Source organism: Dromaius novaehollandiae, chromosome 1 (genome assembly GCF_036370855.1).
Source record: "Dromaius novaehollandiae isolate bDroNov1 chromosome 1, bDroNov1.hap1, whole genome shotgun sequence".
NCBI lineage: Eukaryota > Metazoa > Chordata > Aves > Casuariiformes > Dromaiidae > Dromaius > Dromaius novaehollandiae.
In genome coordinates, this window is record NC_088098.1 from 189,736,783 (window position 1) to 189,880,961 (window position 144,179).

A 144,179-nucleotide genomic window follows, 5' to 3' on the forward strand; every position below is an offset into this window, starting at 1 on the left:
AAATTCAGGAAAATAATTAAGAGAAAAAAGTGGTAAGAACGTGTTCTTTGATACTCCCTGGGCATGTTCTTAATTATATACTTTAAACAAAAGAAAGAGCAGATGTACTTGAAAGTTTTCATATAATTAGTGCATCATGTAAGAGAAGTTTATTTACCTTTCAGACAGGCTATACAGGTTATTTGTAATCCATTTTCTAAACAGAAAATATATTCACTGATGATATTCCACGATTATTCAATATCACAGAGTAAAAGAAGATTTATAAAAGAAAGTTTTGAAGTTCTGAGGCCTAGAAAGATACAAAAATAAAGAGCTTCGGAGAGTTAGTGATCAGAGAGTTAGAGCAGAAAGGCAGAGAATTAAATTACAGTGGTTTTTACAGCAGGCAAGTAGGAACCCCACAATGTGAGGAAAACTATAGCTGGATCAATGAGGACAAAGGAAACAGAAATAAGACTGCATATAATGCAAGAACTGCTTATGGGGCAAAATACGTGAGCCAGGAGTTCTCATTTGCAGCCCACACACTGACACAGCATCACTTTTTTTTGTTCCCACATGTTCACAGTCAGTTACAAAGCCAACAGTACTTGTATGGTAGCTGAGCATTAGTGTATCTTTTCTCAGTAAGGTGCTACACAATGATATTACCAAGCATATTTTTAAATATAATCTTTCTCTCCATAACTTTGACATATAGCAGACTCAATCTGCCTATCAGTTTCTCTATCAAATACAGAAGGTCTTCATTTTCTGAATGTCCACATAAAAAGAAAAGTAATGAAACACAGAATGAAACTGTCATAATGAGCATGTAGGCTTTATTATTAGAAATGTGATAGGCAGTATTATTCACTGTATGTATGGTAAATACTTGAAACAAAATAAGGAACAATGTTTAAAGGTGAGAGTGCATTTTTTAAACAAATTTTGTATTTTTAAAGAAGATGGACAAGTGAAATGTCCACAGAACATTTTGGTTCTCTATGTAGTTTGCCTTTTTATATAAAGAGTTCATCTATACTGGTATTCCACATCTATCTAAGAATTATTTATTTAAATTTTAATGATGTAGCACCTGAAATTAAAAATTTTTTTTAGTAACTGTAAGGATTTAGTAACTTATGAAGGCCATCACTGCTTAAAATGGAATTGCAAAAGAGAGAACTTTAAGTGGATATTTTTGCAGTTGCATAACACTTTTATATCGTATAGAGTTTTGTTGCATAAAGTTTTAGGGAAAACATTTGTTTTGTAAACAAGAAGAAAAGGAAAGCATGGGAGAGAGTGAAAAACTGCTGTGTTCAATGGCTATTGAGTGGTGGCTTTATTTGTTGCCAAGCGTTTTTACCTTTTCTATGTGGTTATCTTTTGTGTGTACAAGTCCTTTAGTTTTGCATGGGTGATTGAGGAAGAGGCCTCAGAAGCTGAAATCTGGCTCCCTGTCAACTGAGAACTTTTGAATGTAAGTACTGAATCAAAGCACAGTTTCTCTCCCACACTAGCTTTTCTTTATTAAAGGCCTGTTTGCGGGATTATAAATATTACTCTTATTATTACAGAGCACTTTATAAAAGGACTATTTTTGTGCTATCTGCAAAGATACCAATCAGTTTATTAAACTTTCCCACTCCTACTCAGTAGCCCCCATGCTTGCTGGGTTTCCACTTGCTATAGCTGAAAGCTGTGTGAGATGTCACTATGTTGCCAGATGATGTAATGATCATATTTTTTCATGAAAGTTTTGATAATAGCACAGTGGCATATACTGCTGTGCTTTTTGAGCTAGCCATAGCCCCTCTGTTCTAACCGCAGTAACAATTTTGCAGATACAAGTATCTAGGGCTGACAAGTATCCAGCAGAGCTGGAGAAGGTCCAGCTCCTTCCTCACTCTTTCACTTGCAGGGAATGAGTCTCTCCTGCTTATCTGAACTCTCAGATAAGCACGATTACCTACTCTTTTAAACAAATTTGGCTTGTAATACTCTGAAGAACCTTACCCTGCTGTACTAAAATTAAAACAAAAACAAAAAACCAAAGCAAAACAGAAGATGGCGCCAGAGAGCAACTTTTTAAGCTAATTGCCCAGGAGATGGTAGGGAATTCAATTTGCTCCAGCCCACAACCTTCAACCAAGACTATAGATGAGGAATTGGAGAAAGTACTCTGGGACTCTGGTAAGGTACCGAGGACGTGCCAAGTGGCTCTATTGTGTTTAAACCACATTGGTTTAAAACACCACTGCTTCCCAGAGGTATGCTGTCATCATCAAACACATGAATTAAAAACCAAGATTACTGCTAGCACAAGGGAGGCAGGCTAATTTCATTGTATCCAAATCAAAGTGAAAGTCAACTTGTATCAAGAAGAAAAGACCAAAAGTAATATAGAGAAAAATATTTCATTTACTAGTACTACATGGAGAAATGCCAGGTAAACAAATGATGCTAAGAAGCAAAGATGAACCAATATTATTAATATGATACAAAGTAAGTGGCATTTTCAGTTTGTTTTTCAATCTACATTACTGACAGATGAATTCTTCCAAGAAAGTTCAAATAATCCAAGTATACCATATCAATAACCAAACTTCCTATCAATTCAGAATTTGTGTTAACAACAATAAAGAGAACCTTTAAATGATGTCATCACATAAGTTTTCTTACATTTTATTTTTGTGATTACCTGCAAAAAATGCATGCCAGAGGAACATCATATCATTTTTAATTCTACACATTTTTTTGGAACATAGAAAAAGAACTGAATAAGCATGCTTTCCACAGCATTCAAATTCAGTTATAGGACTGCTTGCTTTCCATTCTGTAAGTATTTTTAAGCCATGCAATTTGACCTGAAATCTGTTAATTTCTAGTAAATGAAAATAAATCTATCTGCTATGAAATATTTTAAAGATTTTCTTGATTTTTTTTCAATTATATGAGAAAACACTTTTCTAAACTACCCTAACTTGGCATCTGTAGGTAGCCATTGAACTTGATGTCTACAGCTATTCTAACTTGGAAGCCTTTCTGTCCAATTAGTTTATGCGGTTGTTATAATACCAATAAAAATTGTTTTAAAAAAATTAAGTATTTTTGATTGGATTGTGTATGACAATGGGAGGTCTGGGAAAACACACAGATCTCGGTGGTAATTTCAGTGTCTTTTCCACCATTACTGACAATATTCTTGCAGCCCATCGGGCACAGTGCAGAAGCAGGTGCAATTTACTGGAAGAGGGAGTGAGCTTCAGGTGCTTGGCTCACTTCGAAATATTTCTATTTCTTCTCTGCTTTCCTTCCTTCTCTCCCCAGTTTTTCAAGCATCACTTTTTCTTCTCTCAGTCATAGCAAGACTGCAGTTGTGTGCAGTAATTTCCTAGCCATATTTTCCTACCTTATAAGGGAGAGCAGAGCGTTGACCCCAAATCTGGATAAGTGTGGTGCAGTAATGTAACAAATCTCAGGACACCTTTCACTTTCCATTGCTCAGCTGCTTTCCTGGCCTTGCAGAGGAAGTGATCATTCACAGATAAGGTTTAAAACATGCCCCTAAGATTTTTATCTTGACTGAGTACAAGCCCACTGGAGCGTCTACTGCATTGTGCTGTCTTTTTTTTTTAAAGGGTAACTTGTTTCCAAAGATTAAATCTCTACACAAACCATTTATTTGATTTCAGCATATTATTAGCTTCAGTCCCAATGCATGCCCCTGGTAGCAGGGTATGTCCCTGGAAGCAGGGCTATGGCTGCCTATGGAGCCTGTATCCAGCACGTGAACCTGAACAAGCGTGTCGAGGCTACTTTGTGGAGTTTCCTTTATGCATTTTGGAGACAGTGATTAAAATAAAATGTCTGGTCCTGACTGCTTTCAGTTTTTTTCTCCCTAAGCAGTGTTTTAATTCCTGAAGGAGCAGTGTAGTAACCAAAACTGTTTAACAATGTAAGAAAGACATTGTTAATAGGGAAATAAAACATCTCTTAATAGGCAAATGAAGAATAAACAGCTAATTTGGGGGATACATAAGACCTACTTCAAGTCCTATGAACCATGCCTCTGCCTTTTAAAGACATTTATTTTCTTCTTTACTTTCTTCCCTCAAGGCCTCTCTGTCTGGCAAAAAAATATTCTAGGTCTCTCAAGGGTTTGCAGTATGTTGTCTCCAGCATGCTCAGCCATTGTTTATCTACGAACAATGCACACTGCCAAGTCTTGAATACAAACAACTGCAAAGACAGCAGACCCTGCCAGACTTTCTCAGACTTTAGTTTTAAAAGACTTTTTCAGACATATGCCAGCTCTAAAAACTGTCAAGTATACAGACATCTTTAAAGAATGGTATCTTGCATGTCTCAGTAAGTAGCAAGACAAGGACCTTTCAGCAGTATGTCTGGCCTGGAAATGCAGGATCATACATAGCGGTAAGAGGACTGGTCTGCATCTTTGCTTCTTTAGTAGGAGTTCCCTTTTAGGAACTGCGAGAAAGGGATGTTATTTAATGGGATCATAGATGTATGATCTCACTCTGGGAAATAGCTTGTGATTACAGACTCATTTCCCATAAGCCAAAACACAGTCATTGTCTGCTCCTGACCAGATCTTCTCCCCTGCACAGTACACTGTGAACCTCAAATGGTCTAGTCAAGTAGAGCTTCAGTGTCTTGCTGTGGTTCTGCAAATATTGCTTGTTTGTTTAGTGCAACACTATCAGATTACTAAACGTTGTGAAAATTTAGTCCTGTCCCAAATAATTAACTCTTTCCTTTGTTTCCTATCTACTAGATAAGCAAGGTAAGTGCTGAGCCTTCAAAGAGCACTGCTATTTGTCCTGTTGCTGATGTTGGTGTATGTTACTCCCACAGAAAAAATAAGTTCCTGGGTTTGGGGTTTTTGTACCTGTAGTTTAGTTTCACTTCTATAAATGACAATCTTTTGTCACAAACTGCACAATAAATATATCCCTATCTGCTGAACTCAGAACAGTCTCCTCAGTTTTTCTGCTGACAGGCAGGAGCACTGTTTTTGCACGGACAACTGCTTGTTGGCTTACTGTGGGTGAATTTAAAGTTGCAGGTTCAGTAACGTTTTCAAGTCTGCAGATCACTCTGCAATCAAGGACAACAGTTCAGACATGTTAGTGTGATTTTCCAGAAATCTTGAAATGGATTATGAATGTCTGCCTTTGGCATACACCTCTAGAGTAAGTGCTTTCTCCACTGACTTTAGTGCAGAGCTTTGGGTAAATTATCTGACCTTGGGGTACACCCCAATGACTCCAGCAGAAAATGTGGGTGAAAAGCAGCATCTTGATGAAAAACACGTGCTGGAATTCAGCTGCATTTCCCTTAGGAATAAACTTTCTAATGGTGAATTTCTGCCTTCGTCATGTAAAAAACGCTGCACATATTCTATTATGAATTTGTGCATACTGGGAAGCTTTGTACTTACAGTTAATTCTGTCTGGTGGCCCTGTATTTTACTTCACTCATTTTCAACACTGCATAGTACTGAATACCACTCAGAAATTGTTCAATAGCATAAATGTTGTGTGATGCAGAAAATAATACAGAAAGCAATTTAACAGAACAAGGGCCTACTTGTCTAAAGTACCAGCATAAATCTTCTATTTATCTCATACGCTGACCTTTGAATCGTAAAATAAACTCAGATGGGCAAAAGTAATCCAACCACAGACGAGCCTAGAGATTGCTTTGTTGGAGCCATTTTTTTCTTGTTCTGCAAAAGTGGTTGTAACTATATGAATGCAGGACGGACAGAAAAAACAGCCCAGCGCTCCCATCACTCATGCCAAATTAACTGACGGTGTTAAGAGAAGCGCGCTGGGCATTTGTCAGAAACAGGGCACGTGTACCTGGCGGTAGCTATGTCTCTGAGGCTGTACCGCTCCCTCTCACCAAGTCAGCAACCATCAGGGGTGTGAGAGCACCCAACCACCCTTCGCTGCGGACAGCGGGATACGTGCTTAAATTAAAATAATTAAATTATTAATTAATTAAAACAACAATTAAATAAAGACGACTAAAATCGTCTGCTCAAGGTTTTCATTTACCAGTCTTTGACCTGCAAAAGAAGCAATTTTAACAGGGGAGATTAACCACGGTCTGGCAGCGCCCCTCTGCCCCCGGCCACCGCGGGCCCCCGGCGTTAAAAACGCTTCGGCCGAGCCTCGCGTTTGGGGCCGCCGGGGAGTCGCCGCGGTCCCGGCTGCCCCCGGAGCCGCCTGGGGCGGCCCGGCCCCGCGGCGAGCCCCGGCCCGAGCCGCGAGATGGCGGCGGCGGCGGCAGCCGGCGGCCGCCATTTCCCCCTCCGCCCCCCGCGCCGCGCCCCCGGGGCCGGGCCGCGCCGGGCCGGGCGCCACGCTCCGCCCGCCCCGCGGCTGCCAGCCCGGCCCTGCTTCCCAGGGAGCCCGCGGGGCGGCCGGGGGATGCGCCGGGGCGCCCGGCACCAGCAAGTCCCTCCTCCGCCGCCGCCTCCTGCCGCCGCGCCTGTGCGGCCGCCTCCCCCCGCAGCAGCGCCGGTGCCCGGCCGCGGCGCCCATGGCGGCCGAGCCGCAGCCCAAGGCGCTCACCCGCAAGCCCCTCCTGCTGCACAAGGTGGAGGGCTCGCAGGAGGTGGTGAACATGGCAGCGATTGTGCCCAAGGAGGACGGGGTCATCAGCGTCTCCGAGGACAGGTACCGGGGCGGCGGGGGGCGCCGCCGCCTCGCGGGGCTGCGGCCGCCGCCGGCGCCCCGGGGCCCGACGGCGGGATGCTGCGAGTCCCGAGCCGCGGCGGCCCCGTCGGCCCGGTTCCGAGGGGCAGCGCCCGCCCGGGCTCCGCGGGCAGGGCCCCGCCGCCGGGGGCCGCGGCGGTGGTGGTCTCTCAGCGGTGGTGGTGGTCCATCACCGGTCATGGCGGCGGTCCCTCACCGCTGGTGGTGGTGGACCCTCACTGGCGGTGCTGACCCACCACCCAAGTCCTTCCCCTCCGGTCCGCGCAGAGCAGCCCGGCTGGGTCCGCGCCAGCAGCGCGGCAGGTGTCGGGCAGGCGAGCCTCCCGTAAAGCATCGCTGCGGCCCGGGGGTCCCACGTACGGGCGTGGGTTTGGGCTGGCCACCCCATCCGCTCATGGCCAAGACGGGGCCTGGGGCGGTGGGGACGGGCGTCCCCACTCTGCGGCGGGTCAGTGAGTAAAATGATAGGCTGGGGCACTGCCGAAACTTCCAGCGTGCCAACTTGTGCGCCTTCTCTGAATGTGTTAAAAATGGGATTGCAGATGGGTTTCATCACGAGGATTGCTGCATGGCTGCCTGGGGAGCCATGGAGATCTTTCACTGACCTTCTCCAAAGATAGTGGGGCCATGGGCTAAAACAGTAGTTTCAGTTCCTGTTTCCCCTCTCCACATGTTTCTTGGTAGTTGTTTAAAAATACCGTATCTCAGTGGTAAGATCTTGGAGTTAAAACCTGTGTTGTAAAGCTGCCAAAGAGCAGTATGTTGTGAGACCATTTAGTCGTGCTGTGCAGGATGAGTGCATGTCTGAAGCTACTCAGGGGCAATCCTTGCCCTTCTGATACTATTAAAACTTATTTCAGTTTTATGGCTGAAGTCTTCCTTTAAAACAAGAGCTTAATTTTTCTTATGGAGTCCATAAATAGTTATTTCAAATACAATTTCTTTACAGCTCAAGCACGTAGAATGTAACATGTGTTCCCAGCTGCACATTTGAAGGATAAATGTTGATCTCTGTGTGAATATCTTTCAATTTTTCAAGACATTTTTGTGGACTCTTTCTCTTCAGACCTCTTTTCCCACAAAGAGTATCTGCACTACTAGCTTTTCTAAAAACTGCCGGTATTTCTTTCCCCTTGTCTTTATCCTCACTGTGAGTTAGTTTTCAGCTAGCTGTCAGAAATGTGAACCATGCAAACTCGAGATCATTTAAGTTCGTCTAAGCTATGGTTTCCAAGTGAGCTTTCATGCTTTATGGCAAGAGGAAGTGGATGAGCTACTTAAAACAGGTACCCTGTGAAAGAGACTTTAAGCAGAGTTTTACATTGCTACATGACCAAAATTTTACTTTCTTTACTTTTTTTACTTACCGTTGGGAAGCTGAGTAAAGCTTGAGTGTGTTTTGGCGTATTGTAGCTTGTTAGGCTTGCTCAGCCACTTCTTTTTATCTGTAAGGAAATATTCTTGTATGAGGTGTCTGTGTCTCTCCCCTCATCTTCCCGGTCAAAAAAAATAAGTATCTTCTGTTGTTATTATTTTAGCAGGTATGAATTATTGAGAATTGGTTGATGCTCCAAGTTAATATTTTTTTCGTAGAAAAAGGGACTGGAAAGAGGGGGAGTAACCGAGATACTGGATTCAAGAAACCAGTGGTGAGGTGGAGACCAGAAGCTTCTCATTAAGAAACAGGCTAGTTCTCCAGCAAAACGCCTCTCCAGTCCCATCCCAGAACAAAACTAACTCCCCTGCCCTAAGTGAGTTAGGTCCTGCTTACTAATGAAACAGGGTTAAAAAAAATCCTCTACCTGAGGCTCTAAGGAAACTACAAATACTGTTTTAAGTCTGGAGGTTCCCAAGTAATTTTCTCTTTAAAGGTGCTAACCAAGTGATCTGCCTGCTTGTGGGACTAGTTTGCAGTGGTTTTGAGATGCTATCAATTTTAATCATGCCTTTTATTTTTGTAGGCACAAAGCTGTTGATTGATGCCTTTTGAGCAAAAAAATATTTCCTCCTTTGTTTTAAATCTATGTTAATATTTTTATTGTCATAAAAACACTTAGAGTCTAAAACCTACTTGGAAGGAGTAGCAATTTGGGAATCAAACTTGGAGGTTGCTGGATATCTAGGATGCAAGCATAGCTTGCCAGACTCAAAATAACTTGGTCTTATGATTAGGTTGATGCAGATCATAATGATACTTCTTCCTGTTTAGACCTGCCTTTTAATGTTGATGTTGTTTAATGGCCTTGGAATGAATGTGGAGGGCTTTTTGAGATTCCTGGAAACTCAGAAGGATGGTTATGCAGAAGTTATCTGTCTCTCAACTTTTTAAGTAAGTGATTTTTGGCTGAGTTTACCAGCCCACAATATATGAGAAAGATGTTCTGAAACTTTTACAGTGAGCTTTAGCTGGAATGACTTGGCATTTCCAGCATTTGCTTTAGACTGGGTAGGACAGCTGTATTGAAATGAAGAGGAGAGAGTCATCCCTTGCCTCTGTGGTTAATGGCTGAATACGTCAATGTTGGAGTTGCTAGTGATCTGTTAACATACACAATAACTAGGGTCCACTTTAAAGGCTTTCTTTAGTGCATAAATCCTTTAAGGTGTATTTTAAATTGAAAACTAATTAAGCTCTGCAGATACAGTGGTGCACTATATGGCATTGAACTGTATTTATAGCACATAAATGCACATATTTCCAGAAGTAAAATGAAAACTAAGTGATAATACAGAGTGTGGTTGTTCTTCAGAAAGGATGTAAGTGGAGAAAGAAGGTAGCCAGAGGCTGTACGTATTTATGATTGTCTGAACTTCACACAACCTGCAAGGTTAGGGTTTCTCTTCAGTGTGCATACCTGTATATTCTCCATATTTTCCTTTCTGAATCCTAATCAGTCATGTCAGCTCAGCTGCATGTATTGTCTCCTGCTCCTAATTGTTTTGGCTGGTTGCTTATTATGGCAAAATACACTGAATCTCTATCCCGTTACAGTACCAGCTGTTGAGGTACACTGGGAAGGATATGGTGCAATTTTCTTCTGTTTTTTCTTCTAAGAAAAAGGAGAGCAGCTGTCCAGGCAGCTGAAAGTTAAAGGAGTGGCAGAATTTGTTATCCAAGAATGTATTAACCTGATGAGGCAGGGATTATTAGCTTTCATCCATGCTCTTCTGCCTGCCGGCAAACCAATGGGATTATCAGACACGTACATCCAAGCATATAAAGTCTTGCGTGATATATCGCATTGAAGGCCCGAAATTCTACACGTAAGGCTAGAACTGTTTTTTTCTAGTATGCACAGCTGGCCCTACATTTTCATTAGCTTCTTGTATGTAAAAAGCATGTACTACAATTTCAAAATTGCTGAGTGCCCGTGTCTTTTGTTGACTTTGGAGGGAGACGTGGGTGTTGGGCACTTCTGAAAATTAGGTCACTGGCCTGTCAAGTTCAGACGTATCTACTTCATGCTCCAGAGAAGAGAAGATTTAGTATCATTAATCCTACCTGAGCACAGGGATACCATGGGAAAAGTGTACTGACTCACCCGGTTTTCGGTAGCAGCAATTCTGCCTGGTGTTGGCAAACTTTTGGATTTCCCAAGAGTCTGCCAGTGATGTGGATGCTAATTCACTTGGGTCTGATGTTTTGATCATGTGTCACCATGTAAAACTGGTCAGAGGGCGATAGGTGTCATAGCAGTAAACTTATTCTTTGCCACTAACCATCTTTTTTGGGTGCCACTACATATATTGTAGGTGAAGACATATTTAGGCACATGATGGTGTAGACAAACTGCCCGACAATTATGAACTCTGGTGTGTGCCTCCTTTGGTGTGAAAGTTCTGTGCTAACTTGCATGTAACACACCTTGGGAGTGTAGGTATTGCAGGCATAATTGCTTTCCTTGAAGTATTCGTGTGAAATAAAAGCTGTTGTAGTCCACAATTGAAAATTGTCAAAAGACTTCTCTTTTCTTTTTAAAAAGCAGGCATTTTAATCCCCTAGAAGGAAGGAAGGAAAATCTCTCTGTAAATTGCATGCCAGAGAAATTAAGCTATTTTAAAATAAGGGAGCAGAGACCTTTGTCTCTTCTACTACCTTGTATCATCTTTAATTCCTTTAGTACCAAGATTTCTCAGCTTCTCTGTATGGAGCACTGTGTAAATGTAAGTGGCAGTGAGCGCAGACTGTTTGTCATGTACATTCGTATTAGTGTCTTTATCTTGCATTGACAAAACTGTACAGAATTTGTATGACTTGGTTTGTTCTACAGTTTGGGGATTTAAAATGTAGATATGCCTTTAGTTTGTTGTCCAAGGCTTGTCTTCTGGGTATGCTAATCAGCAGTTTCTTTAGGAGTTATACTGAACGAATGCCGTTCTTGTGTAGATGAAATCTAGAGTTTGATAAACAAGTGGTGCACTAGGAATGCATACCTGACAAAAAATGCGGGGGTTTTCTTTGACATCCTTCTGACATGCATTTAAAGTATGATCTTTCAACTCCTAAATATTAGCAGTCTTTTGTTCCTTGAGATTTTCTTGTCCAGATCCAGAACATAAAGCATATAGTATTATAGTTCATGCACAGGTAAGATAGCCTATGCCTGTGAAACATTTTTAAAGGAAAGGTGGGACTCTTCACTCTCAATACTGCATCCAGGCAGGATGTGAGGCACTGCAAACCCTTGGTAAACTTACTTGATTTCCTATCTGCTGTGGTGGGCTGATATAGAGAGATTGCTGTGCAGAGCTATGGTTGCAAAATGGGTTTATAATTCTCATCTAAACGTAGGGTTATGTCACTGACAGCTGTTCTGCTTTTTGTGGGGCTCTTGGTTTGCACTAGAAATGGAGATGACAAAGGAACTAATTTTGATACTGGCTCTGTGTGTATCAGTCCAAGCCTGTAGGTTTCACACTCAGGTTATTGCAGCTGGAATGGTAGTTTAAGCAGTGCAAAAGGTGTGAATGTTCTTCACCGGTGTAAAAAGGCTTCTTCCTGCCTGGGGGCTCTTTAAAATTCAATAAAAACATCAGTGACTGATAAAATTGTTGAGAGGAAGTGAAGGAACTTGCAAATAGTAGTATGAGAGTTCATAAGAGGTGTATTGTTGTAGATGCAACTTGTTTGCTCTGTATTTTTAATTTATTTATTAACTAATGGGATGTGTTGCAACTTGATGACTCTGTCTGGAATAAAGCTCAGGGTGGAGGTTAGCACTAGCTGTTTGAGTGAAAGAAGCGGATGTTGGCAAGAGGTTTAAGAGAAGACAGAAGATCCAAAAGCTCATGGAAACAGAAATTGTTCCAGATGTTGAAAAATAACTGTCCCTGGTTTGACTAAAATGTATCCTGCTGAGATGCCAAAATCCTGGGGCCAGCACACAGAACGTTTTGCTGAGTACTTGTTGGTGATGATGAACTCTACTTAGTAACTTGTCAAGTAGTGAGTGACCTTGTGATGTACTTTTTAACCCTGCTGTGGCACTTTGTGCCACCAAGTTGGTGAAGTTTGATGATATACCTTGCCTTATGCTGCTCTCCCCAGAGTACTTAGTGTTATTTAAATTTTTAAAGGATGAGGATTTAGTCTTGTCTTTCTGTTTTTAGCTATCCCGCTACTGCTAGCTTGTGTAGGTCAAATTGGTGCAACTCCTGCAGTTGTATTAAACGCATGTCTTAACTGCCAGATGGTATTTGGATATGCGATATGATGGCATGGCTTGGATAAAGACTTGCACAAACCTGGTTTCAGCTGTGTAGTAAGGCATCAAAACACTGTGGAACATTAGGTGCTTGAATGTTTAGAATATGGGATGTAATGTGTTTCTCCCCCTCTGATTTAGAGATTTTGCTTTATATAAAAAATGCATGCATATTCATAGACACATGTATCATATCTTAAAAGCATTGTTTGGATAACTGCTTAATATACCTTCCACTGGAATTAATGCCGCCTCATTTCTGCCAGCTCCTGGACAACACTGAGTTGCAACAAGTTTAGAGATGGTGCATGTCTCCCATATTAACCAGTTTCTTATTTCTTCTTGTCATCCACAACCCTGTTTTAATTTCACTGGCACCTGTTTACATGGAGATTGGTTCTCTTGTCAGCACGTCTTATATCTGTCATGCTTCACTGTTTGGCTTGGTGACCTTCCCCTGCAGCTACTCCAGCTCTGCAGCTGCATAATGCTCCCAGAGAGGGAACTCCACAATACCACCCTTGTGTTTGCCCCGCAGTCCTGGAAGAGAAACAAATGCCAGTTATCAAGTGACTACACAATATAGAGCTGGTGTATAACTAAAAATGTACCATTACAGGAAACTTAGTTGTTCTCCTAAAGCTGAAGATATCTAGAGGAGGCAGTGATGCTACAAACAGCTGCAATACGTAGACTTAAATTGCAGTGGTTTTGGAGCGAATAAGCTAGTAAGGCAGATCATTCAGAGAGGATCAGTTAGTGGACTGAAGCTCTCAAATGGCATGTGAGATTGGGCACAATAAAAATATGTCTGTACCTTATTTGCTCTGTCTCGCAGGATTTGGGTTGTTGAGCAGTATTCCTTTTTTTCCTTTCCCTCTCTCCAGCTGCACCAGTTCCTGCACAGTATCTACTGACTGTGATCTCTGCACAGGTTTCCCAGCAACAGCTTTCATGTGCATGGTAATATATGCAAGAGGAACTGCTCAAAAGTGGCACAGGAGTGCTTCCAAAAAACTATCTCCTGTTTTGTAAAATGTTGTTTGCAACAGTCTTAAGAGAAGTCAGGATATGCCTGGGGGCTCAGAAGAAATGGGAAGGAGAAAATGGGGAGGCATAATACAGGCGCACTCTGCTCCTGTGCTAGGGAGCTTTAAAAGCTTCATAAACAGTGGGCAGTGCCCTAAGGAAAGAAACTGGCTTTTGCAGGAATATCTTCTGTACATCACTGCGTTCAGTGCACTGTAACCTCTCAGACTGTGAAAGACCATTCGCATGAAAGCTCCCCAGAAGCCATGTTTAATTGCTTTGCCCATGCTACTTACATCACACCTGTCAAATACAAGTGGTTTTATATAAAACTCTGCAGGTATCTGTGTATATTTGCCCAGGGATTTGAGCAGAATTGCGGTAGTCCCTAGCATAATCCATTGCAAACGCAGGATCAGGAAAAACCGCAGCTGTTCCCTTTCTGCATATGGTTCAAGGAAGGGATGGATGCAGCTGTGGTGCCACAGGATGGACTGGGCTGAGATGGGCCCTGTGGGAGGGGAAGGAGCGGTGGCCACAGGGCACAGCATGTGGGTGCTGAGAATAATCACAAGCAGCAGGAGACATCCTGTTCAGCAGACCCTTGTTCTGCACTGGCACTTCAGACAAGAGAATAAAATGGTCCTCCTAACTTTTGCAGAGTAAAATATGAAATGCAATAAATGAGGAAACCAGAAAGCAAACATCTGCCCGAGCATAGTGAGCATCCGCAGCAACTGGGTTGGGTGCGTGGATGGAGCAAGCCTGGAGAATTGGAAGAACAATGTTGTGAAATGAGAAGCAGGAGACGAGAAGATTTACCACAGAGCCCTCCAGGGAGGGAGCTTTACATAACTACTAAACCATGTGCATCCTTGTGATTCTTCATGTGTCATAGTTTGCGTGCCTAGTGGTTTGAAACTACAAATAAATCATAGTTAAACTTGATACCTTGGAGATCAGAAAATGGATAATAAATTTTGGAAAGTAGACTTTGCTGAAATTTTGGATAATAGCCCCAATACAGCCATCATCTTCATGAATGGGGGAACATCTGTGGAGGCTGGGTTTAAAAAGAAAAAAAAAAGTAGCATTTTTCTCTTAGTTGAGCTGCAAGAAATAGTGTTGTGTAACTAACCTCGTCCTGACTTTGAACATATGGGCTTTGCTTGTTGGGCCATGTGTATTCTCCACTTAAATCAAGTTTTTCAGGAAACTCTTCAGGTTTTGAACAGTGAATCTAAGATGATGCCAAAGCACAGTTCTGGGTAGGAGAGCACTGCTGTTCTGCTGGCAGGTTTACTGAGATGTTTCATCTAAAGTTGTCTTTTATTCTTTAAATTCTGTATCATTCCAACTTAGTGTGAGGTGAAAGATTCTTAATAGGTTCTTAAAATAATAGTAGTCATCGATCAACTCCACAAGGCAATGCTGTTGACCTTTACCAATCTGTAATAGAAGTTTCGTTCAGTGTTGAGTCCTGTGGAGAGAAATGAGGTCAACTCGCATTAGGACAGCGTTGTCTGTTTTGCCACCAAACTGAATTCTCTGATTTGGCCTGCATTCGGATGAAAGAGAAAAGACATTGCACTGTCTTGAAGAGGTTCAGAAAGAAGATACTTATTCTTAAATGTGTTCTTAAGCAGACAGTGCTTAGAGTATTATAGGATCTTAAAGTAAACAGCTTTTTTTTAGCTCTAGTAAGGTCTAATAATCATGAGTTGATGCTAAAGCTTTTACTTTAGCTTAAAAGGTAATAAGGAATAGCAAAAACATGATTATGCTTCTGTAAGCCAATGCTTGGTAAAAGATGGAATATCAGACAAGGTTTTGGCATTGGTTCAGAGCAATGGCACATATCTCTTGGTACAATGGTTTCAAGATTCAGGTCCATAGGTACCAGCAGTCTCTGCAATATTTAGCTCATCTGTGCCTCAGAATAAAAAATGCAGGAGGGTAGAGCGGTGGAGGTTTAGTCAGTGACTAAAAGAGGAAATCCAGTCTGTGTATTGTAATGCAAGATAAGATGAAGCAGGAGAGAACTGAAAAGTGGTCCATTCTGGTGCTTTCCTTCTTGTCATAGCTTAGCATTTCTGAAGCAGTACAGCCAAACTTATTAAATAGACATGTCCTCTAGCTTGAATGCTTCTCTGAGAATGCATGCTCTGAGATTTCTTTCCTTACAGTTGTCTGCTAAACTGCATTCCATAAGGTTTTTGCCTGTGTTTGTGTTTCTGGCCCAGTTTATTACACAAAGATCCAGAAGGGATTGCCTGGATATGTAATCCACTTCTTATCTCAGAAAACCATGGAATGTAATCCCTTTTAATGGATGGGTCTAGTTTCATCCTCATTAGGTATTTTCCCCTCTTCATGTTTGTTGGAAACTTTAAGAATCTCAGCGCTGTGAAACTGGAAATGACAGCCCGCATGTAACTAATTTGCACTAATTTTGCCTTTCTGCTGAATTATCCTTACTTAAAATATTTCTAAAATAAATATCTTTATTTATAAATAAATATCATTATTTTAAATATTTCTTCTGTATCTCCTCACTCCCCTGCTCCCTCCGCATTTTCCTGTTTGGTACAGGGAAATTCTGACTCCTCTCTCAGCCTTTTGTTTTTCTAGAGCAAATGTAGGCTACAGGCTACTACCAAAGAGTGGTTCAAGTTGACTTTGTGAAGGCCTCAAGTCTTGCAGATGTGCATGGCACAGATTGAAAGTAGAATTTCTTAGGAGGTGTTTGTTGGCATGGACATAATTTGTGGTCTAGTACAGCTTTTATTGCATGCAGAACTGACTGAAGACAGCTGCAGCATTTTGGTGGCAGGGGAGATCCTCTACATGGTGTTTTAGCTAGGCTCATGAAGCGTGTCTCTGAGAGTGGCTGGGACTGTAAAAATTGCCTTTAGTTCACTGGACAAGCAATAGGCTACCGTCAAAGGCTGATTGCAGTTCTGCAGTTACTGGGAGGCCGGTATGAGATCTTGTGCCTCTGCTTTGCTGAGCCTGTGCTGTTCACCCATGCAGGCTGTGTGCTGTACAGCCCTTGTGCCCGCTCTTGTCCTGTCAGTCCCATTGCTTTGAACTCCTGTGGTGCAGGAGACCTGGACAAGACAGCAGCCTGAAGGTAGTCTGCTCTCTGCAGGCCAGTAGCTAAAGGGAAGGTGAAAGGGTCTTTGCTGAATGCTCATTTCCAGAGCTGAAGTTCCACAATAACAGATATATATATGTTTTTAATCAGTACCTGCTTCTGCTAAAGCTGTAGATTGAAGCAGATTTCAGTTAGGACAGTTATTGGTCACTGAAAGAATGGTAAGTACTAGCCCGGGGAGGACAGGAATGGAACTGGCCCCATGTTTATTGTATTGAGGGAGAGGGGTGGGAAGAGGATGCATCTGTCAAGTCCAGATTGATACCTTTTGGTTTATGGTGCCCTAAACCTAGACTAGAACTATTTAATGATTGGAATTGCAAACTTGATTTTTTTGTTTTTTTCCTGCGGTGAAGTGGTGCACTGTACGCTGTTCCAGTCAGCCCCATTTTACATCCCACTCTGCCAGAATAACTGTAATTAAACTCCAAAAGTGCATACTGGCTCTACCAATGCCTTGCCTTGGCTGTTTTGTGTGCTGCCTGAGCAGTTAAGGTTTTTAGCCCTCTCTGAAGAGCAAAAGTCTGTCTAATACTACCTCATGTTTGCCTTGCATCTGAAGTGAGACAGGATAGGAGTTTTTGAACCTGCATTAGCTGCCATTATCAGCTAAGAATAGACATATGCTAGATTTCTTCAGGCAGGGGAAGCGGTTTCCTTAAGCACATCAACTCTAACGGGTGGTAGGCCACTATAATTGACACAGTGTGTTATATAGAAGGGTTTGATTACACTACCTATGGACACAAATCCCTTGCCTAAGAAGAGCGCGGTCTCTGCACTTCAGAAAGTGAATCAAGCTTTATAAACAGATCTCCTCTCACTAACTTACTGCAACTGTCAGCAAATGAATGGGAATAGCTGAATCTATCATCTTTAAAAATATCAGTTGGCAAATGATTCTGCCTGACTTCAGCAGGGACATCAGCTTAGTCTCTTACAAACATTTGCTTAACAAAATTTTCACATTCAAATTTGGATTTGTGCTGTTATTTGCTTTATTTCTAGCCAAGCTTTAAAATTTTGGAGAGCTTGCCACAGGGTTTGGAGTCCTGCGGCAGCATGAGCTGCAACATGCTGGCAGACAGGGGAGGAGGCGCATCGAGTTCATGGGGCAAGGCGCTCTCGGCCCCTTTGCTGATGCCATTCCTGCAGTTAGCGTGCCAGGCTGCGCAGATGCTCCTGGTGCTCAGCGCTGCCCCACTGGCTGAGCCAGATGGAAGAAAGCATTATGGAGTGTTATTTCCAGAGGGGCATGTGGGACCACTCTTGTTTGGTACCTTATCTTTGCCTTTGTACGCTCTTTCCCCCTTATAGTTGCTTGTATTCATCATGGTGGGGGAGCATGTGACAGCTGGAAGGCAGGAATTCCCACAGTAGCTTTAATGACTACTTTTATCCAAAAGCTTGGTTCTGGAGTAGGAGATTAAAAGAAAGGGTAGGAGGTTTTTATTTAACAAGAAGTTCTGTGAATATTAGTAGTCATGTCCTTAGGCTTTCAGTGGTTCACTTTTTCTCTAATCCTGTGACTAACCCATATTAGATAGCAGAGAAACCAGTAGGGAAAGAGTTATGATTGAGCTGATTGTTTAAAAAAGTTATACGCTGTAGTGCTTGGAAATGCACAAACTTTAATTGAATTCTGAAAGCTCTTCTGTGATTATGAATGTTTTTATTCCTTCTCTCTCTGCTCCCCGGTAGGTTATTTGGTGGCTAAGAAGCAAGCTTGGTAAAGATTTCTTTAATAAGTTTTCATTAATAGGAAACCAAGACAAGAGGTCTCCATTCCGGATTCATTTTGTCCATAGAGTCCTTTTGGGTCACAGCTTCTTTTCATCCTTCTAAAGAGCTCTGATGACTTAAACTGTTTCCAAAGGATCCCAAATGAGCACATTGTTTCCTTTTTAAGAGGTGTGAACAAGTCTGAATGAATGGCCAAGTACTGCAAATTCCTAGGTGTCCTAACCAGCAGGAAGCTTGGAAAAACCTATCAAAATGATTTGGTCGTCCGTGGTCAGTGTCTCCAATTGTCTTTCATTTGGCTTGCTCCAAAACAGAGCTTGTGCTTTTGTGCACTTTGACATAAAAAGACATTTTTTATATTCTTTAAAGAACCAGATTCTTTCAGAAACAACTATAATTGTTATTCAGCTCTTGGTTACAAAAATGTGACTATTAACTGTAGAGGCAAGTGTTTTGTATATTGAGTGATGTGAGAGAAGCAGTCAAATGACCATTTTGACAAAAATTCTCAATGTGGGAAAACTAATGACATGGGTAATTGCTTAGTGATTTGTAGTCAAGTGTTTTGCATTGCAAGTGTGAACAGTGGTTTCAAAAAGTGATATATGTGTGTATACTGACACCTCAAATTTGAAGCTATTCTTCCAGAACTAAGTGATACCGTCTGTGTTTGCAGGTGGGCTCCTGATTTGTAAACCAGACTTTGTGATAGTTCTGAAGCACGAGGTTGGCAATCCTCTGCCCTCCTGTTTGTTTTTAGTTTGGCTTCCCTTTATGGCTGTGAGTGATGACTCTATTTCAGCCAGAAATTGCTGTTTGTTCAGACGCTGGCCAATACCTTCCCGCTGACCTCAGGCTAATAAGAATGAAGGAGGAAAACTGGGGAAAATATGGAACATCTTGAGATATTATTGTGGTGTATAACGTGACAAGAAGAGATGGCTATTGTGAGTAAAGACAACAAACTCCTAGTCATTTTGACGCTCTTCTCAACAAGGACGATATTGCACATTATGATGTATGTAGGGCAGACTTCAGCGAGATCGATATTGTCTCCTCTTTCCAGTAACTACATGAAACAGCTGGGAAAAACAGGCAGCTGAACCTAGCACCGGTTGTTATGATGGCTACATTTCTAATACATTTCTAATAAATTAAATAGTGCCAGAGTACATTCTCAGGCACGGGAATCTGGCTGTCTTTATTACATGATTGTAGCAGAGACTGTTCTTGCTGTGAGCCAATTTGCATGGTGTCAAACAATCCCTGGGGCAGGGTTTGCGAATTAGCTTGGACCAGGGACCATTCCCAATATATGGCTTGGATGCAGTCATTCTTGTCTATGCCAGGTAGCCTCAGTGCCAGAGACTGATCCTGGGCCTGTATCATTTTTTAATACAGCTGTAACTTACACAACCGAGGCACCCAGATCTTGTGGCCACCCCTGCTGTAGAGGTGTTAAAATGTCTATGGAAAATTTTCTTCGTGATTATAAGAAAAAAGAACTAGATGGCTTAAGCAAGACACAACCTTTGAAACTGGTCAGTCTGTAACCATTTCTGTTAGTCTAAGATCTGTAAAAAAATAAATTTAAGAAACCTGAATTTGAGACCAAAAATTTGAGGTTCCTAAAATTAACTTCAGCCAGCTGTCTGGGGGAGGGCAGATCTTCTGAGGCCACAGTGCTGAGCAGCAATGTGTGTAGTGCTGGATTCCAGTGTGCAAAATGTCAGCCCGTGAGCCCTGTCACTGCAGCCAGGGCTGAACCCCAGCAGGAGCAGAGAGATGGCACTGGTGGCCTCTGTGGTAGAGTACTCCCATCAGATACTCATGTTTGCATGCTGCACCTTGGAGGCCCATGCGCTGAACTTGTTACCATCCAAGTATATCTCCTCATATTTCCTGACAGTGAAGATGTGCACTGTTCTGGTCAAGGTAATTGCTCTCCGCAAGCCTTTGCTTTTGACAGCCAGGGCAATCTTTGGTTTGAGCTGAGTGTTGCTTTGTCATGTCCCATGGATCTGGGAGACAAGATATAAATATTTACCAGCTCATCCCCTGCTGACAGTGTCGTGGGATGGCATCCTTCCAGCACGTTTGGTACAACTGGAGCTGCTCTGTGGGCTGCCAGTAGAAGAGCCCAGGCCTAGGCTATGTTGAGTGTAACAGCCCCTCTGCTGTTTCAGTCCAAGTGAAAGCTTTGGCCCTACGCTTTCAGAGAAAGCAATAGAACAGTGTCAGGCTGTAACAAAGACCAGTTTTTGAAATACAAGTCACTAATCCTCTATTCCTTTGAAGTAAGCATCCATTTTGGGGTTGCGTGCTGAAGAGAGAGGATTCTTCATCAAGGTAATTCAAATGTAGAGCAAATCTTTGAGACCAGGCAAACATGGAAACTGTTCACGGGAAGGCTTTACTTAAACTTTTCATCTCTGAAAAGACCTTCAGTCATAAAAATGACTTTTCTGCTCCTTTTAGTCTGTAAAACACTTGAAATAAGTTGGACCTATACTAGCCTCAGACCTTATTCCAAGCATTGTTTTTACCCTATACATGTTTCCTGTAACCAAGACTTCAACAAAATCTGTGAAGATCTTTGGTGTTGCTGCAAAATGACGCTGGAAATCTCTGACTGAGGTTTGTATTAGAACTTCAAGATGGATAGCAGATAAGAAACTTTAGTTTCCTGGTAAAACTGGTAATGCTACACAGAAACCAAGAGAAAGTATACTACTTAAATGGGCCCTGAACTTCACTACCTGAGAAGGGCATAGAAAACTTTAAGTACAAAAATCAAATTATTAAACGGATTATTTCAGAGTATGTTTGCAGTAGACTGCACTGTACAGCTAGAGACACTTGTGCTGTAAATGCGCTATAGGTCTTTCTGTCTTATCCAGGTTACTTGCCACTGATAATGTAACAGAAGCTACATCTATTGTTGGGGTATACATATGTTACATATGTTGTCTTAAGGACAGTCTTGTATAGCTTATTTTTGTACAAGCTGTTTCACTTTGGGTCCATGGTTGAGGATTCATATTATGTTTATTCAGCATATATTTTTTTCATTCTGTTTTGCTTGCTACAGCTTTGTGCTCTATTGGACAAGAGTCTGTCTGTGGGGATAAGGCACTATCCTGAACTGAAAAATGTCTTTTCTGCTTCCCACACCAAAAACACTTACTGATATGTCTCCTGTTGGGAAGAGTCATTTGCTTTTGTTTCAATATGTAAATGAACACTAAAATTATCATAAATCAATTCATCCTGCTCCCACATCATTTGAGAGTTTTGCTGCTGACCTCGTTATGAGCAGAAGCAGACGAGATATTGGCATTATTGGAGAAGTGTGTCTACAGCTGCTACGTAAGGCAGAATTAGGATAGGGATCCCTTAGCTTTTGCTGCCACAGAAAATAATGTAGGACAGCAGTGAAGGCAAAAGTACAATGTACACATTGGCTGTAGCGACGTTGTTCAAAAACTCTTTGGCATGGCGCTGGCCCATGGAAGGTGGGTTTTCTTCCTACTCCTGAGCTTACTGAGTTACTGAGCTGTGTTTGATTCCCCCCCCGTGCTGGGCCCCTCAGTGGTGAGGCATGTTGGGTTTTCTTCATCTTTCACAATACGTTATTGTTCTTTGCTGGAGCACGAGAGTACTCATCTGCTCTCGTTTGGGTTTCTTGCAAGGGATGTTTTGTTGTAGGAGCTTTTTGTATTCGCTCCCTTTTTATGAAAAGTTTCTTGTTTAGTTTGTAATGTCACTGTAACTGTTCTTAGGCTGGTTGGTCTGAAATTCTTCCCTGGTATGAGTCCTCTGGTACTGAGGAAATTATATCAGGGATTATAGCCCAGCCCTAAGCAGTTACAGGACTGTGCTTGCCTTTTTAAGGTCCAAGATCAGAGGATTTAAGAAAGCAACAAGATTTCCGTAGAATCATGCGTACCTTGAATACTCAAGGCATGTGGTTTTACAGTAGTCTTAATAGCATTTTTCTACAAAACACGCTGCTTTTGCTGTACCGCCAGATCGTACTTTCTCACTCCTGCTACAAATGGAAATTCTGCTCTGCCTCCATTGCATCCCATCTCATGGAAACAAGGATTTTAATCAGGCAGTAAGAGGAAGAGGAGCAGATTTGGGCTCTAATAAACTTAAATTAGGAGTAGATATCAGTGATGCAGAGGTAACATAAAAATAAACAGAATAACATATCTAACTTGGCTCCCCTTCCTCCTACATAACTACGTTGATACTGTTTCCTGAAATCGCAGATCTGAGTGACACTATGTTGCCATTTGGCCATGTTATGTATTACCTGAAAAATTAGGCAGTTTGGAGGAGGAAAAAAAAAATCAATTGCTGAAGCTGAAAGTAGAAACGGAAAGTTTCTTTGTAGAGAGAGGGCATAGGAAGAACATGTGATCATCCATCCTAACATAGGATTTTAATTCTTTTTTAATTGGAGAGTATCCAGGCTTCATCTTATTTTTTAACTGCTGTTGGTGGCAAGTACTTCATCATTGACAAGTCTTCGTAGTTACTGTCATAAGCACTTAGCAGGCACAGGGGGCTTCTGACTTTGCTCAGACCCTTGGGAGAAAATGGGCAGGCTGCCAGGGTAACGACCACCCTGTGAGGTGACTTAGCATCACCTATTTTTGTTGTCAGACTTGTGTTTGAGATGCAAGTCTGGGGAGTGTGGTTTCAACCTCTGCAGGCTCTGAAGATCCTATAGCCTGTTCTGTCCTCCTAGTTGGATATTCTTACCACTAAGCTATTATGGAGTAAGGGTGGGTGTTGTGAGGAGAGAGTTTGGGACCCAGGTGCTTAAGCAGTCCAAGCTGGGATTGCAGGTGTGTGCCGGGCCTGGGAAGGGGGCAGGATTTCACACACCTTTTTGGGATTGGCTGCCTTGAGCTGCCGCATTTAGTGCACTGTTTTGAGAGTCCTATTTCTGAATACCGACCTCTTCTGGGGGCTTGTGCTCCCAGCTCTGTGCACTTACATTAGACCTGCTCATGTTTGATATCACTGTTCTTGAGATCTCCTGTTGAAGTTGGATCTTGGTGCTGCTTTGTTTATGTGTCCATGATTGATTTAGAAGCACCTCAAACACCTGTTTTTTTATTTTTGACTAGTACTCATGTTTTGCAAATATTTCCTGAACAGGACTGAATTTGAGTCTGTGCTGTGTGTTTATTTATTCAAAAACTAAGCTTCTTTCAGCACAGAAATGTTTTGTTGTTGAGATTCAGGTGGGAAGGGAACAAGAGGAGGAACTTGATAAGAGCCAGTGCTATGGCATTAAGCATTGAAACTTTTCATAAGCACTGCAGAGGAAGCCAATTGAAGTGAGGTTTTTCTCACTAACTGGAAATATGTAAAGTGAAAATATTTTGTTTGAAGTACAAATCCTGCAGTATTCAGTTGAAGGACAAAAGATAACATGAAATCATACTCAGGTAAATAGTCTGTGCTGGGTGTCCTTTTTAAACAATTGTTTTGTTTCCCATATGCTTCTTTCACAGGAACAGATGACAAACCTTAATTTGGCTAAAATGCCAAAAAAATCCTGTTTGTTAATGGAAACTGCCTAACTGATATAGTGACCCAAGTAACAGTGCAAGAACCAGCTAATTGTATTTATGAGGTATGGTGCAAAGTATAAGTGCACTATTTAGAGAACCTTTAATGTAGTATATGCTTTCCATCTTACATATTGAGAGGTTACATACAGGAAAATACTTAGTTGTCTAGTGTAGCTGGAAAGGTTTTCATTACCATGTCCATCACTGCCAGAATGCTTCGTAAATGAGAAGTATGGAGTTGAAGTTTTCCCTTCTTCGTGATGCTAGGCTGGCTTGATGCAAAAAGCCTTCTTGGTACACCAGCAATTTGGGTAGTGGTAGGGGGAAGTCTTGGGAGTTTGAGGGATTTGTCTTCAGCCTGTTGCCTCAATTTGGATAGATCTATTGTTGTCAAAATACTGTGCTGTTTTGTATGTTTTGGCTAGGGTTTACTGAACCAACTGCTCACTACTTACTGTCCTTATTCACTGAAGACTGTATCATTTGTACTTTATAACCTGTTGCCCTACTGCTTATTCTTCCCGTTCATGTTTTATCTCTAATGTAACTCCTCTCAACTCACTCTCTCCTTTCCTTACTTTTCTGTTTGTTCATTCTTCTAGTGGCCCTGTCTTACCAATGCAAACCTGAAAAGAGGCAAACTGTCTCTTTCCTGCACAAGCTCTCAGAGCAGTCACACATCCTTACCAATGCTAAATGCTTTAAATATCAATATTCAGTTGTCAGTTGATTTAAAAAAAAAATGAAATGGGGTATCTTGGATTGGAAAAACAGTGGCACCATAAATTTGGTAAGTAACCTTGTATATTGGTGATAGAAAGATATTTGGCTTTTTTAGTTGTTTTATCTGCCAGGTGTTGCCTTCTGGAAAGCTAAAATACCCGGTGTATCCTCCTGTTCCAGCAGCGTCCTTTCCCACTAGCAGCCCATAGTAATTGCTATCTCATTGGATTTTTTCAGTACTGAAATATTATTAAAATGCATTCAGTTGTTTTGAATAATGGAGACCCCAGGCATGTGTGAAGCCTCCAGGCAATGGGGAGTGGGCTGGGATGCTACAAGCAGTGGCAAAATGGAAATCAAATGGGAAGAGATTCATTCCTTTGCAGTGAGATGAAAGGAAGGGCAATTTTTGCCTTTGACTCATTGCTTCAGAGCCATGTTTGACTTGGTGAGGAAGGGGACAACAGCTGCCTAAGCAGTCGCTTGGTGATGCACAGATGCTGAAAGCTTGCTGCTGCCAAGGAAAGGGGTGACTTGGTGGGCTGGTGGCTGCTCGTTGAGAGGTACTTCAGAAACAGGAGAGGACTGGGATGGGTAAGGAGCATCTGCATCTTTTCCACACATACATACCCATCTGAAATTTCTGTTCTTGCCTACATCTTGAGTATTTACAAAAAAAAAAAAAAAAAAAAAAAAGTAGTCTAGCAGGACTTGTAAATCACTGTCAGCAGTTGCCTAAGTAGAGTGCTGGAGCCAAAACTCTAGAGAGAGAGAAATAGCTTGGTTGAGATGTGCATAAAAATAAAGGGAGCCAGAAGAGCAGACAGTGTGGGATGACTGGGAGAACTGATGAGAGCATAGAGAAATGTCTCTAAGCTTATATGATGGAATTGTGTGGAAGAAGACTGCTGGATGGTCCTCTTTGGTGCCTGTGTGTCTCAAGTATGGGTTACTAGTCAACCCCAGGGAATGCTAGGACATAGATACCCAATGTTTGGTGGCTCCTAATTTGACATGTAGCTGCCATACCATAAGCTTTTGTTTCCTTCCACAGAAACACTTTCTTTTCAAAAAACTTGAACAAATGAAACTATTAAATGTCTTGGCCAGAAAAAGAGAGTGGGAAAAGCAAAGACAAACCTTGGTCTTTCAGACTTGTGTGAGTGGAGTAAGCATTTTTAAAGGTGCAGTGCCAGGGAGGGAAAGACACATCTGTGGAATGATCTGGTTGCTGCGTTTCTAAGAGCCTTTGTTAGCTCACATTTAATTTATTCTGTGCAGTGCGGATGATGGAAGTTTGCCTGTATTTCCAAAACAACCCATTTGTTCACTTCAGTGTTCAAGGTCATAACTTCTCTGGGTCTTTCTCATAAATTTGCTGTTCCTGTTGATTGGTATTATTTAGAGCAAGCTGTATGGCTGATCTACTTGGAGGGTTAGATCCTACCCATAGGGTAGCTCTATCTGGTCTCGGAACGGTGTTCTCCTTCCTCCTCACCACTATAATAAAAATTGGTTATAAAAAAATTTTACCTCCCACTAGCTTCTGAGTAAATTATTAAAATACCTCCCTCCAGGTGCCTTCCCTCCCTCCAAATGCTTAGTAGTTGGAACATCCCTGAATTAAATAAGCTACTTAATCTGTTGCCGACTGTTAATGATTTACATTTCTTGGTAAGAGCTCGTGAATTGTGTATAGGACTCCAAAGTTCATTGCATACGTTTGATAGTAAGACACAGTTCACGTGTATTAGAAGAGACTGTCAGGTCATTCTACCTGGATGTCTTCAGTGGGTCTCGAATACCAGAACAGAAGAATGGGAGGAGGACCTGCTTGACACAGCAGATTGTGTGTGGATTTTGAAACCAAACCAGCATTTCTAGTTGCAGGAAAGCAAATCTCTTTGCTTGAGATAACTGGACGTACTGCCCCAGTCCTTTTGCATAGTAGCTTTATTGTCTGTAAGCAAAGCTGTTTCGCCTCTGCCCCAAACTCTGTGTAAGAAGCAATCCTGTCTGACCTGTGAATAGCTGAGCCAGAATTACCAACCCGATTTAATTTTTCAGGTAGTGCTGAGCCTGCAAGGCAGCAGAATTGTAAAGGACCCTTTCCTTATTTATTGCCTGTTCCCCATCTCAGCTCATTTGTTCCCCAGCAGATGCTGTGAGCTGATTTTATGCTTTAACTATTAGCACAAGGATTTACTTGCCCAATGGGTGGTCTCTAGCTGTCTTCTATCTTGCGTTAGCATTTAAAGTCTGGTGTCCCCAGTCAAGGTCAGTGCAAGATGTAGTCTACTTCAATTATCTGCTGCCATCCTCTGGTTTCACCTGCCCTGCAATAGCCCAAAGTCATAGACAGAAAGCCTTTCTGTGTATGGTCCATACCTGTGCTAACTGCTTGTCTTCTGCTGAAGGCTACCTCTCCCTGTGAGGTAGGGTGGCTGCACACATGCTGGAACAAGCTGTGCTTGTTTGCATGTAACCCCTCTGCATTTAAGTCAGGCCTCTGGGAACACCGCTTCTTAACTCCAACATCTGTGGCATATATTTGTCTTGATTAACTCCCAGTTATCCTTTCCTGAAAAGAAATCTTACAAATCATCCTTTTGTTCTTAGCAGAATAGCTTAGTCTGTCCAAATCTTTACTGTTCTTTAAACAGGATTGGCCAGTTTGTTAAAAAAAGGTAACAGGCATGACACTGTCCAAACATATGGCTGGCTCATACAGCGTTCGCAGAGCAGTGTACAGTGCTTCCAGCAATGTTGCATAGTGGATGATGTGCTTCTCATGTCTGCACATATGCACTGTGCTGCTTTTTCCAGGCCAGCTCTGTGGTACATTTTATAAAATATTTTGCATCTGCTATAATCTACAGATCTCTTGGCGCTCAGTGTCCTTTTATGTGAGTTCGAGAATGTTTGTCTATCTGAATTTGGCTGAGTGCACTGTAGGGTACTGTACATTTTCTAGTAGGGAACCCCATCTTTATTCAGAATGGGCAAAGTTGGTCAGCTTTGTGCAGTGAATGTGCACAGTTGCTCAGGAGTTAAATCAGAAATGATATTGGAAGTCATTGGTTTGAAGTGCTCTGCCTTAAATCCCTAATTCCTGTGAATATAAACATTAAAGCCTTTATTGGGATCCCCATGCCTAATAGCGTGATGTAGTAAGAACTTACTGGCTTTGAACTTTGGGATGTTGCCCTTTGTATTAGCTTGGAAAGAAACTTAAATGTGAGGAGGTTGCAAAACAAAAAACAGATCCTTTCTTTAGGGCCGATTTTTTCTCAAGACCTCAAATCTACTTCTTCCAAGATAGGAGTGATACTTCCCCAATGAGCGGCAGCAGTGAAGATCTGGAGAACACAAGCTGAAACAGCATCTGGATAGGCATTGCAGAGGACTCTTCTTGTGACCCTCTAGAGAAAAGTAAGTCAGTAAACTAGCAACTAGGTTTGGGATACCAGCAGAGAGGCTCTAAGATATTTAATGGGCTTGCCAATGGACTGGGAGCTGTCCCTCATTGCAAGGCAGAAGTTATGTATAAGGTAACAACTGGCTAAATGAAGTGGAGCTGCTGTAGCTTTTACTGGTTTGGCGGATGTGTAACAGTCCCCTGAGCACTGGCCTCCTGTCAGTGCAGAGCTCCACCAGCAGTCTTTACAAAGCTGCACCGTTAATGTATTGCACCATTTCACGTACTTAAATAAAGTATTCTTCCATACGTGGAAAAGGAGCCGGTGTTACATCCTCTCTGTGCCAATGTAGTAGACTTGGTTTTCCTGTATTATCTTTATAAAGGGATGGTATGGTGTATACTGTCAAGGTTTTCCCTGGAACATAATTGCCTCTGCATGTTGCCCTCTTTTATCATTTCCTTTTCCATCTCCCTTGCCAGGAACATGTGATTCTGGGATTGCCCCTAGGATCTGTAGCTGATGAATCCTCTGCTCTCTGCCCCCCCCCCCCCCCCCCCAAAATGCAGTCTGAGCCACTCATCTGTCCCAATTTAGCAGATAAGCTGATTGGGTCTGGACAGATGAGAACTGCAGGACAATGTAGTAAGTGGATGGTAGTGTATTGCAGAGAGAATCTGATATATTTTATATATTATATACATATAATATATATTTTGTAAGATTATAAATTATATCCATCTGCATTAAAAACAAAAAAAACATGTACAGCTGTTGTCAATTAAGCAAACACTGCTGAGATACATAAGGGGAGAAGATGGCTAAGGAAAACAGTTATAATAATTCAGCAGGTTTGCTGGTCTCTGGATTGCTGTATTCAGTACAGAATATACCAGTCCAGACAGAATATTGGATAATTAGAGGGATTTGGAGACAGGTAAGGAGAATGGGACACAAGAACAGCTTTCTCAAGAGTTTGGAAAGATTGATTATAAAGAGGAAGCGTGTATGAAATGATGGAAGTATATGCAGCAACTAACCAATGAAGAAAGTAGAGGGAACAGAAGCTTCCAGTCTTGTAACACAGTAACAAGAGGATATTCAGGAAAATTAGCAGTTGACTAACTTCAAGATGATAAAATTAGCACAATATGAAGTTGGATGCTGAAGGATGGGAAAGCTGTAGCATGTCTATAGGAAGGAGGTGGCTGGATGTGAAAGAGCATTGGATGCTTGAGATGGATAACAACTCAGAACTTTTTTTTAACAGTAAAATCTAAAGTTTAGGATGGATTGTTTGGTCTTGCAATACAGGTTTAAAAACAGTTTCTGTTCAGGTGTGTTGATTTCCACCCACCCCATTCCTAGGGAACTGCAGGGGTGACCAACAGCCTGTCTGCTAAGCCCTTGCAATGTCAGATCACCCCTAACTTGCACATTCTGAGTTTTGGGCTTTGCTTGCACCTCGCAAGGCACCTTTCAATGTGCGTGAGGAGAAGAAACCCAAGAACCCTGGCACAGCAGTTTTGTTCCTTTGCAGCTGAAGAACAAACCTTTTGGGGTTGGGCTGGGTTTTGTATTGCTCTGCCCTGCTTTCTGTCTGTCTCTTTTTGAGAAGTGCTGGCACGAAAGCTGCTGGGCTTGCTTCTCTCCTCCCCAAAAAGTACTGTGACTCCCCAGCCAAAGTTGTCCTGCTTAACCAGGGCAACAGAGTGGCTTTTTGCCTCCTCTAGCAGTGCAAAGCGATTAGGAGTAGGGTGTGTGCAAGGACAGTGAAAATAACTGAGTCAGGCTGCTCTGAGAGTGAAATGGTAATGAACAGAAAAGCCGAAGGAACATTTTATCACCTGTGAATCATTGTTGAAATTCAGTGGCAAACTGGAGGAACTGGAAACGGGACTTCTCTGCAGAAAGACCTTAATGCCCCTAAGGAGAGCATTTCCAGAGGCACCTTGGTGTGGTGCAGAGCAGGCAAATACATTCCGGGTAGATGTGTCTCTGGGAAAAAGTGCCATGGTTGTTCACCAATATTTTAAAAACAAAAGCCCAACTGTTCTTGCAGTTGGTGTTTCAATAAGCCTTCCTCATCCACAGCCTCACGTGACCAGCTGGTTGTCCTGGCTGTTGGTGAAGGGGCTTACCTGTACAATACAAGGTATGAGGTGAGGTGTTTTTTTTGTTTGTTTGTTTAATGGAGAACAAACCCAGAAAAATAACTAATTAAACTGTCAGTTCATATAGTGACAGAAATACATATGTAAACTGAAAGGTAACAGCTTTAATGGTAACCATGTGGATGTTAGGGCTCAAAAGCTGTTTGCTTGCAAAGGTGTTCATTTGTGTCAGAATCTTATTGATGTTCTTAAAGTCAAAGAAACTCATGGAAACAAATTTTCCCCTACAATTTTTGTGTTGCATGAATTAAACATTAGATGTTTACTTATTGAATGAAATAGGTATATTCTCAATGGCAAATAACACTTTTGAGGTTGTGTGTGCTCTTGTCTTCTTGCAGCTAGAACCCTTTTTCTGGTACGCTTAATCATGCTAGGATCCTCAAATATCTGCAATAAATGGTTATACCCCGTTTAATGTATAAAATATCCACCAAGAAGCAGTGAAGAAGTTTGAGTTAATTTAGCAGTATTTTGCAGTGGATGATGCCAATGATGTACACCCAGAAATTAAAATGCTGAGAGAGCATCATATGGATGTGGAAATACAGGCTTCTTCCCCTGCAATAAATACTTAATTTACTAGATGTTGCACTGTGTAGTTAAGCAACAAAAACATTTATATGAAAAACAAATTATGAGGCCTAAAGATATGACTACTCAAGCCAAGATCTCTCTTCTTCCTTTTCATCCCTCTATTACTTGCAAGCTGTGTTCTTCTGCATTCACCTCTCTTCTCAGGTGCTGTACTGTTTTCTCACTGATGTCATTGTATCACTTCAGAGCAAAATGGGAATGAACAGTAAAACTGAGAGAATTCTTTCAGCATTTCATACTGGCATTTGTTTTTGTTGTAAATTCAGACTAGAAACTTTAAACTAGTGTTTGGGATCAAATATCAATATTTTCCTGTAAATTAACCTGTATATTAATGCAACTTTTTAGAAATGTAGTACTTGTAGTGTGTGTATTAAAAATGGGTTTGTCTAGCTTTCAGTACACAGATTCAAAAGCATAAAATTATTATGTATGCTACATACATAACATACTGAGTGAAGATGCATAAATGATTAATTTAAAAATGATCTCTAACTTAGTTGGTAGCCTGTAGCAGCTCTGAAAAAATTGTTTTTTATTCTACAGGACAGATTTTTCTATAGGACATCTTGGAAGCAGGATGATGACCTAGTAGTTTCTTGTTCTTAGCCTTTTGCTTCACTGATGATTTAGAGGGGACCTGGAGGGTTGCTTTCTTGCAAATCACTGATCTGTTAGATATTTTTAGCATGGTTCCACTGAGTCATTTATTGCATAGCAGGCCTGTATTTTAATCTAATGAGGATCTTCCTAATAACTTCCATTACTTAAACATTTGAATGTGGGAAGGAGGTGAAAGTAATTGGATTTGAAATAATTAAATTATCCAATGAGATTACCTTCAGAAGGTAGTGTGCTTCCCGAATTGATCAGTATTGGAAACCCTGAAACAGCATCTGTTCTGGAAGGAGATCATTTGGTGTAGTGCAGGTGGCAGGGATCTGTGGGAAGAAGGGAGGGATGAAAATCATTTTGTTATCCCAAAGCCCCATATGGAAAGCTGATGCACAGATCTTCATGAGGAAATTAATTTCAAAACTTTGCTTGAAAAGAAGCATTTATGAAATTACTAATAATTTCAAAGCTGTAGATGGTGCTCACTGAGAACATCAGTTACTTGCATTTATTTGCATTTGCAGGTAAAATTAGCTTCCCTACAGCATTTATGCTGGAATGTGGTATAATCACTGAACTGCTGCTTACAATATATAATTAGCAATGCTTTTGTGGAGCTGCTGAAGACCTGAGGCAGCTCAGCTTTCTGAACCTTGTGCTAGTACCCTCCAGGTAATGCATATTTTCTATGCTTGTGACTTCTGGTTAATTTTGGTGTTTGTTTACTTGCCCAAAGTCTCTGCAGCGGAGGCTGGTCAGAATCGGATTTTGGTCCTGTGCCTGAACAGCAGAACATACACTGCTTCCAGGCATATGTGCTTGGGTGACTGGAAAAAAATCACTGAATTGCATTGCTCATTGTCCAGAAAAGTAAAAAAAAAAAAGAAAAGGATGGAAACTGTTTCACAATTAAATAGAGTGACTGTCATGTTGTTATCATTTTCTGACTAATAAAAATCCATTTCTCCAAAGATTGTCTCCTATGAATCTTGGTGTTCTAGTCACTTCTCACAAAATACCAGAAATATTTCTATTTAAACCAAAACCAGAAGGTTAAATAAAGAGGTCTCTCTTCCTCTTAGGTCTCAGTACCACTGATGAGTGCAATGTTTTTTCCCTGATACACCCATGAAATTCTATAGCTCCATATAACCTAACAAAGCTTCAAAAGTTTTCCCATTATGCAGTCCGCACTTGCGTTTAGTTTACAGCAACATAAATTAAATGGGGAAATATCTTATAAAGCAAGGCATGAATTAGAATATTGTGTAAGCTGAGTGTGACCACACAACTGTTTCCTGAAAGCAGCTTGAATATGCCAAAAAACAACAAAGAGAAAATAGTGTGAAAAATTGCGATCTCTCAGTACACCTGCCTGCTTGCTTGGCATACTATTGCGTGCAAGGTTTTCCTGAAGATAGGTGATAGACGTGCAGTACTTTAAGCATGTAGTTTCTTTCCTAGTGCACTTTTGCATTGCACTCCCTTCTAAGGCTTTTCCACCCCTCTCCTCCTGAGTGGAAAGGAAGTAGCAAAGTCGTCTGCAAGATCATTAACCTCTGACTTTAGTCTGTATAACTCTTTAGTAGTTCATTCTCTGTCTTTGAAGATGTTGGCTCAAAATGAGATTATTCATGATGAAAATTTATATAAAATACATACTTCAATCTTTGCAGGATCCAGAGTCTTGCTGGAGCTCCATGGCAAGAAACTACACTGTGTGACTCTGAGAGCTGATGCTGAGTATCAGTGAGGCAAGAGACATTCACATGACAGAGGATAAGGCCTTAGAAGGAAGAGAGGTCTAACAGAGCTGGTTAATATTCAAGGATTACTTCCTCCAAGTTCAAGAACGGTGCATCCCTATGCTTGCAAGAAGTCAAGCGAAGGGGGCAGGAGACTTGCATGGATGAGCAAGGAGCTCCTGGCAGAACTCAGACAGAAAAAGGAAGTGTACAGAAGGTGGAAGCAGGGACAGGCCACTTGGGAGGAATATAGGAGTGTTGTCAGAGTACGCAGGGATGGGACTAGGAAGGTCAAGGCCCCTTTGGAGTTTGATCTGGCCAGGGATGTCAAGGATGCCAAGAAGGGCTTCTTCAAATACATCAGTAGCAAAAGGAAGACTAGGGAAAATGTGGGCCTGCTACTGAATGGAGCAGGGGCCTTGGCGATGAAGGATACAGAGAAGGCAGAGATACTGAATGCCTTCTTTGCTTCAGTCTTTACTGCTAAGACCAGCTCTCAGGAATCCCAAACCCTGGAGACCAGGGAGAAAGTCTGGAGAAAGGAAGACTTTCTCTTGATCAGGGAGGATTGGGTTAGGGTTCTTAATACCTGGTTAGAGATCATTTAGGCAAACTTGACACCCACAAATCCATGGGTCCTGATGGGGTGCACCCCCAATGCTGAGGAAGCTGGCAGATGTTATTGCTAGGCCACTCTCCATCATCTTTGAAAGGTCATGGAGAACAGGAGAGATGCCTGAGAAATGGAAGAAAGCCAATATCAATCCAGTCTTCAAAAAGGGCAAGAAGGAGGACTCAGGAAACTACAGGCCAGTCATCCTCACGTCCATCCCTGGAAAGGTGATGGAACAGCTCATCCTGGTTGTCATCTCTAAGCATGTGAAGGAAAAGGTGGTGATCAGGAGTAGTTGACATAGATTTACCATGGGGAAATCATGCTTAACCAATCTGATGGCCTTCTATGATGGGATGACTGGCTAGGTAGATGAGAGGAGAGCAGTGGATGTTGTCTGCCTTGAATTCAGTAAGGCTTTTGGCACTGTCTCTCATAACATCCTCATAGGTAAGCTCAGGAAGTGTGGGCTAGATGAGTGGACAGTGAGGTGGACTTAGAACTGGCTGAATGGCAGAACTCAGAGGGTTGTCGTCAATGGCACAAAGTCTAGTTGGAGGCTGTAGCTAGCGGTGTCCTCCAGGCGTCAATACAGGGTCCAGTCTTGTGCAACATATTCATTAATGACCTGGATGAAGGGACAGAGTGCACCCTCCGCAAGTTTGTTGATCATACAAAACTGGGAGGAGTGGCTGATACACCAGAGGGCTGTGCTGCCTTTCAGAGGGACCTTGACAGGCTGGAGAGATGAGCAGAGAGGAACCTCATGAAGTTTAAGAAAGGCAAGTGCAGGGTCCTGCACCTGGGAAGGAATAAGCCCATGCACCAGTGCAGGTTGGGGGCTGACCTGCTGGAAAGCAGCTCTGTGAAGAAGGACCTGGGTGTCCTGGTGGACAACAAGTTGACCTTGAGCCAGCAATGTGCCCTGGTAGCAAAGGCGGCCAATGGTGTCCTGGGCTGCATTAGGCAGATCATTGCCAGCAGGTCAAGGGAGGTGATCCTCCCCCTCTACTCAGCCCTGGTGAGGCTGCATCTGGAGTACTGTGACTGGTTCTGGGTTCCTCTAAACAAGAGACATGGAGCTACTGGAGCGAGTCCAATGAAGGGCTGCAAAGATGATTAAGGGACTGGAGTATTTCTCTTATGAGGCTGAGCTGGACCTGTTTAGCCTGGAGAAGAGAAGACTGAGGGGGGGATCTTATCAACACGTATAAGTATCTGAAGGGCGGCTGTATAGAGGATGGGGCTAGACTCTTCTCAGTGGTGCCCAGTGACAGGACAAGAGGCAATGGGCATGAATGGAAACACAGGAAGTTCCATCTGAACGTGAGGAAAAACTTCTTTACTGTGAGGGTAACTGAGCACTAGAACAGGTTACCCAGAGAGGTTGTGGAGTCTCCATCTTTGGAGATATTCAAAAGCCATCTGGACAGGGTGCTGGGCAGTCTGCCCTAGGTGATCCTGCTTGAGCATGGGTTTGGACCAGATGATCTCCAGAGCTCCCTTCCAACCTCACCCGTTCTGTGATTCGGTGCTTCTGTGATTACGAGGGAGGGCAAAGATTTAACATGAACTATTTAGATTTAATTAGGAGAATCATCAAAGGTGACAGAAAACATTCCCTGTCACCAGCTGATGGTCAACAAAGTCTATGACTGAACACCCTTGTGTGTTTCTCCCCTACTCTTCTCTTTGAACCAAACTCTAAAGTTGCTCCTGAGGTCCCTGTTCAGCATCAAATGGGTGCTTGCATTGTAAATTTTGCCTCTGGCATCATTGTTATATTGCAAGAAGAAAAACGAGAAGTCTGGAGCCTCTATCAACCAGTGTATGACAAATGCTATGTAGGTCACCATCACAGAGATTGTTTTTGTGGTGAGCCACATCTAAAACCTTCTCGGCTAGCTCAAGCATGGGTGAAAGTGAGATAGTGGGGTTTTATGTCAGTGGGTGGGTTTATGTCACTGGTGTTTTATGTCACTAGTACTACACACAGTAGTTGCTTGGTTTAGCTCTCTGGCAGCACTTGAGGCTCTGAACTTTGTGCACAAGGGTTGCTGCACTGGTGGCAGTTGGGCTTTGGATGCAGGGCATGAGGCATATGGAGTGATGAGTGCAATTACTACTACTCAGAAGGCTTTTATTTTAGGAAGCCTTATGCTTGAGCTACAGACTAAGTTTACAGTGAAGATATTGTCTCTTCCAGAAGTTCACTTATGTAATCCATTCTAAGCATTAACCTCTCTTTAAAACAGACCTGAAATAAAACAGATTTTTCAAAACTTTCATCTTTTTTCCACTCACCGTCTCCCTCTCATGAACTAGTGGTTATATTTCATTTAAGAAACTGAATTTGACCTTTTATTAAATGGGAGAACCTAGAATAGTTCCTTAACACTGAATAGCTGTATGCTATCTCGAAGTCTTACTAAGAGTTGTTAGTAAACTTTTGAATAATTAAGTTTAAATTGCATATTTGGTCAACAAAACCAGTGAAAACAGTGTAGTACGTGGAATGTGCCCTAATATTTCATAGTTTCTACAGAACCTTCTATCAGAATTGGGTAATGTGGATTAGGATAAGGTGATTCTGAGATGTACAGTTACGTACTTCCCTGGATCTTTTGAGGGGGAGTGTGTTGGACGTTCAGGGTTTTTTTAGTTTAGTTTGGGGGGTTTTGACATAGGATGAGGGCGTATTAGAGAAACTCCTCTTGGTGCCTGAAGTTTTGGTGCTCTACTATTAAAATTCTTTTTGTTTTCCCTGAAACGCGGACTAGTTTGGAAATCAGCTCTGCTTTTTGTCTTTTGTTTTCATATCTTTCCTTGCAAATTTTATCACAGAAGCAAAACTCTCCGTTGTGGGTTACAGAACACTGGTGTTGGTTCACAAGCTGGCATTAAACATGAAAGGCCTGTTATTTGTTCAGAAAATCCCAGTAGCAGCTCTTATCGTTAATTGGCAGGAGCCAGAATCTCTTCACATCTCTTGCCCATAAAAGTCCCTGCAGAAGTTGGGGAAGTTTATAATACTGTAGTATCTTCAGTGCAGTTGTTAAATATTTTTCTTCTTCCCACTTCTAATGACAATGGCGCTCTGTCAAAGACAGTAAAACTGTCAGTGCTCTGGTTGGATTTTAAATAGTACTGTTGTCACGTTTATCTAATGACAGCAGATAAAGCTTTTGCTGTTTCCAGCACAGATACTCAGTTTTCAGAGACACGTGGCTTTTGAACACTTCTGAGTTGCTTATTAATGGATATTTAGGTGGGTTTTTAAATGTTTTTTGAGAAAAAAGGAGATTTAATGTATTGATGGTGGGACGTATGTGCCAATACTCCATTAGGCATGCAGAAAACCTTGTAGATAAACACTACCCCTGTATATAGTATTATCCTAAACTATCTTCCTGTCCACTGCCTGTTAAATAGCTAGATGTGAATTTTAAAATAATTATAGAATAGTCAACTATCTTCCTGTTTGGAAACTGTTCTTTGACTGTTAAATCAGCCCTGTGTTTAGTACAGCTGGCAGAAGGGAATGTATTTTTTTTTTTTTGTCAACCGTGTGGTATCATTGGCGCTGAAGACCTACCTTCCTTTTCTGAGGAGCAAAAATACTAATGGGGTGTGGGGGGGGAGGATGGCTAGATGAATCTGTTTTGACTTTAAAAACTGACAGATGAAAATTTTTGTACCATGCACTACAAATGGAAATATAACCCATTTCACAGCCTGTGTTGTGTTTGATCCTTACCCTTTTTTTCTCAACCCCTCCTTAAGACAGGAGATCAAAACCGTAATGAATTAGTAATTTTCTTATTGTGTTCCTCCCACAGTGTGTTGATACTTCTGGGTATGGAGCAAAATTATTTTTTAATAAATTTCATTTTATTTCTCCCTGCTTCTAGTTGGAATTCTCCACCAAATTCGCTGGATGCCTTGGCCCTGCATGGATTTTGCAGTCAAAAGAAATGACATTGTCAGTAGGATTTTTTTTTTTTTAATTTTGCAGCAATGCAAAGGTGTAGGAATCTAACTCTGGTGTGGTGAGTGAGGGAAAATAAGCTTTGACAGTTTCCAAAACTGCTGAATGGTTTCAGTATTTAAAAATAGGGACTTTCTGAACAAATGGTGAAGGAACAGGAACTTATTGTCTTCTTATCGGTTAAATATACATCAAAACCATCAAAAAAGCTTAGAGTAGGTTAGGAGTAAGTAGGAGGCTAGCATAGATTTAATATGTACAGTTGTAGAACACTTCAAACACTAAAACTTAAGGAGAAAAGTGTTAGGTATAGGGGATAAACTCACCATTTCTTATACAGCTGTTTCTAAATATTTATTCATCAGTTGAATACTTTAGTATAAGAGGTAGGATAAGAGTTGAGATCTTCCTCCAGCTGAAGCATCAGCTTAAGTCTTGCTTCCACAAGTGACTGCCAAATGATGAAAGCTAGGAAGTCCTCTAGTAAAAACATTAGTGACCAGGCTGACAATGCTGGATTGTTCAGATATTCAGAGCAAAAATAACATGTTACCTTTTTCCTATTTATTTACAAAATTCTTAAGGGTAAGTTCTGCTTTCTACTAAGTAGTACCTTACACTTGTTCTGTAGCACAGACCTGACTGTCATCTACTGTCTTTTTACAGGCAAAGTATCTATTTAAATATGAGAACTTGTATATCTTGAAGGACATCTCTGATGGTTGCAGTAAAGCTTCCTCTCAACCTTCAATGAGTTGTTTTGCTGGAGGTTTATTTTGTGAAGACTTCTCTAAAGTTGCCAACCTATGTTTCTTTCAACATTTGATCTTTCCATTTGTACCCAGTTTCTTTATTTATGCAGTTTTGACTGTTGAATAAAATACTTAAACATTTTTCTCCAGATGGCTTATTTACTAAGAGAATATTTTGGGAGACAGCTAAAAACAGACCTTCTAGAGGATAGTATCACTGCCGTATTTCATATTCTTCAGGTGAGTTTTATCTCCCATTTATCTGAGATCATCACTCAACAGAGGATGCTTGACAAGAGGTTTTTTTTTTTCATTTGTGAGTGTGTGTGTGTGTATATATGTATGTATATAAGAAAGTTTATTTGTTGCCATTCAAAATGTAGCAGTTTGGGGGCCCTCCCATTACCTGTCTGTCTGAAAGCTGGAATAGAATCAAGCAGTAAACACACTGCAGAAATCTCCTTGAAGTTAACTTAGAATTTGTCTGATAGATGGGTGACTATTACAGGGATGGGACTGAAACTCCCATGTTGCAGCTATCATCTTCGGTTTGTGGGTATCTGGCACAGCAAGATCTGTATTTTTTTGTAAATACTTAAGCATAGTTGACAATAATAAATGTTGCAAATACCTCTGCTGTTTATGGATAGAATTCTATGGTGTCCCCATGTCTCACCAAAACCTCAAATATATATGTGAATTTCATGATGACATACATCCCTTGGATAAGGAAGACAAAGGATTAGTTTAAGTATTAGTGAACATGATGTTAGTAATTATTCTGACAATCTGAAATTTTAAGAAGGAATAACTATCTTATATATGGTCCAAGGTATAAAAGGTGATAAGTATGTTAAAATTCTATTTAAAACAGGTTCATGAAGCTCAAGAATACTTATAAAATATTGTAGCAGATTCTGTGTGCTGGGGACAACCTTTGTTCTGTTGTACAGCTGACAGCTAGTGTATGCCTGGGGCATGAAGGCAATACTGTGTTATACAAGTACATCTGAGTGAAAAGAAATGCTTAAAAATTTCAGGAGAGAGGAATGAGAAATGAAATCATTGTTTTTTCTTGGCTTTACTTTGAGGCTTTAAAAGCTCCGTGTTTTACTTCAAGTGGGTATTAATTATATTAGGAAGTATACAAAAATGTGCAGAACTGTACCCAAGAAGAAGACACTCTCTTCTATCAATGTTTGGCATCTGCCAGGTTCAATTATTAGCAGTTTGTTCTGCAGCCTCAATCCCCTTTGAGAACACGTTACTTACCCAGAAAAGATGAATGAACTGAGGTCAGTTTTCCTTCTTTCGATAAAAGGCTCTGTCTAATCTAGGGGTCTAATAGAAGAAAATCTTGATTCATCACTTTCTGACATAAGTAAGAATTTTTACACATTTATATTAACTTATACTTAGATACTGGAATTTCATTTTAATGCTTAACTTTTAAATAGTTGTTTTAGAGATACCTAAAGTAACTGTCCTTGGTTATTTGAAAAAAAAGGTTGAAAAGATCTTTTGTTTTTCTTCATTTAAAATGATATACTGGGGAGATAAGTGTTTCTGTAATGACTAATGTGGACTGACTTGTTGATTTTGTTCCCTCTCAAACACCTTCACATTAGATAACATCCTTTCATACTCATGTTATTCTTAGAATGTAAAAATTAACCTTTAAGTTATTTTCTTATTTAATTACTCTTTTTTCAGTTATTTTCCTCCTTTAATTTGTTTCTCATTTTACATGAATTAGTCACTGAATTGAAATATATTTAACTAGGTAATGAAATGGTAAAAACATACTGTGTGCCTAAAGAACAGGCCCAGAACACTAAAAGTACTTTCACTCTTAACAAGCAACCTCAACCAGATTTTTTAATCTTTTTTTTGACTTAAGCAAAAGATATTTTGTTTCAATGTAACTTTATTAGCAATGTTAACATTAACATAATTTTCAAATTAAGTAGTAAGCCTGTATTGTTTTAGTGGGTGTGATTTAAAAAACCCTCACAGCATCTAAATTATTGCCCTTTTTGCAAACAAACTGGATTTTTATTTCCTCCAGTTTTTGAAAGTTGAATGATCTAGAATATGTTTTACCTCACTGGATTTGTTATTTGCCAGAATCTTAAAGCAGAATAGAAAAGCAGTCTGTCCAAGCCTGGGAGTTTTGAAACCAGTAGTACTGAAATATATAGGTTGGGATGGTCAAGAAAAACAATTATCTCAGAGGGTATTGGTGCTCCTCCTCAGGGATGTTTTAAATTGAGTTATTTCAGTTACCTGTGATTTATCCCGTTATATTTTTGTGCACGCACCTTCACTTCCACAATAACTTCAGTTGCGGAGGATAAACGTATTACTAAGATCTCGTCTATTTGGGAGATAGAGTGGCTCATCCGTTTCCAGAGTCAGAGTGACCACCTTCTTAGCAAGCCGCATCGGACTGTGTCCCAAGCCTGGGGTGCAACCCTGTGGCTGCAGGCTTTAAAAGGAGGATATCACATTCCCAGAGCTTTGTGCTGAGGTCGGTACACAACTGCGACGGTTATCTAAAGTGAGAAATGACTGAAGGATTTGACCATCTCACTATCTGTGGAAACAATAGGATGGCAATATTATCAGCCAATTAAGTTGTCCCCCCAAAAGTTTTGATGGTTTTCCTTTGGTTCTGCTGAGGTCATGCTGATGTGTTCGTTTCAAAAAGGCAGTTAGGGAGTAATTATACTGAATTTTGTATGTTTTGAGTAATTTGTGAGAGCCTTCTAACACTGGCACTTGCTGACCCAGTGAAGCATTGTTTTTTATAGCAACATACAGTGTCAAAGTGTGTGTGAGGCATTTATTACTAAAATGGCCATTTATTACTAAAAGTGCCCAAATATGCAGGTTTCAGGACTATGCTGAAAATTCAGTTTGGAAGTAGTGCAGGATGAGCAGAAGACTGGTTTTGGATATACGCAATCCAGGAACACATTAGTTCAGCCCTTACTTTTTTTTTTTTTTAAGTTTGCACAGTAATTTATTTTAAAGTACAGATAACTAGTTTTTGAATTACTTCTGTGATGTCATATGATGCCTGATTTGCTTATATAATGTTTTAGTTCAATTAATATTATTGCTCTAAACTTTTATTGGCTATAAAAATTGAAATCTGCTTTTCTGTGAAAAAGAGGTAATGGTAGGACCATGCAGTCCTCTCCATAGGCCATATTTCCCCATGTCTCCTGAGCTGGAAGGAGTCATTCTTACTTGTTTCTTTTCTTAATGCTATCATACATGGGTTATAGTTTTGCTACTACAGAGTAAGGCTTATAGTTAACAATAGTTTTTTAGACCCCACTTGTATCTACCATTGCATGCTAGCTTTAGGGGAAAAGAGTAAAGACATGGGCAGCATGGGTTGAAACGTATTGGGCTACACTAACAAGATGCTGTCTTGGATAGCCACATTTTCTAGACAAGATTAATACATTCAGTGTAAATCAGTTACACACAGAATACAGTATTATATGGCAAGGTTACTAGTTAAAATTGGAAATAATAATTTTGAAGAATTCTAAGATTTGAAGAATTCTAAGGCAGGTTAAGAGTTGGCTGCAATAGAGATGACAGTGGGCTATGCAGGAACAAGAAAGAGATTACTACTGAGGTTAATTGGGGACTGGTTGCCTGCTGCTTTAACTAGTGACATGAGTATTAGGCATGTTTTGATGAAAATAGCTGATAAACTGAAGTTAAGAGATAGAAAAGAGGCTTCAGAGATCAGATCAAAAAAAGCAGATGATATTGAGGACTGAAGTAATAAATATATAGAGACCTGAGTGGTACGTCATGCCAGATCCTTGCCTCAGTTGGTGTGCCTCAAATGTTTGAAGGACATGGATGTGCTGCATGTTTGTTGCATGACAGGGAGCTACTAGTATGACACAGTTACCGCAAAAGTGAAAGTAATCCTGAGGTGTATTGGGAAGGTCTTCCAGCAGAGAGGAAACCACTGATGTCTCTGTGCAGCGGCCTGGAGTGCTGCAGAGGGCTACTTGTCTCTATTTGAGAATAGCAACTCCAAATGGATGGACTGGGAAGGACTGCCAGGCTGCCTATTGCCTTCATCATCCTCTTCAGAGAGGAATAAAGAGTTTGGCTTCTTTAGCCTGATGCTGAAGAATGGGTATCTGATGTCACTATATGTATATTGAGGAGAAGGGAGGTTCCTGAAACTAAAGAACTTGTTGGTAAAAGTATAAATGGATGTAGTCTTGGTAAATAGAAGTTGAAAAGTTTAGAACTTTGTTCCTTTGGTCAGAAGTTTTCCCGAAGCAGAAAAAAATAACAGGCAGCAGATGGACCCCAGCCTACCCTGAAAGCAGGGAGAGGGATTCTGCAGAGTAGGAGGCTGGACGGACTGATGTAGGAGCACTTTGCTGGGCTTCCTGGTGTGTCTCAAATCCTCATCTGAGAGGCGGAATGAACTGCAGTTCAGCTGAGATGTTGAGGCCTGTATGGTACCAAGGAAGAGGCTACTCTCATCACCTTACAGAGGTTAATCTGAAGCTGCTGTATAGGGCTGCCATAGGAATTTGAGTGTTTAATCCTCTCCTCTGAGCAAAATCATTTCATTTCAAAGATGGCCTCATGCATTCATTCTCACCACATTGTTTTCCTTCATAGTTACTTTTTAATTCTCTCTCGCATATATATTGTGTTTTTTTCTTTTGTAGAACGGTTCGTGTCTGGCTGAAGAGAGACAGTGGACAGTACTGGCCCAGCATATACCATGCAATGCCATGTAAGTATAAGGAGATGTTCATTGTCTACTGTGTATTTGCAAAATGGCTTTTCTGGGTTTGATAAAGCTTCGTGTTTATGACCATTTCCAGGCTTGCCACTCCCTATTAAATACTCTGCTTGAACAATCCTGTCAGCTGCTGTGAAGCTTTACCAAGTTGCATGCTAATACAAAATCCTCTCTCTTCAAATTTAATGTAAATTATGTGATGTTTTAAATGCTTATGTCCTTTGTTACTATATCAAGTGACAGTTATGTTGTTTTTACAAGCATCTAATGCAGCGCAGCCTTTCCCTAGAGCAGTTTACAGTTTAAATCAGATGCTATGCTCAAAGTGGAAAAAGGAAGCCTTTGGTAGATGGGGTGCCCTTCTCTTACAGGAGGGCCCAATGCCAGAGGAGGCTGGGAATACAGTCTCTTACCAGTGTGCCAAGCAAAATGGCAACATGGATATAAAGACTTCACGAGCTGGTGAAACATGCGGTGAAGATGGATGGGGTACCCTCAAGTGGGCTAAATAGGCGCTAAAAGGAATGTGGGAAGAGGCAATAGGATGAGTATAAGCAGTGGCTTATTAGCACAGGGCAGGATAAGGCAGTTTGGAAAGATGGATGGGACCAAATCTGCACAGGGAGAATCCAGCAGCAGAGACACCTGTGTGTGAAGAGTGAGGGGCAAAGAGGGGGTAAAGGATGGGCTCCCGAGAGGCATTAGGGGGTGGGGCGACAGTGGGAGACAAATATGATGGCAAGGGATGAGCATTGAATGCAAAAGCAGATCAGCAAAGGTTGGAGCTCAAAATGCAGCCTTGCATTCTGCCCCTAATGGAGTCCGTAAAGTTTTATAAGTCTGCAATATAAATCACTCTGCCTTTCTCCTGTGTGCTCAGCCCACTAGAATGCAATGGTGAATGGTTTTATTTGATAAGAACTTAATGTCCCATAGCTAATACATTAGAGCAGGATACTAGACAGAGAAGGCAGATCTTCCAGTGAAGGAGCAGAATCTTTTTACCATGCTCAGATGTAGAAAACCAAGTCTATCTGATGGATCCCTCCAGTAACATGTGCTGTATGTCTCCCCTCCCAAAGAGAGTGTTCATTCTTTAAAAGAATTTGCGGATAAGTGTCCGTTTTTTTCCAACAGATAGTTGAAGAAAGCACTTTCCTGGCTGTTTGTCATAAACCCTGTGCTAAAGGGCATGCAGCTCACCAGCAGGAGTTTTACAGGTGCTCCTCAGACAGCTTCAGATACAGTGCTGGGTTAGTTTGTCTTTGGTGAACTGATGAAGCTGCTGACCTTATGTCAGACAGATTGGGGAGCATTTGTCTTCCTACTGTCTGGAGAAAGTAGTATTTTGAGGTAACACAACTATATCTGGAAGATGGTGTTTTTCTCTATGAAACATAGGATATTTAATAGATATAGCTGTGAAACAGTTCTGGTTCCATGGCAACATAAACTTGGGGCCCTGGAGTGGCCATGGTATTTGACTGCCTGCTCCAAGGAAGCATGAATTTGGTAAACAGAGAGGAGGATCCCTCTTCTTCCTTTTTGCCATGGGCAAACTTGTAAGAATATGTCAAACCTTGAAGGTATTTTCTCTTCAATATTTTGCTCAAAAAGTTATTAGAAACTGCCGAGAGATGGGGTTTTCTGTGGAGCTCTGCCACAATCACTAGCAGTGGCCTGGGGTTCTCTTAACCTGGCTAAAGAGATTTGCTTTCCCCAATCCAACTGTTGTGAAATGGCTCTTCTAGGAACTCAGCATTGACACTTCTCTTTTTCCATGTGGTGTTTTTGCATACACTGACATTTTAAAATCCTGTCAGCTCTTCCTCCAGACTTAGAGAGGCTGCATTATAGCCAGTAATAACAGTTGCACTGGAAAGGCTTGAGTAGGCCCCAGAATCACTGCTAAGGTGTTATTTTAAAGCTTCTTCATGAATTTGAGTGTTTCTGACAGTGTTTCTTCAGTTAAAAGGTTAGTAAACTTCCGAGTCATCAGACATTGAAACTATGCTGTGTTATCACTAGTTTCAAGAATGATCAGGTATAATTAGAGATTGGATCAATGACAATTAAATTGTTATCAGGCATGGCTTGAAGTCTGGACACCACAGGATAAGCGCTGAGTCACTCTCTGCACCAGTCTGCACTGTATTGGAAAAGATCATCTTGTCAGCTTGTGTGTGGAGCATCTCTCTGATTGGCCTCTCCTGTAGGTTTGCATCATTTTTTGTTGTCTGGAGAACAACAGCTGTCCAGAGTTTCTCTGTAGAAAATGTATTAGGCATGAGGTTGCCTTGGTGCTGCTAGCAAGCTGTCAGATTTGCAGTCCCACCTGTGCTACCCCATTAGCATGACTCATGACTTTGGTTGCAAGGCCCACACTGTTTTTTAATTTGTTCCTGGGTAGCCTTAAGAGCTGGGTTTGCAGCACGGGCACTCTGTGAGATGAGGAGGATGAGGTGTTGGGCTGAGTCACCCATGTGCTTTGGATGAGCTCTGCCCCCAAATAGGGCCATCAGTGCATTCTGAATGTGACAGCCATTAAATATCTGGAAAAAAAGATCAAGACAGTAGATTGCTTCTGACTAGGGAAGTTTTCTGCTGTTTAGAGGTGGAGTTTCCCAGTTATGAAGTTTCATGCCCTGCCTGTGGATGTTTCTGTGATTGGAAAGCTGCGGACAACATAGTAGTCACATTTTTGATAATCTCCCCCAGCACATGAGAAAGAAAGAGCTGGTGGCTGTTTTTCTGGAACAATAGCCTTTCAAGCCAGATCTCTGCACAGCCAGGCCTTTGCAGAGAGCACGTAATGAAAAATCCCAGGGGCTGTCATTTCCGTGGTTGTTTGCTGCCTTTCTCAGCCAGAGCTCCAGAGTCGTGTTTAGCACTAAAAGGCTTTTTGAGAGCCCTGGCACAGAGTGTGGTCTCAGGGGCTGAAAGGTAGGTTGTACTCATCAATACTGAACCAATGGTAGAACTTGATCTGCTTTCAGAAACCAGTGTAGACAAACCCAGTATCGAAAAGACATGCTCTTATATCATCAGTAAGGCAAACTAAATAAGCTGGAAACCTGGCTAATGCTTCACCTTCATGTCAGAGCTGTCTCAGCAACTGTGTCAACAAAGGACCTCTGACAGCTGGTTAATCCTCCCAATGGTTAGACTTGTAACCTTTAAACTTTTGGGTAGTGTCTGTACAGGAGATAAAAAGCTTATAGACATGAAATTATGAAAAGGAAAGGTATTGTAGTCAAGGGAAGTAAGCTTTGCCAAAAAAAAGCCCCAAACTCGACCAAATAAAAACCTCTCTCAAATGCAGAAGTCAGTAAAGGCTTTATTGTAGTGAGGAACACAGTGAAATATCCAGTATTTGAGGCAGATAATAAACTGCCTGTCTTATGATAGTTTTGGTAGATTACACTTTGCTTTGAAGAGGAGGGTAAAAACTTGTGCAAAGCAAAATATGTGTCTAAGCCTATGCCACTTTTAGGCACTTCCAAGGGGGGAGACCTGAAACTGCAGATGCAAAGTGTGTATTTCTCTTCTACTTCTGTCAGCCTCTAATAGAGGTGACACACTGGTGGGAACATGAAGTACATAATTGTATTATTCCTGCATAATTTGGTTTCCAAAGGCAAAAATCAGAGCATTGGTGTGTATTTGCCCTGTATATAGGGGGAATGATACAGCCAAACTTCTGCATCAAGAATATCCTCCCCAACCTCTGTAGTGATTATGGGGCTGCTATTTTGTTCCAGGCTGAAATCCAAATCATAGTAAGGCACTGAAGTAGAGGGCCTTCAGAATATTTTTCCTGGCTGTTATTGTCAAAGGATCTTAAATCTCATGAGCTTGGGTACCCCACCATAACACACACACACACTTTTTTTTCTCTCCTTTTAATGAGACTAAGTGCTTATGTATCTGAATGTCATTGTCTAACTTTCACTAACACATAAGCTGCTGCAGTCGTGTCACAACAAGTGGTCAACAACAAGTCACTTTAACTACATTAGTGTAGCTAGTATGGGCATAATTTTAGTGCTGTCACAATGATTTCTCCAAGAGTACATGTTACTGAAGAATTCCCTTAGGAAAATGATTATAGCAGGATAAATGTCTTTACACTGCTGTGTTTATGTACACATGGATCTGGAGCACAGGAATTTTTTTTTTTTTTTTTTTATTAGCCCATCTCAAGTAGTTGCTTGCACCTCTGTGTCTTAAGTGCTTCAGGCTATTTGGAAAAAGCATACTTCAAATAGCTAATTTACCTGAGACATTTTCTGTGTGAGCTATTAATTGTCTTCAGAGATATGAATAGTCCTTTCAGTGTATGCACAGTCTAGCATTTTAAAGCTAAAATGCAGATTACGTCAATTCCAGCATTAAATGCCTTCAAAATGATTTGATATTTACTCTGCTTAGAATTGTTTTTTTCTTTGTTAGGTATTTTTTAATGTTCTCATTCCACTACAACACCACCATCTGAAGAGAAAGTGAAACTGGAGAGTCAGGTTTACCTTTTCTGAGGAGGAGGTGTAGAAAGGAGCACTTCAACACTGTTAGTAGCCCTTATTGAAGTGTTTTCATTCTGACAGTTTCCTTGAACTGAAGCCTTTTCTCTGATTTAATTGAATCAATCATTCCAGGAATGAAAGGAAAGAATAAAGAGAGCTGCCTGACGGGATGGGAATTCTGCCTGCTATTGGTTATCCTGCAGGAAATGTTTGAAAGGGGAGTCAGTACAGAGGGTAGAACAATTTCTGTTTAATAGCCAACATAGACTTTCCTCCTCTTCATATAGCTGTGCTGCCAACTATACCGATAAGGATGATCTGCTGAGCTGACTGGAGTGTTTAATCCTGGGTGAGGCATTATGCAAGTCGAGAATATACCAGATAGGCAGTACTGCAAAAGAAAGCGCTCAAAGCTAACTAGTAGCAAGAACACTGCAAATAATCATGGTGGAGAATAGAAACCAAGAGGGGAAAAAGCAGAACTAAAAGCATATCTGACTGTACTCTATATTTATCACTAGAATATGTTTTTTAAAAAAACTTACCACTACAGAAGGGGCAAGAATCTCTGCCCCTAGCTACAATTGGCAGTTGCTACTGAAAACCTATTACTGATGTTTTCTGTTGGGACAGCAGGATGCCCAGCTGCATGCTGCTGTGTAAAGTAGTTAAAACAATCCCAGCCTGCTGAATGCAAGTTCACGGTTTCTCAGTTAAACCAAGCATAGCTCTTAAATTCCTATTAGAAAATTGTGGTTTTGCCCTGGCACGTGAACCTCACCAGATTCTCAAGAGAGCATAATATGACTTACTTGCATGCAATTTAAGAGTATATCCTGATGTTTATAGAAAAGTATTGGTGTAAGAAAACAATGTCTAGTTTTCAAAAGACTTTTATTTTGGCCATAGTATATGATACTGTAATAGCGTTGTGTGTGGTGAAACTAGAGCAGGAGATAGTTAGACTCAAGAGTCCTGACTGGCTTATACATCGATACCTACCAATTAACCCTCTTACTCCAGGTATAAGATGCAAACCTCTGACATAATAAAATTTTTTCTTTTATTGTCAGTAAAGTTTAGGCAAATGTAGGAAACTAAATTATTCTGCTAAGTAATCTCTCAGATTCATACTGGAATGTCCAGTGTCTCTCATATCAAGATACCACCACTGCTCTTGTATGACATAGCTGTTTTCAGATAACTTCAGCAAGAAAAAATGAGGGAACTGGAGCAAAATGTAGCTGTTATTCCATATCCTAATAGGATAGGATTGAATGAATTACAAGAACACTTGTTTTAATGCTTGGAGGGGGTAATATGATGAACACCACCATAAAGCATGTTAGCTAGTTTTAGGCTTTCCAGAACTTCAAGATAATGAGGATCACGGTTTTGTTAACTTCATCAACATGTTCATTTTTTTCAGCTCCATGTTCATGCATGTCTTTTAACCCGGAAACCAGAAGGCTGTCCATAGGTCTAGACAATGGTACAATCTCAGTAAGTACATACAAAGATTTCTAGTTGAAATGCTTCCCCTTTGAGAAGTATATGTGTGATGTTGTGGTGAGGATATTTTTGTTAGTGTTTGGGAGAGATAAATTTTACTGCTAGTAGAACTGAAGCTACAGTGTAGAAAATGGAAGTTTATTACAAATTTCATGCCAACCGCCACATAGATATTGAGTGGGGTTTACAGTGTTTATTAGACATCTAAACAAACTGATTTAATTTGCATATCTCTTAAAAATAACAACATAGGAAAACAGCTGTTGTTTTATTAAATTTGAGTGCCTTGTTAATCATACCATACCAAAGTTTTCTGAAAGCAGCAATTAAGAGGAGAAAAATCATTTTCTGAGAGGCAGAAGGTGGATTTCAGCTCCAAATCTAGCTGCTTTTCCAAACTTTGTGGTTCAGATTTTATGTTTTCATCTCGCTTCCTTCATAGGAGCTATTCCTAATTGACAGTGCTGTTGCTGAAAGATTTGGTTCATTAACATCTAAGATGATCTGTGTGCGTGGAAAGGAAGCAGAGTATTAAAACAGGAGTCTGCCTTTTAGATTTGAGACAGAGAGTGGCAGTTGATGATACCCATTGGATCTGTCTTTTGGGTTGACTGGCTAAGAGCTATATTACTTAGTAGAAGAGAGCTGTGGGTCAGAGAAGTATTTTTCACCTATGCCTGATCAATAGGCTCCTCTTTCAGTTGAAGAACATTTTACCACCATTTCAGACTCTTAATACTGGTGTCTCTGCCTTACAGGCTTTATAACTAAATGAATTTGTTTGCAGGTTGACACATGGGCAGCTGTCTGCACTAAAGTCAGCCTGGTATTTGGGAGAGGATGTATGACCCTTTTAGCTGTTGCCTGTGAGCTGTATCAAAGATGTGAAGGTTTTGACCTATAAAGCTATTAGTGGCTCAGTAACAGAGATTTTTGGTGCCCATGGGAGATTTCTGATTTTGTGTCTAGGCAATGGGACAACTGCCAGAGAGTTCTCTGCACCTCTGAAATTCCCTCCTTCCCACTCATTGAAATAGCTTTAATTTGCCAGTCCTGCTAGGCACATTTGTTTCACCAGCCCTTTGAGGAATGTGAAGGCAGCTGTAAAGGAGAAGGTATTTAAATACTCTGGCTTGATGCAAGAGATGCATCCTTTGTCTTCAGGGCATTTTGCCTTGACAAGTGGGAAGGTGCTTGAATCTGAATGGAGTCAAATATTTTCTATTCTAAAGCTAAACACAGTAAATGAAGTATGCAGGTGGTAAACCAACATGCGACTTTGAGTATTTATTAGTCTATATTGCTGTGTCTATAGGCAGATCCTATCTGTTGCCAAGCTGTGCTTTTTTCCTTTATTCTGAATATAAGTATTTAGGGGGAAGGGCTTGCCTGTGTTGCTTGGTTTAGTCCTCCCTAGCTGCAGGCAGCTATGTGGTAGAAGATTGTACAGAACGTGCTCCACAAACTTCCACAAGTGATGAAACGTTTCACATACCTCTGTAGCAAACCTAAGACTTGTTAGAAAAGCCACAACTGTAATGTGCTACAAGAAGTGCTGGAGGTGTGGAGGGGAGAAGAAGAGAAAAATTCCCAGGCACTTAAAAGCTGGCTATAACCACCTTCTGGAGGAAGGGGAAAATTTTCCTTCCTAGGCAGAAAGATGATGATGAGTTTAGCATAGGAAAATACGAGAAGGGCACTCTAACCACAACACAAGGGAACTTACTGCCTTAGGGCACTCGTTTTTAACTCTGTGACCTCAGAGGAAAGTACAGATAACTTCCTCCAGTAGCCTCAGCATTTGATAATTGGTCAGCTGTTCCATACACTTCTGGTTCAGTTCTGGTAACACCCAGCACCCTTGTGTATGCTGACTGGGTACAGGATAAAAAAGCTCTGTACTGATATTCTGCACCTTCATTTTGACTGCATGAAAGGAAAGGACTTGTGGAAAGGGCTTTAAGCTAATACTGTTCTCATGTGAGTGCTACGTAACCTCAAATTAATCTTTACACAGTACAGGAAAGTAAGGTTTTACTCTCAGAAGTAAGCGGCAATAAGTGGAATAGCCTTTTTCCTTTGCTTGAAATTTTTGAAAACTAGATGGCTTTTGGTTATAAACCTGGCACCTCAGAAATGTGGAGAGTACATTTCAGGAAGAGTGGGAAGCAATGCTATTGTTAAAGAAAGATATTCCAACACTTAGCATGAGGTGAGCTTTTATGCCCCACTTTTTGCATGTGAAACATGGTAACAACAAGGTGACAATTTTTGCTTCTGCAAAGGTGAAGTAAGAGATTGTTTTCAGCCTTTTGTAACTCCTCTGCAAACAGGCTGCACAAACATTTGTGCAGCATAATAGACTGGTCTTTTGAGTGAAAATTTGTCAATCATCTTCCTTGATGAGCAGTGGTACCTAAAGCAAAAAGAGAGTATTGTATGGTCTTTCTTACACTTTGCAATCCCATTTTAAGAAGAAACAACATGTCTGTTACTTTATGTCTTAGCAACTGTCTTTTTGAAGCCAAAGGACTTTATTGTGGTTGTAAACTCCTTGCTCTTAAGTGGAGAAAAAAATGTTTTAATGAGTGCAAGTCTCTCAAGATACCACAAAGAAAAGCAATAGAGAAAAGATCTTTCACTCGTAATAGTCAGGAGAATTCCACAGCCAAGATGAGAATCCTTACCTAACTTCGTCCATCTGAAAGTTAGCTTCCTAAACAAAATTAATCATTAGGCTCTGCAGCCATTAGGTAGAGGTGAATTGCCCTTGGAGATTTCCATGTTACTTACCTTAGAAACTGTCTTAGAATGGCATGAATCTCTCTCCTATTCCCTACGGAAGGAACTGAGGGATTTAGTTTTTATGTAGCTGAAGCTGAATGAAATTAATCTTTTTCTCTGACCATGCTTGTTCAGACAAAGTTATTGCACACTCTGAGCTGGGCAACAAGGAAAATAGGCTGTCAGGGCTGCCTTTTCAGAATTCTTCTTTGGAGACGATACTTACTAAATAGATTCATCTTCCACATCACTTGACCTTGCAGGTGTCCACAGGTTTGGCCATAAACAGCACTTTGAATACCTTTGGTTGAGTTAGGCTCTACGTGATGGTGTGCACCCTTTTCCCTTGCCCCTGTGGCAAGTTTAATATTTTTACCTTCAAGAAAACTACATTATATTTTCTATCCTCTTCCAATTTTTGTATTGTATAAAATGAAAATGCTGTAATCATTTTACAGAGCTTTCTTTGCAATAGACTGTGCTAGCAGATTGGAGAGTCTTCATCCATCCTCCTCCAGTTCTGTTGCTAGTTGGTTGTTCTCTGGAAGATATGGTGAGGGTGCTGGCAATTGCTTAAATTAGTAGGATAAAGCCAAGCCTCTAAGGAGATCTGCTCTGTGCTGTCAAAATGGCATCTATCAGTAAAGATTGTAAATTCCTTGGGCACAACTAGGTTGTGAATGTGTAACACATAGCTAATATACAAAGGTTATTGACCCTTAGGATGGGATTCAGTTGCCTAACCAGAGGTCTCCAGTGACATTTCGGGATGTCTCACTTCACATCCATGTGCAGGTCTGGAAGGGTATGAGTATCCTGTAGACCCTGCGTCAAATCAGCCAACCCCCTGGCCCTGATGAGTCTGAAATGGCTCACAACATGAGCCATAAGTGCAGGTTTTGTTTATCTTAATAGAAATCATTTGAGACAGGATGCTGATATTTTTTCCAAGCTGAGGATTTCCAGAGGTCATAGACTCAAGACAAGAAATTCATGGTGGGTAGTGGGCATGTGTGTGAGGAAGGTGCACTCCATGAAGGCGTAACAAAGAGTTTTCCTATAGCAATATTGTGGGCACCAAATTGGACAGTCTTTTTCAGATGCTCAAGACTTCTTTCTGCTTTGTGGAGGCTTTCATAGTACCAAATCACTAATGGAATAAGCTTACCTTAAACAGCAGAGACATTTTCAGTGTGGCAAAGAAGGTAGCAAAGTAACTCCAAAAAACTGAAGAGCAAAGAACAATTTTGCCAGAGAAATGTTTATAATCCCTGAGAGGAAGGTTTTTGGTTTAGCCATCCTGGGTACTCTGATATATCCCAGCACCTCCTGTGCAAAAGGTACAATAGGACTCAGCAAGCTTTCTCTATTCTGTTAAAAAAGAAGCACTGACTGAGCCAAGTAGGTGACCTCAGCCTTTCTAGCTCATTAAGAACCACTGCCTAATGAGAACTGAGTGTCAGCAGCTCCGAGAAGAGCAAAATATTTATGTATGGAAGGATAAAAACCTCTCTCTATTGGTAGGATGTTTTTAAGAGATGTAGTCGGTGTTTTTGTGGTGCAGATGACACAATGTATGTGCAATAGGGCATGAATTTCTTGAGCAAGGTGCCCTGTGTTAAAATAACTGTCCACTGAAGCAAATAATACATTTGGCCTTGAGAGGGAAAGGGGAATAAATACAATGAAAGAACATGTGATGGTATAAAGGGAAGCAGGAAGTAAAAGGACTGGAGAAAGATTAGAAAATGCAAAACAAGGAGATACATCTCCAAGTAGCACATGCTTTAAAAGGAGGAAAGGAAAAGCAAGAAATCTTAAAAAAAAAAAAGTGATGTCCAATATTCAGGTTAATGGAACCGCATTTATTTTGTACTGCCTTGCAGACATCTTAAACCAGTTCTTTCCTTTATTTCTTTAGGAAAAGTGGTGTTTCGATAGTAAATACATGTGGTTTGTATTTAAGCATATGTAGGTAATCAATACTTGGGTAAACCTTAGTATTCCAGTTATACTTGATTCTTTGCATTATACTTCAATAACAGAGAGATTCAAAAGCCTTTTCAGTCTTCCACTGAAGATATCTTAGTAGGATGGTCATGTCAAATTTATTATTGACAAAATACTGAAGAAAGATGAGAATGCAAACTACATTCTTCCCCCTGCTGAAGTCTGGTCACCTGTATCAGTGTGCCACCACAATGAAGATGGAGGTTAGTACCAGGACATGTGAATTGTTTGGCAAAGGCAGACATATTCTCCTACTGTGTGTTGCAGCAGTTAAAGCTGTTTCTCTTTAGTTAACAACAGCAGAAAGTTAATGGTCTGACAACAAAGGATCTTGCTTCAAATAGGCATTGTAGTAAAGCATGTCATGTGATGGTTTAGGATTCTTCAGGCAATGGTTTTTAGAGTCAAGATGACCCTGGTATAGAAATCCAGCTGACTTAATTGATTTGTTATTGCTGTTCAAATAACACTCCCCATTCTAGTCTTCAGCTGCCAGGCGATAGCTAATATGAGGTGGATTAGAGTAAAGGAACAGAAGATGAAGTAGAGCAACTCATGAGAACATATTTATAACCAGCTTATGAGCAGAAACCTAGAAACAGCAAAATACATAGGTGCCTCAACCCAGTCACACTTCTTTTCCCAGAAGCTGGGGTCTGTAGATGTTCGGTAGATGAGTATTGTAGCCTCTCCACCTCGGTGCCAGGCAGGACATCCAATGCAGTAGGATAGTCCTGATGCTGGAAAGCTGCAAAGGGCCACCTAGAGCAAAACGGCCATGGTGGTGCTGATTATCTACAGTGACCCCACTGAAAATGCAGAGTGACTTTCTTTATTCTGTTTTGGAAAGTGTAGTAAATAGCAACTTTTTAATGGTTTGCATGTCTCCAGATACTGTTATGCACTTCTGTACACTAAATGTTTGGTTTGCTTTAAAAATAGTTTGTGGGCTTATCAAGTCTAGTCCTCTTTACTTGTTTGTTACCCAGTGCTTTAGGCAGTGCTTATAAATGAATATTTCATGGCTGTATGCTTTAAAATTTAGCTTATCTTGTTTATGTTTCTCTTATTTTCACACTACTTCCAAATTAAATCAGTTAAGTTGTACTTCTTCCATCTCCTAGGTAGGTTAGACCAGAGCGTTTCTGTGTAGTTTGTTAAAAATTATTAATATGATGTGTCTTTAGACTCCTTGTTTTTTCCTGTGTTTCTCTGAGTACTTGATATATGCATGTAGATGCCTGACAGTGGTTTGAAAACCAATTCATGTGATGGTGCTGCAGAGCCCACCTTCTACCTGAGTATTAGCTCCAAAGTAACGTTGCAGGAGTTTTGTTGCGGCCACTCTGTTTCCCCTGCTTTGAGCAACTCTCCTCTTTCAAACAAGCAGCAGGGATACTCAGGTGCTCATTCAGTTTAACCGTATGGGTTTTATCCAAGAGTCGAGGCTGCCTCGCAGACTGTTAGCTGCTGTTTTTCATTATCTCTTTGGTCAAAAGTCAGATCAGCAGTTAAACAGCAGCACAAGGGCGGCAGGTCTGCCTAGGTGTGCTCTCCCCTGGCCACAGGAGCGAGCCAGCTAGGTCGAGCCAGGCTGGGTCACGCCACCTTCTCTCCCCAGGCAGCAGAGTTTATCCTGAACACACTCCATGCCCATACACAACTGCTTGTTAGCCACAAGGAAGCATTAATGAAGCAAGAAAGTCTATTTCTGAGATTCTAGAATAAATATTAACCAATAGTGGGATCAGATCAAGTGAAAGTCCAGATTTAGTATTACTCTGAACTGCTGAGAGACTTAAGTTGAACAGAAATCTTACATGTACTCCCATCATGGATCATCGCTATGTAATTTGAACTAAGAGGCTTCAAGGGGTTCTTACATTTTTAAATTGGATTTCTGAAGTGTTCGGGTTGGGGTGTGATGTATGCACACATGCATGCATACATGCACACGTGTGTGTACACATACATGCACACAAATACATGCAGATGTAGATTTCCGTCCAAGCTGTCCTAAGGAATTGGGTGTTTGGTGTGTGCTGGATCTCAGGTCTCTCATTTTGTGGTAGGTTGTCTTGGAGACAGCCAATTCTGTGGGCTTTTTTGAGTTTTTTTTTTTAACAGTTCCTTTTTTATCTCCATTCTGTTCAGAAGCACTCTTGATGTTGTGTCTCAGCAGTTTTAAAAAGTGAAATAGTTTGGTTAAATAAATGGAGGTACTCAAAATTAGCAAAAGTATAGACAGTGTTGAGGTTGCAGGGAAGAGAGAGCTTACCTTGGTAACAAATTCAAATGAAAACATTCTCAAACACTTTACATCTCTAAGCACTGTTTCTTTGTTTTTTTTCTTCCTTTCTTTCCCCTCCTCCAGGAATTCATTTTGTCAGAAGATTACAACAAGATGACACTAGTGAAAAGTTACCAGGGTAAGAACTGTGATCCATGTTAATTAGTTGGCATTGTCATTTTTTTTTTTTTAATATTCTCTTAAGGAATATAAATGGAGATAATTCTCCTTTAATGTGATTGATTTTCTTTAACAAATATAGATGCTTGTTTTATCAGTAGATCTTGATGCTTTGTTCTGAGATTACAAGACTTTTAAAGAGCTATTTCGAGTTCTGTCTTTTCTTTTAAGTGTTCCTTGGGAATATCTTTCTAGATAGTAAACTCCCCAAAATCCAGGGTGTGGGGGGAGCAGAGGTGTGTTTTTTTATTTCAGTCTCTAGTAATCTAGTGAAACAATCTAAGAAACTAACCCATCTCTTTAGGGATGAGGCATTGAGAACTAGAGCTTTTGCAGTTGGTCTGGTTACATTTCAGTGATGTCTGTTTCCGTAATCTCAAGATTATCAGTAGATAATATCATAGTAAAAGGTCAAGAAATGATCATCCATACCTTTCCTTGTTCTGCTATTCACTAATGCAATGTGTTAAGAAACCTAGCTATTTATCCTTGTTAAACCTGTAAAGGACACTGCACTTGTGATAAGTATTGTTATAAAAGTAACAAATGCATACTCCAGTCTATTCTTCTCTCTCTCTTGCTGTTAGACTAAGAGGTAGCACCATATTATTTGCTAAGCTTTATGCTTCTGTACAGAAGCCTCTGACACGTTGGCTTGACATTTCCCACATACATTTTAAAATATGTATTTACTCATATATTGAAGTTCTCTACCTTGAAAGGTTGAGAGGATAATTTAAGTCTCCAAATGAAGGCTCTGGGGATCTCTTTGTTACATTTAGATTTAAAGGTATAAAGAGAATCTTGGTTTCACAGAACATGGTTAAAATGTTTCTGCTTTTAAGTGTTTTACTTCAGTTCTTTCATGAATGCCTGGTGGGTTGTAAAATCAAGCTGGAAAGCCTAAGTTGTTTCTTAGCTTGTGAGAACTGAGTAAAAATACCAAAAGATGATAAAATATCTTAAATAAGATTGCTGCAGTCTTACTTTATAAATCTTTAGTATCTGAATTTGTGATTGCTCTGCAATCACAAAAGTTTGACCCACCTAGATTACATCTTTTAAGAGTTGTTGCACTGAATAGTCACAGAATCACAGAATGACAGAATGGTCCTACTGACTCTTCTATATTTCCCCTTTTAATTAGCTTATCCATTTGCAAATTTGGATTCAGTCCTGCAGTCTAATCATACTGATTAGACTGATTAGGCAGAAGGGTGAGCTGAAATCTTTTTTTTTCTTCTGCATCTTTGACCGTCATAGTACATTTATGTTCTGATGTATCACGTAAATAGATTCATGCTGTTGCTAAGCTGGTGTTCAAGTGCTTTCATATGCTGCAATTTCTGCAGAGTGGTGCAATATCGAGCATAGATAGTAAATGCTCTTGCTTTCCTTGACTTTTTTTAGCAAACAAATGGAAAGGGACAACTCTTTGTAAGATACTGGGTATATCTTAGGAGCTTAGTGCACAGCACAGGTTCGTTTTAGGTGCAGGACCTCCTTGTGGCCCACTTGGTTTCCTGCACAGAGCTTACGTGCAATGACAATGTGTAGATAGGGGTTTTCTCCTGGTGAGAACAACCTGGAGGCATGAGTTGCCATGGAAGATTGTCATGCCAGTTTGCCTAGAAGGACCAGGTGCCATGTAGCCCACCCTGTTGGTAAAGGAGAAAAAAAGGTACTGAAGCATGGAGTGGGACATGTCAATTCTGGGGTCCTTTAGGAGTGATTGCTCATAGGACACATGTACATATGTACAAGAATAGGATTCTGGAGGTATCTACAGGTTTGTTCATACCCTAACATGCATTTCCAATGCTAATACTTTCTTAGGTGATCATTGTCAAAATAAAAACAAGTTTTTATAGAATACTCCAAAAGTTGAACCTTAATCTATTTCATTCAGCCTTTGAACTTAAGCTCCCCATTAGTGATTGCAAATGCTCACAAATGAAGGAGGTATCTCACGTATCTCAGAGGTGATGTCCTTGCTCCCTCTGACCACCTTTCTTGCCAAGCTTTTGAGGTAGAGGGCTGAAAATTTTGGGAAGGGAGAAACAGACTCTTTTCACTGGTGCCCAGTGATAGGATGAGAGGCAACAGGCACAAACTGAAACACAGGAAGTTCCGTCTGAACATAAGGAAAAACTTCTTTACTGTGAGGGTGACAGAGCACTGGAACAGGTTGCCCAGAGAGGTTGTGGAGTCTCCTTCCTTGGAGATACCTGACAGCCATCTGGACACGGTCCTGGGCAACATGCTGTAGGTGATCCTGCTTGAGCAGGGGGGTTGGACTAGGTGATCTCCAGAGGTCCCTTCCAATATCAACCATTCTATATGATTCTATGCCTTGGCAGTATGCCCAGGCAGTTGACTGTAGCAGCCCACCCAAGATCTGTAGACCAGCTCTACATAAAATTAAAAAAAAATGATGGCTGTGTTCTTGGCCCTCTGCTACAGTGTGGCAGATGTGCTGCTGTTACAGAGCATTGCAGATCTTTGGATATGCTGTGGAAAGCTTCCATTGGCCATCCCATCGAAGAACCCCACGAGTTCAGATGGCATCTCCCAGATGTTGGACAACAGAGGACCCTGATGAGGGTGTGTTAACGTTGTTGGAGAAGCAGTACAACTGACCACAGTCTGAACCAGAATCGCCTCATTAGACTGCCTCTGTCAGCATGGGAGGACTTTTGATAAGTCTGGTTATTTCATGGCAGGACTCTCATGTGATGTGTTAGAAGTTTTTATCTGAAAGCTGTGGACTTATTTGAAGAGACACTCGTGCCCAAAATAGGGTGTGATGGCATGATTCCAGGCATTCTAGCCCAAATCATGACTTTTGAAAGGTGTTTACATGCAGCCATTCCTGATCCCAGGCAGTGTCTGTCTGCAGGAACTTAAACCAACGTGTGCAACATTCGTTGTCTGCAGTGTCTGTCATAGGCACCTGTACAAAGACTCCTGCACAGAGCCCTTTTTGGTTTTCCACCCTCATTTAAGCATTTGATGTTTGATCTTTTCATTTGATCTTTTCACAGCAATGTTGTGGGTGTGCATTTATTTTCTAGATGACCTCTGTGATGCCATTAATGAAGAAACAGGTGTTTAAGCTGCTGAGAATTTTATTCCTTTTTTTTTTTTAAGTGACAGTGTAAGAGTGACTTAGGGTTGGGGAGGGAAAGAAAGTGCAGTGATCCCAGGCTGCTGAGATCCCCCAGATTAGCAAATCCACCCAATGTGTGGGTGTATGTGTAGTAACCCAATGTGTAGGGTTAAAGAAGCAGTAGGGCTAGCATTTTGCCTTCTGCACATTGCCTGCCACTAGGTCATTGCACCAAAAGGTTGATTTTGAAAAAATATGCTGTTGGGTACTGTTGGAGATGCATTTTCACATACACACACATACACACTCTAACACACTACTGGCTTTGGAAGGCCATACCACTGTCAGAGCTGCAAATGGTGATGGTGATCAGAGAGGGGCAAGGAAGATCCCGATTGATTGCTACAGGAGGGAAGTGTGGGACAAAAGGCAAGACTTGGTTAAGGGACATTCAGATTCAGTAGGAAACTTTCTGATGTTTGTTGGAGCATTGAGTTGACAGCTGCAGTAACACAATCCTGACATGGGATGGGAGGAACATGTCCCCTGCCTAGTCTTCCAGCAGTGACAACAATCCACAGGGAGTTGCGCAGCCCCTGCAGCAAACTGCTCTGGACTGCTCCTCTGTCTGGATGAACAACAGCATGGCATGGAGTAAGTGACAGCAAAGCATGGCATGGAGTAAGTGACAGCAACCCAGGGACAACGTCAGATTGCCTGTCACCCAAAGTCCTGGAAAGCAGTTGAGGCAGACAGAGGTTTTTGACAGCACAAGGGAGGAAAATAAAGCAGAGACTCATTACTGACTACAGTGCCTTAATGGCCCAAGGCATCCGGGTGCCTCCCATTCCCAGATTTTCCTCTCCTCACCCTGCATATTGTGGTAGGGGAGCATAACACTCCTTTGACCACCTCCCCACCTAGCTCCAGACAGCTCCAAGGGCTCTGGAGGTGTGGGAGGCTGGAGAGGAGTCATGAAAGTGGGATGCGCTGGGAGCTGCTGTGGCTCACGGAGCTGTCAATCACAGCCTCCAGGAGCTCCATCAGATTACACACCGGAATGCACTTCCACGCACAGATGCCTGCATCCATAAAGTGGATCTGGACCTACTTGGGACATCACTAGAGCCAGAGTCTGACAGTGCTGCTGGGACACAGCAAGTTGAGAGGGGCTCCAACCTCTAACCATGCTCTCAGGGAGAATACACAGCGAGAGGACACACAGTCTTTTGGGTGATCCGGTGGAGATAGACCTTCCTCACCTGGTCCAGGGTAACTCTCCTCCACAGCTGCCTTCTCGTTTGCTGCTTTTCACTTTTGTAACCTTTCCTGTCTTCTGGGAAAACCTCTTGCCCTGTGGTGTGCATGACTGTTCCCTGTATGTGCTTCTTGGACCTTTTTCCTATATATGTTGTGCCAACCCTCCTTTCCCCTGCTCTCTCACCACTGACATTTCGATGTGCACTTCCTGGCTGCAGCTCCTTTTTTGGGGGCATAGCCTTTCCCTCTGCTTGCCAGCCTGCTCTTTGCACAGTGCTTGCTGCTTCTTTCTCTTAGCAAGAGTGCAGACCCCCTGCTCCCTCCCACCCTCCTGCTGCAGATGGACCAGCTCCCTCCTCCTGTCTGCTGCTTCTCTACCTTCCATACGGCATAATCTTCCACCGCACATGCATGCTTCCTTCTCCAGCTGGCTTACATGGGTCTGCTCTCGCCTGGTGCTTGCTGTGTGGCTTTTCCTGCACTGTGACCACATTCCCCCTCCATCCCCTCTTCTCCTTCCTGCTGTTGTTGCAGTGAGCTGCTTTGGAAGTGTTTGCTTTGCTTTTTTTCTGCACACAAATGGTGATCAAACCTTCTGCTGATGAAGGAACAGCTTTTTGTTTGCTGGTTCATGTCCTTGATCCTGTCTTAATCCTAGGGCCCAGACCCCTTCCTTGCTCTGGTATCAACTTCAGCCCTTCTGAAATTCTGTTTCTTTAAGCCTTACATGAGTCAAATTCCCTCTAAATGACAAATGGCTTTCTACATGCATGAGTTCTCTCTTTCCTCCCTTACTTAGGTAACCTCAACTGTGCTCTATCACTTGGTTCAGATATTTCTATCATCAGCACATGTGTGGTGGTACCAGGTAATGTGTGCAGCACTTGCAGATGGGCAGCAGAGTGCTGAATGGAAGCTTTTTTAGGGGAGGGAGGATAAGAAAGCTAGAACCCCTTCCACTTCCACAGTTAGGCATGCTTAAATTTCCTTAATGTCTATTTCTTAGTTAACAGCAGAGGGAGCAAACCCTGAATTGCTTCATCACCGACAGACAGTGTTTTTTAGCAAAAGGTACAAGCCTTGCCTTTCAGAAGAAGTTTCAGGAGTAGGTGTCCAAGCACAAGGCCAAGAGAGACTTTGATACATTGCAGAAAGGCATATAACAACATTCCGGAAATAGCGGAATTACCAAGCAGACTATGGGTCTAGGCTAGAGGAAGTAGAAACAGAAAAGATTATTAAAAAGAGTATTTTGGGAAATCAACTCATTTTTAAGCCTAAAACACACCCAGAAACAAACTAGATTTCATAGAATAAAAGATAATAGTTGATAAAAGTTGAGCAGGCATGGCAGAAGGCCATCATGGAAGAACAAAGAACTCCTGACTGAGCTGAAATGCAACAAGAAGCACATGGATGGTGGAAGCAAAGTTGGGCCACTTGGGAGAAATACAGTGATGCTGTCTGAGTTTACAGGGATAAAATTTGGAAAGTTAAGGCAGAGCTGTAGTTGAAACTAGTGAGGATGTGAATGGCAACAAGAAGAGCTTCAATAAGTATGTCCAAAATGAAGGTAAGACTAATGAAAATGTGGTCCTGCTGCTCAGTGAGGCAGAGGACCTGCTAAAAAAGACATGGAGGAGGCTAGGGTACTAACTGACTCTTTTTCCCCTCAGTTTTTACCGGTTAAGTCTGCTCTCAGGCCTCCGAGAGCTATGTACCTACTGGGAGAATCTGTTGGAGTTAAGCAGTACTCTCACTAGGGAAAGATCAAATTAGGGAAAGCTTAAACCAGCTGGACTTGCGCAAGTCCATAGGTGAACATGGGATACATCCAAGAGTGCTGAGGAAGCTGGACAGGGTCATTGCAAGGCTGCTGTTTATCATCTTCAAAATGGTATGGCAATCAGGGCAGGTCTCTGATCACTGGAAAAAAGACAATGTCACATCTATTGTCAAGAAGGACCAGAAGGAGGATCTGGGGAACTACACACTGATCAACCTCACATCAGTCTCTGGGAAGGTTAAGGAGCAAATCCATTTCCAGGCACCTGAAGAGCAAGGAAGTGATTGGGAACAACTAGGATGGATTTACCAAGGGCAAATCTGGCCTGGCCCACCTGATTGCCTTATTTAATGAAATCATTCTGCCTATGGACAAGGAAAGAGCAGTGGATGTTTTCTTTGACTTCACCAAGGCTTTTGACAAGGTCTCCCATAGTATCCTTGTAGCCAAACTGCGAAGATGTGATATGAACTGGTGCATGACAAGGTGGGAGGAAAACCATCTGGACAGTTGGGCTCAAAAAGTAGCGATCAACAGTATAAAGTCCATCTGGTGGCTGGTTACTAGTGGCTTCCCTCAGGGATCAATGCTGGGACTAAAGCTATTTGATGTCTCTATTAACAACCTGGATGATGGGATGGAGGGTGCTCTCCACCAGTGTGCAGATGATCCTGAATGGGGGGAGCAGTTGATACATGGGAGGAAGGGCTGCTATTCAGAGGGATTTAACAGGTGAGGAAAGGAGCTGACATGAACCTCCTGAAGTTCACCAGAAGCAGCTGTGCAGTCCTGCCCCTGGAATGGAGCAACCCCATGGAGCAGAACGGGCAGGGGCAAGCTGTCTGGAAAGCATCTTTGGAGACAAGGTCCTGGGGGACAACCAGTTGAGCCTGAGTGAGCAGTGCGCCCTGGGGCGAGGAAAGCCAAGCCCATCCTGAGCTGTATTACCACGAGTGCAGCCAGCAGGTCGAGGGAAGTGACTCTCCCCCTCTTTGAGCATTAGAGAGACCACATCAGAAGCCCTGTGTCCGGTTGTGGGCTCCCCAGGACAAGGAAGGCATCACTGTCGTGGAGGGCCACGAAGGTGACTAGGGAGGTGGGGCACGTGGTGTACAAGGCTGAGAGTGCTGGTTTGGGTCAATTTTAAGAAGAGAAGGCTGAGATGAGTCTTACTGCTGTCTACAGCCCCATACTGGGAGGGTGTAGAGACGGCAGTGCCAGGCTTTTCTTGGCGATGCACAGTGCAAGGACAAGAGGCAATGGAGGGAAATTGCAGCAGGGAAAAATTCTGATTAGATATTAGGGATTTTTTTTTTCTCCATGATGGTGGCCAGCCACTGGATCAGGTATCCTGGAGAGGCTGGAGAGTGTCCATGCTTGGAGATAAAGGAAACTCCCCTGGACATGCCTTGAACAACCTCCTCTTGGTGGCCTGCTTTGCACTGTCTGTGTTGAGGGGGTGCAAGGGCCTGACCCTGGCACTGCTAGTGGATGTGAGCCCCTGGTACACATTTATGGGCCCCCCAGCTCCTTGGACCAGCACATATCCCACCATGGCCATTCCTGCAGGGTGCCACTCCACTAAGTAGCATAGATGCTCCCAGGGAGACCAGTCAATAGCTAAAGAGAAGCACTAGTCACCCATGCAGTGACTGATTTTTTTCCAAGAGAGGAAATCTGGGAGGCTGGAGAGGAGAGAGGATGTGTTTAAATAAGCTCCGGTTACTCCTGGGTGGTCCCCATCTCTCTATCTTGATTACAAACCTGGAGTTTAAAAGTGTGTGGAAACAAGGGGCATAATCTGAGCTCTGCTGCAGGTGAGGGTAAAAGCATCTGGCACAGTTCATATCTTACACTGTAAACAGTCCTGCTCTGAATCAGAGTTATGTGTCAGTGCATATATTGACTTTGGTCCTCGGGGAATCCAAGTTTAAAAAGTGGTGTGGATCAGTGACGGATGTCAGCTTGTGCAGGCCTTACTACAACTAATTCCCTTCGTAGGATTTGAACATGATTCTATTCTGTGCTTTAAATTTGTGCAGGGTAGGCAGCAACCTTTCCATATTGTTCTGAGGAATTTGACTCTGTATTTCAGAAGGAGGTTTTGGGGTGGTTTTTAAGCTTCCAAAGCTGTTTAGTCTCTCCAGCATGTCAGCTTTTACACAAACAAATAAAAGGAGGCTGCTTTGTGTGACACATGTTCCTGGGTCCCAGAACAGTAATAAACAGTAGGCCTGTGGATTGAGGAATATGGCAGTTGCTGTAAAATTACAGCTGGGAACACTTCTGCGTGTTTTTCAAGCCACTTGTTTTATTAAAAAGTCAGCTCACTCAGCACTTCACCACCAAGCGCACTGGTCCTTCGTACAAAAAGCCCTCTGTAAAAGTCTGGGTTCCACTGCTTTAATGAAAAGCTTTTCATGGCTTTATTTAGGTAGCAGTAGAAATGTATTTGTTTGGCTGATTTATTCATCTTGTCCAGCTGTGATCTTTGTGGGGGGGGGTTCCCCCTGATTTCCTTTTTAGTTGGTTCATATGCAAGGTTTAAACTTTCCTTTGGTGTAAGGTTGTGCCCATGCTGTAACTCATCAGTTGGCTGGGGTCCCACAATCCCAGCCCAGATCCGCCAGAGTTCACAGGGAGAGAAGTGGCAGCATGCCACAGCATGGGCATCTTCAGTGCTCTCATACAAGCTCAAAACAGGTTCAAATAGAGCCCAGAGTCCTTTCCACAATAGTCGCTTTGTTGGTGATGATACAGTGATGTGAGGAAGTCCTGTCCTACTGAAAAAAGGAAAAAGCTAGGGTAGGCAAGGAAGGAATTAAGTTTTGCCTCTCCACTTTCTCATGCAAACACTGAACTTGCTGAGCAGGAGCCTTACAGGTAGCTCGTGTCAGCACAAGTTTCTTCTGTGCGGAAGAAAGAGCGGGTGAGGAAGGAGTGGAGGAGCTGTGTGCAAGGGAGTGGTATTTGCAGTGGTCTTCTGCCCATGTGTTCTCTGCAATGCAATTAGATGTTTGTCTGCTTACTTTCCAGCTCATCAAAGCAGGGTCATGATGATCCTGTTTGTCCTGGAGATGGAGTGGGTGTTAAGTACTGGACAAGACAAGCACTTCACATGGCACTGCTCGGAGAGTGGCCAGCGGCTCGGAGGGTACCGCACCAACGCAGGGGCCTGTGGCCTGCAGTATCCTTTGCTGAGCTCTTAGCTGTTCTAACACAGAGTACAGAAGAGTAGAATAACTCTTTATTTTTGCTGTACAGCACTTAAGCATTCTTTTGGGGGGGTTTCTAATTATCCTCCAACTTTTGTGCCCTGTTCAGTGTTTTGTGAAAGAAATGGTTATTTAAATCCAATTTAGAAAACTGTCTGTTCTCCTTGCTTTGTCTCTTTAACGTGTGGTGGCATATTTAGGTCTAAGCATTTTTAAACAAAACAATGGGCAGTCTGCAACCAATTGTAGTCTGTTACTGTAATAAATATGGACAGGGCCTTCACTTAACCATGCAGTGCATTCCTTCTTATAAGAATTAACAGTAGCAAAGTAGGTCAGTGATCCGGTCAGTTTGCCTGTGTGTATGTACGGTAAAAATTATATGACTCAAATATAAAATAATGAGTATACGTCCTTCACTGTGGAACAGCCCACTATGCATTGGGAATATGGGTTAACTAAATGGCTCCAGAAATGGCACTCAGATGGCGTATTCACCTAGAGCTGCCCCAGCTGCCTGACAATAAAAGAAATATTCATTCAGCTTTATTGCAAATGAAAAGGGAAGTTGAAAAGTATGAGCTCTTAGGCTGACACCAGGGGTTAGCATAAAAAGACTTTTTAGTGCCCTGTAGTGCATGTGGTATAGACAGTGTGTGTTTTGCTAGTTCATGGGCAATGAGACTAACTCAAAATTATTGTCTGAACAAGTGAAATATGTAGAGACTAGCTTTATATTATCTGGCTGAGTGAAAAGTGAACTTTATTTTTAATTGAATGGTCTCTTTGAAAGTGTGATGCCAGAATTTGTTCTGTATTTCCTAAACCTCTCCAGAGAACTGACCTTTTCAAATGATTTAAAATTTGGGAGGTCACTTTGATTTGGGTCATCAGTTGCTGGAGGACAGGGGAAGGGAGAATCGTTAACAAATATCACAAAAAGCTTGGCATAACCAGGAATGTGCTTATTCCTAAAGTCCTGTGTGTGAAAGATCAATGCTAAGCAGTAGTTCCTTAAATATACAATATAGAATCTAAACGTGGAGTTAAGGTCAGAATCTATCCAAATTGAATGGGTTCAGATTTTACTCAGTTTAGAGTATGATATGTCATACACCTGATGAAGCTGACAGCTCCCCAAATATGACATAAAACACAGATTGGCTCTTATAACACAACCAAGTGTCACCAAATTGCTACTAGAAACCACTTAAGGAGATATACTTTGGGAGGACTTCTGTGAGGTTGACCAGTGGTCTGGGAAAAGATGAGTGTTGTGTTTATAAACCTAACTATAATGAAGAAGTAGAAAATTTGTAGTTATTTTAAACAAGTTGAGGAAGAGACAGAGAAAGAATGAACACCATCCAACTCTTAGCACCTAAATTACATAGCCTGGGGAGATGAGACTCCTCTGTTGGTGGTGAAGGATTTCTTCATAGATGGTTCATAGTGAATACACAAATTACATCTTCTGGAATAGTCTTATTTTTCCCTTTGGCTACAGAGTGTACCCAGGCAAACCGAACTATTAATATGAACTGCTAAAGTTGGAGGCCTAAAAGTCCATTCTGAATTCCTGCTTAACACTGGAGTACTATTCATGAGGATGCAGTATACATACATGTTAAAAGCATTAACAAGTCATGAAAAGCAATGCATAGCTTGTGTAAGCAATGTATATTCCTCAGCATTTATCCCATCAGATTTGATGTGGAAACTCGGCATGTGTTTGTTGGTGATCACTCTGGACAAGTGACCATACTCAAACTAGAGCAAGAGTCCTGCAGCCTCGTTACAACATTTAAGGGACACACAGGTAAGGCTTCAGGAGGAGATCCAATCTGGTTCTTCATCTGTGCTCAGCACCACTGTGGTGTGACTCTCCTATGAAACATTATGATGTGCAAGTACGCAGTTGGAAGGGAGACAGACCAGCTCAAACTGCCACCAAAACTCAGGGAAGTAATTCTATATTAGTAAAAATAAAGGAGGGATCAGACTTCTCAGAAGTGCTGAAAACTCCACAATCTGCACAATCTCCACAAGCTGCTAATTAAAGTTGAGTTAGGACAATTGTTGCAGTAACTCTGGGGGCAAAAGGATGTTCCTCAGGGAAAGACCCACATTGGTAAACGCTTTTGCCCAAGTGGGATGACACACCTTGGATGTGCATATTGGAGGTGCTAACTGCTTTTTTGGCTGCTGGGACTTGTGCCCTACAACACTTTAAAAACAGCAGCCATGGGATGTGAGGCTAGCATCTAACAGAAGAATTGGTGGTCATTCCTCAACATCTCTTCATATCCTTCCTCTGTGGTGGTGTATTTGTCTTCAGTGAACTTGCACAGTACCTGACATCTCCCTTCCCAGGCTATCCTAGTTCTGAGGAGATGGCTGGGCAAAACACTAGATAGTTCAATCCTCATGCTGTGATGCTATGAAGGTGCCCAAAATATTCCTTGCTTGCTTCTCTTTTATAGTAAAATTTTGTCTCCTGGGAATGGTGGAGATTAAATGCTGTGCAGTCACACTGTGACTGTCATATGGTGGCTTTTCTTCTACCTCTCTTTATTGTTTGGTGGATTCACGTGAGAGGCAGCTGAGCCCTTTGCCTGGAGAACAGCAGGGTAGAGGCTCAACAGGCTTTCTAGGCAGCTTGTTTTCAATTGGCAAGCAGAGTGTGTTGGCTGCATGGCCTTTGCTGGATAGACCTACATTATAATTACCCTCTCTTTATATTTTTTGTGGTATTTTTTAATGTATGTATTTTTAGCTACATTCTTCTCTTCCACTTTCAGTAATGAAATGACTGTTCTGTGCATCTTCTGTTTTAGGTGGTGTCACTGCTCTCTGTTGGGACCCAGTACAGCGAGTTTTATTCTCGGGCAGTTCAGATCATTCCATTATAATGTGGGATATTGGAGGAAGAAAAGGAACAGCCATCGAGCTGCAAGGGCATAAGTATGTTCAAAACCCTTCCTCCTGTTTTCCTGGGGGAAAAGCTAAAGGCAGAAGCCACATCTGGAACCAAGCAGCCCAGAGGTTACAGTCTTCACATACATTATGTTTGTATATGTGACTCCCTATGGTCCATATACAAGGAGAATAAATTGCTTTTAGTAAGGTTTTCAGCGCTGTGCCCACAGTTTGCAAATGGTAATGAAGAAAATTATATCCTGAATGTGTTGTGCAGGAGTCTACACCTCTGTGCGGAAAGGAGGGGTCCTCAGATGAGAAGAGCTGCCAGGAAATTCTTGCTTTTTAGATGCCAAGTTCTTTCTTTCCCCTAGAGGGAGCATCAGGCTTGGCGAATTAGTCCCTTTTAACTCAATGCTAACTATGTGTTTTACATGTCACTGTATTTAGAATCTGAGCTGTATCTAATGTGGTTTACTCAAATGGGCCTTCACCATTTCCTTAATGCAAAGAGCCTTGACCTTTGCAAATACAGACGTCACGTTTACACAGTACAGTAGGTATCTTTGAAGGAGAGTAAGCCTGTGCTGGACACTGAGTAGGGATTGGAGGTGGAATAGGTCTAGCTGCAATGAGTTCCTAGAGTTTTAAATGCTGACTGTAACAAGTTTGGGTCAGTGTGTTGCAAGGCCTATATATGTGAGACTTGGCTGCCAAACTCAGGTTTGAAGATGCTGCAGCATTTACAGCTTCTTATATGCACGTACATTTTTTGTGCAGGCTGCTATGCTCTGCTGAGTGATTTGGTTGGGCCACTTGCATTTCAGAGCCCTGCAGAGCTCTTGCTGAAATTCCCAGCTTACTGTTATACCACTAATGCGGGTGCTTGCTAATGCACCACAGCTATACTTATTGCTGTGGAAATTAGTTCTTCTAAAATGCAATTAGCCTTTGGATCTTACATGTAGCATGGCTTTTGGCTTACACTATGCATGTACAGTCCTGGCCATAACCACAACAGGGACTGAGAAGCATTTCACTTAGCAGTGCTATTGTTCTTGGCAAGTCAGTGCTGTCTAGGAAGGCTGTATTATACCAAACTCTCCTGTAAAACATTGCTGTATGGAAGAGCAGCCATATGCACAGACAGGTGCATCAATATGAAAGGCCTCTGAGTAGGTGAGGCCACTTGCGGTGGCAAACAAAACTGATACCAAAAGGTATGAAGAATTTCCAATCCCTATATGCTGAGTTACTGTCCTCTTAGTACATCTTGTTGTATGGTGGTTGTTTCCCAGGTCATAAATATTTTGACGTGAGTTCTGATTTTATTTCTTTTATGATGGACCAACCTTAACTTTGCGAGTTTAAACTGAATTGTTTCTCCCATATTGTTTTTTCCTTCAAAGAAGAAGAAAAAGCACTTAAATCTTCCACCTTACTTTGGGAAGACTTAGGAGCAATTTAGGGATTCCTATATTACTTTCAAAATTCTCCTTGCTTATTAGTGCTAAAAGAAAGTCTTCAGCCATTCTTCAGTGCTTCATTTTTGGATGTTGTAGATCTTTACCAAAACAATGTTGTTACTACCTTTCTGAATAGGCAGCTAGTACCAGGGCTACATTTATGCTTTCAGAAATGTCTTCTGAGAGGCCCTAAACCTCTAGCTTCGTTCTGGCTTTCCAGCAAACCTAGGACCTCCTGTCTCATGAGCAGGGAAAGCAGTTACCGCAACAGGCCTTCATTTTCGTGGCTCCTGCCCAGATAAGCAACACTCTGGTTCTAGTCCCAGCTGGATAACAAAGACTCTGATCTGCAACACTGTCTGATGTGCATTTATGTTTGCATTGGTGCTCTGACAAATGCTGTGTACTGTAAGAGGACAAAAGATATGGGCAAACTGGAGTTTTATACTGCTTTATCGTGTATTCTGTACTTAATTTTTGTGTTAGCCATAAATGGTTAATTAGTAACTCTTTTGTTTCTTTTTCAGTGACAAAGTTCAGTCTCTCTCTTATGCTCACCACACTCGACAGCTCATCTCTTGCGGTGCAGACGGTGGCATCGTTGTCTGGAACATGGATGTTGAGAGACAGGAGGTAGATACTCAGGTCTTGTTGGTTCTGTCTGCAACCATCTTGAGAAGAAGAGGCCTGTCTAAAATGCATAACTTTCAGCTTGAACAGGATTGTTCCAGTCAGTAAAAATGTTTTCTGACATGCTCCAGTTATTATACAGCAATTGTGCTGTGCCTTTAATAATACGGTACAGGGGTAATTATCCGACAAAAACTTTGTATTCAGTATGCTGTGAAATGGTTTATACCCTTTACATTGCTGCTCTGAAAGGCATCCTCTAACAGGGATGCTGTGAGATGTTCTGCTTTGTTTTTTTAGGACATCATGAGAAATGTAGTTCAGAGGTAAATGATGGATTGATTATTATTTTATTAGGTTTTTTTAAGAAAACAAAATGATAAAGCGCTTTGCCGTCTCTGGAAACCTGCCATTTGATCGAGGTTTTTTTCTCTGTTCTTGCTAAAAAGGCATTTAATTATGCCTTCAGTCTCACCTGCTACTCAAACTTGCTACCCTCTGGTGTAACCACATAAAACAGCGGTAAACAATGACTTTGCTAACCAAGACAAAAAAATTTCACCCATGCAGTCACGACTATTTTTATGCTCTGTGGCTAATGAATGTGAACAAATGCAAAAATGTACCCCAGGCTTTCTGTACTGTGGGCACAGCCTCCATTCGGCATTTTCTAAGACCTGACTCAGAGAAGTAAGGATGCTCTAAATCTGTGTTGAGTGAATCAGGCTTTAGCTGTACTCTTGAATGTGGAAAATCTCAGTAAAAAGAGTCATGGCAAGCCTCTGCCCATCCCTACCTGGAGACTGCAGCTATACGTAATGATCTTCCATATTCCCAAGGGAAGGCAGGGCCAAGAGGAGGTCCAGGTACCCTGCTTAACCATGGCAGGTAGGTCTGAGTACGGAGGGGTTATTCAGCCCTGGGGGTGTGTAGTGTGGGATTGTGGCTGGAAAGGACACAGCTGATGAAAAGACCCTTCATTTACCTTTTGCTTTTATCATGTGATGCAAAACATTGCCATAATTGAGTGGGATTAGAGAAAAGCAAGGAGGGGTAAGGGTGGTGAATTTTTCCGGTTCACTCGATGCTCTTGACAGCACAGTGTTTAATCAGCTTTGCTGTTTCCCCACAAGGGTTTTCAGTCTCCCCTGGTTGTGTGGGTCTCCCTCAAGCAAGGGCTCAGGAGACTTTCGTAAGTGGAAAATTGGATTAAAAATCTGCTGAAATAGGCCTAGGCAGGAACTGAACTACTCTTAGCCCCCTTTTCACAGGAATTAACATTCCAGTTGGCTCTCTTTAATTGCTAATCTAATGGCCAATTATGTCATCAGCTCCAGAAGTGAAACGAAAGCAGAATGGCTTCCTCCCTCCCAACAGATGTTTCCTCATTGCTGCAACTCAAACATCCAGAAATGAAAATCTTATTTATTTGCTATCTTAGAAAGGCTACAATAAGGATTAAAATTGGTTTGTTGTGAAACAAATGGCAGTGTTGTGAGGAGACTGGTTAAAAACTGGAGGAGAAATGTAATTAGCTAAATGAAGGTTTAGCAGCAGGTGTTAACGGGTGTTCTGCTTTCTCTAGCTGGGGCTATGTGGGCTCGTTCTTGTTATCAGTAGCGCAGTAGGGAGTCCATTGTGCTAAATCACTTCTAAAACCTGAATCTTTGGGATTTTAATACCAAATCTTGTTTTGGGGTCCTAGAGCACTTTCTTCTGGATTTTGACTATTGTATTTTTTGCCTGGTTTTTTTTCCACTTGATGTTATCAGTTTTTCCCACATCTCTGAGATTGCAATAGAGTGCATTAAGCCATTTTTCCCTTGGTTTCTTGTTTTAAACTCTATTTTTAAAAGCTCTAAGAAGCGAACATCTGAAAGGTGCTAGAAGCTGTGTTTCCATTTTGCTGCAAAGCAGTAGTAACTGTATAGTAGTGCAGTAACTGCAAGTAGTGACTTGCAGTAGTCACTAGCAAAACATCTTCTATGTATATATAGTGTTCAGATGCCTCAGAGATGAAAAATGTATTCATGCAGATGTAAATCTATAGACATTAAACTAAAAGACAGTTGTGGGTAGGAAAGACAGGAATTTACCCCTGCAGAATGACCTGCCTTTAAAGTAGCTGACAGAAAAGCTGAAACAGGCAGTTGGGGTCAGAGCAGTCAGGGGAACTGAGGGACTCAGTCAGCCTTACCGTATGGTTGTCTGGCTTTCATATTGTTTTTAAATCTTAATCTTAACTATGGCCCTTGCCTTTTTTAACTGCAATACTTCAGAAGCTCGTGGCTCTGATAAGCCAACTGCAGTTTGTTAATAGTGCTTCCTCACAAAGTATTTGATTTAATTTATTATTTATCTAATCTTTTCTGGGTGGTGGGGATGGGTGAGAGCATGTTACCATGCTGCCTTAGCAGTGCTAGAAGGGCTGGGGGCTGCCTCACCATGGCGATGGGAAGGACCTGCTTGCAAGTACCTGCTTTGGCCCAAGCCCTTGTCCAAGTGGACAGGCGACAGGAGCAGAAGTCCCAGCAGAGCTGGGAAGGAGCCCTGCATAGGACTGACAGACTGTCCCCTGACAGACGGACAGTTGAAGGAGGGTCAAATGCAGCTGCCCTCTGAAATGGGGAACTGAGGATCTTCCTGTAGAGCGTGTCCAAGAGAGAGTTTCCTAAGTGCGGTGGGGAGAAGCACTGCCTGTACCCCAGCGACTCAGTGCAGCACGTGTCAGAGGACCCAAGGGTACGGGAGGAAGTTGCCTTCACCCTCCACGTGCCTCCCCACTGCTGCAGGCATTTCCTGACATCTTCCAGGGTCAAACAAAACTTGCTTGACCAAGCAAAACTTGTTCCCCCTGGCCAAAACTTGCTTCTGTTCATTCCATGCAGAATGGCTGGAGGAGAGAGAAATTTCTTTAATGTTTTCTTTTTATTGAATCTTCTCTATCCTTATCCCCTTCATCTACAGCATGATCCCAAAGCTACACATTGCATTAGGAAATGGAAGACTTGCCTTACATCTTCTTTGTGTAAAAGCAGGGAAAAGAGTTGTTTGGGGGGTTTAGGCTTGTTCAGGAGATTCTCATCTTGCTCAGCCCTGCATGTGATTTGTAGCAAATCCTCCGACAGCAGGAACTTTGGGAATATCTCTCACAATATTAAAAGAAAGAAAAAAGGCAGCATTTCAAATACCACCCCCTCTTCTTCCATCCAGATGATTAGCTCCGCTGTTGGAAATACTAATTGCCTCCATTTTCCAGCAGAGGCAGTAGCGGATGGTAAATGCTGTCCAGTCGGACATTCATTTTTATACACCTAATTCTAAACTTGGAGAGGTGGTGGGAGGCTTGTTTGTTCTTGGGTTATTTTTATCATCTTATAATCAAATTCTGCTTTATGTATAGGGTGAGAAGTGTTGCTCTTGCGTCCTTCGAGGCTCAAAGCTGAGCTAAGACAGACATTTCAGGGAACAGTCAAAATGATTTCGTGATGATTTTTAATCAAGTTCACTTGACAAAGTTACTGCACCCAAAACATCTTTTCTTGTCCTGTCACTGGGATGATGGATGATTTTCTGCTTGTTGCTCATTCTTTGTGTGCGTGTGTGTGTGTGTGTGTGTTGCAGACACCCGAATGGTTGGACAGCGACTCCTGTCAAAAATGTGACCAGCCTTTCTTCTGGAACTTCAAACAGATGTGGGACAATAAGAAAATAGGCCTCAGGCAGGTTTGTATGGGTCCCTTGGTACATTAGCATAATGCAATTAGGCTCTCCTCTCAGCTGATTACAGTAAGATTTTTTCCCCTAAAGGCTGGGGAACGTGCACTTTGTTTTTCCACTGACCACTCGATAGTTGGATGGTGAGCTCCTGCTGGTGATCAGGCTTGTTGCGCTATCCAGGGGAACGCACGGAGAGCCAAAAGCCTTGCCTGTTAGAAGCAGAAGAAATTTTTGCAGCTGGTCCCAATAGCAAATGCATATAATAGATGTTGGGCTGAGTAAATTTGCTGTGTCTGGGCTGTCCATGTGGGATTTAGCTTACTGTCAGTTGAATTGGTTTTTGAAAGCAATTTGCAGCTGATTTCTGCAGATAGTGTTGGAAGCAAAGCTGTTTTCCATGGGCTTGGGTAAACATCTGTAACTGCTCAGGCTGTGATAGAAAAGGCTTATTGGTCTGCTTGCAACATGCAGTTACATTTTTCTGCCCAGTAGAAAAGGGCCACGGCTTGCAGCCTTTCAGGAAAGGAGTGTAGAAATGCGGAAAAGGGTGTTCTTACAGAGCTTGAAAAAGTCAGGTGTCTGGGCCACAGCTGAGCATTTTCTCATTCTTTGTATAATGCTTGTCACCATAGTGCCCGGCTCTCCAATGACAGGCAAGGCAGCACTGCAGTCCCACGCAGCAGTATGTGAGGAAACAGGATCCAGGTAGTATCAAAATGCAGACGCGCTAGTACTTCTGAGGCTGAAAACAGCCAAAGAGATTGAGGTGACTAGGTGATATATGTTTATATGTAGAGGGAAGGGCTGAGATGAGACTCCAGGATGACGTTGCACTAATTCTGATAATGGTAGTGTGGCCCCGTGCTACTTTGACCTGGACATGTTTTAATGTGTCACATATTGCTGAGCGTTGTGGTTGTCCCATACATCCCCAAAGTAAGAATGAAGACTGGGGGGGTTCCCCTGAGGAAAAACACCAGGTTGAGTATTGTTGTGCTTGCCACTTAGTGTTGGATTACTAGCTGTCTTCCAACTTGATCATTCAATACCTGGCACCAACGCCAGCACTGGAGAAAGGGGCTGGGCTGGAATTTAACCTCAGCAGTTTCTGGACCTCTGCTGCTCTGCACATGACCAGAGGGAGGAGGTGCATGCACCTCCTCTGGGGACAGTGGCAACCACAGCTCCCAGCTCTGTGAGGGCTTCCTTCTAGAGGGGCTTCCTCGTCCTCTTCCCCCATCTCTATTTCTTTTAGTGAAAAGAGCACAGCTTGGATTTTTTTTTCTCCTTCCATCCTGTTGCACCCCCATTTAGCACTGGTCATACTCGCACTCAGTGAAGAAGCCCTGACCTGCAGCTACACCCACAGATCCCAAAGCACTTCATAGGAGAGGAGATGATGATTATAGGATGATGTACACTGTGACCCTGGAGCATAGGGGAAAGAAGTAGAGCCCACCTCACCTGTGCAGTGCTTTATCTGCCAGCTTCCAGTGTCCATGTTAATGATCGGCTAGACCCAGGTAAAGAAGGAGAAGAAAAATTGACAGTAAGATTTTTTTTTCCCCATTTACTCTAATGTTTCCGCTTGTTTTCCTTTGTTTTCCCTGGAAGAGTCACTTTCCTGTTTGCTGCAACTTTGGCTCAGTCTTGTTGAAGTGAACTGGTAGAGTCAGCCAGAGCTAAGCAGTGGTCGGCCTCTGGGTTGGTGGTTGAAGATGTCTTTTTGTGTGTTGCCTCTCACAGCATCACTGCCGGAAGTGTGGGAAAGCTGTGTGTGGTAAATGCAGTTCCAAGCGCTCCTCCATCCCGCTGATGGGATTTGAGTTTGAAGTGAGGGTCTGCGATAGCTGTCACGAGTCCATAACAGATGAAGAGTAAGTGTGGGCACTTAGCAGGCTCGTGTTGGAGTGGGGCAAAACTCCTGGCTCTGGGAGAGCCTGGGCAGATGCGAGGGTGTGGGGAAAATGGCCAGGGGGGTGGTCCCCATGCTCTTTCTCTGGGGGATGCCTCTGCTGTACCTCCCGAACCAGGAGGGATAACCTTCCATCCCTGACTCCTCTCTTCGTGAACACTTCAGGGGAAAACCCTGCAGTCGTGGTCTTTGCTGATTTTAGATCTCTTTCTTCAGGCGGGCACCCACGGCTACTTTCCATGACAGTAAGCACAACATAGTTCATGTACACTTTGATGCCACCAGGGGATGGCTGTTGACCTCGGGGACAGACAAAGTTATTAAGGTAGGAGTGAAGAGATTTCTCTAACTCTTGTGTTTCATCTCCTCTTTCTCTCCCTTGTGAGTGCAGATATGTCCCACCTGCTTGCTTTCATCTGCAGAGACCTTTCTCACAGTCAGTAATTCCCCACTTCTGCCCAATAAGGATCATCAATATTCCTTCTCCCTGTAGGAGAATGGAAAATTGCTCTATTCTTCTAAAACTCACTTAGCTTCAAAGTAAGACTTGAAATCCCTGTCAAGGATTTTTCTTACATGAGTCTTGTGAAGCACTCAGAGCATCAGTAAAATCCTGCAAATTCCTCCTTCTGTCACAGCACACATTTTTTATGGATGAGGGGAGGGGTTAGTTTCTATAGGTAGAATATAAAGCGAATGTCATAAGAGAGTGTCATTCGTGTATAATGGAAAAGGTATTCATGGGCCAGGGCTTTCTGCCTTCTGTAGGGAAACAGAGAAGTTCAGCTACCTAGATAGAGCTCACTTTTGGAAAGCTGAAGGTATATGCCCAGCTAAAATAGACACTGGATCACATATAGAAGGTCTTCTACAAACATGGTTTGGTTTTCTGACTTCTGTATATATCACTGAAAATGCATTTGAAGTCTTGGTCTATGAAGTTATTGCCTGGAGTGGCTGGGACTAGACTAGCTACATCCAGGTCAGTGTTCACTGTACCTTTTCCTCAGGGAAGACAAACTCTATTTCAGTATGGCTAATCTCAGTTTATGTGGCTAGATAAAGAGAGGCCCTTCCAATGTCAAATCTCCCTGCACAGAAATAGCTAAAATTACTAATAATTTTATAACAAAGCTCTGGTTTAATGTTTAAAAAGCCCTCGTGATGTGTTACGACTATGCTAATAATTCAAGTTAGCAATACACTGTGATTTTTGGTTTCTGTTAAGGACCTGTTACAGCTATGAACCTGGCTTACCGTGTAAAGGATAATGACATATAGAGTGTCATTTGGTCAAACTCCACCAGTCTGACATGAATGCTGAAAAATGAAATCAAACTTATTTGGACCAGATGCTTCTGTTTTTGAACAAATGGCCTCCCTTAAGAAAAAAAAAAAAAAAAGGCACAGTTTACATAGATATAGCATTATATATTATATTTTATTATTTTTACCATTATTCACTTTGGTATTATCTTTTATTATATTAACAGTTGTGGGATATGACACCAGTAGTATCTTGATGATACATCAGTGGAACTTGGAAGGTGGTATTTACAGAAGAAACGGATTCCTAACCCTAATCATACTGCAGAAGATAGGTAACGCTGGGCGCCTGTGGCAGATGAGGAAGGAACTAATGCGTTTACAACAATTTTATGTCCTCTGCTTGATCAAGGCTGAACATTTGCACGAAGACTCTTTCCATTTATTCTCAAAATATACAAGAAGGTATTTTTTTAAACTAACGGTTTGTACGATCTGACTGTGCTTGGTTGTCTTGAGTTTGTTTGGAAAATCTGTATGCAGTGCAATTTTTAGTTTTTATATTTCATTATGTCAGAATACTTGCTGCTTTGTACAGAAGGTTCTTGGGTTGTGTCTTACCATGTACGTTTTCAGTATCAGCATACTGTATAAGGCAATCGGATCTCCCCCCAGCGAGCACCTATTTATTTGTGATGTTTTGGCTAGCGATGTTCTCTCCAGTAGGGAAACTTCGGGCAGGGCATTGCACGTTCTCTTGTTGTGTCACTAAGGATCAGATGGACTATGGCAATTCCAAAAAGGGCTCTACCATCTGCTTGTCTGAGCAGACATCATCCAGAAAATGTTTTATTGTTTCCTGGTAGTTTAAAATACAGCTTCCTGGCTCTTTCCTTGCTGCACAAGTTGCAAAACCAGGGGGCAGGTTGCTTGGCAACCAATTCCTACAAAAGCTGAAATAGTTTTCCAGCTCAGAACATTGTGAGGAGCACACAGGTCTGTTTGAATTTGATGAGGCTGACAGGCTTATTCAAATTAAATTATTGGCAACTGAGGCTTTTGGGAGTGTGTGCACAGAGGGGGGGATCTAAAACTGGTCTGGGTCTGAAAGGTCTATTTTACCTCTACCTCTACCTTGCACAGCAACATTTCAGCATTTATACCTGTCTCTGTTGATGAAGATGATTTTGATTTTCCTGTTTTCCATATGGTTAGTCATATTTATTTTTAAAATGCTGATGGCTTTATTAATTTCTTCTACAGACCAGAAACTGATATTGCTGAATGACACCCATTGTTCTGTTGTCATATTTGGCAGTTTCTTTTAAAAATAAAAAGTATTTAAAAGCCTGGATTGACCAAAATTACCTTTTTAAAAGGACATTGTCAAGATGAATAAATAAAAACAATCCCTTTCTTTTCCAGAGGGATCATATCTGAAAAATCATCTCTCAATTCCTGTAATCCATTTCGCTTTTAAACACACCATTGTTGGTGCTCTTGGAAGGAACTGGCTTAGGAAACAGAGCTGCAGAGCAGACCGAGGAGTTTCCTGTCTCTCCTATTTAAGCAGGTCTGGTGGTCTGAATTGTTGTGACCAGCAACTCATTGGTGCTCAATTTTGCCCCATTTTGTACTTTCCTTTTCCCCCCTAAAGTGGGGAGGTGATTATTTTTACCACTGTAAAAGCACATTGCTACGTAGAGAAAAGTCACATTTGGTGTTGAGTGATAACTCTAAAAGAAGGTAAAGCTTCTCCTTTGCTTGCCTGGCTGTAATTCATGTTTGAGCAGGGCAAGGGGGAGGGGGGAAGCAATCTGTGGCATTAATTCTTGGCTGATTAATTGCCACAGTAAAGGGTGAGTAGTGTATGTGGTAGGACTGCTACATATTTTCAAGGAATTTTTTCTTTTTATGCACCCTAGGAAGTGGGCTCAAGCATTTTGCAATCCTGTTGTCTGAAATCATGCCACTCTGGCTTTCCTGGCCATAAAGCCTGTTGGTCCCCCTGTAGGCAGTGTATTTTAATGCACATTCTCAAACATGATTCACATAGCACTAAAAAGATTCTTTTTTCCAGTTTAAATGTTAATTCTTTTGTAAGTCCTCCTACTTTCTCTCCTGGAAGCTGGATGTTTGTTTCCTCTTGGACGGCTTTTCATTCCACCTTGTGCACATTTTCTGATGACTGAAGTGTTCTTGGCTGACGAAGCTAGGCAAGATGAGCGAGTGGCCTGCCAAGGTTTCATTTCAGCTGGAGAAGGTGTGTGCAACTTTGCTGGACTATGCTGTTCTACATTACCTTGGACTCAGGGCCTTTTGGCCAAAGACAGATCTGCATTGCTGCCACACAGAATATTTCACACACAGGCAGAAACATGGGAGCACTGAAGTAGACTTAAATCACTGCTCAGCTTGTGTTCCTGAGGAGATGAAACGGCTGCAACAAGCCTGGATACAGCGTGAATTGTGCTTATCTTAACAGAACTGTGAAATCGGCAGGCTGAGGATCTGCCTCTGGGTCAATACTCAGTCCTTTTGTACCATGTGAAAATTCAAATAAAAGTGGGAGGCCAAACTCTAAAGAAGACTATATCTGGGAGCAAGGTGTGTTTGGACTACTCTGCAGTAAACTCCTGGACCCCCTTCCCTTCCCAAGGAGTTGTGGTTTCAGTGTCGCAAAGAAACTTATGGGTGCTGGCTATACAAATCCATTTTGTAAAATGTCCCTTTCTGTTTTTTCTGACTAAAGTACCTGCAGGGTTATCTGAATTTAACTTGAATGTCCCAGTGTCTTGCAGTCTCAGGATAAAATGCTCCTGGCTTAGGAAATCATATAAGCTGAAGGGGGAGCTGGAGCTGGGGCTGGGGGCGGGGGGAGGTGGAAGGGAAGTGTGTCCCCTTGCTATCATCTTAAAAGATATAATGTAGAGATATCAAGGGAAAATAGGCATGTGTAACTCATACAGTAATTGCTTTACCTCCCAAATGAAACTAGAAGAATTTGACATTGGGAGAGGTAAAAATGCCTCCCCTCCTCTACTGCTTGTTAGTGTAACAGTATTGATTTCTTTTGTCGTTTTGATCAGCACAAATAGGGATCCCTGCTGCCTGGGCCTTTCTTTCCGTTTTAGTTGCAGAATAACAAACCTGAGCTATTTTTATGAATTGCCCTCTTTGGAGGGGGTAGAGTGTGTTTCAGTGCAGGTGCATACTCTGCAATGCCCCCACAATATTTTCTGCTGTGCCAATGGGCACGCAACCAATGCCAGTCTTCCTCTGCTCTTGAGTTTAGAACAAATAGATTTTCATCTCTCTCTTAACTTGCGTTTCTTTGGGGGAAGAAGTTGTGCTTTTCAGAGAATCTCCTGCAATTTCTAGTTTTAAAAATGAACAGCAGCTGTAGTGCTTACGCAGTAGTGGGGCAGACATTGGTCCCGTACCTAGTGCCTGAGCAGCAGACTTGAGCCATGCATGTACCGGGCAGCTGAAGGAAGATAGATCTCAGACCTGGAGTCTCCTTGGCTCCAGACTTTGAAGCTGAAAATAGATGAAGGCAAAAAGTATGTGGGCAGCTGCTTGCCAGGGTAACACTGATGTTTCTTCCTTCTAGGGGAAGCTAACCTCACGGTTAGTCATTTTGAAACCAGGTAGTGCTAAGGGTTAAAAGTTGGGCATTATTAGAGAGACTAGTTCCGTATGCTGGTGGCATTAGTGTGCCCATCTGCTAGCACTCTTGTTTACAGCTACTTCTCAGAGGAAAGCCCAAGTGACCTCCCCACCTCAATCTTGTGAACTTGAGACCACCACCTGAATGTCAGTGCATTACCTCTTAGGGCATCAGAAGGGAAAACTGCGTATGTATGTTGTGCTTTGTCTGGGAGAGTGATATGACTATCTTCAGCACGGGGAAAAGGAGGGATGTGTTGCCTGTGCTTGGGGTTGGTTGCTGATAAGAAGGTGGACTGTTGGACACACAAAAAGGGTTGTGCAGGATCCAGAAAAAGCTGTAGAAAGAAAACATTTGCTTGTTTCCTCAGCTTGCCCACTGAGGAAATCACTGTTGGAGAGGAATTTGCATATTTTTCTCTAGAGGAGCCCACCAAACACTTCCATCTACTGTGTGACTTAAAAAATGAAGAAAAGATGTATCTTTCTTTAAATCTAAAATATTAGGGCTATTGCCTGTATTTGTGAATGCTACATATGACTGTCCTCACTGTTTACAATAGGGTTTGGGTAAGAACAACTAAAATTCAGTTTTGTAGCATGTAGAAGATAGTTCTACAGTGTGTGGTTTGGCATGCCCTGATCCTTTCCAGGAGACCTCAGGGAGCAAATGGGATGTTTTCAGTTATGAGTTAAAGGCTTTGTTTCTATATGTGACAATAGAATGCAGCAATAACAACAAGCTTGCTCCCATTTCAGGATGGATTAATGTGCTGAGTCCCTTCAGCATCAGCCTCTTGTGTAATACTGATGGAAAGGAGGAGCCAGCTTTTCTCTCCAAAATCACATGTGAAAATTGGCAGAAAATCTTTGAACCTTAGAAGAACTCCCCTAGTTTGACCAATAACCTGAAGTTCCTAAATTTAAGTTTCAGAGATTAACTCTTCGTGGTTGCATGTAACTTTTTATTGCATTTCCCCAGTTCAGGGGGGACTTTGAACTCAACCTCTTCTGTTCTTAGCAGCACAACGTTGTCCTGCAGCAAACCATCAGAGATGGTCGAAGACAAGCCACAGTGCAAAGGCATTGAAATCGCTGCCATGTAGGGACATCAAACTCAAAACAAAATGGAAACAAAACAGCACAGTCTACTGGCAAAGTGATTGCAAAGGAAAGATGCCAAGAATGAATGTTATCGGCATACAAAAAGAGCCAGTAGTCTAGAAGTGAATATTCATCAGAATTGTACAAAGATGAACCATCTCAGTCCTCACATTATAAGCCAACCAGCAGTCCTGGTCAGGACCCAGATGCCACGAGGAATAGAGTTGTTCTGGTGAGGGGGTGGTAGACTGAACCTATGAAGATCTAACTTGTTTCTTGTTCTTTCTTAGTTGCCTACTAGTAGCATCTGCCTACCTCAAGGAGTGCTGAGAAATGCGTTAAATGTGGATGCACTTAGATATTTAAATGATGGGAGAGAGACATAACTATTGACATGGTGCTGGGAGGTGTCAGGCCTTAAGGAGATGCTGGTTCTGCCCCTCTCCAGTTACTTGTTCCTGTATATTAAATAATCTCAATGTATTAAAAGTTTTATCACCTTTACACTTTCCAAGCTTGTTCGCACATTTTTTTCCTCCCTATTACCAGAATTCAGCAACTTTGTAGATACTAACCAATACAAATACTTTGTAGCAGGTCTGGGCTTTCCTCAGATTTGAAAGACTCACTCACTAAGCCCTCAACTTTGTCCTGTCCCAAGAAAATGTCTCTACTAATTCTGTGGGATTGCTGCTACCAAGTATTCAATAAAGTTTCAGCAAAAATGAGTGCATGAACTTAATTCATCCTTAGTTTCAAATTATTTTCTCTGAAATTTTCACCACTCTGTCTTTGATGTTGAGTAAAATCTTATTTCTTCTTCTCGCACCCTGCCTGCAGCCAATACCATAGTTCTCTGGCTTACAGCTCGGATGTAAACCTGATTATCTCTGGTTTGGACACTGAAGTTACGTGCTCAGTGTCCAGACAGTACTGCAGCAAACAAAGATACACAGCTGAAGTTATGCTGTAAGAACAGGATGACCAATAAAAGCCACATACTGATAAATACCATCTACCAGGCATCTGCTGTATGACATTGTTACTTCAGAAAATCTGGTTTTTCTTGACTAGTCCAAATGTGTGATTTAGTTTTCCAAAGTCTGCAAAGGAATTTTGACTGTCTTTGTTTGGTTAGTTCTCAAGTCCACCATACTAACCAATACAACTCTTGTGTACTTCATTGTCTTTCAGAATATAGAGATTTTACATGAAAAATATTTCCGGCTTTGGTTCTGGTCAGTGTTTTCTAGGGATATTGCTCAGCAATTGGATCACTTTTTTTCTCTATTATATTGGAACACTTTTCTCCTCCATTCCTTTATGTAAGTAGGCGTCTCCAACATAACTGAATAAATCGTGCTAGTTCAACTCAACTGAATTTATTTCCATCAACTTCTGTCTATTGCTTTTCCTCTTCTGTGTGTGTGTGTGTGTGTGTGTGTGTTGACTTGTAACAAGGAATTTGGTGTATTGAGTTTCACTGGACCCATTCATCTACCCATTCTGTTTGTGGCATAAAACCAGCAACAATTATCTGAGCAAATGGGGTCATTCCTTTAACATGATGAATTTTTACTTTCACTACCTGGAAATGGGTGAGCAGCCCATGGAAGTGGGCCATTTGGGCAGTGTGCTGATTGCCCAGTTCTCTGCATCACCCCAAGACTGCCTGCTGATTGCCTTTCTCAACTCCTGCCGTGCCTGGAAAGTAAAGGGAAAATCACCAAGGGGAAGCTTTTTAGCCAGCAAGGAAAACCTGAAGCTCCCTGAAGTTGGCACTGCTGTGGGTTTTGCCACTCTTCTTCTGTCCATCAGCGTTTGTGTCTGTGAAGTACCACTTCCATTGCTGGCACGGCAAAGATTTGAGTTTTCTCTTGATTTCTTGTGACTGGTGGAAAGCCTGCCCTGCTGCAGCCCTTTGGCCAACGTGACACTGTCTGTCTTTGGAAGGCTGTGCGTCAGGTCTACCTTGCTAGGGAGCAGGTTTTCTTCACAAGAATGCACCGTCTTTCCAAACATGTATCTGCTGGCTTCCTCTAGAGAGGAACATAAATGCTGACCTACTTCATAACCAAAGTTCTTGCATTTGGACACTTTTAGTCTCAGAAATATTGTTTATGTTACACTCCCTCCCCTTTAAGTTTTTTGCCTTTTCGATATTCCTTTCTCTTTCTTAGTGTCTAGATCAGTGCTATAAGGATTGTTGCTGGAATACAGTTTTCAAGTCCTTTTATTTGCATTTCAAAACTACCTTCTGTAATCAGTCACTGTGTCTGTCCAAATGCACCCAGAACGTCAAGACACTGATGGACAAACAGAGAAATTGCCTGAGATGAGATGGAAGAGATCTGAAGCTTCCCTCTTTCATTCAAAATGTTAACAGCTCATTTTAAAAGCCACCTGGGGAATGCTGATCAGCACTAATTTTAGATTAATGGGATCCAGTGTCATAAGAAGGGGAGGATCTCTCTCTCTCTCTCTCTTTTTTTTTTTTTTTTAAGCAGGGAGTGTGAGTGAGCATCACAGACAAGAAATGGAGGAAGGCCCTAGGCAAAAGGAAGTTATAGATTAAACTAGTTTATAGCTGCCCTTCTCCACTGAAGTCAATGACCACTGGCTTGTTCTCTGAAAGAGTAATTTTATACTCTGGCAATAGCACTTAAACTATGCTCATGCTCCACTCACTGAATTAAACATTGTTTAATGAAAACTAATCCTATCCATTATGTCTTTAAAGACTGCTCTGTCATATATATTCCAAGAATATATATGACATGTCTATATTCCAAGAATATAATTACTGACCAAATTGAAGAATGGAAGGTATGGCCCAGGGCTCTGTTCCCCAAATAAAATGTTAGCACTGAGTTCTTCAGCACTGACTGGAGGCAGTTTATATTGAAGGCCTTAGTAAAACTCCCAGCTCTGAGCCCAAGCTGGGCACGTTTCAAAAATCCCACCTCAGTCATTTTTAACAGGAAGGGGTGTCCCTGTTTGAGTCACCTTACCAGGGACTGGAAACAGTGTTAGTGTGGAGAGTTAGAACAGCACAAAAGCTGGCAGGTACGTTAGTGCAAATGCAAACAGTTAGTATTTGCAGGTTACACCAGAACAGTGAGGTATTTATATTTAAAATGCTTTCCAATTTAGTAGTAGGGTTTGTGTTTTTATGGGCTTGGGGGAATTTTGTTGTGGTACATATGAAGTTACTTTTTTTGGCCCACCCCTGCTTTCTATAGAGAACAGTTCTACAAAAACCAAAAATACAAGAACGCTGGCAGAGCCCTGATACTCAAAACCAGGCTACTAACAATTGTTTATACCTTTAGTCAACGACAGTTCTGTTTTGTTTTGTTTTTTAACAAAGAACAAACATGGCCCAAAAATGAAACATCAGGAAAAGAGGAAATGCTGTTTACAAAATCATCTGGTATCTGTTACACGAACCTAAAATTTTCACCAAAGACTAGGAAGACGTTCCAGTGGCATCTGTTTCTTGTGCATCTGCATCGCTGCAGTCAGTCCTGCTGCGGTGGTGATGGGCCTTGTGTCCCCACTGGGACATGGGGAAATGACTCCGCCTGTGGTCTATGGTCTTGCATTCCTGTTTGTGCAAAATCCCCATTCAGAATGTGAATAATTAAACAACTGAGGTCAGACTCATATAAGCTTGAAAGATGATATAAGAAGAGCTGGGCTGTGAGTGGAAAGGGAAGTGAAGTAAGCACAGCCGTTGTGCTAGTATTTCAGGTCCTATAAAACAGGTGTGTTTTTAAGTCCTTAATGCGCCTGGCTTAACAGGAATTGGTACCACCTTATATTTCTGATAATCTTTCACTGGATGCCATTTTTCTCTTGCTCCTAAAAATTTTAGAGGTGACACTAAATGTATTTGCTTACATGCAGGTACAATTTATTCTGAACTGCATTAACACAAAACATCTTGCTGGCTTTATAACTACATACCTCATCTGTTCTTATGGAAAAGGTGTGAGATAAATCATCACTGGGAACATAATACCAATAGTGTGGGAGACTGCAGATTTTGTTTCTACTTGCTGTCGTATATTCAGTTTTTTTATCGTAAGTGCACTTAAACCATAATATAAAGTATCTGGCTCTTTTTTACACTGTGACCAAACTTAGATTAAAGCAGTTTTCATACTGTTGCCCTTATTTCCAACTTAAGCTGTGACTAAAAAGAAAATTATGGGATATTTAAATATATCAGTACAGAATATGGACTAAAATATATGTTAAAGTGCACTTTTGGTTATTTTTATCAACTGTTTAGCTATCTGTCATTCAACTTTTCTTCTATACTGCAGAGCTGAGAAGTGATTTGAGTTTAAACACTCAAGTATGCAAACATTGTCTTAATTTGCTTTGAAGGTACTAGACTGAGAAATGCAGTTACTATATATGCTTTCTGCCATGCTTTTGTTTTCAGGAACTGTGTTTAACAGTTTGAACAATGTAAAATGTTGTTAATATAAGGCTCATTGGGAAATAAATGTCTGTGCGAACCTTCCTGTCATTTCATTTCATTGTAGTGTGAGACAGAGTTAAGTTTCTAAAATGAAGCAATGGTTTCAATGCTGCTCCAGCCTCTTCAGGAAGCAGTGTGACAGCCTGAAATGTTTCAGCAGTGCTTTTCATGGGAAAACTTATTCCCATGTGCCTCCCTTACAGCAAAGCCTGTATTTCTGTGGCAACTGACAACAGGCTGAAAAGCAAAGATTTCCTAAACTGATACTTAATAGAATGTCTTTGAATAATGAGTAAATGCAGAACTCTGAAGCATGCTCTTCGTTTGAAAGTGGACATCAGCCAGTTGGATATCTTTCGGGAAACTAAAGTATGTAAAGTAGACATAATGATTTCCCCTCTGCCCATCAGCATGGCCTCAAGCTATGTCACTGTAGAAACCTCCAGAAAACATGTTTTATTTTTGTGTCTAATTCTTTTGTCCTACCGCACTGATCTCCAACCATGTGTAGAAACAGGTAGCATAACTTTGCTGGGTTTTGTATGCAGCTTGCTATCAAACACACTCAGTTCAGGAGAAGACGTGTCACCACTGCTCTGTCACCACTACTGCTTGTAATAGTCTAGGCTTTGCAGTGATTAATATCTGAAACACATAAGATAAAATGAATCCCACCTGAATGTCTTAGTCTGAGCTGGGTTACCTTTAAAGTCAGTAAAAAGATATAGGTACAAAGGGGTCATTTCTAAACTAGATCCAATAAATCACTGTGGAAGAGCCTGTTCTCTCTCTACTAATTTACAGTGGGAGTCCAGATGAGTAGTTCAAATGTCCACAAGCCAGGTAATATGAATCTCATCTTCCCTATCTGGAAATAAAACTGTTCCAGGCAAAATAAAGCCCTTTCATCAGGAGGTGGAGCTCTCCAGCCTATAAAGCTCGGGACTCCCAGTGTTCCCTTCCTCTTCTTACTCTGTTCATAATGATAAAGCAATTCCATTTCAGCTCTGACAGAAAAAGCAAGCACATAAGGCTTAGCATGTTATTTCTTTTTATCCTGGAGTCATGCAGCCATCTCTCCATTGCCTGAAGGGGAGGGATCCATTCACATCAGGGTGTGGTGCATGTTGAGGTCCCTTACTTCATAGTGTCTTGATGTAAATGGGATAATATTCTGTCCTGGCTCCATAAAGTAATGCGGCAGGCACTTGGCAGCATTCCTAAATTCTTGCTGTTTAAACATCAGGAAGCAGATCACTTGTGCATACCAAGGTTGAATTATAAAAACTGAAGGCTGTGAGAAATCCTTCCATTTAAACTGAGCAGGCACTGCAGAAGAGAGTTTCTGCATTCCTGATCATAGGTTAGAGCCTAGGCACTCTCACCTCCCCTCCACCCCAAAGAAAGCAACCAACCTGACAAATACAGTGTTTAGTAACACTTCTTTCCTGAAGTCATTCATGAGAGCTGCTGAAGATGTACTTCTCAGGATTTCTCTGTACACTGAATGTTTTAAAAGGTTTTGGGTAAATTCACGACGCCCAATGCTATCACTTGGGTTTTATTTCATTTTAATGGCTCTTTATTTTTCTTCCAGTTCAACCTTACCATGTCTTGAGATAGCAGGTGCACATTCACAAGAAAAGGGACTCTCAGCAACAGAACAAATTTGCAACTACCACTATCCCCGCCCCCCATAAGCACACCTGAATGCAATTTATTTTTTAACAGACCTATGGCATCCTACCTTTCCTCTACCCGAGGCACACTACACTAATGTTACTGTATAATTAGAAGCTTTGTGGTTACACTGTGTTAGCAGTGACACTAAGTTCCTGAAGAAGTGGATTTAAACTTCTGGGAAAATTCTTCCAGCACCTGCATTAGCTTCTCCTCATCCTCTGGTGGACTGTAGGTTCTTGCTAGGGGTAAGTGTGTAGCAACTGGTTGCCTGTCTGGAAGAAAAAAGAAAAATCCATTTAACTATTTCTTCTAGCACAAAGGAGATTTTTCTGCAGGGCTCTGTCCTTCCCAAACACACTTCATGGTCTTGAAGCCAGAAGACTTATTTCCTAGGTTTCTGGAAACAATGTTAGTTAAGTACATCTTTCAAATCAGAAATTAAACTAATTTCATCTGAATTACTGAGCTAGAAGGACTGTTCCTTTGCATAATATGACTTAAAGTGGAGAGAGAGATCTCATTGCTAGGCACAGGATAGATAAAGGAATGCCTTATTGCGGGGTTTAGGCCTGTTCTCTGTCACTAGTGTAACTGTTGTAGATAAAGACCAGTAACTTGAGAATATCAGTGCAGGCAGAAGTTGCTTTTTCAGAATGAGACATGGTTTCTTCTTCCCTCTAGAACAAGGTTTCTAGTGCTGTACAAATTCTGCAGCTGGGAAACTTCATAGTTTGAATTATTTTCATTCTTAAAATGCTTACTGTTTTAAACTGTTAAATTCTGAATGCTAAAGGGCTTCTGCTAACTGCTCGACAGCTAGGAGTAACTATCCAATATCAAGATGTCTAACAAAGCTTGCTCAATTTGATGCTTTGGTTGGTTTCCTGAATCTCATCCTCCTCACTCACTCTGCATAAATATAGCTTATATCAGTGCTACATCACTGTCCATTCTAAGCTGTCTTCCAATGAGAGATTTTTCTCTCCAAAAACGTCATAGCTAGAGCCTTGGAACCAAATGACAATGCTCTCAGACATCTATAAAGCAACTGTCAGGGCACTGCTGCAGCACTGTTAGTCTATTTAGTAAGTCCAACTTCTGCAGTAGCCAGCTGAGACAAAAAGAACTAGCTGTTCCAACACTGGGCAGCAGACTTCTCTGAAAACCTAGCAGTCTGCTTTCAGACTTCCCAGGGGAGCAGAGACATTTGGTCTCTTAAGAGCAAATGTTGTATCTGGCTGCACACACCCCATTACCTCTGCTTATGGAAAACTGAGGAGAGAGACATGCAGAGGAATGTTCCCTTCTCTATCACTGAATACGATCTGCTTCCTAGCTCAGTGGGGCATGGGAGAGGAGTGTTTCAAGTAGCCTGTCTGCAAATGTTTGGGAACTACGTGTGTAAGCCAAGCTCACCATCACGGCGAAGGTGCTTCTAGTCTTTGGAAAGAAGGACTCTGTCAAACAGTTTTTATTTATTTTGGCAGATGCAGAAAATTCTGGTTGAATGAGCCATGTTCTCACTTCCCATTTCTTTTCTCAGGAAAAAAAATGCTGGCTCTGGTTGGCCCTCAAAGGGAACTGAATAAAAGGGAACAGAGGAAATGGAGGAAAGGTGCTACTGATTCAGGAAAGGGCCCTCTAGGACCAGAAGAGCAGGATCTGTGGCAGAGTGCTCCTGCACACAAAGTCCTTTACTGAAAGCGTCTAAAGGGCATGCATTCCAGGCTGTGGTTCCCACAGGGTAGTCGGAGAGAGAAAGAACTGTCTGACTTTATCCCTCTGTGATAAACACAGGACACGAGACTGCTCTTGCAGCCTTAAGTGCAGTCATGCCAAGACCACAGCTCTCTAGAGTCACTATCTACAGCTAAAGAGCCAAGGCTTGTTCCCTGTTTACTAAAGCCGGGGGTAGACAAAGGCCAAACAGGAGTATTGGTGAAATTATGATCTAGAGTAAGAACAGCTGAACGGAAGTGTCAGGCCCAGAAGGAAAGCAAGGTGACAGGAATATGAAAAAAGGCAAAGCCTGGTTCTACAAAGAATGACCAGCTGGGATATGTAATTTGTGCATGTATCACATAATGGCATTAAAAAGGCGTGGTTCAGTTATCTGTCATCAACCATGTGTGACTGTTTGGGAGGGGAGAGAAAGGACAAAGTTAACCCAACCCTGGAAAAGTCCAAACTTCCTGTATGCCCTGACTAGAAATTCCAGTGAATCAGGCTGTGAGTGCCACATCGAAGAGAAGGACTAGGCTCCTGTGAGCAGTTACTCTGAGCCTGGCCTTTCTCTCACTGGACTGACCTGCATCACCATTTAGATGTTCATGCTTACAGCTGCCCCTACAAGATGCCTGTCATCTGCCTGGAAGAGGGAAATTCTCTGTCCTATTCTTCCACTTACATTCCCTGTGCCAACAGTGCCAAAACTGCCACTGAGGTCAAGTCTCTGCACAGCTTTAGAGAAAGAGGAAGCTGGCAGTGGTACGCTAGCATGGAGAGGCAGGAGGAGGAGCCTGTCAAAGCAAAGCCAACCTCCAGTGCCCTGTGAGAAGGATGACAGTTTCCCAACATCATAAAAGATGTTGTTCGACTGCTGTGATTCACCTTCCTTCTTGCACAGTCTTGTATGGAACCATCTTCATAAAAAAAAAAAGTACTCCCTAAAAAAAAGCTTTGAAGTCTCTGTTACCTAATTTAGAAGAGGAAAGCAGGAACATAACAGCCAGCTTAACACAATCTTTCTCTGATTGCACAATGCTTACTTGAACCTTTAGTCATGGAACAATTTTGAGAAATATTTTATCCTTTAAACAACAGTTGCCTGCTCAGGCCTCCATCCCCTTCCAGGTCAGGTGGGGTTCCTACAGTCCCAGGCAGCTTTAGCAGTCTCCACTAGACGCGATGTAGGACACTGCTGACTTACCTTGGAAGAACAAGCCGCTTGGTAACTTCGTTGCTTCGGATGAGACTGCCAACCATACAACAGTGTCAGCTCCCTGTGCCTCTGTGCGCAGGGTATTCTTCATCTTCTGATAGAAATCTGGCATTGATGATCTCACAGCTAGAAAGAAGAAGAAAAATGGAATGGTGTTGTGGCATTTAAGGCTTTTTTGGTTAAAATATTAAGAAAAAAAGGCTAAAATTTGCCATTGTGAGTGTCTGAAGAACAGAAGGCACCTATTGCGGTAAAATAGAGGTAAACTACCAGATGATCCACCAGCTGTTTGTTTGGGTCAAATTATAGGGAGAAAACTACCAGCATGTGAGAATAGGAATCAGTGAGAGATTTCCGATCCAATTCTACTATAAATTGCAAAGACTTAAAACACGGAGTAAACAGAAATAGAAAGAATCATGACAGAATCTTTAACTCTTATTTTCTCACCAGTTTTAGGAAAACATTTGCAGGATATTATTTCACAACTATATGGTGAACAGCACCTAAACCAACAATATAACTAGTGCTTAAATACTGGCTTGTTTTTCTTTTGTCAAACAGGTGATGATTGAAGGTCCTTCCCTGCAACTGTTTATTTTGGGGGGGTTGGAAAGTCCTTGAACTTTAAGGCGGGATAACGTTAAAGCTCATTAGGTTTGAAATACATGAAGGATGCAGTGCAAAAATAGATATATTTTAAAGAAAAAGAAATACTAGGGTATTTAATTGGAAATGGTAGTTTTCAAGAATAAAATCAACGGGGCAAATGCTTCAGTCATCAGAAGCACATTTTGGAAGCTGCATCCCTAGAAAAGACATGGGAGATTGGACTGCTAGTCCACATCCCAAGCTTGGTCTCAGGCAATGGTAACATTGCAAATGCAAAATGCAACATGCATATGGGATAACCGATGCTGGCCCACCCACTGTGACACAGTCACTAAAGGACAGGGGCAGCTCAGGCAAAGGGCTGTTTAGCCAACCATGCTGCTTCTCAATGGCAGTGAATGCTTAGAGGAAGAGCAGAGGAACAAGGCTTACACAATGGTGCATGCCCCATTTTCCTACATGCCCTTTCAGATTCCCATGATCTGCATGGTGGCACTCACAGAGGCAGAAGCTATAGCTTTGTGTTTAACAGTCCCATTACAAGTGTAACTTAAAGGTTAGCTTAAGGCACTATGGCTTTGCTGTGCATTTGCATGGGACTGAAACCATTCATATCCCTTTATGACTCTCTGGCTACCTGCAGATAGCAGACACTGTGCAGAACAGGACTACCAAGGGGGTACAAAACTACCTTAATCACCGATCCGGAGGCAAGAAATTGCTGCACCTGTTAAAGAAATTTATCAGAAAGTCTCAATTCTCTTTGCTCTTAGACTAATCCTGAAAAGAAAAAACAGAGTCTCAAGCAGATGGTACCTGGCGTGTCTGCCCAGCCGGGGTGCATGACAGAGAAATGGATGTTTCTGTGAGCTTTTGCCCATTGTTCTGTCAAGACGACTTGCTGTCTCTAGGATAGAACAAAAGCAGCCAGACTAGCACCGAGTCCATTAGCCTGTCCGCTGAGTTTGTTATTCTGTCTCACTATAACCAGTAGTGAGAGTTTCCCAGGGAGATAAACTGCTCCAAAGCTGTGCTGTAATTACAGGGGCATTTTAGTAGAGCAGAAATACACCTTTGCCCATCCTGACTGGGTTTATTGAATAATGTTATCAGAGACCACCATGGTCACTGCAGTCCATATCCTGGCCGCAAGCTTATCTTTAAAGTAGTTACATTGCTTTTACTGACCAAGTCTGCTTGATGCAGCCTGCAGGTAAGAACTGAGCAGGAAGAGCAGGCTTATCAACTAAAGATAGTATTCTCCCCTTGAGCCTTAAATCAAATCAAATTAAAGTCTAGCCATGTTCTCAGGGCAAAATGGTAAGTATTCATGGGTGCATGCCACGATACTCCTGAAACTGCTCTCTGCTCTGCACTTCAAAATGTGATGGTTGCTCTGACTGAAGCAGGAAATGCGTTGTACTGATGAAGATTATTCCCTGTGGGTCTCTATATGGGTTGAATGCAATGGGAGAGCAGTAGTGGACAACAGGGTTTTTGCAAAGCAGATGGTATGAGCCAACTGGCAAACAACTGCTGGGCTTTGCTTTCAAAACCATGGACCGTACCTTGTTTTGTGCATACACCATAGTTCCATCAAATGTCCCATTTGCTGACTGCAAGTCAGATATGTTTAATTTTTGAACCAGCATGCCCCCAGAAGAGACAGTTATCTGTAACCAATTGAATAAAAACCGAATGAATGAAAAACAAAACCAAAAGCTCCCCACAATCCCACTCATGCATGTAATGTTGCCTTTGGGCCCTATATGCAAGTCCCTGGGAGCAGGATTTCTCTGAATACTCTATATATGCCTGTGCTCAAGTATGGAGCACACCTGGAGATAAGGTGAAATAATTTTTTTTAAAAAAGTTTAAGTGTTTTTCATTCAAAATGCTGTTGACCCCATCAGGGAACTCTTTGCGCTTCTTCCTTGTGAAGAGTAACTGTGAGAAAGACAATAGCAGAATAGCACTATCTGTAGTTTCTATATTTAGCACTTACAGAAGCTCATTAGAAAACTAGAAATACTGTATAAAACCTAGGAAATTTAATTCAAAATATGTGCTTGCTGTCCTGTTTCACACCAAGACCTAGAAGGTTCTTTTAAGCCCATAATCCTGTTACAGGTATTTTGCACTGTGCTGCAGGAGACAACTTGCCCTGGGGAAACAAAAAGAAGTTTCCCAGGAACTGTTTTACTTTGCTTTCCAATGAAAGTTTGAGAGTGGCAGGAAGGAACTTTGCCTTGGAGAAGGAGCCTGTTAGCAAATTCCAAGAGGATTCTTGAGATGCTTATAGCATTATAACTAATCCTGGATTGCTAACGCAACCAAAGAGATACTGTCACAAACCACAGGGAAAGAATGGGAGAACACCATTTTTCAGCAGCATCACCAACTCACCACTCTGGGATCAGCTTCTTTTTCCAGCAGGGGCAGCAGGGCAGTTGTTAGAATGTATGTGCCTACGAGAAAGACAAACGTGAACGTTAACTTTTCTTTATGAAAAAGCTTTCTTCTCTTCTTGCCCCCTGTAACAAGTCAAAATACAGGAAATCTCTTTATTACTGCAATTTCATCTGAATTTAATGATTTCGTTGCTGCTTTACCTGTGTCTATTCAACTTGTAGTGGTCAACATTGCTGCATACTTCTCAAAAGGAACAACAATTATTTTATAGGCTTTTATGTATATTGTACCTGTAGTATAAACTGCTCGCTACATTCTAGCTATGATGCAAAAGGCAGCTTGGGTCAGGTATATATTTATATGGGGGTAAGATGATGCCAGGGAAAAAATAGGGAAGACATTTCCCCTCCATGTGTAGTGTAGATACACATATTCATGCCAGGTTATGAACAAGAGGAGCAAACTGTTTCTACACGTGTGTTTCTCAGCCCTTGCATACGGCAACTATATCCAGCCCTGGCTGTGGTTTAACTGGAGAAAGCGAAGATGCACTAAAGACTTCTCCATCACTCTGCAATGTTTCTGTCTTTCGTCTTGAAATCAGTTGGGGTATCTCAACATTTCTGATTTGTATTGCACAGAAAAACTGCCTCTTTAATACCCAGCATGACTCTTATAAAAGATAAGTAACTCCCAGAGGGAAAATACTAGGATTTTGTGCCCAGGGCTACAACTAAGATTACTCGGGGAAACATAAGCTGTGTTCTTTCCCACTTCAATCGTGCTTATTTAGCACAGATTCATACACAGAACAAAACTATATTCCATTACAGCTGTTACCATGACCAGCAAAGTTTATTTATGCAAAACATATTGTTCAACAGATAGTGTGTTTGATTCAGACACACCTAGTGTTTTTTTCAGCTAGCTCAAGTGCAAGACAGTGATTTGGGGTTTCTTTTTATCTCTTAAGGCAAATTTTTAAAATTTGTTTTCCTTTAAACTGTATTAAAGAAAGTTCTCAGCTGTTTAATTCAAAATGAATCTCTCTGGACCCATTTGTTTCTGCATCAAGTAAGAGTATAATACCTCTCTCTTGTCCCTTCACAAGTGGCTCTAGTTCAACAACAATGTGAGTGATAAACACATTTTTTTCCACGAGCTGCTAAGGCCATGTTTTTCATTAGCCATGAAGACTTCAGCATGTGTCTTCATAACCTCCCTTCTGCAGAGGCGATGAGCTCACTCAGCTAAAATGCAGCATGTTTATAAATATGCTACCAAAATTAAATGTGTTACATGCTTGGTGAACAAATTGTTCAGTTCTCCTGTCAGCCCCAACAGTCCTCCTTTTCCCAATATAATCACAGGGACATCCATATGCACACAATACATTTAAAACCCAGGCAAATCAAACAAAACGAATGCGCAGCAGATGAGTAAATGCAGGCTGCCTTCAGCAGAAAATGCATGCCGAGGCAGTTGCCAGTGAATAATGAGCGCGCGAAGTCTCCCCTGGTAGCAGCGGGGAGACTGAAGGATGACATCATTAGGACAAGAACTACTACTGATTGCCATGGGAGATTGCTGCGAGATAAAAAAAAAATAACTTCAGTACAAGCTGAAAGGCTGGATTAAATTTTGATTTGCTATAAACTCTTCAAATGCAAAGTAACGTCACATTTTGGTTAAATAAGCTGCATTTCCCAAAAGCAGAGCTGCAATGCACCAGCTATGACAACTCTTGATTTGACTCCCCCCAGACTAATTTATGCTTTTAAGGGCTTCATTTCTGTTTGTTAATTCTAAAGAGATGCAAAGATGAATGCATTAACACTGCCTCATTAACAACTGGGTTTTGTTTTGTTTTCCAGCTGGATGAGAGAAATGCTCAATGCCAAAAATACTGCTTATAGCAACTGCAGCTTCTCAGAAGTTTGTATGTGTAGTTAAAACCACAAATTGCAAAGCCAGTGTCTCTTCTCTTCCTCCCGTTTAATAAGAATTCAGTAAATCCCACATAGCCAGATCATTCTGTCTTTTTGCCCCACAAAGCCACTTGCTCATTTGCTTTGGGAGCGAGTGTCAAGAGACTGGTTTTGATCCCTGTTTCCCGAGGCAGGTACTAGTATCTCCACACATACATACATCCGAAGCACCAGGCTCCACGACCACAGTGTTTTGTTCCTCCTCCTACTAAATATTTCACCAACCTTTGGTCCAATCTTAAGTGTCTGGATACAGACTCCTCATTTTTTTTAACAGATATATTGGATACTATACACTCTTTTTGCATGGGTGGTCTGTGAGGCAAAACAACCTCAACAAGTAATTTAATACAGTGAGATTACTTAGGTATATCTTTGTTTGAAATACGTCATCACCAGTTTAAACCTCTACATTTTTATCCACATAAAAGCCGGTATGCAGTTTGATAGCTAGATTCAAACTGATAAGACTAAAAACAATGCTAAGTACAGCTAGTCTAGAGGCCTGTTGCAGTCATGCACTTTCTGGCCTGCATTTTTCCAAGCATGGATGTATTACAATATGCAGTAATACAGAAATGAATTTCCTTTAAGTAAATAGGAAGCAAAACATGAATGTGCTGACGGCCACAATCCTCATGCAAGTATGAACTGCATGAACAGTATTAAAAATAAAAAAGAAAATTGTCATATTTCTAGTAATTATTCCTCTGCAAGCAAAACCAACATTTTGATTTGGTAGACAAGGCTACGTTTGCTACCCATGCAAGAAATCAAGACAACATCCCAGCAATTTATACTTTTTCTAACAATTGATTACTGATAGCAATGTATTGGGCACCTAACTTTCCAAAACAAAAACCTCACCATTCTATTATGTTGTTTTGTTGACACAGAAATCATTTTCGCCTGTTGAAGGAGGCACCTCCTCCCATAGAGTTGAGTTAAAATGGTAAGGCATATCAAATGAGATTAGTTCTTAATAGTCACTGTGTTTGGACTGTAGAGATTTTGTGATCGTTTTTTCTCCTTATTTTTAAAAGACCAAGAGAGCACAAATGGGCATGGAGGGGAAGGTTATGATCAACAGTGATGTGCCTTGCACTGAAAGAGCATTGAGTAGCTTGGAGATCCTGCCCTTCCTCTGACAGCACCTTCATGATTCTGCCAGAAGCAAAGGGAGGTTTATTCTGGAAAGACAAGAACTACCAACACTGCTGGGGGTATTCTGGAAAAAGTGTGTCCTGGTCTCGAGCAGATACTTCACAAATGGAGGTGCTCAGCCTCCAGGCCACCATGTTTCCCAGTGCCTGTTCCCCATCACCTGTACCTAAGACAGAGGAGGACTCAAGAGTCCTCTGGGAAACATGGCAGTGAGGAGCAGGATGTTTCCCAGCATGGCTCACCTGGACTACAGCCCTTTTCCTGCACAGGTCTGAACAGTGCACGTGTAAGAGGACAGGCTACCCGAAATACTCACGTGGCAGAAACTCAAGCAGCAGCTTCCCTCTTTCCCACAGTAACCTCAGACCCAGCAGGCAGGAAGCTAGGAGTAAACCTGCTAGGCGCTCTTGGATGTACAGCTGTACTACCTGAAGCTATCAAATCTGATCGTGTGACAGAGGCCAGACTGTTATATATGACCTTTGCCTGCCATTGGAAGGTATACTGCCTGCCTAGCCTGAAAGTTTGGCTCCACTGGCGTAAAGGTGAAAAAAAGTACCTTTTTGCAGGGAGATGGTATACAACACTTCTCTGTGAGCAGGAGTATTTGCTGTGCCGCAAAGGAGTCCAGCAGGATAAATTCAGGAGCTCGCTCAGAAGCAAGCAGCAGAACACAGAATGGGGGGAGTAGGTGTGCAGTCTGTCACCCCCATGTACAGGATTTCGTCTTGCCCTCGCTGAACTCTGCAGAGGTGAAGAGCCAGCTTGAGAAGCTTACTGAGCACGCTACAGCCCTATTCCACATAATAAGGTTTGACACAGTACACACTGGCCACATCTTCTTGAGTCAGAGAGGCTCCTGGGATTGATGTACAATTCCTTTTACAGATAAACATCCTCTCAACATTTGCTTTTCTTTGGAAAAATTCCTACAAGTTTTTATGTCTCTAAGCTGAGCTCACATAATAGGAAATTTTGCATAATACAGTGTAGTTAAATTCTATACAGACCCAGCAACCCCAGCATTACATATCATTCAACCAACTCTGTCATATGGCGGACTAGATCGTGTGGGTTCTCAGTCTCCATATTACATATCAGAATTCTCCTAAAAGTAACTAACATGTCACTTAATAAGAATACATTTTGTTCATACATAGTCTCTCCCAAGTGCTGATCACATTAATGTTTGTTTAGGTTTCAGGTTTACTTGTTTGGAAAAAAAAAAATTGAATCACCATGCATTCCCTTGTGTCCTGTTGTATAATTGCTCCACTTGCTCTGAGGTCTTCTCAATTTAGTTGAGTAATCTGATATTGTGCTCTAATTAACATCTCTCATTTTTTAACTCCATACAGAGAACTCCTCTGTCAACCTGTATGAGCAATAACTCAGTGTTTCGCAGTCACAGAGAAAAACTTCCATGATGCAAGTTTAGAAAATGAGGAGCTGTTAAGAAGACAAACATTAAATTCCTACACTAAGCTGTTTAAAAAATACTACAAAAATCTGCCTGGCTGCTTCATAAGCTCTTAAAGTCAAATTAGGCTACCTTTTGCATGGCATGAAGCGGAAGCTGAGGGGACTCTATGGAAAACATTATTGCTAGCTCTTGCTGGAAGGTAGTTCTGCACATTCTTCTAACAATCAATTCACCATTGATCTCACCACCTCAGTGACAGCATAACCAAAGTGAAAGCTATCCCCATGCAGTGGCAGAAGCCTACAGTGCATTACACACTGCTCTTTCCCACACAAAGCTACAAATCTTTCTATACTAGACCATGAACCTAAGCAAATCATGGAACACCTCAAACAGAAAAGACAGACAAACACTTGAAGGAAGACTTCAAGAATGCCTTTAATCAGTATCATAATTCAGCTTCAGCATGCTAAAACCTGGAAGAATCCATAAGATTCATATACTTCAGACTTGAAAATCAAACAGAATATAATGTGTAATAATAGTACATGAACACATACGCCTATTAGCTTTACGGAATTTGTATAAAGTGACCCCAAAACCTGTCCTTTAACACTGACTTATAAAGAAAATTATGGTTTCAGAAGTAATACTGTAAAGCCACTACCTGTTTATGATGCCAAATTAATTGATGATACAGTTATTGCAGACCCAAGTGTCTTGGAGGATTCTAGAATAGTTTTTGCTTGATGTTCTATCTGGCAATTAGTGGTAAATTGTTGGTGAGGTTTTTAATCTGCTAACATTCAGCTAAGGGCAGGCAGCCAGCACCACACTCAGTGGAGTTTTCCATCTGCCTGAGCTTTGCAGCATTATCAGGAACAGTGAGTGTTATTTCAACTGTGAAAAAAAGTGGGAACAAAAGAAAGAAGTTTGATTGTACAGATTTCAGTGGCTCATTCATCTGGTAAAAATCAGCTAAGTACATTGGCTTGCTTTTCCTATGTCCAAGTTTAAAAAAAAAAAAAAAGCACACACACAGCAAGCTGACATTTTTCCTTGACCTGGTTATCTTTTCAAGCCTTGTAGTTTATGGAGTTCCAAGTAAGGAGACATCCCTGAGCCTGCGTTTTGAACTCAAGATGAGGAAAGAAGATTTTAGTGTGCTGTCTCTGAGGGCCAATTCCACCACACTAGCAATAACAGTGTGTGGGAAGAGGGAGTGAACATGAAAGACAAAACAAAGGTCTGCATTTCCCTTGAATTACAAAGCTAAGCTCAGCACCCTAAGGGTTCGTCTCTGTCCTGGGAATCTGGACCTCAATATAGTTAGTGGATCTGCAACTACATTTGGCCTTATACTTTTATGAAGCACATCTCATCCATTAAGTCTCAAAGGTCTTCGTAAAGGAAGTTGCTATCATAATCTCCTTCTTGCAGGTAGGGTGGTCTTGCTAAAGACCTAGCACCGTCCTTATGGCAGACTGCTAGCTGGTATCCAAGTAATCTGAATTCCCAGTATTCCAGAGTAAAATCCAGTAGCCAACACTGTCTCATGTGAAACACCAGTTAGGTGTGGTTTGCATGTAGGGAAGTGACTGAAAAACATCCATATGGGTTAGGCGATTTGCCGCAGATGGGCTGTACTGCAACTGCGGTAGAGGAACAGCTTATTTCCTTTGGCCCTACCCCTTCCTGCACACAGAGTAAATGTATACGGCTGATATTATTAAAGCAAGGGAGCAGAGAAGGTTTCATTAGAGTGAAGAATACTCATATTGGGAGCATTATTTATTTATCTCCAAACATGTCTGAGCACCCCCTTGGCTGGTCAATAGCAATAAACTGTAACATACAAGCCATTTTTCCATGTCAAGTGAAAAGTTATGTTGAGTAAAAGTAAAGTGAGGCAGGCTATAAAATGGAGAAAGGATTGTTTCAGCTAAATTTCTAGTGCTTCAACAAGAACATGCTTCTGTTGCCTCTGCTTGCCTACCAACGCTGACAGTTTTTTTCCAAAGTGACTGAATACTGTCAGTTTGAATAGTCTTTATTTGGGGTTTTACATAAAAAAGAAGGAAGTGCTGACTCAGAAGTCTGCAAGTCTCATCAGAAGAAATTATTGCTTGTCACTGCCCAGCTCCTGGATGCAACCCTGAGTACAAGGCCAGCCCACAGGAGGAGACATAAGGGTGGCAACACACAGAACAAAAGGACAAAACAGAGTTTAAAACTGCCCATCAGCATCTGCTGAGGAATTAGCCTGCATTACCCCAAGGCACTGACTCAGTTCCATCCCGAAGGTGTGATTCAGGCAGCAGTGTGCAGTTTCAGACTTGTGTCCGGCTAGCACGCCCCCGTCGCAGCCTAAGTGCCCAAGGCCGAGCAGCAATTCTTGGACATCTAGCAGGGAAAAGAGGCAAGACATTTCACGTGATCGCAGCAGACTCACACGGAGCCACACGGCATTTGTGCCTGAGCCCCGTCAGCGTGCTGCACACCAGCACTGGCCTGTGGTGGTGGGTGAGCACAGACACGGCCAGTGCTGACTGCTCAGAGCACATTACAGTTCAAGCCAGAACACTAAACAAACCATACCAAGTGTGAACTATCAACTCACATTTGCATTTTCATGCCCTTCACTGCCTGCACATTCTGACAACACCAGAGAGGATTCTGCGTCTCCCATTCGAGTGAGCTCCTTTAATTAGTCAGTCAGTGGAAATATTCATGTAGCTCACACCTAGTTACATAAACCTCAGACTACAGCTTCTACTAGCTTTGCAATAGGGATCTGTGAGTGACTTGCAAAGTGCAACAAATACATACAGAAAGGAATAAGAGGACTGTTAGTTTCTTCAGTGTTAAAAGAGCTCTGCAGTAAAATGTAAATCTTGGCAAGGTCCTGGGAACCAAGCAGTAATCATTAATACTACTATTTATTATACTCCAAACCTATAGTTCAAACACAGGTATTTCACATAAAAGAGTGTTTACTTTCTACTCTAACCAGCATTATTTTCATACGCACTCATCTTATCTCTTAGAGGAGTTAGGCATTCATTTTTGCCTGATATGGTGTAAGAAAAGACCAGGATATAAAGTATGTTTCACAAGTCAGATGATCAATTAGAACTGAACTTTAGCATCCATTATGCAAAATATCTGAAAACAGACTAACAAGTCAGTCAAGAGGAAAATGTCCTTAGCCTGGATTTAAAAGCTTCACAGCATTTTAGACATCTAAATGAGCAATCCTACAGCTTATGTAAATGTTAATCAGATATCAAATACAGAATTCAAAGACTCTACTCTGTATTTAAATCATTTTATAGTTCAGAGTCTCGCGTTCTTAGATAGTTACCTCCTAGACACTCCTTCACTAGACTGGAGCTAAGATCCAGGTAGAAGTAGTCACAAAAAGATGGAAAAAATGCCCTGCATGTGAAGATTTGAAAAAAATAATAATATAATTCAACCTTATTTCTATAGAAATCGAGCAGTTGTGTTATGGTTCCCAGGCTGCTGACAAGAGGGGGACAACTGCAAATTTTAAAAACATGGGTCTAGAGCCCATGCCATCCTTCAGGTTTTCCTTTCTCTAGGGGAAAAGGGAGAGGGAAATCCAGTCTGTTCATTCAGACAACATACGGCATTACAGCCACCCTATATACCAGCCGTATCTAATTTAGCAAAGGCTTTCTCTGGGAATCCATAACCACAGACAATTACTGATATAGAAATAGCTTCTCCAAAGCAAAGCATGCCCAAGGGTACACAGTGTTTAGGGAAATGACTTAACACAGTACCCACTCTGACATGCGTTTTTTCCGTACAGCTTTCTCCCACTGTGACCCCAATGGGCATGATTTACTCCTCCACCTCTGGCTTTCAAGAGAAAACCTGCACTGTAGAAAATATTGGTCCTCCGTGTGTGTGGCTTATAAGCAAGGAAGCTATTCTCTCTTGCACTCTGAACAGCCTCTCCCAGCTCAACCAAGTCCCACTCTGTTCTCAAGGCTTCATAATTTAATCCTCTTCGTTGCCCAGACGGAACCAGAAGATGGACAACAGCGGATGACTTACCTGTTTTACCTCATCTGCTCAAATGTGTAATCACCTCTTTGACCTTCTTTTACATTCATGTAGAAAGTGATTCACAAATGAATAAAGGAGACCAGTATGTAACACTCACAAAGAGAATATAGGTATTTTCCTAGTTTGCTGCAACTGTAATTTAGTTTCCTCTAGCATGTATGTGCAGCTGTATTCTGCTGCATATCTCTAGTGTGGCTGATTTACAGCTTGAAAAGCAGAACTTGCTGCTGCTTCTACTTGTGTGATAAAATCTAATTCAAGTGATGTCCTAGTACTGTTCCTTGGCAATTAATTTTCTCAATGTTTAAAACTGAACAAAAACATGCTTTCATGTTCAGACTATTTTATTTGTTTCATGCTGCTTCTCTCTGGAAGAACTGCAACTTTGCGCAATGCTGAATTTTTGTCTGAAAGACCACAAGAGGGTTAAACTAATTTAAGGTGAAGAAATTCTTTAAGGTAGAAGTTCTTGTATTTCTATGGCCAGGGGAAATTTGATGGTAAAATAAAACTCGCTTTGAATTTTGTCCACAAGAAACAGAAGAATTTCAGCTGAAGATTAATTTTAAGAAAATGGATCTATGTCTTTATACTTGGATTTTTAATTATCAGTTTAATGTAGTCGGAGTTGCACAAAAACAAGCTGTGTGAGCCATACCGGCTAAGCATGAGCCATTTATACCCAAAATGTTAGTTTTCAAAAGTAAATGGGAGCTGAGGAAGCCAGCCAGGATCAGTCAAGAATAAAACCCAGCAAGGGTTTCCAGACCCCAAATGCATGGCTCTATAAATGCCCCATCTACATAGCGTGAGCTTCCCCCCTTCCAGCCCCAGATACTGATGAACAGGAGGACGACACGAAAACAGAGCACCACAGCTTCTTCTTAATGTGTCACTTCTGAACATACTAAACAGTCTCTCAGGAAAACCATGTATTTGCACGGAGGGCAAGGGAAAAGAGAGTGACAGGACTCCTGGCATATGCAAGCATCGCACCTCCCGTTACAAATTCTGTAGTTTTTAGTCCTACACTATTAACAGCAGCAGACAGCTTTTCTCCCTGCTAGCTGGATGTTTGTTCACATCTTTTCCATGGCTTTTTACGGGGGTCCTTCCACTTTGCTCTCTATCTTTCCTGCTCATCCAAATCTCCCTTTCTCCCCTTTCTTTGTTGCCCATAATTCATCCTTCTTATACCTCCGCCACCAAGGTCATTTGAGCTCCCAATATATGTGGAATGCCTAAAACTTGTCCGACGCTGCTCAGTCACTTGATTAAATGCTGTGTCCCTCAGAATGTCTAGGGCACTGCACAGGGCACAGCCTTTCTAGACAGCACCTCCATCACGTCAGATGGGGCTGCTCAAGCATACTGAAACACATGATTGACTCTTTTAAACATCTCAGTATGCTCTAAGCACTATCCAAGCCATAAGAGCACAATGATTACACAAAGAGTATCAGTATCAGTACAGCTTGGAACAAAGTTTCCTATCATATTTCAGAATCAATTTAATTAAATCTTACTTGCATTTGTCCACTGCTGCTATGATAAAGGCACTCATATGAGAACAAGTGAAAAATGGAGAAATTAAGAAATGTCACTCCAAACAAGCTATAATCTTTCTTCTTTTCTTTTTCCACTCCTTCCCTGATATGATCCCTTTTGGAACAGGAACACACACTTCTGTAACCAAAAATAAATACATTTCACAACTGAGCGCCCAACACTCACCTAAGGTGTTCGTTGCAAAGTTCTTTTCAAGTCCATCTTCTGTTAATTCCCGTTGGTTAACCATACATCCTGCATTGTTGATCTGTAAGACAACTCCTATAAACAAAAACAATCTACACAAAGATCTAGAAACAAAACCACACATACAAGCAGACCATGCTAGTTTGCTGTTTTCTGGCACTGCAATATAAAGCTACAAATTGTTTCAATAAAGCTGGTTGGTCAAGTTGCACTAATCTGTTGCTGACTGTGAAGTTTCTACACAAAAGAAAGAGTCTTCAAAGAAATGGACCACCACAGATGCTTTACACTAAGAGCCAATGGCCTTCTTAGTGCCTTACTCCATGTTTTTAAACTCTTTCCTCACAGAAAGTAATATGCAAACTGAGCTCAGATATTATAAGCAGTGTAGTTCATTAGTCTCATCTGAGATCCCACTGACCCCACATCATGCCTGCTATGCAGTGATGTATTCTCTGTTAGATTTCTGTACCAGGGAAAATTCACTATGGGAAGCTGTACAGCACAAGGTGGAGTGCCCTGCAGGGCCCCCCGCCCCAGCAAATTAAATGAATTAGTTCCAAACCTGGCAGCAGCGTAGCCAGGCCAGCAGATTGCTGCATTCAAGTTAATTACCCTTGAGAAGAGCAGATAGAGCTAACCAGCAGAGGTGCTTCATAATGACTTTGTGCCCTGGTTGTAGACACCACAGCTTTTACCTCTGCTTGCAACACAACACAGATACCCAGCCTGACTCAGGCACTGCTAAAATAGTGCTGCACCACACAGCCTGCATGTACCACAAGGTAAAACCTAGTGAACAGTCAGGAGCTTGCAAACTGTGTGCAGGCAGCGCATTCTCAGACACACTTTCTTCTCTGCCTTATCGTCCAGATGAAACTCAAACTTTTCTTTCTCATCTTTAAGAGATCTGCTCCTACTCATCTCCCTACTCACTCACTGCCACTCCTCCCAAGCTATTCTGTTTCCATTAGAACTTCCTCATGTAATAAGCACTAGAATAATTGTTTCAGGTGCCGCAGATTTAGTATAGCAGATTTTCACTACTAAATAAAGGACAGTACTGGGCCTCGATCATTCATGCTGCTTAACTGTTAGCTCCCTCCCTGGCTCTGTTTTAGACTGCTCCAACTAGTCCTTCTATAAGTTACATCCTTAAGAGGGACTAGGCCTAAGCAGGACCTCCCTGTTAAGGGGAATCAAATTGGTCCCTGCCATATTACTGTTTTACAGAATATTCATAGCCTAAACAGGCACCCTAAATGCCACTAAATATTAGTGATGAAAACCAAAGATAACATGTGTGGTAAAAACCTCAAAAAATGCAAGCAATAAAACTACTGCATTTCTCATTTTTTAGTATCATATCCGTGTACATAAATTAAGAATGAACAAGAACAAGTGGACTATGGAGACATCTGCAGCAATATTTTGTGAAAATTAAGCAGAGAAAGCTGGCCACATTGTGAAGTCTAGACTACTTGTTGGACAAGTTCAGAGGCTATATACTCCAAAGACAGACACACAATTTAAATACGCAGACTTACCAAAACATTTAATTTATGCTCATTTTTGAATTTTTCAGCAAACTTCCAGATTTCCTTGGGATTAGATATATCCAAAATATGCAAGAAGATACTCTAAACAAAGAAAAGTAGTTATAATCAATAAGGACAGTGACTAGACCATGAGTGAGTTTGAGGCCTGCCTAGGTGAAAGCTATTTAAGCCATATGAAAACACATTCTCTTCAGAACATAACTAAAGCCCTTTTAGTTAATATGCTCAACTGGGAAATCTAATTCAAGTCCTTACAACATGTTTAGCCACTTGATTCAGTAGCTTCCAAGCCATGGCTTTTTAATGCTGAATTTACTAAAGAGAACCCTACTAGATAAATAGATGTCACAGACAGGCATGCACAGCAGAATACTAGAAAAACAGAGTAAAGCTTCCAAAGCTTCTGTTCAGACAATTCATATAGCAGCTTCCTCTTTAGCTGGAAGCAACTTTCCAAGGCAATGTACTAAGCACTAAGGTCATAGCAGTGCATTAAGCATTAAGGTCACAGCACTAAGGATAATTTATGTCAGAAGGGACCCCTGGAGGTAACCGGGGCCCACACCCTGCTCACTGTAGGCCACCAAGATGAGGTTGTTCAAGGCATGTCCAGGGGAGTTTCCTTTATCTCCAAGCATGGACACTCTCCAGCCTCTCCAGGATACCTGATCCAGTGGCTGGCCACCATCATGGAGAAAAAAAAAATCCCTAATATCTAATCAGAATTTTTCCCTGCTGCAATTTCCCTCCATTGCCTCTTGTCCTTGCACTGTGCATCGCCAAGAAAAGCCTGGCACTGCCGTCTCTACACCCTCCCAGTATGGGGCTGTAGACAGCAGTAAGACTCATCTCAGCCTTCTCTTCTTAAAATTGACCCAAACCAGCACTCTCAGCCTTGTACACCACGTGCCCCACCTCCCTAGCCACCTTCGTGGCCCTCCACGACAGTGATGCCTTCCTTGTCCTGGGGAGCCCACAACCGGATACAGGGCTCCTGATGTGGTCTCTCTAATGCTCAAAGAGGGGGAGAGTCACTTCCCTCGACCTGCTGGCTGCACTCGTGGTAATACAGCTCAGGATGGGCTTGGCTTTCCTCGCCCCAGGGCGCACTGCTCACTCAGGCTCAACTGGTTGTCCCCCAGGACCTTGTCTCCAAAGATGCTTTCCAGACAGCTTGCCCCTGCCCGTTCTGCTCCATGGGGTTGCTCCACTCCAGGGGCAGGACTGCGCATACTGAGCATCCGCCTCTAGTAAACTTCAGGAGGTTCATGTCAGCTCCTTTCCTCACCTGTTAAATCCCTCTGAATAGCAGCCCTCCCATCCACGTATCAGCTATTCCCCCTCTTTGGGATCATCTGCACACTGGTGGAGAGCACCCTCCATCCCATCATGCAGGTTGTTAATAGAGGCAACAAATAGCTTTGGCTCCAGTACTGACCCCTGAGGGAAACCATTAGTAATCAGTCACTGGATGGACTTCATACTGTTCATCACTACCTTCTGAGCCCAATTGTCCAAATGGTTCTTCTCTCATCTGGTCGTCCACCAGTTCAAACCACAACTCTCCAGTCTCCCATTTCACAGCAAAGATCCATGCATTCCAGCCACTCCTTTGCACAGAGCACAACTCCTCCTCTTCGTCTTCCCAGCCTGTCCTTCTGAAAGAGCCTGCATACATCCACTGCAGCACTCTAGTCATGCAAACCATCTCTCTATAATCCCAATGAGATCACAATTCTGCAGCTATGCATGGACTTTTAATTCCTCCTGTCTGTTTCCTGCGGTGTGGGTATTCATGTACAGGCACCTGAGACAGGCCCTCAGTCACACTGCCTTCACAGGGAAACTGTGAGAGCCTCCTCCATTATGCTATCCTCTAGATACATCCTCACTGTCCCCAGGCCTCTACTACTCTTAGGTTTTCCAACGCCATCCCCCAACAAACCCAGTTTAAACCTCCTCACTAGGTTAGCAAGACTGTTGGCAAAGGCACTCTTGCTCTACTTTGTCAGAGGGATCCCATCCCTGCTCAGCAATCCTCTTTCCTCAAAGAGAGTCAAAGAGGTCATAAAGGCCAAGGCCCTGCCTGCAACACCAGCTGCACAATCAGGTGTTGGCCTGCAGGATGTGTGCACTCCTCACCAAGCCTTTCCCCTTCACTGCAAGGATTTAGGAGAACGCTGCCTGGGCCCCCATGCCCTTCACCCTCAATTTCAGAGCTCCGTAGCCACTCTTGATACACTTAAGGAACCCCCCACCAATGTCACTGGTGCCCATTTCAATGTGTAACAAGGGGTACAAGTCAGGGCCACAATAGCTTTAGCAGACTCTTCACAGTACCCTAGATCTGAGTCCCCAACAAGCAACAAATCTCCCAAGATATCAAGCCCGGTTGGCAGATGAGTGCCTCCATCTCACACAGAAGGGAACCATCAACCACTACCACCCACTGCTTCATCTTGGTGTCAACATTTGATTCAGGCTCAGCTGGCTTCAAAGCCTCCCCTGACACAGCTTGTTCTTCCTTGACTGTTACCATGACACTATACCTATCCTGTAAATGCACATCTGCAGGCAGAGAAGGAATCTGCCTTCTTGTTACCAGTAGTCACAAGCTTCCAGCCTTCCCCATCTTGGGAGTCTCTCATTTGAGTATAGGCTCTAGCTGTCCCTCCTTACATGCAATATGAGGTTTGTGCGCTTTTACTCTGTGCAAAGACCCTGTCAATCTTCTGTTCGTCCTCGCTGAAGCTATGCAGCCTGCTCACCTCCTGCAGCTCAGCACCTCAACCACAGCAAAGCCCAAGAGAGGACGCCACCATCACACTCTGCTCCATGCTTGGAGAGAAGCACCAGGCACTCCTTGCTGCCCAAGATTTGCCACATCCTCTGTAGCTCTGTCTGGATCAAGGTCTCCCACATGCCAGGCACAATCACTACAACCAACGTAGGACAACATGCCTTGCATTGCATCACTGTGCTTTCTCTAGCGGTCTCAAGCAGTGTCAGGTCCCTTCTGCACCCTCTTCCACATTATCTGCTGCATGAACTGCCAAGTCCCCGTTAGGCACCCCATGTCACAACAGCCTTGCAATGTTTTAAATACTACAGGCAGGGATGTGGATGCAATAAAATAAAAAAGGGAAACCTTTACTTGACAGTAAAGTTATAACTTCTTACCCACTAGAGCAATAAATATTTCCTCTCTCCAAAACAGCAAAACCCTTTTACTGTTTTTTGCAGACAAATCCCTTGTTTTTTTGAAAATTTGTGTTCTATCCAGTACAAGCACAGTGGCATTTATCAGCATGCAAAAGGCATGTCAAATACTACTACTCTTCTGGATAGCACTTAGTCTCAAAGACATAGCACAAGTAGTCTTATGACACATACCAGGAAAAGGCAGTTCTAAGATAATTATGCAGAGAATGTGTTCCACAAAAAACAACCAATATTCATTAAAGTACCTCCTCTCTTTCCAAGCTGTTTCTTTAAATACTTATTATACAAGCAAAAGAGATAAGTGAAGAAGCTGGGAAAATTATAAGGCATCATTCCCAGCCTGCAATTCTGCTTCCCTGAAGATAAAAACACATGACTTCTTCTCTCTACCCATTGGATTTCAGTTCCTTAGTTGAGGCAAGTCACAATTTCTCATCACAATGTTTATTTCTGACCAAAAATTGACACTGCACTACAGTTTCTGCACAGAAGCCTTTCTAAAAGCTTTCCACTTTTTGCGCTACCAGCACTGGAACAGAAGACCAGGAGATTATTGGGCAGATATTCAATTCTACAAATGATTTCAGCATGATTACAGATGGAAAGAGATCTGAATCGACACTTATCTGCTGAAGATTGTAATATTGTCTCAGAGAAATGACCCTTAGCTCTGTTCCCTAAAGAAGTCCTCCATGGTAGCAGTCATTTTCAAAGTGAGACCTAATCTCCAAGACTAGATCTACTGTAACAGACGAGGACAACCTCCAGGTTTGCAGTTCTAGGTGCAGGCACCTGCCACATAATAACTCCATTTCAGCGCTGAACTCAGGCATGCTCTGGTTACTGTTGGTGTGGAAAATGGAAAAAGTCCTTGGTGTACACTGCAATAGCATCTCTGTCCAGATGATCAGGAACAGGTCCCCAGCAACGTAAGTCTGGATGCAGCTTGTCAAATTGTAGATGAAGTAGTTTATTACCACCCTGGAGGAAATCTTTTGCTTCTGAATGAGTATTTACAAAGAAGAATGTTTCTGTGGACTCCTTATTAAAGTTACTTTTTCCAGTACAGTCACATGTCCCACAAGGTCTGTTACACAGCTGGTCCAACACTTCATTGAATGCTCCTTTCTATGTAACTGCCTGGTGCCCTGTATCACGCACAAGTTCTGCAGTGTTCTCGTATCCATCCACAACTAGAGAACCTACAGATCTGCAGCCTACCAAAACTGAAAATCGTTACTGTGCTGTGCTTAGAGGAAGAACATTATTTGCCTCTAGCTTTGTTTCCTGAAGCAACAGAAAACAGAATGGGAAGGAGCCGTCAGAGGTCATCTAACCCATCCCTGTTCTCCAGGTCATCTGACTGCATCTCTGTTTATTGCTATTCTCTTCTGAGTTAGAAAGGGAGCTAACTCTGATAATCACCAGTCCTTCCACAATTGTATCTTATTATAGCTAGGGGATTATGCTGTTATAGACAACTGGAGAGTATTTATTTCTACATAGGGACTGATCTAATTCACCTCCATTAAAGAACTGAAGTGTAGGGAGCTGAAACCAAAGAGCAGAAATTCAGTCAATATGGTATCTCTAACCATAAAAAGTCTTCAGAATTTTTGATCCACATTAAAAACTATTACTGGAATCAAAAAACTGTGTTCAAGAATCAAGTCACTATCTAATAAGAAGAGAGCTCTCCATCCAAGGTAGAAAGACACTGACAGCCCTTCTCCACAAGCACACCCCCCCCCCCCGAATAATTAGCAGAGCAACACTGACAGCTACAGGGCTGTACTACAGAATGATATACGCAGAAGCAAACAGAAACCATAAGCAGAAAAGAGGAGGTAGGGAGGAAATACAATGAGAAAATGAGATGGAAAACTTTGTAGTGCATGGAACCAGGGTTGTCCACAGGACTTCACAGAGCAGAGGAGGCAACCTTAGCAAACCAAAGGCACCTTATGCATACACATAAACCTTGAACTGTAAGGCTGTAAACTGATAGACAGTGTTGCAAGAGTGTTGCAATGCATTAACCTTAAAAAACCTTAGCCACATAATCAGGAATAGTAAGCAGGATATCACAAACATATCAACAAATGTTAAGTAAAACAGCATGCTCCTGGTGATATTATTAACCACAGAAAACACCACTTAGTGAAATTAAACTTCTTCAATCTATAGGGATGAGAAACTGTTAGATGTTACCATGTCTTTATGAAAATACTATTAAAAATACAACAGCAAAACAATGAAAGAAAATATCTCAAGGTCCCTGAGGTCTTAATATTAGCAATATATTTAAGAGTAAACAAAAGACTGAATAACAACTCACCTGATTACCCGTTTCTGTCATAATTTCTGCTTTGGCTTCCTCAGCCCTTTCCTTATTTCGACAAACCATGTGAACTGTGCCACCTGGTGGATTTCGAGAAGAAACACATTTGACAATTAATCACCAAATGTGCAGAGGGGGCGTCAGCAAAAAGAGATGGACAGGAAGTGATTTCCAATCTGCAATTTTTGCTTGAAGTTAGCTTTTGATACAAGCCAGTTGAAAACTAAGACGTTTCATGATTGCTTCCAGTTTGAGGGAAATCCGCAACCTACTAGTAGCACTGGCAACACTGATAAGACTGTTACATTCACTGAAGTATCGCAGGGGCTTCCGCAGGTAGAGTGTTCCCAAGATGCACACAGTCCTACAGTCCCAGTGTTGAACTGCCAAGAGTGGATGAGTGGCTTTTCATCAGTGCTGCTGAAGCTCAGTTCTGTGCAGCTCTTGGGGCTCCCATGACACTTACTGAAGAGCTGGGAGCAAAGACCTGGGTTAGGGCCAAAACGCCCTGTAGGCCCAGGTTTGCCAGTCTTGCTCATCCCTTGTGGCAATTACCCCTTCCCAGCCAAACCACTATGCAAACTGGACACACCAAGAATGCCAAGAGGGTCTGCCAAAGCACTGAAGTAAAGGTATTTTAAACAAAACATTCTGGACTCAATGAGTGGACATACAAAGACAGCTGGAAGATTTCTGCTTGGCTCTGGTCACTACAAAGGGAGGCAGAAGGGAGAAAGTATCCTGCTGTAATAGGCTTCCCAAACAAGGCTGTGTGTAGGGCACTGCGGTGTATGCACCATCTGCTCAAGCTATCTTCTGTCAAGTTCGTATGTCATGTTTAGTGTTGATGAAATACCAGGGCTGCACTGGAAATTAAAGCTAAGACATCTGTATGATAAAAGCTTCTTATGCTACATGCCTTACAAACTATAGTAAAGGGCTTGAACGACACAAGTGATTTGAATAGCTATGTGAAAATGGGAATAAAAGGCCAGATACCAGAAGTCTTCGCGGAAGTGGCAGAGGATGTAATAAGGACCACGGTCACAAATTGCAGCTTGGGAGGTACAGGTCAAGTTTGCACTAGGAGATGAGCGCAGCATTTCATCAGGTTGCCCCAGAGGCATTGTGGAATTTCTGTCCTTGGCAAGGTTTCAAGATCCAGCTAGACAAAGCTATTGCTGATTTGATCTAGTGTTGGCAACACTCCTGCTTCAAGCAGGATGTTGGACAGGATGACCTCTAGAAGTCACTTCCAACCAACATTTCTATGAAAAGAATACACAGGACAAGGCCCTTCTCAAAGAACTGGATACCTATCATGACTTCATGGCTTAGGCACATTAAAGAATGCCTTCAGAAACAGGACTAAAGTACAGGTAGGTATTCTCTTTTATTTCTATATGACCATAACATGTATACTTTACTTTTACCTGTTTTTAATGTACATGTACACTTTACTTTTACCTATTTTTAAGGGTGTTCTAGGGGCTGCTAGCAGTTCACTGCTAGAAAGCACAAGCAGTCTAATCCCAAAGGAGTGGTAACACAAACAGCATTTTTCCAGCACTCAGAACTCAAATATAAGAAATATCAAGTGTACCCTAGCAATAGAGCAGTCATTCATCCGTGTGCTACACAGCCCAGTTTGGGGTCTAATAATGCAGTTGTCTGTCCGGGAGAAATTTTTCCACCGACCACCATCACAGCAATATCCTTGGCATGCAGCTGACAGGGGCAACAAGCTGGGAGGATCTTCTGAAATTTCCAGCAAGGTGTGATTCCTCCAGCACATTGCAAGAGTTGGTTGGGTTACTAATACTGAATGCATAGCTGCAGGCAGCAGGGGAAAGCTCCTCAGCCTGGCATAACTACACACATGACAGTAATTGATTTTTAGTACAGGCTTCCATCTTCAGTTTGTATTATAAATGTGCTCGGCATGAAAGGGACCCTGCAAAGACAGGCACTGAATGTATACAGACCAGAATGAAAGACAGTCTTTGCCCCAGGGAGCTTAGATTTCATGAGTAAGTGAGAAGAGAAGCATCAGGATGGACAGCGCTGTTCACTGTTTGTCTGTCTGGCCATTTCTCAGAGTAATTGCAAAGGAAGGCTTTAATTAGAGACCTAAAGGCAGATAAAAAAGTGCATTTGCAAATGTTCAAAGAGCTCTTCCCAAAGCATACAGGACAGCATAGAAGACAGCACAAGTAATGTGTGCATATACAAATTAAACAAATGAAAGAGTGGCTGGCCTTCAGGCTGACTGGGAGCATCTTTTTAGTCCATGGCGAGAAGTGTCCTACAAACAGAGGTGGTTTTGAGTCTGAACAGGAACTTTTTTCTTGCTGCTGAGAGGGAAGTTGTGGTGTGATCCACGGCCAGGAAAGGCATTCAAATATATTTTCCATAGTAAATATCTGAAGTCGTTGAAACTTAAACAGCCCATGGGAACTGTAAAGAGTGGTTAGGATAGGGCTGCATCAAACTGGAATTTGCAGTTCACAAAACACAGGAAAGCCCAAACTTGCAATACTCGTAAGACATTGATTCACAGAAAAGCTGAACTCAGCCACTGTAAAGTGATATACCAATGTGGCCATACGTCAAGCTACATTGACTGTAGCTTGACATTGGCTTTGCCATTCTTTTGTTAAGTCTGAATTCCTTATTTCTTGTCATGATGTGCTTGAAGAGATTTAACTAGGAGCTGGAGTCCGCATAGCTGACCTGAAGTTCTAGAGTGGCACATGTAAGGATGGAGTCAAGAAGACACCGATAGTCATTTTAACTTCATATCCATAGCAGTGCCCAAGAAGGGTAACAGACTAGCAGCTTGAGCCCAAGACTATCCTTTGGGCTCCAAATACTAGCTACAGCGACCAAAGCCCCGGAAATCCAGGCATCTTGAAAGCTTGCAAAACCTGCCAAACAGACCCATTTGTGACAGAACAGTCACTAGACAAAGCAACTCTTTATGTAACACAGCTATTATGTATAATGGCAGTATTGGGAACCTGAAACCAATTATGTACTGGCACTAACAGGGATCTTTAACCCAAAGGCTCTTTGATATTAATAATTTTGAATTAGTTGAAGTTAAGTGAGCCCCAACTCTCCTTCATAAGGCAGTTGCTAGAGCCTAGGCAGGCAAAAGGAGCCCAACAAGCTCCTCCCTTTTATTCTACATGCCAAAACTCTTGTCACTCTTGCACTAGAGGAATTATTTTGACAGCTCTGAAAGTCTGAAAGGAATTAGGTTTATCCTTAAATACTAGCTAGTTCCAGCTCATACCATCCTTGCTTAGAGACAGCAACGGAAGAAATCATTGTGTGTAATCAGTTAAGGAGCATAAACTCCAGGTTATTACTGTTAAGATCAAGCACAACTACTTTGGTTCTTTCATACTCTCCCACCTCAGTTTAGCGAAGCCAATTGCTCCTTTTCATCATATAATACATTGGTAAGTTCTTCAAAACAGTCTGAATTCTGCCAGGCTGTTACTTGTACTGAATCACCCTTACATGAAGCTTGATCCACCACTGAGATCTTTAGATGACACTACTACATACAAAGTATTGGGAAACTTGCACTTGAGAAATGATTTTTAGATCTTCTCCACTTTTTTTTTTTTGTTTTATTATTTGCAGTTTTCACGCTACTGACCATGCTTAAAGCCCTAACGCGTATCAACAGCCCTGCAAAGTAACCTGCCTGGCCGCTCACCCAGGGACCTGTGTCTGCAGTATCTGTGCTGGGAGGCCAAACGTGCTTCCACCTATCTTTTCAGTAACGAGGGGCTGCAAGGCGTTATCGCCGCTTCGGCTCACCTCGCTTTGCTATCCCTTTTGCTGTCGCCTTGCCAATACCACTGTTTGCCCCAGTGACCAGAAAGGATTTTCCAGCCACGTCCACTTCGACATCAGCGGGACCGAAGCGCTTGGACGCAGACTCATAGCCGCTCCTGAATAAACTGAAAGAGATCTGTGAGAAACAGCGCACCACACACCCACGAAAAGGCAGGGGTGCGCTGAGAAGCGCTCCCCCTCCCCAGCCCAGCAAACTTCCTGGTGGGGGGGGCGCTTTCCTTTAAAAGTGGAAAACATTCAAAATGGCTAAAAAAAAACCTTCAGAAACTTTCCCCCCGCTCCGCTCCGCTCCGCCCCGCCCCGCGGCCGGCGGTACCTCGTGTACTCCCGCAGCCCCTTCGCGAACCACACGGCGCGGCGGTACCAGGACATGGCGGTGCTGGTGCCGGTGCCGGTGCTGATGCTGCCGCTGCCGCCGTCGCCGCCGTGCCGGCCCCGCCTCTGCCCTTACATAAAGGCGCCCGGCGCGGCCCGCCGTTACAGAAGGGCGGGGGGGGGGGGGCGGGCGCCGCGGCGCCATTACCGGGTGGCCCCTGCCCTCGCGGCGGGGAGGTGGAGGCGTCCTGCCCGCTGCTCCCCGCCGCAGTTTGGGGCCTTGCGCTTGGTTTGCTCCCCTCCCCTCCCCCGTCAGTTTATTTCCCTCTTAATTAGCCAACAAGGATCTGCGTGGAGCCACCCATGGGAGTGACTTGCGCGTTGTGTCACCCTCCTTCATCTTCGCCCCCGGCACTGCGCGGCCACCTCGGCCCGCAGGAGCCCGCCACATGCCAGCAGCGGCCCAACCTCACGCGTCTCCGGGCCGCTGGCCCCACCGCAGGGAAAGCCCCTGGCCTGCGTCCGCCGGCTGCTCCCTCGTGCCCGCGTATGGGCGCGCAAGCGTCGCGGCCACGTGCCCCTGCACAGCAGGCTGCCACCAGGATCCATGCCTAAACCCGGCCCTCGCCTTGAGCGGGCAACAGCGGCGCGGCAGCAGCCAGGGAAGGTTTCCCCAGGCGCCGGCTGAGGATGGGCGTCACAGGCGACGTAGCCGGCGTTGCAAGTGAGATGTCAATAACCTCGCTGCACCACCAAACGGTGTTTTATGTAACATATAATCCCATGGAACTCCCTGGTCCTGCCGATGGGGTAGCGTACAGCAGTACGAGCGGGTGCTCAAGTGGCCATTAAAATAGGTGCTGGGAAATTTAAGATGTTTTTGGTTCTTCAGAAGCATGTGTTGGAGCTATAAAGTCCAAGACAATTGTTTGGAGTTGCACATCTGGACAATCCATGTTAGCCATAAGGAAATTGCTGTTATAGGTATAATTACATTTTTAAACATGCTAAAGGCCTGTACAGTTACAGAGTTCAGTTTGCAAAAGTTAGATAAATTCGTGCGTGTTACGAAGTGTGCAGGGCCACACACACAGAACCTGCTTTGGGAAGCCGGTCCAAGTTTTCCACAACCTAAGATACCTGATTTCAATAGCAGAAATAGTGAAAGAAAGGAGGCGCTCGCTCTTTTTTTGACCATGTATATGGTAGCCTGATGCTTGTTTCTCCGAATCTCTTTGCACCAACAAAGGACCAGTGCTCAAGTCTCCCACTTTCTCAGCAAGCTGTGGAAATATTAGGCTCTCACACAAAAGGTGCTTCCCGCCATGGAGTTACAACTTTTGAACTCAGCCCTGTCTGCATATGCTAGGTATTGTGCATGAAATAAGATTTTTTGGAGGGCGAAAGGACACATTTTCACAAAGGTATCTTCTTCTATTCAGTGATCATCCAGCTAAATGACAAACCTTTCCACCAAATCTGAAAATGCTTGTTTTTATTAAAACATTTGAAAGAATTTATTTGAACACTCGCAACCCAAGGCAATTTTAATTTATTTAGTTCTTGCAAATGGCCAGGACTTGTTGACTGAAGTGTTCCTAAATAATTCATCCTGATTGTAATGCTCAAAATGAAGACTTCTGGCCCAGAAAGGAACAGCTTGGCAATAGTGTGACAGCACATTATTTCCTGGAATGGAAAATGAATGGCAACCTGAACTACAGCTACATCCTATGATGTCTGTAAGTATATAATTGTAAGCGATATGGAAATAGTTTTGTGATCATCACCTACAAAGTGCAATTAGCAACCCAAACTGTACAGCCTAGGCTGCTATAATGATGTTACATAAAGACATTCACTGTGAGCAGAGCAGATGTTCGGCTTGTGTGAGTCCTGTGTACAGTCTGGGATAATGTTCCCTCCTCCTGCTCTGAATCCCTTACCCTCATATCCCGTTAGCTTCCCCCTCTGCCTCGTAGCCTGTATAAATCTGCCTGGTTACTCTCCTCGAGAACCAGCTCTGGGAAAATGCAAAACACAGGAAACCAGAAAGTTATGTGGACATGCCTGCCCTTATTAATATCCAGTCAGAAAGCTGCAGCACTGCCCCACATTTTAATGCTAGTCAGGGACTGTCCTCACCTTGGGCTGTGTAACCCTCCGTGCATCTCAGTATGCTGTTATTAGAGCAGTAATGTGCCACGCATGCTTACCCCGCAGAATTAGCTGCGTTCTGTACAGGAGGTATGGTTTCACACTGAAAAACATTAACAAGTCCCGAGCAAAACAGAAAGCCAGTGGAAGCGCCTGTGAGTAAACGCAATAAGCCAGGTCGTGCTTTATTCCTTTGTTTCTTATTTTAGCCTGGTTATTTGTTAGACACTCAGACTATAGCTTAGTACAAAGCAAAAATGGGTGACAGCTCTGATGTGTTTTGTTTGTCGTTCCAGTCTGTGTTCGCGCAGAGCAGGGGTACATCCCTGCAGTCGGCGGACCTCTGTGAAGGTAAATGTGGAGCATGCAGAGACACAGGGCTCTGCCTTCCTTGCAGGCTAAAACGTTCAGATTGATGCTGGGTAGCGCAGAACTGAGGTACTAACCAACATGAGTAAGCGTGGCAGAAACTGTCCATGAGTCAGACACAAAAATATATTAAGACAACCAGACAATGGGAGTAGCTTATAATATTTTGGGGTTTAAGCAGTAGTGTGAAATGAGAGCATATTACTCATCTTATTTAACACTGGAGTCTCAGGGAAGATACAATTTGCAAGAGAGATTTGAATGCAGAGTGGGGATCAAGTGTCCCTCTGGTATATATACAAAATTTCTAAGGTTAGCATATAAATACTATAGCACCATTATTGTGGTGCTAGCCGTACCCTCCTAACAAATGCCATTTTCAGGAGATTTTATAAGCATTGAGAAGTGGTGCCCTTGCCATTGAAATGGGAGTGCAGCAACCCCTGAGCACACTCAGCTGAAAGATGCCTGCTCACACTCACATGCTTTTTCAATAGTGAGGGTCTAAACTTGCACCCAAAAGGGAATCGTCACATCATCATGTTGACATATCCATGTATAAATATTTCAGCCATGAAATTCTCTCTGCCTGACTGAACAGCTTCATTTCAGAAGCCAGCCTTTGAAAACTGTCCTAACAGCTAGATCTATCTGCATCCTTATTTCACCTCCCATGATGTTTTGCTTTTGTATTGTCCTTCTAGAAGCAGGAGATTGTAGACATTGAATGCATGCTCTCTGCTAACCCAGCCATCACAGTGATGAGGCAATATGGGTTATGTGCCACAGAAAGCTATAACAGTGTCTTCGTGATAATTGGGTAGTGCTAGTGAAAGGCCTGCCTGGCATTACTCTCACAGGCAAAATTTCCATCCACATCAAGAGTTTTGGCTGCATGCTGCCTTTTATACCGAATTCTACGCTGATAACACTTGTTAGCTGAATTAGAATCTAGTCTGTAGTTTTAGAAAGCTGGAAAGTTACAGCTTTTGGTTTCTTTCATGGTCAGTACTAGCTTAGCATTAAACTCAGATAGCAGACTGTCCCAAATGGGAGAGATTTTTGAGACAAGGAATTCTTCTCATTGATTGTCCGCCAACATCCGAGTTAGTTATCTTAGGCAGCAACTGATAAATAGCTACGTCCTGTCTGCCCCCAGAAGGGGGAGGCTCCAGAGAGCCACAAGTCTGTGGAGCTCCTGACATTTCCCCTATTTGAGCACAGAACAAGATAGCTTCACCCTGTCGATGTTTAGTCCTGATACAATGTACTCACATTAACTATTTCCCTTGAGGACTGGAATGCTTCAAGTATGTCTACCCTATCAGATAACTCACAGCGTATTGGTAGGTCCTGATCCTATTATTGCCCATACTACACAAATGTTAGTTGACTCTCAGGCTCTCTTTAGGTATTAAACAACTGTTTCTGTCCAAATCAAACTAAAGCATGGTTTGGAGGATAGTTTGCTTGAGGGATAATTAATTCCCAAGCAGTATGGATGAGACTGGACTCACTCTTCTTCTCCTTCCTCTCCCAAGCTCCACAGTATTCTAACTCTGTCCTAACAGCACAGGACTTGCACCATCATGCACGCACATGTGTCCTTATCCCAAGGCATGTGACACACACCCTCAGCTGCAAACTGTAAAAATGCCACTGTTGGACTGCAATGCAGCCTTTGCTATTTCAGACACTTTTAAAAGGCAGAGGAAAAAAAATATATATATGTCTTAAGGATACCACATGAGGCCCAGAGAAGACATAGGGCCAAGTGCTACACAGGGTGAACATGGCCAGTCTGCTCTTTAGAGACCTAGCCTTGGCACCATGGATGTTAGCCACCGTGCACATCTTGGCCTGCAGTTGGGGACCCCTAGTTCAGGTGGATGTATTTAGCAGTGTAGAAGTAGCATCTGAGTTTGTTAGACAGGCTCTCCTTGAATGCAAAAAATTCCCAAAGCAACAAAAAAGAAAAAAATTCTGGAGTGTCGTGTCTGTGACCTTCAGATATTAGCGTTTTCGTACAGTCATGAATTGAGACTTTCACAACTTCTTAAAACACAACAGCTGGTGAAAAATGCCTCTCTGCCTCCCACCTGGACTAATTGAAAATTATACCAAGAGTTGATCCATCTTTTTTCTGTCAAAGAACAGGGAGTTTTAAGCAAAGTTTTAATTACCTCCCAAAACAAAAGAAATGTTGAAAATACTCATTGCTGTGAAGGGCTGTGTGCTATATAGTATTTTAGCATGTTTCATATTTTCTTCCCAAGGGACAGCTCTAAAAGGTAGATAGAGTGTTCAAGAGCTGAGTAGCAATTATATATGATACAAGATGTTTAAGAGCAGCTTCAAGGCCATCTTGCCAAGCTCCTCTATTATCATTTTTTGGAAAGACTAAAATCTCTGTCCTAAGGACAACCAGCTCCTTTGCTGGCTTCTTACAGGAGACCTGACAGGCTGTTGTGCCTTCTCTCCTTTCCTTGTAGTTACCAATTTTCTAATTAAGTCTCTGTGCCTGCCCCCATTAAGTCAGTCAGAACATCACCACTGATTGCAATGGGAACAGGAGCAGGCTTTAAGGGCCAGATTTGCAGAAAAGCTCAGTGTGTATAACTGGGGCCAGGTTTTCAAAGGAAGTGGTAACCACGTGTGAGCCACTGTCATTATGGGAGCCGCTGAGAGCTGAGCATTTGCCATGCTGGCCTTAGCTCTGGATGCTGAATGCTTGAAAACTCCTACTTTAGAAACTAGTGCTGCCCCAGTGACTATAATCACGATTAAGGGCTGTCAGCAGCTTGGGAGAGGCAGTCAGCACTTTTTCCTTTGCCCAGCTGAAGCAGAGGGTTTGGTGAGTAGTCAAAGAGGAACATGTAGGCCCTGGAGTCTTAGGGATACAGCTGAAATGCTTATGCTGTTAGCAGAGAGAGAGAAGGAAAAGCTGCTCATCTTGAATGCAGAGAGAGTTTTGAAATGCATGATGTGTTTTTGAACAGTAGGACGTTTTCTTTGTTGTGCGCTCTTACACCCGCAACATTGCTGAGTTTGCCAGCAGCTGTCATCAGCAGTGTCATTTTTCAATGAGCAGTCAGGCTTTCCCCAGACCAAATGGCCTTTTGTTCTTGAGAAACAAATGTGGCAGTGTGTCATCAGCTCAGCTTAATCACTCCTTTTTACCCAGCAACCAGTGAAAGGAATCTCTTCCTTTGCCTTGTCAAAAGTACAGGTTTGCTCCATCGACTGCTGAGGGCCCTGGTCTCCCCCTGGTCTCTGAGAGCCTGCAGGGCCTCCTGGGGACAGGCATGTCCTGGCAAGGAGAGGGACCACTGAGGGTCCTCCCAGAGAGCAGAATTGACTGGGAGCAGGAGCTAAATCTTATGAATTCATCTCCTACATCATGTCAGATGGTTTATATACACTCCAGTGTAAACTGCTTTAAAAATAATAGGAGCTTTGAAGTTGATTTTCGTCTCAGAAAATAAATTTTTTAGTCGCTAAAACCTCAATTTTATGTCCGCGATTGAAAGATGATCTTGGTGTCCTTAAAGCAAACATCAGGCTTGAACACATACATGTCTGTTGCTGTGCTGTAACAGTAATGCACTAGCATTTTCTTCAGCTACCCGTCTCCCTTCTTAGTGCTTTTCTCTAGCTATAAGTAATCAGCCTGCCTGAATTCCTCATTTGGGAGCCTCGCTGTTCAGCTCATCTCCTTCGCATGCAGATGAAGGGCCTGGTTGGTGCTGTAGCAGTGACCCAGGATTTCTGAGTCATGTTCTGAAGGCCTGGGATGAAGCCTGGGCAGTATGGGGGCAGAGGTGCTGCAAAAGGAATGGGTAGGATCCGAAGGGAGCAAACCACTGCTATTGTGTATCACCTTGCAGTATTATCCTTCTCTGAGGCCTACTCCTGTGTTTGTTTTCCACATTAAGGCCTCAAAAAAATCTGCCTGAAGTTAATGGGATCTTTACATGGGTTGCAGCAAATCTTGGACTGGATCTTGTGCAGCAATGCTCATGGGCTTACTGCCTCAGGCGAGTTCTGCTATACTCCATTCATTTCTTTTTTTTTTCTTATTCCTCTGCAACTGTAAAAATTTGTTTGGGTTGATTATTCTGACATAGCTGTTACCACTAAGTTCCAGATACTATCTAGTAGTACACATCCACCAAGAGTTGGTGGATGTGTACTACCACACAAGCAGGGCATCATACAAACTTCAGCAGCTTATATGGCTGTTCTACATCGTGTTCAAATGCCAAAGGAATGGGCTGAAGTTTTGTGTCCATGAGCAGTCCACATGATGTGATGATGGAACACACAGATATACCTAAAGGTTACCCATGTAAAGCTATGGAGCCAAACCTTCCCCCCAGATAACCACCAGACCACTTTATTAAAAGTCTTATTTCACCAGTTATGGGAGGAATTTTTTTTAGAAGCTCATTTAAAATAATAAAGCAACTCTTTGTTTGATGTAGTATTATTCTGAAAATAAATAGAATTTACCAATGTAAAATCCATGCAAAAGTAAAATAGCAATACAAAGAGCAAAAATAAGCAGTGAAAATAAAAAGTTGTTTTCTGTAGCAACCTGTGTATAGTAGATGTTTTTCTCCAGTGTTTGTACCCCGTGTACTCAGGCTTGATACTGAAAGACTAAATATTTTTTTCACAGGACCAAGAGTCAAATCTATAGAGATATGTAGGTACCTAACTCAAAGGAAATCAAGGAACCCTGGTTACCAAAAAGCTTTCATGCATGTTGGCCTATGGGCCCATAGTTTGCATCTCATTGCCCCTCTCACATTTGAGCCATTGCACTGCGGCATGGAGAGAGGTATCACAGATTTCCTCTTTGCCTGGGTATTAATGATCATACACAAGGGTCAGTACAGCATAGATTCAAATCTGTGAATAAAATCAGCCTCTGGTAAAACTGTTCATCTCCGTGAAATTGCATCGGGGTTGATTATATTTAGTACGATTGATAAATGTAAAGTAGCTTAATTTTTAAACTCTGATCAGATATGCTCCTGCACTTACACTGGTCAATGTTTTCCTCCCCGTACTTCTATTCAAATGAGACATTTGGTAGAAATTCACTGTTACAAATATGTACATGTGATTTCTCAGAACTGCATACAGCTTCCTCAGAAACCTGTTCTTGCAAATAACTGCTCTTTTCATCAGTTTTCTTGCACTTTTCATGCAATATAAGATTGCACTTGTCAGCCTTTTTTATTTTCTCCCAAATATTATGCTTTCTAAAAATGTTTTGTTTTTCCCCTTATGAATAGTATCTGGGGGACTTTCATGTACTCCAATAGCAAAACAGGAACCTCAAGAAACGTGAGCAAAGGAGCAACAATTTCAAAGAGCATTACTGATGGAACTATCCCATCTATATTACATAGAGAGCATACATGAGTCTTCATTGTGAGGCAAAGTCCATATCAACTAGAGTTGGGGGAAGACAAATAATCGGATATAAGATTCAAGATAACTTGCAGAAAAATCTGTTTTAAATGTTTTGTAATTTGTAGCCCTTTGCCTGCAAAGTCAAAGCATTTAGGCTCATTTACATCGGCTGTTCACATTTCAGGATCTGAGACATTTAAAACAGTTCTTGAAATAACCTGGAATAGCTTCTGCTGCTGCTTCCCCCCCCCCCCCCCCCCCGGTCACATTGTGGTTTTTAAGTCTGATGTTTTGGGACATCATAAAGCTCAGAGCAAGTGCTGTGTGAGAGAGAACTCTCTCTCTCTCTTCCACAACTGCACAGAGTTCCTATTTCTACTCCTGACGATATTAAGCCCATGATGTGTCTGATGTCCATCTTTCCTCTCTTTGAGGCAGCAGGTAGGACTCCAGAGCTGTCTGAATTCAATATTTAGAATAAAAGAATGAGACGTTTATCTATCTGGCTGCAGCTTTTAAAATAGCTGTGGGAAGCTGCTCCTTAGAGCTTTGCTATATTATGCCAATTCCCAAAGAAGGTGGAGTAGTGGGAGGAGAAATTTAATGTGGGCAATAAAATGTGATAAGTGGAACTTATTTTATGGCTGCTGCCTTTGCATATGTGGTATGTATATGTCTATAATCTGTGTGGTATGTGCAGAAATATCTTTGTATCTTTATATTATTAGATTTCCATAGTACACACAACAAGCAGTGCACAGGCTATGTAATCCATTTAAATTATCATTATTTTTTCTTTTAAAAGCTTGAGATAGACCTTGGTTTTTCAAGAAGGGGAGATGATTTAACTAGAACAGCTACAACTGATTTTCTCCATTGTAGTCAGTACATTTATGAGTTCATAAAAATTAGTTTAGGAGTGTATTTTGTTCAATTTTCAGAAGCCATTTATATTACTGTGACCAAAAAAAGGCAGACATTTTTCAATTTGAAATTATAGTCTAGTGACAAAATGTTAAATGTTGTCACACCAAGGTGTAGGTTGCATCTTCAGCTATTCAACCTTTGGGCTTTAACGTCTTCAGCCACCCACAACTGTTTGCTGAGGGAATGTGTCTAAGGCCACAGGGACTGAGCCTATGACTGGGACACCACCAAGCTGTTTAAGCAATTTAAGAAGTTGCTATTTTCAAATTAAGGTGCTGTGGACCAGGTCCATGTTCCTAGCTTACCCCAAATTGAGATAAAATGCCTTAAATTAAAACACTTCCATTTAGGTTTAAGCCTTATTCAGCCTTTGGAGCAGCCCAAGAGAACTTATGCAGTTAATGTTAGGCGTGGAGAGTAGTGGTAACTCACTAAGCCACTGTTGTATTTAATCATGTGCCCAAACCCAGGTGTCCCTGCCCCACACCTGCATGACTCCAGCCTGCTGAAAGAGACAGTAGCAGTGAAAATGCAGAAGGCATACTCAGATCTCTCTGGATAAAGAATGGATGGCTCCAGCAGTTTTGGAGGTGTTTATGTTCACAACAGCACGTGTCATGTTTTACTGGTGTACACAAGTAAAGGTAAACACTATCAATCCAGAATTTTCCTCCCCCAGTCTTGACAATTTATTCTGCAGAACGTTAAAGTATTTCACAAATGCCCTTAGCTTCTTTAATATCTCCTCAATCATTTTGCATTTGTGCCAACCAAGTGCTGAACACTAGCATTGTTATTTGGCAGCACTTTCCCAAGATGCCCATGAATGTACCAGGTTCTCATACCTAAAGAATTAAGCCTCTGTGGTAGACTGTAGACAATCGGTCTTAGTCTCCCTTGAATGAGACATAGGCCTCAGGCTCACAGTTGTGTCACTGAAGTTTCATAAATCACCACACATTTGCTGAGTTTCTGTTACTATCTTCACACAGGCACAAAGAAATTGCAAGACAATGTGACTTAGCTTAAGCCTCTTCTGTTGTGGGCTGAACTAAAATCACCTTACATTTGCTCAGATTGGAGTGCATGCACGGACACTTGCTGCAAGGTCACTGGATGTGCAGTGACATGGTAATCAATTCTGACTTGATCAGGAGTGATCAAGTCAGAATTGATCAATTATTGGTGATCAAGAATGATCCTAGCAGCATTTTGCAAGAACAGGGAAATTTGTACTGGAGTCCTACATACGGACTATATTTAGCTAATTTATTGTTAAATTTCCTTTGCTGTGTCAACTGAATTTAATTTTCCTTTTCATCCTTGCTCCAAGCTTTTGGGTAAAGTTCCTGTGTAACAGCTGCTTTGTTACACTCAGGTGATGGATGGAGTTACTCCTGCTGATATGCAATTTCTTAAACACTTTGGCATCTTAATGAATCAAAGATGCTCCCCACTGAAGGTAAAATCAGTTAGATCAGTTCAGAACTGAGCACCAAAAATCTGCCTGCATTGGAACCCAGGAGCTCAGGTACTGAGCCAGTCAAGTAGGAGAAGTATGCTCCTTCTCTGGGGTGAGAAGGAGCAATTCTAGCATTCCACCATTGGCAGCAGTTATGTTTCACAAACGTGCAGTACCACCAGAGAGGCAGTGGAGAGTGCGGAGTGGAGCAGCTCTTGGAAACACACAGCCAATGATTTCTTCCGGACACTATCTGATGCACGCACATAAAAGAAAAGGCTGCCGTGGTCGTATCTCCCTACACCCAACCATGCGTAGCCTAAGTCAGCTAGCAGTGTAAGGGATTCCCATTCCTTGGATTTCTGAGCACAGGCAGACTAATCATGACTCCCTTGAGTGGCCACTGCAGAGCTCAGGAAGGCTACACTGTGATGCTCCGCTCTTGTCAGATTTTTTCCATCCATCTTTTCTCTAAGATTAGCTCTCTGCAGTTACCAGATATCCTTTTATAATAAATAATTCTTAAGGCCAGGGCCTGAATTATAATCAATATGGACTAAATGCACCATTTGTTATGTATACAGTATCTGCTGAGGTAAATGTTCATGGCTGAGGACAGCTGGTTCCCATAGGCATTACACTGTTCTGCCTCAGACCCAAAGTGAAAGGCTGAGCAGATCCAGTTCAGCTGTACCATATTGGTGAGATTATTTTAGAGATCTCACCCTTCCACAGGCATCCTATAACTCTGTTAGGTTTCTCTAAATGGAGGTTTTGGTTGTGTAGTATTTAACTAAAAAAATACCCAAAACACGCATCCAGTTTCCTTGTTTGGGGCTGCCTTCATGCTTGTGTGGTGGGGACCCCCTCCACTTTCACCATATTAATAGAACTGCATAAGAGCAAAAGCAGAAAGAGCACTTTACACCGCATTCATCAACACATAAATAACAATCTGCCAGGGCCAGTTATGGGCTAGTTCCATTACATGCCACAAAACAATTGTCTCTGTGCATGCTGGTGCTTTTAAAGCTGACACTGCTATTGACTTAATAGGTGCTTTCATTACCTCCGTCCATTAAGTATAGACTTCCATATATGCAGCACCAATGTGAACAAATCAAACATACACTCACACCACAACCAGAGAAATGCTGTAGTGAACATGTCCATCTGAAATTTTCACATTCCCCCCATGTGTCATTATCATGTGTTATATTTAAAATACCAACATCATCAGTTTTTCTATAAACTTAATCACAATGGCTTGACAACCATCTTTGTGTTAGTGTGGTACTGACAAATAATTGTTGTACAAAAATGGAGGAAGAGGAGTTACCCCAGGCTGGGGAATGTTGAAGCACTGATCTGATACTCAGTAGCCCTTGGCTCGGTTCCTGCTTCTGACAAAGATTTACGGTGTGGCCTTGGCTCAGTTTCTGATGGATATATTCAGACTATCTGTTTTAGCACGAAGGATGAATACAGATGCTTCCTGCTCAAAGTTCAAGAGAGACCTTGGGGCCATATCCAGGCTGCCTTTTATACATGCCCATATTGTTATTACAACTGCTTACTGACACTAACACTGATGTGAATAGCTATCTGGTGAGCATCTAAGTAACTGTTGAAGTCCATGCACCATGCATGGTCCGTGCACCATGGTCTGAATACAACCCCTTATCTCTTCATGTCTCAGCTTCCTCGTCTGTAATGCACGGCCAGTAACACACCTCAGCAAGGCCGTGGAGGGGTTCAGATCCCAGGGAAGAGGACAACATGGCTTCTTTTATAGGCAAAGGTGTGCTATGCTGAAATTACGTAAGGAGACCTGGTTTTACAAGAGTTTGTCATCTGCAGGAGCTTACTGCAGAATTTGACACTTGAAATAGAACATCCAACAGTTACAAAAGGGATGTAAAAGTTAGAAAGAGTGCACCCTGGCATCTCTAGCAGCAATTTTACATGACTATGCTGTATTCCAGATCAGCTATTTCTAGATGGTATGGTATTCTACAATTTCCTCCTGCAGTTGGCAGCTATCATACATACATGCAAGTATAACACAGATGTACACAAGGGTGAATTATTGCCTCCTCTTCGTGTACACCCTTTCCCAAGCATCTAGGGCTTTATTTCTGTAGCATTTAGTCTTCCTCAGAAGAGTATCTTTGCCTGGAAAAACAATATATGCAGCAGCTACAAAAGATAAGGAGAAAGAGAACAGTATGGCTAACGATGAGAACACCAACAGCAAAAATGTACAGGGTTTTATCACAGTAATCCTGAGGCTGGTGGAAAGGTGGGATGAAATTTGGCAGGTACACAGAAAACACCCAGTAGTTCCCAAGAATGAACCAAAGGAAGAGGAAGAGGCTGAGGGTCAGGTGGATGTAGTACTTGTGAGCATTCTGCCTCCAGGGATATTCATCGTCATCATCATCATCAATCACAACAGACTTGGAAAGCAGCTGCCTCATCCTGGTTGAGTCGTACAGCAGGAGAGTCACCTGGAGGCATTGGGGAAGAAAAGGAGATGAATAGATTTAGCTGAATACCATCTGGCCACTGTCAACTTTTGGACCAAATTAAAATTGCATGTGGGGAAGTCATGTAAGAGAAAGCTGAAGAGCAATGAGCAAGGCAGATCCTGCTGGAAAAGAATGCTTTTTTTCCTACAATTTATTAACCAGTGATATTTAGGCCAAACATTGGGAAAAACTTGCCAACAATAAGGGTGGGAAGGCAGGAGAACAGATTATGTAGGGAGATGACAGTAGCTCCTGCTCTGGAGACTTTTACAAACAGATTAGAGGAACTTCTGAATGACTTGAGTAGAGTTTTCCTGCTTTGTAGTAAGTGATTTTTCTCCCTAGCTCTATTTTTCTATTGCTATGTAGGTGAATGAGCTTGTATAAAATTATTAAAGGGTCTAGACTTCCGTCTAAGCCCCAAAGAAATTTCTTTGTGTACTTGGAATGATTCTGACAAATTTTCTTTAGTTAATCATCATTTTCTCAGATTGCTCCATCCCTGCCTTCAGTCAGAATCACGAGAGAAATAGGTAGAATACCATGAGGTTGGGAAGGTCTGGTGAAATGTAGTAGGACTCATCAGCAACACTTGAAAGTTTTCTAGTTTAGTCTTGCTAATACAAGGTATGTAGGTAGGATGAAAACAGTGCAGAGAAGCTTTCAAATTTTTGTGTCCTAAATGAATTTCTTAATTCTGGTAGATCGTTTGGGCCAAACATTGTGAATCTTGTGTTACCTTGCTACCCCTGAAACATGGTGGCCCAGACCTCAAGGGACTAGGTGTTGTAATCCCAAATCCGCAGCTGTCCTCCTGCCTTGTGGAAGCCTCAATCCATTTTTAGGTACTCAGGTTCCCATGCAAGGCTCCCTAGAGGTAGCTGTGTCCTTGGGAAACAAACTTTAAGAAATCAGCTGAGCAAGGAGCTGTCTTGGCCAACCAGGAATTAAATTCAGAGAGAAAGGTAAAGGGTCTAAATTTACTAGCAGCTATGGGAAAGGACACACTGTCTGGGCAGGGATTCTCGGCTGTGTTCTCTTTCCTGAAGTTGTACTCTGTGCTCAGTTTTCTGCACAAAATGAGACAGAAGAGCACCCCTCAGTTTGTTTTCTTCCTTCTCCACTAGTCAGTGGAGAAAACACTTTCCTGAGCTAGGGAAAAACCGATTTGGATCTATGTTTTGCCTGGTTTGGATTTTAGTCTATGTGCCCCATTTTCCAGAAGCAATGCCTAGTGCCAGGATCCAGGGCATCCTGGGAACAGTATTGTCTTGGTCTTCCCTGTTGCAGCTGTTCAACTGTGGATGAATGTTTAAATATTTATTGGCAGAACCAACTGTTTTCCTAGCCCAGAGGTTGGCACACTTGCATAAGTTTGTGAGAAACATAGATTTATGTCCAACGTGGGCAAAGAAGGGGGTTTCCACTTGTATCTCACATCACAGCTGAGTGCTCAGGCTGGTTGGCTTCTTCAGACCAACAGAGCATGTTCCTCTTCTTAGATGATCTTTTCTTGTCTATGTGTCAGGCTCCTGACACCTCCACACCTGGCCAGTGGGTCTGAGATTTCCACATGGGGGCCTGTGGCTTGAACTGAAGGTCCATATATCTCGTTTGCTTTGAGGTGAGCTCAGCACATAGGCAGCTGTCTGCTCTCAAGTGCCATCATGCTCAGCAAAGGGAATGGGGTTAACGGGCAGATGAGCATGGTTATGAGGAAGTCAGTGAAACCTCCCAGGCAGATTTATGGATCTCAAATGCATCTAAACAGTTAATGGAAGGCATATTTGATTCTTATGTACATTGTCTTGGCAAGTTGTGATTGAAACAAATTCTGGCTATCACTCACGTTAATAACTGCAGAATATACACTTATGGAGCAGCATGACACTAGTTCACCAGGTCTCTCCAGACTCTATAGAATGGTTCAGTGGCCTTGGTGGGCATATATAGGTTACCAGTGCCTTTTAAAAGGATCAAGATACTAAAGAAACAGATGAGGAAGCTACAGATCCATACAGATCTGAGCCAAAATGACTAAATGGAGTCCATGCCAGGACAGTGTTCTTTCAAGTCTTATCGCATATACACTCTCTGACCTTTTAGCTCTAGGAGTTCAAGTTAGCCAAATATACTGCTGAGTCACAGTTTCCATAAGCTAATACTGAAGTCAGTGCAGGCTCATGAGTATAGCAGAGGGTAGAACTGAGACAGTTGGAGTTTAGCTAGAAGATCATGCCTCATGAGATGGTATATGAGTTAGGTAAACCAAATTCTTCTGACCGAATATATTGCCAGACTGCAAAATACCCAGTCCTGCTTTCATTGATGCCACATTCAACCCATTATTTGATTTCAGTAGGAATATTAACTGATCCACTTGCCATCTTATTTAAGACAAGAAAAACTGACTTCAAATCACCAATAGCTAACACGTGCTCAACATTTTTGATAAGGGCTTCAATTCATTAGCATGAAACTGTCCTTTCAATTCTGATTTAATTTTTCCTAAACTACTACTAAATGAACCTTTGACTATACAGAAAAGTCCAACAGTGTGATCAAATAACTAAGCATTTGCCAGTAGAATGCGTAGCATTACAAATTCCTTATGAAAAGATTACGCTCTTTCTTGTTTTTTTTTCTCCACTTACGTATTTACTGCCCAAAGGCCCTCAAGGGGGATGATTAATTTCCCAGCAATATACTGCGGTCTAGTTACCACTGTGTAAAGCTGAAGGGAATGTGGAGACTTGCAGATGGATACTCTTTTTTCCCCCTTCTTTCAATCCTGGTAAAGGAAGGAGGCTAGAAACATTATCAAAGGGGAATGGAGATAGCTCCTGTCTACAGTGTCTACTGGATACAATGTGCAAAGATACTGCTGTCAAGTAGGAGACTGGTGGGTTCTCGATCAAGGGACCGGCTCCCTGCCGTGGAGCATTAGGCCTTGGCCCTCCTTGTCCACCCTGCATGCTCTGCCTGTGCCAGGCTGGGGTTGCTGGGTTGCTGCTGCCCCAGTTAGCTCTGTGGGACAGCAAATGGTATCAGTATAGACACTCCCTCTGGCAGCAGCAGTTACTGTCTTTACCCCTTCATTCCCTCAGTGGTGGCTTTCTGAGGCTCTTCCTTCAACTCTACCCTTCTTTCCTTTGGCAGGAACATCTTAGAGACAGCAAAAGGAGTTTTGCTTAATACTGCCAAGAAGGCTTGAACTAGCGCTGGCTGCTAGGACAAGCCTATCTGTGCCCGCTAGCAGCCAGCTAGCATGGTCGGAAAAGTGCCTGTCAGCAGTGAGCTATTGTTTGCCCCGGAGACAACCCCGTTATAGCTTTATGGTGCCCAGGCTGTAACATGGATATGGGGATGTCTCTGCTTGTCAATCAGATTCTGGCTCAGTGAAAATGTAAGCGAGCACAGTTCCCTGAAAGACAGGTAGCTGTGGTTAGAAAATGCTGTGCTTAGATTAATGAGCCCTGCTATGAAGCAGAATATATTTACTCTGGAATAAGGCCATGCTGCTGCATTGCCATTGCTTTTAGCCAGGTTGGAGTGTGGGTTAAGTGAGCTCATGTTTGCTTGCAAAGGACTGTGTACAAACACCTGTAGTTTTATAGCATTCCCAAAGCTAGAAGAATAGCTTCACCCCTTGTTCAGCCTGTATATCTGAAAATGAAGGAGAAAGGTCTAATAAGCTTGGAGGGTTGCTTGAGGAAACAGGACCCCATTTACCATGGTCCTCCATGTTTTGTAGTCATTTACATCAGTAGGGATGGTAACACAGATGCTGTGATCTAGGACAAAGTCACACTGCAATATGTGGGACAACACTGAATAAAACTCATTAGAGCCTCACTTGATTGATATGTGCTTTCAGTGCTGGAACAAACACAGTTCAATCCAGATAGCTGTCTTCAGTGCTGCATGCACACAGCTTTCTGGAGCCATCATTATGTCATAACTTCAGCATGTCAAATTCTAATCACACAAAATATTTTTCGCACATAGAAGGCACGTTACCTTTAAGCTGCCAATCACGCCGCCCACCAACAGATATAATGGGATTAGTGGCTGAACTGGGCAGTCTTCCAAAAACTTCATTCCTGAATAGCAAAAATTAATAATGTTTATTATCTCAAGTGGTAGTGCAACATGCTGTACCATGAAAAATAAAGATGCTGTAAGTGAAGTGTTCTTATACCCAAGCCTTGTATAAAACCTTGTATATCCAAGCCACTATATAATTGAGTGGGGTTTGCATCTGACATTACAGGAGTGAGGATCAGGAACAAACATACGGCAGGAGAAGGAAGAGAGAGCACAAAGAGTCACGACAGGGTTACAGCATCACTCATCTGAGCCATCTGCACAGGTACATTGGCTTTAACTCTTGTATTTTTGTTAAATTAATGATGAACTTAACTGGTCAGGAATATCTGGAGGAAGCATAATTTTCATCAGAAATAGAAAATTCCATTGAAAATCAAAACCTGTTCCTATAAATGAGGAATTCTGAAAAGCTTCTCTCAGGCCTTTCCTGCTCATTGGTTCCCATGAGTGTGGCATGTCCCTGAGTCAGATGCCTTGAAACTTTGAAAACAGAGCTCATGGGAGCTCCTGAAACTATTTTAGCTTCCCAGGCAGCTAACAGGGAACCAGAGATGCCCAAATTTCTGGGATGTCTGGGTTGCTGGAGGCTTAAAGCACTGGTTGTTATGGAGCCAGGGATCCTGGCAACCCTCAAATCTACTGCTAGAAAGGGAAAGCTGAGTAAGTTTTAGGGAAAGGATTTTATGGCAGTATAAGGATGATGCTGGCATTAGACACTGAAGCTTGTGATACAGGTCTGTGGCAGTGAGACTCATCTGTCCAAATTTAGATGTCTGCAATGCAGGCATCCATATCTGAACTAGTTTCCTAGAGTCTCTTTATAGTCAATAGGGAAAAATAGACATTTCTAAAATCCAATTCATCTCGTCCTAAGATAGACATTTAAAATAGGTCAGATGAACTGTGCCCTGAAAGTGCCTCTTTCTCTCTATGACTGTACAGGGAATCTAGACAGCCAGCTGTAAATGTCTAAAGTTAGCTGAGATGAATCCCCTGCCTAAGTGTCCTACCCATTGGCATCTTTAGTCAATTTTAAACTGTTTGTTGCACTACAATTTTACTGTTATTGATCCCCTGTTTCAGGCCTTCTGCTGATCACTTGTAGAGGCCAGAAAGAATTTTCTGTTTTCTTCTTCTTGATGTATGATTTGTTTTCTAGGAGGATTTTTGACTTTCCTCTGAAGCACTGGGGTTATCTAGGCACAAGACGCTGAAAGCAACATGCTGGTCTAAACATCTTTCAGGTGGAACGTCTTGCCCCTGTGTTCAGGATTATACCTGAACAAGTGGCTTGGGGTCAGAAAAGAAATACCCATGGGTTTTTTTTGCCTTCTTCTGAAGGTGTAATCCTCTTCACCTTGACATTTTGCCTACCAAATTCACTGCTATTACTGGTCCAGAATATTTCTGATGCCCTGAATCTCTCCTGTGCTCCTTGCATAGTGTAATATAGGTGTTGTGGACTCCTGGTTTCTTACTATAGTTTTTATGTTAGTCATAGGATGCAGGGAAGTGTTTTGTGGTCTGCTCTGTGTAAGGGCTATGGAGTCCAATGAACTCTTTCATACTAAGTGTCTATTACCAGCCTTCCCACAACTGAGAAGGGCTGGACTTGGTTGGACTTGGACTCTGTGCCTTCTTGTCTCCTATTCTAGGCTGTAATTTTTATCCATTTTGCCACTACCGAACACTGAGGGTCATTCTGGGACCTGCCCAGGCTCCCAACTTTACAGAGTGGGTTGCAAGGAAACTGGCAAGAATTAAATCATTTTCAGAAAGCAGCTGCCAGGGTTTCCAGAGTCCTGGCCCTGTAAAAGCCTGCCACAAAAGCAGCTGGCTGGGGATATCAGGGAGTATATTTCAGTTTAGGAACCTAGGCAATTGCTATTTCCAGTGTATTACTGAGATTTTGGCTTGAGACAGAATTCAAGAAAACATGCCAATTTTTTCATGGAGCTGAGATTCTGTTTTCCAGACAAGTCTATTATGGAGTGACTTCATACAGGTTGCATGACAGCCATCAGTCTTGGGAAAGATTTGGATGACAAGTAGTGGTACTTAGTTTGGGGGAGAATATTCCAGACAGATATGATGGTAAAAAAGGTGATGAAAGGGGATAATATAGTAGTAATTAAAAAAATAGTGTTGTGGGTGAATGAGAGATATGGACCTACAGTTGACTGATGGGCACTGACACTTGTCGTAGCGAAATATAGGCACATGCATGATGTACCAAACAATTCACACACAGCGTGTGCATGATGCATTCGGGAACACCAAAATAGTGTGAGTACATCAGTGCCAGCGCTTCTCTCCCATGAGCACCAGACATGTTCTCCTTTGACTGATAATGGTGGGAATAGATGGACCATGAGAGATCAAAGCTTTGCTTCTTGTCAGAGTTTCCAATGCTCTCTCAAAGCAGCTAATACGCTGAATATGAGAATACCCTTCAGACCACTGTTGGGAGCATTTGAGAGGTGAGGAATTATTTAATTTGGTATAGGCATGAGTATATAGAGTAGTACTGAGTTACAGTTGAACAGGGGAAAATTTAGACTGGCTATTAAGAAAAAGATGTCATCAGCTTTCGAATGTGATTTAGCTAGCCAAGAAGATCACTGTATATAAAGGTAGCCTGGACAACAGGAGGAATGTGCTACTTGGAGCAATCCTTCATTGTTGGGGGAAATAAAAACAAATTTTAAAAAAATCTAGGCGGTCCTTCCATCACTATTTTTGGAATGTTTTGTGAAAAAAAGTATCATCTCTACCCGTAAAAATTAGAAAGCTGTTAAACAATCTGTGGCTTAAATGATGTAACATGTCTAGAGCTTGGAAAATTTGCTAAGTCCTCTTCATGTATCCTGACTTACACAAAATTTTGAGACTGTATAATGTTAGTGTGTCATTACTGCTAGGGCTACCAGTTACTCATCTCTGAGTTTTAACTAATATTATTACAATTTATCTGTTAACAATTTGAAAATATCTCACAGTTATCCTCTAGAGAAAGCAAGGGACAAAATGCCTGGAGGCACATCAATAAGTCATTCTCAGAGATCATTGTAACAGAATATTATGAAAAAATCAAAGGGCTTCATTTCAGTACTAAATATCTGCATTTTGCTTTGACATTTAATTTTTCTAAAAATGTCTTTGCAGATAAGTAGCTGCAGGAAACCAATATCCTCTGACAACACTATATTACAGTGACATTATCTCTTAATTTTCGTAAATTGTGGGGAAAAAAGGCTCTATATGTGATGCAGGAGATACCTAGAGCTCCAGGCTAATATCTTACCATACACTTTCCAATTCTCACTGATCTTAAAGATATTGTGAAATATTCCTAAGCAATGATATTTATGAGTGATCAGATTCCAGCCCTGGATTCATTTCCAGAAGGCTAGCTGTCAACTTGCATGCAAGTTGTACAGTGTAAATGATACCTTCCTACCGCTATTTCATAGCTCAGGCATATTCAGCCTGGCAAAAAGCTAAAGCTAAAATCCTCTTATGGGATAAATGGCAATTTTAAGTCATGGATAAGCATAAGAGCGTAAGTGTTGAGATGTAACAGTTCAGCACATCTCCCTACTTCCTAATTGCTCCTTAATCCCTAATTAGAGCTCCCTAATTCCTAATTAGAACTCCCTAATCAGAGTCCTACCACAGTCATCTCTGATACTCACAAGGGCCCAGATAAAGAAAGCAGCACCAACCTTTAGCTGAACATGTTTTGTAAGGATCTGGCCAAGTATAGATGCCTACAGCTAGGCTAGTTGTAGAGACGCCCTTAAAAGTCATCTCATCCTAATGCAGACACCTAAAAGAGAGTATGGTTTGCGCTGTCAGAAATGCCTGTTTCTCTTCACTGGCTCCAAGGGAAACACAGGGTTACAGTTACAGATGTGTAAAGTCCAAAGCCAGGTGGGATGCCTCTTGCCCACAGCAACTGCATGTCCATAGAGTTAATTTGCACCATCTTTCATTAATAATGAGAGAGAAGGTGAACAACTTCTCAAGGACATCAATCTGCAATGATTGCAAAGGTTCTTGAGGACAAGACTTAAAATTAAAAGTGATCCAGATAGACTGGAAAAAGCTATCCACGATCTGTGAGATAAAGTCAAGCACTACATATAGGAGAGAAAACATAAATATAAATAAAAATTGAGAAAGGTCTAATAGGGAGCAGCATTGCCAAAAAGCATCTGGACTTACAATGCACCATAAACTAAATTGGAGCCAATGAGCTGGTGCAGAGAGAGCATATTTCATTATGAGGTGTATTTACAGGAATCCTGCGTGTTAAACAGAGGAGCTAATTATTCTGCACTACTCATTCCTGAGGTGTCAGCTGGAGTATTGTGTTCTGTCACATTTTTTGAGGGGAAAAAATAGTTACATTGGCCAGAGGCCAGAGGAGAGAAGCAAAAATGCAAAAAAGCTACAGAAACAATGACCTGGGAGGTCAGGTTGAAAGAACTGAGTTTTTGAAATCTCTGGAAAAGAGAAGATTGAGTGGGGGGTGTAACAGCCTTCCAATACTTCAAAGGTTGTTGTGAGTAGGACAGTGACCAATCTATCTTGACCATGGCATGTAGGACAGGCTGTAATCTGTTTAATTTGCCATAGGGAAGATTTACGTTGGATATAGGGAAAAATATTTTGTCTGAGAGAGCCATAAAATGCTGAAATAGGCTCCTTGGGAAACTATGGAATTTCCTTGAGTAAGGACAAACCAGACATCTGTCAGAGATGCCGTGAGCATGCGAATCCTGTCTGAAAGTGGACGTTGGCTGGTGTCTCTATCAATTTTTCTCAAAGTGTGGATCACAAGCCGAGGGAGGATGTGAAAGGCCCAAAGGAAGCCACAAAGTGTTAGAAAAAGGTCTTTTCTTTAAACAAAAAATGTATATTAACGATAAAGAAAAGATGATGCCTAAGAAAGAAAGTAAGAGCCTTATACATTTTAAAAATGTATAAATTTATGCAGCTGATAATATGTGCTTTTCCTTTGTTAAATATTTGATCTTGAAATGCTATTCACAAATCCAGGCTTCAGGGGGTCATAGAGAGAGAGATGAGCCAAAAAACAGGTCACACTTTGAAAAAGTTAGACAAATAGCAGACTCGATGATCTCTTCTCCCCTTCCAGCCCTGCACTTCTAGGATTTGTGCAGTGTGGTTAATACAGAGGAGATCCAGATTAACAAAATCTCATCTGTCGGATTCAAGCTTCCTCCTGCAGAAGGAACCAAAACACCCACAGCACTCTGCCAGGTGTCGGTAGCCTAAGCATCAATTGTGCCAAAGTCAATACTGCAGTAAAAAAAGTGAGTTAAAATGGGCTTAGGGCTCAGAACATGTCAGCAACTTCATCGTAAAAAAAAAAAAAAAATTGGCAGTGTTTCAAATGCTGCAAAAATGAGCAATGCAAAACCAGAAAATTCAGAGGGATAGTTGAATTTAAAGAAATTTATGCATTGTTGGATATGAAAATATATTGTTAAGGCCTCCAAGTGTACTGTCTCCTGCCCTGTACTGAGGTGACACAGTGGTGAAGTATTTAAGACAAACAGGCTCAGATTCAAGAGCTGCTTCCTCCCTGCCATATAGTGTGTGCTGTGATTCTGTGTCTGAAGCTCAAATATTAATACACATTTTTAAAGGACTAAACTTGAGAACAGGTGATATTTATGATCTTAGTCTGGTTATGCTCTTTATATGAACCACTGGTACTGGAAATTTAACTCACCTGGGCTCACCAATAGGAGTTAATGGAGACCTGTATTCCCTGTGACAGAGAATCTCCAAAGGAGACTTTAACAATTACCCTGAAATATTTAATGCAGTTACATGAGCACATCTATGGCAAGAGTGCTAGCTGCTATAAATCAAATTCCAGCTTGCCTCTCTCAGAAGTTGCATTAACCTGCCACCCAGTGCCAGGAAGCTCATATTTTTACATTTCTTTAGTAGCCAACTTACCTGTAAAAGCCATGGACAATGGTAAAGCCAGGAAAGCAAGGAGCCCAAATATAAAGCATACTGTGAATTAAAAAAAAAAAAAAGAAAGAAAAAGAAAAAAGACAGTATTACCGGGGCTGGTTGAAGTTTAAAGAATGGAAGTTTGATGCAGTGTTTTGCAGATGCTGTTTACACATATAGCTGTGTAGCAAGCAATGGGGTGAGAACATTGTGTTTATTGGGCAGCATTCAAGAAGACCAGACCCAGCAAGGGGTTCATCACTCCCCCCAAACTCGAGCTTCCATTTTTAATTGATACATTTGTAATCTTTGTACCAGTAATAACAAGATGAGAGAGACAGACTGCTTTCGTTGCTACTGTTCCTAGCTGTTTTATTGCAAGGGCAAGTACTCAGTGCTTGCTGCCTCAGCCCGCGTCAGCAGCGGAGACACCAACAGGTTACTGTGCAGTATCAAGTAACTTTGCATGAGCTGATCCACAGCAACTGATGAGCCATAACTGCTTGCTAAGCAAACAGCAGCTTTAATGCCATTCCACTCAGTTTTCATTGATAGCTAAATAAACTGTCTTTATTACAGACGTGAGTAGTTTTTGGCTGGCCTGGCTTCCTGACCCAGCTCAGCCCATGACCACAAAGGCGGTAGCTGCTGCAAGGGGTGGGACTTGTCACAGGGATAGATCTGCTAAAGCTGCATGGATTGATGATCTCAGGGTGCTCGTCAGCTGTTCCCATTCTCCAAATGTCACATTTCGTGCTAGGCACTCTTGCTGCTACATTATGTTGAGTATTAGTTTCATATTCTGAACCAGCACTACTATAGTTGAGTTGGCTTCTAAACACACCTGTGAATGTTAGCTTCAAATAGTGCCCAATTGCCTGGGTAACTCATTTATCTATTACCCAAATGAATGCAGTTCAGGCGTGCAGGAGTGACATCGACTGGCTGGTGTTACCATCAGGACTGTCGGACCATGACTGCACTGTCACGGCGTGACTCTCAGAGCAGAGGTCACCCCTCTGCCTGGGGTTTCATATCCTTCCCCTGTTTCTGCATGTGCTGCATGAGCAAGGAATAAGGAGCCTGGTTGTCAAGAAACTGTCATTTCTTGACTGTGCGGTGACTAGTGCCTGTGCTCCTTAGGGAGGGACGCTGCAGCGTGCTCTGTGAAAGGCCCATCAGGGCACAGGGGTATGTGGAACGGCGCATCTGGCACACAGGTGTCCAGGTTTGCATTTGTCTAGCATCTACCCAGTAGCTTGATTTTGGAGGGGAGAAATGGGAGGTAGAGACCGCTCACAGCTCAAGAGAAAAAGATAATGGCTCATTAATTCTCTTCCCCAAAGCAGTCGCTGGGAATGTATTTACTCATTATCTCCCCATTCAGCTTCAGCCTCTTAGGTCTCGAATTGGAGGGGCAGATGCATAGTCTGGGAAGGCTTCCAGATTTGTGTTTAACAAAGTGGCGCTCTCAACAATCGACTACACAACTGGCAGAGCTCGGCAGTCACTCTGAATGCCGGTAGCAGCACTAAAGACTGTTTTCTCCCAAACGTGTGGGGTTTTCACAGAAATATTCCCTGGTCAGGACACATATATTCTGCCTGGGTTTGTCTGGGTTTTGCTGCCCCATTCTGGTCTGAAGACAAATTGCTTGAGAAAATCTTATTTGCCGCAGGGCAATAAGGATGGCACAATTCTGCAGAGGGTAAGGTGGTAGGTATCTGTGCAGTTTCGTGCATGCAACTTGTGATATTTTTGAGTCAGTGATATCACCTCATGGGCCAGTCAGAGATGCCCCTGGACCTATTCCCAGGAAAAGCTGCAAAAAAAGCTGGTAATCTGTAAAAACAGAAGCTCGGTGAGGGAAAATTTTCCAGACATGGCTGAGAAGAACATCTGCCCTGAGAAGCTGGTGTCAAGGCATGTGGGCTGCCTGTGGGGCAGAGCGCAGTGGGACAGCTGTTCCCCCGCTCTTCTGCATTTGGCATAGGTAAAGTCCTGCTTTGGGAGGCATTAGCAAACAGGCCCTAACCTGGGAAAAGGCTGGGAGAAGAGCTCGTGTCTGGGATCACATCAGGGAAGGAGGGAAGGAAGTAGCTTTGCATCTTGCAATTTCCCTGAAATCTGTGGGCAAGAAAATCAGACCTGAGGGTGCAGACTCTGCATCTCCCACCCAGCAGGACACTTAGCTGACATAAATCTGGCATTTAGCTGAATTTTCAAAATCCCACTGGAGTCTCCCCATGCTCTTCCACTGTATGGTAATAAATGAACTTGAAATCACTAGTAACGTTATGGCTGTATGTCATGGTCTTGCTTTCTTCTGCTCTGATGCCTGAGCGACTACATTTTTGCCAACCATGGCCCTGCACTGCAGCTCTCCTCCCTGCCCTCCGCTACACTGCCGTACGCGGTTCCCAATTATGTGCCTGGCCTCGGGGCATGCAGCAGATTAGCTCTCTGGTGTGCAGGGCAGATCTGCAGGCAGTATTGAACGTGACACCTCTGAAAATCCCATGAGAATCTTTGACTATTTGAAAAGAAGGAAACCTTGCTTTATCTTTAAAGCAAACACTGATGACCTAAGCTGATCTGAAACTTCCAGACTTCATTTTGCTGCCTTGATTTTTCCAAGCACTTGGAAGTTTCACATCAGCTTAGGTTCTCGTGAGATTTTCAGAGGTGATTTATGAGTGTAAATCTTCACCTACCCACTGTTCTTAGTATGCGAATATAGTTGTAGTGCAACCTACTCAGGAGAGTGCTGTAATAAATACAGTAATAAATGAAGTGCTGTATACATTAGTCATCACTCCCAAATGCTGTTTGTTCTATAGACTGTCAGGCTTTTGCCATGAGTCTGGCTGGCAAAAAAGGAGAAGGATTTCTTTGATGAGATGCTGCCAGCTTCCAGACAAATTCCACAGTTACCCCAAGGTTTATCTGCACAGGCAAGTTGAGCAAAATTCAGGAGTAAATTTACAGTGCTCCCTTCTAATGTCTTGTGAGAGCTTTGCTCTGAAGGGGGCTAGCTCTCAGCAGTGCAGATGAGAAGCAAATTTGGGTCACTTGGCCTGGGGACCAGGAAGTGATCATTCCTGAAGGCAGATGCATTTGGCAGTGTACATGTTTCCATTAGGATCCCTTGAAATCACAGAACGCACAAAGGAGCTAAAATAGGAAATAACCAGAATTCATTGTTAATCCAGACCTTAGTGTGCATGGCAAGGTCTCTTTGGGGAGGTTGACTGCTCATTTTGGAAGTGCTTTAAGTGACTACTTCAAGGGTGCTGTAAGTCTCCATGTGGGAAGCACTGGCATAGAAAGCAGTGCCACAATGTGCTGTACAGCAGCATGGAAACTAGCAGTGTAACAGACTGCACACATGTAGCTGATATTTTCATCCACATTTTATTCCTTCGCAGTATTTGAAGGAATCCTCCATAGAATTGACAAGGACTTTGAGAAGAGCTAGGATGTGGTGTGCATGGGTGGGGTGGAGGAGCAAGACTCAACGGATTTCGCTAGGAAGCCAACTCCAGCAAGGTCATAGGTTTTACATGCTCTTCTGGGCATTTGAGTGGCAGGAAAGTGTCACTACATCGGATGGGCTTCCATGAAGGAATGCAGAAAAGACTTGATGAACAACTTTGAAAGAAGAGAATTAAATCTGTTCAGGTTGGCTAGCCAAATAAGAGAAAATAACAACAGGGTTTGAGCACTAAGGAAGGACTGTGGGTGGCCCAAAGGGTAGAGAAATGAGAAATGAGGTGAACTTGAGTAAAAACAGAGACTGTGCTGGCCATGAGGGGAAATGTTGTAGGATACATATTAATGGAACAGTCTCTTTGGACAATTGGCAGAAGTCCAATCCCTAGGGTAATTTAATCCCTTGACCAATGTAGATACTCAACAGCTGGGGGGTTAAATGTTAGGAACAGCCATCCCCATGGAGGTCTCGTGTCCCAGTGCCAAGCCACACAGGGAGTGTGACCAAAATGCCTTGCAGGCCAAATCCAGCCTCAGAAGCTCCAGCTGCTTACTGTGTGCTGTTACTGTTGGGTTAGAAAACATTGTATTGCTGTGAAATATCTCTTTGATACCCAGGTGACCTATGCCAAGCCCACAACTTCTAAAATTTAAGTGTCTGATTCCAGCATTAGCACCAGTGATGCCACTTTCATCAGAAATGCTTTTGAGTAAGGAAGTGCCTGTACTCTGAGAACCTTCAGGCTGATGGGGCAGATGTATGTGGATTATAGGTACTTTGAGGGTTAAGCAATAGTGCAGAGTGGCTTGTCTAAATTGTATGCCATGGTTTAGGCAGTCTGGATTTGACCACTTGTGATTCATTTCCAGAGGTACCTTTTAAACAAGTTTTTAGGCATTATATAAAGAATGATTACAAAAAGAACAAGCAGTTTGCTTTACAGTAGACCCAGGGTAGAGAATTAGCCTTCACTCTTTTTTGGGCAGTTAATTAAAGACTGCCTAATGTTTTAAACTTAAATTGCTGTACCAAAAAAGAAGAAAATTTAAGTAATGTTGCAAAGGTACGTTGACTCTTCAAA

General features: G+C 42.2%; 3 protein-coding genes across 10 annotated transcripts in view; 1 reads left to right on the forward strand and 2 right to left on the reverse strand.

Annotated features, from left to right (window-relative positions):
- The first annotated feature begins 6,379 nt into the window (after positions 1-6,379).
- On the forward strand, positions 6,380-87,279 carry WDFY2 (WD repeat and FYVE domain containing 2). 3 transcript variants are annotated; one of them, XR_010387262.1, is made up of 13 exons: positions 6,380-6,698; positions 43,316-43,383; positions 49,345-49,418; positions 56,596-56,650; positions 65,883-66,033; positions 67,768-67,880; positions 68,899-69,025; positions 70,974-71,079; positions 74,701-74,802; positions 76,543-76,673; positions 76,928-77,036; positions 78,205-78,442; positions 79,403-87,279. XR_010387262.1 is itself a non-coding variant. In XM_064504880.1 (12 exons), exons 1-12 carry the CDS (start codon positions 6,562-6,564, stop codon positions 78,232-78,234), a joined length of 1,203 nt encoding a protein of 400 aa, XP_064360950.1. In that variant the 5' UTR covers positions 6,380-6,561; the 3' UTR covers positions 78,235-79,327. The 3 variants fall into 3 exon arrangements, 2 of the variants coding, with proteins under 2 accessions (XP_064360950.1, XP_025964164.1); XM_064504880.1 differs by lacking the exon at positions 79,403-87,279 and having other exon boundaries at positions 78,205-79,327; XM_026108379.2 differs by lacking the exons at positions 6,380-6,698; positions 79,403-87,279 and adding an exon at positions 38,744-38,831 and having other exon boundaries at positions 78,205-79,327.
- A 1,517-nt stretch (positions 87,280-88,796) lies between these two features.
- Positions 88,797-116,966, reverse strand: DHRS12 (dehydrogenase/reductase 12). 6 transcript variants are annotated; one of them, XM_064504883.1, is made up of 10 exons: positions 116,630-116,950; positions 116,275-116,417; positions 112,438-112,520; positions 106,866-106,958; positions 105,298-105,379; positions 94,885-94,946; positions 94,047-94,151; positions 93,295-93,385; positions 91,855-91,992; positions 88,797-89,197 (listed from the first exon to the last, which is right to left on the reverse strand). In XM_064504883.1, the coding sequence occupies exons 1-10, from the start codon at positions 116,683-116,685 to the stop codon at positions 89,070-89,072; spliced, it is 981 nt and encodes a 326-aa protein (XP_064360953.1). In that variant the 5' UTR covers positions 116,686-116,950; the 3' UTR covers positions 88,797-89,069. The 6 variants fall into 6 exon arrangements, with proteins under 6 accessions (XP_064360953.1, XP_025964265.1, XP_064360954.1 ...); XM_026108480.2 differs by having other exon boundaries at positions 116,275-116,408; positions 116,630-116,949; XM_064504884.1 differs by lacking the exon at positions 94,047-94,151 and having other exon boundaries at positions 116,630-116,953.
- An 11,947-nt stretch (positions 116,967-128,913) lies between these two features.
- The window catches only part of TMEM272 (transmembrane protein 272), a 17,218-nt gene continuing 1,952 nt past the window's right edge, over positions 128,914-144,179 (reverse strand). Inside the window, exons 2-4 of the mRNA XM_026108389.2 lie at positions 139,606-139,665; positions 133,519-133,601; positions 128,914-129,477 (exon numbers count right to left, since the gene is read on the reverse strand). Of these exons, the coding sequence (XP_025964174.1) occupies positions 129,115-129,477; positions 133,519-133,601; positions 139,606-139,665 (506 nt within the window). The 3' untranslated portion in view covers positions 128,914-129,114. The remainder of the gene's footprint in view (positions 129,478-133,518; positions 133,602-139,605; positions 139,666-144,179) is intronic.

What these genes read in the sequence shown, in the direction of transcription:
- WDFY2 (XM_064504880.1), top strand. Translation starts at nt 6,562, where the DNA reads ATGGCGGCCGAGCCGCAGCCCAAGGCGCTCACCCGCAAGCCCCTCCTG. An exon ending in TGGATGTTGAGAGACAGGAG is followed by an intron (nt 71,080 to 74,700) that starts GTAGATACTCAG and finishes TGTGTGTTGCAG; the next exon opens with ACACCCGAATGGTTGGACAG. An exon ending in GAGTCCATAACAGATGAAGA is followed by an intron (nt 76,674 to 76,927) that starts GTAAGTGTGGGC and finishes CTCTTTCTTCAG; the next exon opens with GCGGGCACCCACGGCTACTT.
- DHRS12 (XM_064504881.1), bottom strand. Translation starts at nt 116,685, where the DNA reads ATGTCCTGGTACCGCCGCGCCGTGTGGTTCGCGAAGGGGCTGCGGGAG. An exon ending in AAAAGGGATAGCAAAGCGAG is followed by an intron (nt 112,521 to 116,274) that starts GTGAGCCGAAGC and finishes GAAATCCACCAG; the next exon opens with GTGGCACAGTTCACATGGTT. An exon ending in AACTGAGTCAGTGCCTTGGG is followed by an intron (nt 98,787 to 101,737) that starts GTAATGCAGGCT and finishes TCACCTCTGCAG; the next exon opens with AGTTCAGCGAGGGCAAGACG.